General features: G+C 44.5%; 2 protein-coding genes across 3 annotated transcripts; one reads left to right on the plus strand and one right to left on the minus strand.

The window, feature by feature from the left end:
• Window positions 1–29,746: 29,746 nt before the first annotated feature.
• supt7l (SPT7 like, STAGA complex subunit gamma) lies at window positions 29,747–39,606 on the minus strand. The gene is given in 6 exon segments (XM_042333695.1): window positions 29,747–30,448; window positions 32,022–32,250; window positions 34,046–34,370; window positions 36,427–36,535; window positions 36,538–37,143; window positions 39,588–39,606. Coding segments are annotated over 5 exon segments (1,227 nt in total). The 5' UTR covers window positions 36,833–37,143; window positions 39,588–39,606; the 3' UTR covers window positions 29,747–30,179.
• A 254-nt stretch (window positions 39,607–39,860) lies between these two features.
• LOC103189610 (solute carrier family 4 member 1 adaptor protein) lies at window positions 39,861–88,068 on the plus strand. 2 transcript variants are annotated; one of them, XM_042333392.1, is made up of 15 exons: window positions 39,861–39,905; window positions 50,194–50,876; window positions 54,058–54,280; window positions 55,435–55,557; window positions 58,716–58,776; window positions 59,965–60,104; window positions 63,238–63,398; window positions 65,848–65,917; window positions 69,171–69,360; window positions 70,747–70,858; window positions 76,896–77,073; window positions 83,169–83,282; window positions 84,049–84,119; window positions 85,909–85,981; window positions 87,677–87,782. In XM_042333392.1, exons 1-15 carry the CDS (start codon window positions 39,896–39,898, stop codon window positions 87,724–87,726), a joined length of 2,259 nt encoding a protein of 752 aa, XP_042189326.1. In that variant the 5' UTR covers window positions 39,861–39,895; the 3' UTR covers window positions 87,727–87,782. The 2 variants fall into 2 exon arrangements, with proteins under 2 accessions (XP_042189326.1, XP_042189325.1); XM_042333391.1 differs by lacking the exon at window positions 85,909–85,981 and having other exon boundaries at window positions 87,677–88,068.
• Window positions 88,069–108,224: the final 20,156 nt, after the last annotated feature.

A 108,224-nucleotide genomic window follows, 5' to 3' on the forward strand; every position in this document is an offset into this window, starting at 1 on the left:
TCACTGTGAGCTCCCATCAAGCCAGAGCTCTTCATAAGTGAATAACATTCTGGTGTAAACACATTACTCACCTAACTCATCTAATCAGGCTGAGTTGGCATTATTGATTCAATCCTTTGCATTATAAAGCACTGCTCTCACTTTCACCCGAGTGGCTGAGCTGTCAGCTTACCTTCAATTTTATCGATCACTAATGGGAAAAAGAGGAGAAAATGAGCTTTTGTGTTTGTATTTTTTTTCCAGAAATAGCAAAGGTGAGTTGAAACATCTCAAAGCATTTCGCAGTGATTACTGTCGCGTGTAAATAGATTTAACCCATTGAGAACTTGCGTGGGTGACCAAACCGTGGCATCCAAAAGAGCAGAGAAGCAGAACGAGGTCATTCACCCCATCAAGTAATATAACATAACATGTAGGAGCAGGAGTAGGCCATTTGGCCTTTCGAGCCTGCCCCGCCATTCAATCATGGCTGATCTTCTAATCTAACTCCAGCTAATAGCCTGACCCTGCCTTATGCCCATATCCCTTAATCCCTTTTGCAATAAGAAATCTATCTATCTCAGTCTTGAATATGTTCAAGGACTGAGCATCAACAGCCCTTTGGGGTAGTGAGTTCCATACATTCACCACCCTTTGAGTGAAGAAGTTCTTCCTCATCTCAGTGCGAAAGGGCTGCCTCTGATTTTAAGGTTGTGACCCCTGGTTTTAGTTTCTCCAACCAGGGGAAACAATCTTCCACTATCTACTCTATCATGCGCTTTGATGATCTTACAGCTTTCTATAAGATCCCCTCTAATTCTTCTATACTCTAGAGAATATAGTGTCAACTCTTTCATTCCATTCCTCTATCTTTTCCTTTCAAAACCTATGCTTCATAAAGGTTTGTCTAACTATCTATCTCTCCATTCACCCATCCATCCAAATTGGCTGTAGTTTGATGAATATCACACTTTTGAAAGCAAAGCAGAACAGCGATTTTGCCACAGCAATATAATATAAAATTACATTTGTACAGTGTCCTTCACATCAGGAGAATGTCCCAAGGTACTGGACAGTCAGGGATTTGGACCGAGCTGGAGGTCTGGATCGGTGAGGGTGGAGGGAAGGGAGGGTAGGAAGATGGCTGAAGGCACAGTCGAAGAGGAGGGTTTTGAGATGAGCGTTGAAGGAGGCAAGGTGGGGGGGAGCAAGGCAAAGGGACTGTGGGACGGAGTTGCATTGGGTGGGGCAGAGAGGCTGAAGGCCCGATCGCCGATGGTGGGGCAGGCCAGACGGGGGATGTGGAACAGGCCACAAATACACAGCAATGTCCCACACATACGCTAGGAGGTGAATGGCCAATTTATCTGGAGGTAATAATTGGCTGCTGCATTTGCCTGGACACAGTCACTGCACTTGATGTACTTTCAGACGTGTCAACACTCTGAGCACTTTGTGAAATGCAAGAACTATTGTCGAATCAGAATCACGATTAGCAATTGCTGACCTTGCAAAAGTATTCCAAAATAAGCCCCAAGCAAGCAGGTAGTTAACAGATTATGAACTGCAGGATAAATTTCAGATGCTGTATGTGAGACAAAGATAGTCTCAGGCAGGAGTCAAATGCAGAAGCCCAAGTAAGAAATAATAAGACAGAGGCCCAAGTAAGAAAGAGGGCAACAGAAAAATAATGAGATGCCTGGGGAATAGGGTGGGAAAGTGAGGAGAGAGATAAAGACTGAGCTGTTGTAGTCAATCTTCGAGTCAATGACTGAAACACAACTAAGATAAGAAGGTCTTGAAGGATGATCTTGTAACAAAGAGTAGATTGTTTCCGAACCCAGCTCACATACGATTAGGGCAGGCCAGCAGGCAAAGTCAGAATGGCCAGAATGAAAATAAATAATAATGAGACTAATAATAATAATGATCTGGAGGAAGTGCTTAGAGTTAAATATTCATGAGCGAGAGAGTCAGTCAAGGAATACTATGATAATAACACAATACAATTTATATTATTATAGCGCCATTCACATCGGGAGAACATCTCAAAGTGCTCAACGCTCAACTAATGAGTTGGGAAGCAGAAATATGACCATCACATCAGTTCTAGGCAGGTTCCACTGGCTCCCTATTGCCCAACGGATCGATTTCAAGATCCTCATGCTCGTTTTCAAATCCCTTCATGCCCTGGGATCTCCCTACCTCTCCGACCTACTTACCCCGCAACACACAACCCGCTGCCTCTGCTCGACTGGCTGCAGCCTTCTGCATGTCCCTCATGTCCTCCATTCCACCATTGGTGGCCGTGGTTTAGCCACTACGCCCCAAAACTACAACACTCTTCCTCTATCCCTCCAACTTGCCCTTCACACAGAATGTGCGTTGGGGTAACTGCTAGAGTCTAACCAGCTAAAACCACATAGTTTGCCATTGATATTGCTGACTGGCAAGCTTTCCTGCGACTTATCCAGCTAGGACCATCTTACCCATTTGGGTTTTGTCATGCAGGATTAACAGGATCGAGTGGGATGGTCAGTGATCCTCCATTAAAAGCATCCATTCACCTCATGGCTGTTTTACATTAAACTACATTAGAATACATTAGAATATACAGCTCAGAAACAGGCCATTCAGCCCAACTGGTCTGTGCCGGTGTTTATGCTCCACATGAGCCTCCTCCTGCCCTTCCTCATAAAGCCTTTAAGCATAATCTTCTATTCCTTTCTCCCTCATGTACCTATCTAGCTTTCCTTTAAATACATCTATGCTATTTGCTCCAACAACTCCTTGTGTTAGCATGTTCCACATTCCCACTACTTTCTGTGTGAAGAAATTTCTTCTAACTTCCCTACTTTATCTATTTGTGACTATTCTATATTGATGGCCCCTGGTTTTGGTCTCCTCCACAAGTGGCAACTTCTTCCCTTATGTCTACCCTATCAAAACATTCCATAATTTTAAAAACCTCTATCAAGTCATCCTTTACCCTCCTCTTTTCAAGAGAAAAGAGTCCAAGTATGTTCAGCCTTTCCTGGTAGGTATAACCTCTCAGTTCTGGGATCATCCTTGTGAATCTCCTTTGCACTCTCTCCAGGGCCTCTACATCCCTTCTATGTATGTGACTTCCTGATTCCTTCTACCAAAATGTACCACCTCACACTTTTCTACATTGAAATACATTTGCCATTTAAATGCCCAATCAGTAAGTTTATTAATCTCTTGCTGTAATTTGTTGCAGTCCTCCTCTGTATTAACTACTCCCCCTAATTTGGTAGCGTCTGCAAATTTTGAAACTGTACTACTGATTCCAAATCATTACAACAACAACAAAATTACATTCATAGAGTGCCTTTCACGTCGGGAGGACATCCCAAAGCGCTGAACAATTAATGTATATTGTGAACAACAATGGTCCCAATACTAATCCTTGTGGAACACTCACTGCCCACTCCCCGCCAGTCTGAGTGGCTATCTTTTACCCCTACTCTCTGTTATCTGTTTTATTTACAGTTTACTATCCATTCTGGTATTTTTCCCCTGACTCCACATGCTCTGACCTTATTCATTAGTCTATTATGTGGTACCTTATCGAACGCCTTTAGGAAATCTAAATTTTGGGGACCTTGCCATAGGCAAATGTGCAAATGTTTGCCCACAGAGAAGACAGTCAGCGCACTTAACAATTTATTGATTGTAAAACACTTTGAGACTTTCTATGTATAAGACGCTTTAAGAATGCTCTAAGGCCCTCTTGAGCATTTTTTTTCCTTTATTCTCCACCCGAAGTGAAATTTTCTCCCCAAAGCTACAAACCAAATAGTATGTCCAGAAGCACGTAATGGGAAAGCTCTCTCCACAGCAAATATGCAAACCACATCCTCACACGGACAGCTAACAGCACTTTACAATGACAGGAGCTTACACAACACTGGAAAGAGATCCAAAACAGTTGCAATGAACACTGTGCAATTGAAGAGAGAAAGAAAGCGAGAGAGACAGAGAGGGAGAGCGAGAGAAAGGGGGTCAGTGCCCTGGACACAAAACAATTCAAATTAACAAAGTACTAGAAGTCGCAGACAGCAATTATTGGATGACAAAAGGAAGAAGTTGCAGAGAGCGAGAAAAACATAGATCGAAGGGTCCATGAAAACAAGAGGACAAAATATAAAGCAAATTTGTGCCTTTAATACGAGCACAGGTCCCTGAACAAAGGCAAGCCATCAGCAGACAAATACAAGCCATGCACCGGCTCTCTGGAGTAATTAACTTGTATTGTGCCGTGTGAAGGCAGCCATGAAAACCACAAGAGATAACTCCGCAGCCCAGCATTTTTAATACAGTGTCAGATAATGAAGCCCCAGGAATAGGGATTGAAATGTTCCATAGAATCAAAGATCAGCCGTTGTGTAGTCAGGAATAATGCTGGGCAGATGTGCTTAGGAATTGCTCAACTCTTTGTTTGCTGTATTTCTCTCTCTACTCAATTAAAAAGATAACAAACATAGAAACCTTCTGCATAGAAGAGAGCCATTGAGACCATCCTGTCTGTGCCATTGCTAGCTGTTTTTCTAAACCACATTTTTATTCATCCCATTTTCTAACTCTTTCCTCATATCCTTTAATCTATCGGAGTCTCAGAAGCTCAAGACTTTGTAAATGCTCCAATATTCACAGCTCGGGTTATTGCGAGATTGCCTTCAACTTGCTCATTACCTTGGGTGGGCTGACAATCCAGTCCAACGCTTCACAATAATTCAGAGTTCAGAGGTAAATGTTTGGAAGGATTTTGTACTTCGACTCCTCCGCATCTCCACAAACGGTTTCTATGTTTGTTATCTTTCTAATTGAGTAGAGGGAGAAATACCGCAAACTCCTCTTGCCCCCGCACAGTCTCATGTGGTGTTCCTCAGGGCTCTGTCCTTGGTCTCCTCCTCTTCTGCCTCCACCCTTGACTCCAGGACCAATGCTGTCCTGACAGAAGGTCTGTTAGACATCAAGTACTGGATGAGAGCAAACTCTCTTCAGTTGAACGTCAACAAGACCGAGGCTCTCCTGATTGGCTCCCGTCAGCGCCTCCACACCTCAGGCACTGACAGCATCACCATCCATGGATGCGCACTCCACCTCACTGAGACAGGTCAGAGCCATGGCATCTTGTTTGACCCTCAACTGTCCTTTCTACCCCACATCCATGCCATGACCTCCTCTGCCTTCCCCCATCTCCACAACATCGCCCAGCTCCGCCACTGTCTCATGGCCCAGGCCTCTGTAGCCCTCTGTCCAGCGCCTTGGGATGTCCTCCCGATGTGAAAGGCTCTATACAAATGTAATCTTGTTGTTGTACACATATTCATAACATCCAGGCTTAACTATGCAAACTCCCTGCCTGTCAGCCTCCCCAACGCCTCCCTCCATAGGCTGCAGGTCATCCAGAACACCACCAACAACAACAATAACTTGGATTTATAGAGCGCCCTCCACGCCGGACAATGTCTCAGAGCGCTTTACAGTCATGGATCCCGGGACTGAGCCAGGGGGAGGGGGAGGAGTCAGGGGGAGGGGGAGGAGCCAGGGGAGGGGGAGGAGCTAGGAGGGGAGGAGCTAGGGGGAGGAGCCAGGGGGAGGGGGGGGAAGGTGACCAAAGGCGCGGTCGAAAAGAAAGGTCTTCAGCAGAGAGCTGAAAATGGGAAGGGAGGGAGCGAGACGAATGGAGTGAGGAAGTTAGTTCCAGAGCCTCGGGGCATAGTGGCTGAAGGCACGGCCACCGAGGGTGGAGCGGAGGACTCGGGGGACGAGGAGGAGGCCAGACCCGGAAGAACGAAGGCAACGAGTACTGTTTTGAGGGGAGAGGAGGTCAGAAAGGTAGGGGGGTGCAGAGGAGTATAGGGACTTAAATACAAGGGTGAGGATCTTGAAATCGAACTCTGTAGCCCATGTCCTCTTCCACACTGGACTCCATGACTCTATCACTCCCATCCTTGCCTGACTCCAATAGCTTCCCATTACCTCAGAGAATACAGTTCAAGATCCTGGTCCTTTGCCCTCCATGGCCTTGCTCCCCCCTACCTCTGTGAACTCCTAACCCACTACTAACCTGTCTGCTCCCTCGCTTAGCAGGCTCCAGCCTATTTCATGTCCCCCGCCTCACCTGCCCCACCATTGGCGGGCGGGCTTTCAGCCACTCTCCCACTCTCTGGAACTCTATCCCGCAGTCCCTTCACCTCGCCCCATCCCTTGCCTCCTTCAAGACCCATCTCAAGACACGCCTCTTCAACCTTGTTTTTGATCACCCTCATTCCCCCCTGCCCTCCACCCTCCCCAATCCCGACTCCCAGTCCAAAACACTGACTGTCCAGCACCTTGGGACATCCTCTCGACGTGAAAGGCGCTTTACAAATGTAATTTTGTTGTTGCTCATTGTAAACACAGACAGAGAGGGTTTTAAAATACAATACAACATTACATTTGTATAACGCCTTTCATGAAAGGAAGATGTCCCAAGGCACTGGATAATCAGGGATTTGGACCCAAGCTGGGGATGGGGGTTGAGATCAGAGAAGGTGGAGGGCAGCAAGGTTAGAAGGGTGGCCGAACATACTGTCGAAGAGAAGGGTCTTGAGACATGCCCTGAAGGAGGCAAATGAGCGAGGCAAAGGGAATGTGGGATGGCATTCCACATGAGGTGGCATTTGTGGGCGGAGAGGTCGAAGACCCGATGGGGCGGGCCGGGTGTGGGACGTAGAGCAACCCAGAGCCTGCTGAGCAGAGGGAGCGAACAGATTGATAAGGGGTTAGCAGGTTTTAGAGAGGGATTTGGGGAGAGAATGCTTTAAAGACTGGTGACTGGCAGTGGGGAGGAATTAGATGAAAGGCATGCAGTAGGCTCGAATTGGTGGACAGGAGGGAGTGAGAGGACAAGTGGGGCTGGAGAAGTTAATTCACTGGTGGATAGGGAGCCAATGGAGCCTGGTGAGGATGGATGCACTGAGGGTGGGAAAGGGTACTGTTGTGGATTGTCTTCTACTCCATTAAAAATCACCTTGGGAATCCCATCATTTTGTGTATCACAGTGGTAAACCAGCACTGGTATTTTGCCTGGAGTGTTTTATAAGTAAACAGATTATTGGGTTTCATTGTGGCCTGAGGCACATTACTCATTGGGGAAAGAGAGAATTGTAGGGAGCATAAGCGTAATTGCCTTTTCTGATGTATCTCAGCAAATCCCAAAGACCTGCCAGAGAGGATCATGCAGTGTCTGGAAAGGATCTCAAATGGATTACAGGAAACATTTCATCTCAGAGCAAAGTTTAGAGAATACATTCTCAAAGGCATTCTCCTCCATCTCACCATTCTTGCCAGTCACCATAGCTGCCCATGATGAGAAGATAGAAGGTAGATTACAGCAACTTTCAGAACAATAACCATTAATGCAATCAGGAGTGGAAATCATCAACACCTCCACCTGCAATTCAGCTAGCAGAGACGATCGCCCAGATAACCCTACCTTCAGCCTCCACAAACCCAACTCAAATCATCTTCTCTTGCTCCCCCCACCCCTAATCTCGACCAGCCACCCCCCTCCCCCCTCCCCCCCACCACTGCTAAACTAATCCTAAAAATAATCAGAGGCCTGAAATGTCATCTCATCTTAGCCTAGAAAACCATTTTGTTTTAAAATTTAATAATAATAATCCTTACACTTGATATAGCGCCTTATCACGTGGTCGAGGCGCCTCAAAGAATATACTGTAAAGTGAATTGACTGTATATTTTGTGAGCAAAACGCAGCAGCCAATTGCACACAGCCGTGTCCCACAAACAGTCGTGGAATGTGTGTCCAAATAGTTATTAAGACGGCTCAAAGTGGTGGAACTAATTCTTAAATTTTAAAATTGTTTTTCCACAGTTCTTAAAAATAATCATCTTCAGAAGTAAGACTGAATATAAGAATTGTAACCATTCCTGACAGTGGGAGCTTGGCGGTTGAGGGCTAGGCCACTTATGGTGGGACAGAGGGAATACGTAATAAACCAGAGTTGGAAGTTGAGAGTAGAGTTAGGATAATAGAACTGGAATAGGTAGACTTTTCATGAGAATCTTAAAGTTGATGTTTTGAGGTACGGGAGTCAATGTAACCAGATAAAGATGGGAATAATGGGTGTAACCATTGAACCATGGAAGTATACAGCACAGAAGAAGGCTATTCAATCCATCATGTCTGTGTTTTTAAGAGCAATACTTTCAGTCCCATCTACCTGGCCTTGCAGATGCTAACTTTGGGGTGACAAAAGGGTGGTTGAAGGTTTCAGCTGTGTATGGGGTGAAATAGGAACACAAGAGAAGTAGATATTCTAAATAACTTTCTGAATGTTTTCTCCGTTTTCTCTTCCATTCAAGCCATTTGTATGAAAACAATCCCAAGGATATTCAATTAGAATTAAAAAAAACGTTATTCTCCTAGGCCATTTCTATTGGTTCTGGGAGAAAATAATACTTCTTCCACCGATTCCACCATCTGATCATCTGTCTCTCTACTTGTCTCCGTAACCTTCAAAGACAATGGGAAGCTTCAAATGTATAACAATTCATGAATATGCATCAGGATATAGTAATTCCCACATTCATGATTCTGAGATTTGAATTATTTTTGTTGTGCTATCAATGAATTTCTCTGATCCCAGAAGGTGCCACTGAATACTCAAGGTTATTTTGTTGTGCACACAAAGTACGAGAGAATCTTAGACATGTTTGTTGAAAGCAAGATGATATAATTTTTAAAGTGCATTACAGGTAATTGTTGTCAAATGTAGTGACTGTATTTGCTAGAAAAGATAACAGGGGCCTGCCTGTCTGATTGGGGTTCAGCCTTTGTTAGCTCTCTTTACATGAAGGTTCATCATAAATAACGATAAAGGCAGTGACAGGATTTATTGTAGCATAGTGGTAGAGCACTTGTCTCAAGCAAGAGGGTCTGGGTTTGATTCCCAGGCAGGGCAAAACCTTAGGAAAGTTTCCTTACTCCACATGCCCTTGTGGAGTTTCATAGCAGTAAGTAGGAACCCGGTTTCTAGACCAATTTTCCGGTGGTAATAATTCCTTCAAAAAAAAAGAAAAATTTGGTTATTTAATCCACCACTGTTTGTGGGACACCGCTGTTCACAATTGGCTGCCGCATTTCGCACACAAAAAAAATATACAGTCAATTCACTTTGCAGTATGTTCTGTGAAGCGCTTTGAGATGTCTCAAAGATGTGATAAGGCGCTGTATCAAATGCCAGGTTTATTATTATACCCCTGTCACACTCCTCAAGAACCAAAAATCAGTGGAGAATTGACATCATGTTCAACAATGTGGGATGTGTCAATGCATTACGAAAGCTAAAGATTGAACAGTGTTACAAGTGGTGCATAATGGCAATGAGCAAGCTAGACATTGAATTGATCACAACAGTGGCAGAGGGTGATGTATCAGCTATTTAACTTGTCAACCAAATAAATAACATTTGTCTGGTTTACTTGGTGAGAAAATCATTGGCTGAACCAATCTCTAGTTGTCATTTGCAGCATATTAGCCACAGAATGAGCATACATTCCATGCATTCATACATTCACAAAATAAACAGTCAATTCACTTTATAGTATATCCTGTGAAGCTCTTTGAGACGTCTCGAAGACGTGCTAAGGCGCTATATCAAATGCAAGGATTATTATTATTAATATTACATACATACATGCATACCTACATCCATGCATACATACATAACTGTGTGTGTAAATATAGGACATATAAATGATATCAAAATATTGCAAAGTACTTCATGGGTAATCGTTATGCACTTCACAGGTAATCAAGTGCAGTGACTGTATATCTGTAGGCAAACACAACAGCGCAGTTCCAAACTACGCCGGGAATGATCAGTTTTACTTGGCAGATTGTTAGCCAGGACAGTGCAACAGTGTTTCAGGATCTTTAACGGGTTGTAACCTCTGACAATGCGATGCTGCCCCGGTCCTGCCCTGGACTGCCAGCTCGCACGACAAGCTCCAAGTCCTAACAAGGAGCTGGAAACCACAACTAGCAGACACCACACTGAACTGTAATCACCTTTGGGATGTTTCAAAGTTAATACAATAATAATAATCATTGCATTTGATGTAGCACCTTATCACGTCTTCGAGATGTCTCAAGGCGCTTCACAGAATTTACTGTAAAGTGAATTGCCTGTATATTTGTGGGCGAAACGCGGAAGCCAATTGCGCACAGCAGCGTCCCACCAACAATCATGGATTGAGTGACCAATTTATTGTTTTGTTTGTTTTGAAGGAATTATTATCCCCAGAAAAGCGATCCACCAATCAACTAACAACCAGGTTCCTACTTACCGCAAGGTAAACAGAGACGTGTGGAGTAAGGAAAGTTGCCCAATGTTTTGCCCTGGTGAGAATCAAACCCAGGTCTCTCGCTTACGAGGTGAGTGCTCTAACCACGGAACTACAGGACTCCATAATGCACTATATTAAAGTCAAGGATTGCAGGATTGTCAAATTACTACTCAGTCACTTTGTTGAAGTCAGAACATTACTTTGATATTTTCCGTGTTCCTTTGGTACATTATCAAATATACTTTAATCATTGAAGTCAATTTGTAACATTAAAACAAATTGAAAATGCCATCTGGGAATGCACTGTAGTCATTGTTAAATGAATGGCAATACGTTGTATAAAATATACAACACAGCTTAACACTAACTTTACCCAATTTATTAAACCCAAATGTGACTTAATTGCTCACATGTTTAGCACTCAAAAAAAAGAAGTGTGAGGCTATTGCTCGACTTAAATTATTCAGTACCCCCTTACTTCTTAGTGTAATTGTTGAGTTATTACTCAGGCAGTAAGTGTTTAATGCCTGCAATCGACTCACGACCCAAAACCTGCCTAAGCAGCAATAAAGGCTCAAGTACATATAATGTCCAACACAATTTTGCTGCAATGAGCATTAATAGTATTTAACAACCATTGCCGACAGGCTGGTTCCTGACATACAGTCATTATCTTGTGCTATTTTAATATGTCATTACACTTGCTTCACTCTATGAGGTGTGCTCAGTTATTGATGTCGACAGGAAAAGCTGGACCCAGTGTTGAGGCGAATGGATCTTACCTTCATGCAGAGGGGTCTTACACTTCGCAAGGCTCTGCCCCAGGAGGCTACATGGTCAGAATCAATTGGGATGTTTAAAAGGGAGATAGACAGGATGTACTTGGGAGGGGGAATCCAAAACAAGGGGGCATAGTCTTAAAATTAGAATCAGGCCATTTAAGAGTGAAATCAGGAAACATTTTTTCACTCAAACGGTGGTAGAAATCTGGAATTCTCTCCCCAAAAGGCAATGGATGCTGGATTCATCCACACCTTCAAGAGTGAGGTTCATAGATTGTTGGTAGGTCAGGGGATTAAAGTGATATGGGGAGAAAGCAGAAAATTGGAATTGAAAGGATTAGTTGAGGTACAGATCAGCCATGATCTAATTAAATGGTGGAACAGGCTCGAAGGGCTGAATGGCCTACTCCTGTTCTATGCAACTCTCCATCTGACATTCACAAACCATTACAAATCAGTGGGCACATTGAATCTGGCTTGTGAATATTATAAATTAGACACCAGTGGGTGCTTGCGATTTACTCAACCAGAAAGGTAGTGGGATTGGAGAGTGGGCTAATTAACAGCCAGTTTTCATAGCTTACTAAATGCACAGACACGATGGATAAAACAGCCTCCTCCCACACTATAAACCTTCTTTGATTTTGTAGCAGATCTGTGTTATGCAGTTTGCGGACCCTTGTTGAGATTTCAGATCAGACAACTTAATGTAAGTTACTGTAAATCTTCAGAACACAGTCATTGCTTCAATTTCAGCACTTAGAGGCACAAGCAGTCAAATATTGAACCACCTATGGTATCTGTATATGTACATGATAGCCTTCAGATCCTTGTGTTGTAGCGTATAACTGGCAATCTAGCGTCCATTTCACTCCATTGGGTTTTAATCCTCTCCATGTGAATATCCGTTCTTTTCCATTTCACTCAGTTTGCAGGTCAGCACCTTCTCCTTGGCTGGTTTCTAATTCTCCAGACTGTTTAATCCTCAAGTCTTCTTCATGTGTGAGATTCACCTCAATCAAGTGATCAACGCCTGATTTCAACACCGTTTCCCTTTTATATCACTCTTCATAGCAGACTCTCTTCAATCCCAGATGTAATGAGGTGGTGTTCTTTTAAGTGTGAAATAATATTCCCATTTTTCTTTTGGATTAGCACATGATCAGAGCGAGTTTGCTTCTGGGCAGGGGATTTACTGGCCACTGAACAAAATAGATGGATAGTTAGTAACTATACTGGATAAAAGATTCTCATGCAATATCACAAATAGCCTCTACTTTGATGCTGAGGTATTCCGACTGATCTTGAAGTTGAGGAAAATACTTGCAATAGGAATCATCAGCGTGAAACAACTTAGACCCAACTTCTACCCTTCTATGGCAGTGTTGTGTTAAAACTTGAGATTACACAAATTTACAGGAGATTCTGAAATGCAGACCTGATTTGGAAGCCTTTTATTTTAATCTGTAGGAAAAAAATCTGTGGGAAACCAACTTCCTAATTCAGGGTGAATTTAAGACTTTGCCACAATTTTGTGCAATCGTAAATGTTAAGAAATATCGGTTTACAGAATAAGACATGGTGGAATTTCATCAGAGCTATAGAGGCACAAGTCCTCTCCAAAAGTGCGTAAAGGCATTGCCTGGTGCAGTTCTTACCTGACAGGATCTAATCCTGGTCCGTGTTGAGTCATCTGATTTCACTCGTTGGGCTGCTAAATTGGGAAGGGGTAGAAGGAAAGGAATCAGTGCTCCCACTTCTGGTTGCTCTTCAGTTCATTCCGGCTGTTTGTGGGACATTGTTTAACAACTATGTCAACGGTAACTCCCTGCTTGTCAGCCTATCCCAACTCTTCTCTCTTCAAGCTGCAGATCATTCAGAAATCCCCAGCTTGTGTCCTCTCCTGCACCAGGCTCAGTGACCCTATCACCCCCAACCTCACTTGGCTCCACTGACTCCCCATTCCCCAGCAGAAAGAGTTCAAAATCCACATCCTTGCCTTCAAACTCCACCACGGCCTTGCTCCATCCTACCTCCGTGACCTGCTAACCCCATATCAACCTGAAAACAAAAAGGCAAGGAAAACAAAGAAGAAAACCTTATAGCCCCCCAGCCACGCACAGCCGTCTCTACCCCCTCCCTAAGATCCACAAACAAGACTCCATTTTCTCCTTTGTATTCCTTGCCCTGCCTCACCCCTCTCTGTTAGCCCTTAAAAGCTTCTGCCTCTCAACATGCCCCACTTCTGGTAAAGGGTCATGGACCTGAAGCCTTGATTCAGTTTCTTTTCTCCATAGATGCTGCCTGACCTGCTGAGTGTTCCCAGCATCTTCTGTTTTTGTTTTCAGGTTCCCAGCATCTGAGGTATTTTGTGTTTTGCCCATATCAACCTGTCTACACCCCCCAACCCGGCCCACACCATCATCGGCTGTCCTTGACCCTTATACTTTGAAACTCCATCCCGCAGTCCCTTCACCTCACCCCCTCCCTTGCCTCTTTCAAGACCCTCCTTTTCGACCACATTCTCTCAACTTGAAAGGCTCCATACAAATCTAATTTGTTGTTGTTGTTGTCGTTGTTTGCAAATTGGCCACAAAATACAGTCATTACACTTTATAATAAATCCTGTGAAGCACTTGAAAATAAATTTTGTCATGCTAAAGCAATGTATCAATTGGAAGGATGATAATTAGGTTTGAGTGTAGCAACTCATCATCCAACACCTCACACCCTTCTCAAATCATGTTTCTCTCAGAGCTCACTGTTTCGGTAAATCTGTGTATGTTGGTGGGTGGAAGTTAAATTTGCAGCATTGCTAATTTCACACCAGACACAGTACAGGATGTCATTGGCAATTCTAAAATTGTTGCACTTCTTTGAGTTTGGTAAAAGAATCCTGAGAGAAATCCGCAGATGTCAACTCTCGGTGCTGGAGGAGCCCTGCATGTTCAGAGGTGAATCATTAAGATCAAGGTCCCATCTGCTTGATCTTCAAGTGAACAATAAATAGCTTGGGCCTCCACTTGGAAAGAGAAAGAAGTCAGTGTCTTGACCAACAATCCTCATTTTTAGTCATTCGTCTCATGGCTTCATGGTACCATGCTGCGTGCAAAATGGATGCCATTCTTAACAACAAAAACTCTATTTAGCTGGCAGTAGCCCGGTTATAGAAACCCGGTTGTGAGTCGATTGCCGGATCATTTTCCGGGAGTAATAATCCCTTCAAAAAACCGTGCTCGCTCAATCCATGGCTGTTTGTGGGACATTGATGTGTGCAATTGGCTGCTGCGTTTTACCTACAAAATACAGTCAATCAACTTTACAAGATATTCTGTGAAGCGCTTTGAGACCTCTCAACGATGTAATAAGGCGCTATATCACGTGCAATGATTATTATTATTGTAAAAACAGTCACTATACTTGAAAATAATTCCCGGTGAAGCACTTCCTTTGAGAAATTTGGACAGTGTAGGTGCTGCAAAAATGTAAGTTCTTCTTGCACAGATGTGTTTTATCTTCTAAACTCTGAGAATCATCACATTGCATCTGCTGTCAAACGTCACCCCGGTAAACTTTAATAAGCTCTCGGTTCTCTGAGGGTTAAAAATCTGCAGGTTATCAGATGACATGCAAGCAATTGCAGGGAACTGGCAGCTTATGCTGTGAGTGTTCTGCTTGTACGTCAGGCAGATTGTCTGATAAGCCCCGAGGTACCCAGTGAGCTTCACATTGCAGAGGGTAATGTGATAACACTAATTCCACGAGTAATCACTCAGGATTAAATGCTATAAGAAGCACTGGTGAATTTCAGATGACTGGCATTTAAAGCAATAATTGTGTGTCTTGAGGGTGAAATAAAATAAAAATGATTAATCGTCCAATAGGATCTTGGTCATCGGATCCCATTTCCTCCTCCATCTCTTGGACATTTGTTTTTGGAACAGTATCTTGTTTTTTTTCCATCACTAATTTTTCTTCTGTCTTATTTTATTCCCTTTCGCGTCTTCCTACTTTTCTCCTTTTCTCCTGAAGCCAGTGATAGCAGGAAGGATTTTAATAAAATTGGGACTGTATTTTTCACTGGAATAGAAAAGGTTGAGAGGAGACACAGATTCAAAAAGATGATGATAATAATAATAATCCTTGTGTTTGAGGTAGCTCCTTATCCCGTTGCGATGTCTAAAGGCACTTCACAAAGTTTTAAAAACAGTAATAATCCTCACGTTTGATATAGTGCCTTCTCACATCTTTGAGACGTCTCAAAGAGCTTCACAGACTATCCTGGAAAGTGAATTGACTGTATATTCTGTGGGCGAAACCCGGCAGCCCCCAGTTGTGCACAGCAGTGTTCCACAAACAGTCGTGGTTTGAGTGACCAAATTATTATTATTCCCAGCAGTTTTCTCAGTAGTAATTGGTAGTTCATTTATGACAATGAACATGACAACCAATTAACACACACCAATGTCCTACAAACAGCCAGGGGGTGAATGATCAATTTTAACTGCATGGTTGTTGGTCAGTACACTGGGAGAATCCCTTCTCTTTTAATATTGTCATCAGTTCTTTGATGTTCATCTCAAGCGGCAGATCGCAGCTTGGTATAATGATTGATTTGAAGGATGGCACTTCCAACAATGTTGTGCTCCCCAGCGCTACATGGGAGTGTCAGTCTTGACCATGAGCTCAAACCTCCTTTTTGGAGGGAAGCAGAGCAAGGTTCTGTTCACGCCTCTGGGGCAATAATTCCTTAAAAAAAATTGGTTACTCAATCCACAACAGCCACAAAATATACAGTTACTTTACAGTATATTCTGTGAAGCGTTTTGTAATGTCTCGAAGACGTGATAAGGCACTATATCAAATACAAGGATTATTATCATTATTATTATAAAGTCCCTGATCTGGGACTTGCTCTTGTCAACTAAATGATACTAAACAACAATGATACTTGCAAGTACAGTGCGCAAAACGTCAGAACATTTCAAAGTGCTTTACAGAAGAATTGCTATCAAGTGTAGTGTCTTAATACCGTGCGTAAGAAAATGCAACTGTCATTTTGCACAAGGCAAAGTACCACAAACAGTCATGGAGTGAAGGACCAATTTTATTTGTGTGATTGTTGTCCAGGAGAAGCTCCCTTTTGTTTTTAGAAAGAGAAAGCAGTCTGTCCCGCTGCTTCTGTCTACCACTCTTCGAGTAAATTGGTCATTCATCTCATGCCTGTTTGCAGGGCTTAGTTGTGTGCAAAACGGCTGCTGTGTTCGCCTCCAAAAACAAGCACTGCACTTGATGGCAATTTGTTGTGAAATGCATTGAGACGCCTCGCTGCGATGAGGGGCTGTAGAAACGCACGATCTTTCTTCCTTTGTTCCTTTCCCTCTTCCTCTTTCTTTCTCAAACGAAAGCAGGTCTGGCTGGGAACAGGTTAACATCGCCGTAATTAAGATCCCTCCTGTATTGACAGCCCACGAGCCAAGCTGCACAGAGCAACCCGTGCCAGGAACTGGCAGCCCTGCATTCAACAACCTCTCGACCCCGCTCCTGCCATGATCTCTCGCACTGCTTTCCCAGGAGTGTCCCCTTCTTAACGAAGTCTGAGCACCTCAGTGATTAAGACTCCCTGTTGTCCTGGCAACATGGCACAAGGTGTGTGACACAAGTCACATTCCTCGGAGAGTTGCCTTCAAGCAAGGCTGTGAGTGCTCAAAACTGGGAACAGCTGGGAGTACTCACTGCTGCGCGTACATGAATTCATTAGGTTGGGCACCAGAAAGGCTGGGGACTGAGGTTCTTTTCTTCGAGCTTTTGTTGCAAAAGGCGACAATGTCAGACCTTGAGATTGTATTGCGCCTTATCGCACCAGAACATTCAAAGGCAAGTACTGTCAAGTGTAGTGCGTGTTTTTGTAGACAAAAGTGTGGCAAAGTGTGGCAAAGCTAAGCAATCCCTTCTCCCCCTCTCCTGAAGACTTGTGCCAAGGACTCTCTTTCCTGTTCAAATAGCTCCATGTGTTGTTTAATGTCCACATGAACATGGGTGGGTACAACCCAAGTGAACCAAGCTGCCAGCTTTAATAAAATCAAGGGTTACTTAGCCTTGCAGTTCCACAAGCTTTAAGCAGCCCTGTGTTGGAGTGTGTGAGTATGGCCCATGTGTGAGTATGGCCAGCGAGTTCGGACATTTGGACTCCTTAAAGATCTTGCCCCTTTCCTTCCTTCTTGTCGTCGACACTATTCGTTCCTCACTCCACAGCAGATATAAAAATGAGTGGAGTCAGAGGCTTTGACTGGTTTCTCACTTTGCTTAGGTTAATGCTACTAGTAATAATAATCCTTGCATTTGATACAGCGCCTTATCACGTCGTTGAGATGTCACAAAGGGCTTCATAGAATATATTGTAAAGTGAATTGACTGTATATTTTGTGGGCAAAACGTGGGACAGCAGTGTCCCACAAATTGCACACAGCAGTTTTCCACAAACAGTCATGGATTGAGTTATCAAATTCTAAGGTTTGGTCACTTCCCCCCTTTCCTCTCCCTTCTCTCTAGCTCTGCGCTATCATTGTAAAATGCTCCAGGAAATGACCCTACATGAAGGGCACTATATAGGTGCAAGTTATTCTTGTTGGCACATGGTTCTTGTAAAGCATTTTGAGTCTTTAGCTTATAGGAATGGTGCTAAATAAGTGTAAAGTGTTGAATCATTGATATCTGCAACTCTCAATCCTGTTCTTAACCAGTTCTTTTACAAGGAAGTGAACTGATGTGCAGTAATTTTTTTTTACTGGCGGTCTATTCCCAAACTCACCACATTAGTGGTGGAGAAAAAAATCTTCTGATCTTCCATCTCATTCGAAACATGTAAATGATACATAATTACATTGTCTAGTTCGGCAATGATGGTATAAATTAAATGATGTGCTCACATCTGCATTATTAAAATACCTTTATAGCTTCTTAAAGAGCTGGGTTCAGTCACATACATGTCACAGTAATGCAGCCAGGGGTAGGGAATGAGTCTGTCCATTGATACAGTGATGGTTCTGAGTGCTTCAAGATGGCACACAGTCTGAAATCCTCTCTCGTCTTAACCTATAAATCCCTTGAGTCTTAAAATTGTGGAAAAATTCTCAATATCTCACTCTACAAATGCATATATATAGGTATGTGTGTGTGTATCTATATGCATATATAGGATAGCTATTTGGTAGAGGTTGATTGAAGGATGTAAGGGATCATAGTGTAGGATTCTAATATCGTTATGAAGGATAAGATTTGATTTGTAATTTGGGACTGGCCAGGTCCTCTGCAGTTTTGCGCTTTCCTGTGTTCTTAATGGGAGCCAAGTGGTTCCATCATTCGAGTTACTAAACTATCCCCTCTTGGCCTTGTGTGTAAAGCAAATCACGCCACTCAACAGAAAAGAATATCCATAGAAGGCGATGTTGACGTGTATTCGGATTGAGGCTCTGCCTGGGTGGAACTGTATTATGTTACCTCTATAAACACTTCATGTTTGCAGTTGTCATCTCTGCCTTACTGGCTCTTCTATCAGGAAGATAAAGATGACTTCACTTGAGGCTCAGTCAGTAATATGACTGAGATCAGCCTCCGACACTGAGACAAAGCAGAATACAATTGATATTATAGCAACGTAACATTTACAAAAAGCAAGGAACTCGACATCAAGGCAGTCATCTGTGACGATTGATCTGAAGGAGGCTATGGAAAAGACTGACAAAAGGTGAAAAACTGTCATATCTTGCAGCTAAGTGATGGAGCCTGCCATAATGAAACTCTACAGGTCTTCATTTGGCTGACTGGCTCGGTGTCCTTTCACAGGGTCCATAATCTCGCCTGTCATTTTTCTTGTAGCAATACAACTGGGTCCTCTGGGGAATCTCAAAGAGCTCCACTCTCCACTGCAGATTAGAGGTGAGCATTGTGCATCTTTTAGCCGAGCCTGTGGGCCAACAAGTTAAGAATTTACTCATTTGAAAATTCTTCATTAAAACGATTTCATAGAGTATTTGTAACTCAGACGGCCTCAGTGGGATCAGGTTACCAAATGTTCCGACGATTTTCATTCAGGGATTGTCCCCCAGGAAACAGCTAAGATTGAGGTGTTTAAAACTTGATTGGGTTACTTGAAATAATGAAGGCAATTGATAAGATAGATAATGGACAACCCTTCCCTCTAGTACAGGGATACAGAACAAGTGGATCTAATCTTAAAATTGGAACTAAACCAATTAGGAATGAGATTTAAAAAGAAATAACATTTCTTTACATACATGCTTGTGAAAATGTGGAACACTCAGCCCCAGAACCTGCAGAGGCAAAATCAATTAGGATATTTAAAAGGAACGCGATAAGTAAAAGTATTAAGAAGTACGGAGAAATGGCAGGGAAATGAGATTAAAAATCCGACATGATCCAATAAATTGGTGGAATATGCGTGACAGGCTGAATAGTCTCCTCCTATTCCTGGGTTCCTTTGCTTGTGGTCACTGATAGACAATCGCAGACATGTGGTTCCATATTTATCGCTAGGCTGTGATTAATGCAGCCGTCTGGTGTCAGCTCAATCTCAAGCACGCAACCTCAGCACACACAATCCTAATTTAATTCTCGATTTAATGCTGAATATTTGGCATTTCAACTCTATTGCAGAGAAAAATTTGGAGTCCTGTAGCTCAGTTGTTAGAGCACTCGCTTTGCAAGCAAGAGACCTGAGTTCAATTCCAGGCAGAGGGCGAAACCTTGGGCAAGTTTCCTTACTCCACACAGAGCCTAATAATAATCCCTCCAAAACCAAAAACAATAATAAATTGGTCATTTTCAATCTACGACTGTTTGTGGGACATTGCTGTGCGCAATTGGCTGCCGCGTTCGCCCACAAATATACAGTCAATTCACTTTACAGTATATTCTGTGAAGCGCTTTGGGATGTCTTCCCGACGTGAAAAGCGCTATATCAAATGCAAGGATTATTATTATTATTATTATTATTATTAACTGACTGAGTTAAGTCAGTTTCCTCAATTCCCAAGTTTAAAATCTGCCTCTGCAGCACCAGACGTGAATCGGGGCTGTCAGACAGAGCACTTTAGCTAGACTGTACAGCACAGAAACAAACCATTTGGCCCAACCAGTCCATGCCGGTGTTTACACTCCACATAAGTCTATTGATTGAGACTAGGTGGTTCATTGCGTGAGTCATAATTAAGGAATGATAGCAAATGTGTGGAATTTCATAGTGAGTTCCTTATATCAACACAAGGCGCTTGCTATGAAATGCCGTAAAATTATGTTGAACTTGAAAATTATGTATAGAGCAATGGTTAATTGGGTAATTTGCAGAGGTTATGGAAGCTGGGAATGTTCACCCTGGACAAAAGAAGGTGAGGAGAGATCTTGTTAAGGTATTCATACTCCAAAAAGGTTGAGATAAACTGAGGGCAAAATATTTTAGATGCTTGAAATCTAAAATACAAACAGAAATTGCTGGAAACACTCCGCAGTTCAGGCATTTTTCTCTCGCAATAGATGCTGCCTGACCTGCTGAGTGTTCCCAGAGACTTCTGAGATAAACTGAGTTCTATCCTACCACAGCTGTAACAGATACAGATGGTGTACTTGTGAAATGGACTACCCAGGAAAATAGATTTTGTCAGCAAATCTAAGAGTTAATTGGATAGCGAAGATGGGCTGTAATGTTGAATGCTATTACTGTGCGCTCAGGATTTTGTCCAACTTTGAACAGGCAGAGCAATCCCATCCAGGCAAATACAAGATTAGATATAAACACATGAAGCCAGCTGGAGAGGCAGAGAAGGAGAAAGAGAAATACACAGTTAAATACACACATATATATTTACATAGTGGTTAGCGCACTCGACTCCTGGGCAGAACAAAACCTTAAGCAAGTTTCCTTACTCCACAAGCCTTTGTTTACCTTGCAGTAAGTAGGAACCCAGTTGTTAATCAATTGGTGGATTGCTTTCCAGGAGTAATAATCCCTTCAAAAAATAATAACAATTTGACCACTCAATCCATGACTGTTTGTGAGACACTGCTGTGTGCAATTGGCTGCAGTGTTTTGCCCACAAAGTAGTCAATTCACTTTGCAGTGAAGGGTGTTGAGGAGTCTTAATGATGAGATAAGGCTTTATGTCAATTGCAAGGATTCTTCTTATTATACACATAAATACAGACCCATTCTCCGTACTGTTCCCATATCTACAATTGGTTCATTCCCAATTCATGCAGATACTTTGAGATACATTAATTAATGCGGATACATTTAAAATTGAAATCCAGTCGCACAATAAAACTTTCTCACATTTGACCTCAAATGTGAGGTTGAGGGGATAATTTCTTGTGTTCTTCAGGTTCTGAATATCATGATACAGAACGACCCACAACACAGAGTAAACGAGAAAATGACCGGGTGGTGACTTCATGTCTTCATTTCCTTTGCCTGTGCATGCCTGTGAAAATCCTAAAATGACAGCGGCAAAAAGTGCTCAATGTTTCTGACAGCAAAGAAACATTTTCGCCCACAAAATATACAGTCAATTCACTTTACAGTGTATTCTGTGAAGTGCTTTGAGTCGTCACGAAGACGCGATAATGCGCTAATTCAAATGCAAGGATTATTATTATTAGGTGTGTAAGCCATACATCCAGTGCTTGTTACTAGGGCTCAGTAGGAGGTTGAGATGTCTTGAGAACCCGATTGACGTCAAACCCATGAATTTTATCAACCTCTAAATGTAATTGCACTATGATGCTGGAATTTCCCTCCACATAACATTTAGCATTAAAAAAGGTGATAATATGAGCTAATTCCATTTATGTATTCGCATCAGAATTTCCACCTAAAAATCGCTTAACATTGCACCTTTTCTCTCTGCCTTCAGAACACTCTTTAAAAAAATGATTGGTTAAATACCTGTAAATTCTTGCTCTTCTGCCTGTTCGGTGATCTCAATTATCACTGTGAAACACTCTGAAACATGAAAGGCACTATACCAAATATAAGATTTTTTTTATTCGATAGGGCAGCTCTCTGGGCTATAATTGACCTCTGTGACCTTGGATTAGAGAGGAAGGAAAATTAATGAGGATTCCTGATCCTGACTAACATCCAGAAAGACCTTTGAGGCATTCATTCCAGGTGATATGTTGTGAAGTGCTGTAGCTCAGTGGAGAGCGAGAGGACCTGGGTTTGATTCCTCGGCCGGGCAAAACGTTGGGCAAGCCTCTTTACTCCACACGTGTCATGTTTACCTAGCAATAAGTAGGAACTCGGTTGTTAGTCTATGGGCAGATCGCTTTTCTGGGGGTAATAATCCCTTAAAAAATTTTTTTTAAAAAAACCTTGGTCATTCAGTTCATAACTGTTTGTCCATAATATGTAAAGTCAATTCACTTTGCAGTATATTCTGTAGGGCCCTTTGAGACATAAGCACTCATTTAAGTACTCACAAAGCAACTATGACATGAAAATGTCTCAAAATACAAGTTGTTGTTGATTAACAAATCCCACTTTAATGCCACAAATTAGATCCCAGTTTCTCTTAAACAATAATTTAATGATTGTCACAATTAACTGAAAGCCTCATTGTTGTGTGGTTTCTGCTCACCACACAAAACACCGAAGGAGAAATAAAATTCTGCTTTATAATATGCAGTTTGAAGTGCAGTCTTATCCATTACGGAAAAGTCTGAAACATTATTTAGGTTTTGCAAATGAATAGGATGTATCGGGGTTCATCATTTAAATATTTCATAAAGAACAAATTTAATTGGGACTCTACCCTGAATTGGGATGCTACCCTGCCCGAGGGGAGCTATATAATAATAATAATCTTTGCATTTAATATAACTCCTTATCGTGTCTTCGACACGTCTCAAAGCGCATCACAGAATATATTGTAATGTGAATTGATTGTGGATTTTGTGGGCGAAACGCGGCAACAGTGTCCCAAATACAAATTACTAATGGCTTTCTTCTGTGCTGTAAATTTCTATGGTTCTATGATGGCCAAGGTTTCCACCACTATAGCGCTGCACTTCGCCCTGCACCCTGGAGTTTTCTTCCATTATCTCTTCGCCTTGCTTCCTTTCATCCTGCCTTCAAAATTCTCCAAAAAACATTCCTTCTCCATGTGGTACTCCGTCAAAAGTTATTAAGCACTTTGAACATTCATTGTCCTTGAAATGTGCTTTATAAAGTTAAGCTATTGTTGTAGAAGATACACTTTAACTTAGCTGAAGGTATGCATCAAGCATTAGTTGACAATACAAAACTATATTTTAAACAATATCTAGATTGATTGCACTTTGTTCTGCAGTTTCCAGTATTCATTTGAAAACATTTGCTTTGAAGATGTTAATCGAGTTCGCAGTAAAAGTGTCAAACTTAAGTGTATTCAGCATCTCTGTCCCCACCCTTTGGAACTCTATCCCATAGTCCCTTTGCCTTGCTCCCTCCCTTGCGCCTCCTTCAAGGCACGTCTCAAGACCCTTCTACCTACCCTCTGTGTTCTCCAACCCTCCTGATCCCAACCACCTGCTTGCGTCCAACTCCCTGACTGTCCAGCGCCTTGGGACGTTTTCCTTCTTGATGAAAAGCGCTATACATATATAATTTGTTGTTGTTATTGTATTGTAAGGGCACATTACCTGGGAATGAGTTAACAATGCTGGTTGCTGGTACCAGAGTTGACTAATCTCTTACACTGGAATCGTGAAGGTGCATTGAAATGTTAATTCTCGGCTTGAGCTTTGTTACAAATAAAAAGTGATTTTGTCGCTAAAATATTTATAAGCTGGGATACACTTGAGGTGAAGCGGAGCCTTGCACACAGCCATGTCAGCAAATTATTAAAAAGCTGCCAAACGTGCATTTTAAGTGCTCGCTGCAATTTCTGACTGCTGACAAGAACAGTTTATGAAAAGATCAATACAAGCTGGGGATGTCATCTTTGAAGAGCTGGGCACAAAAAGAGAGAGAAGGAAAGGTAATAATAGTAATCCTTGAATTTGCTATAGTGCCTTTTTGCGTCTTCTAGACATCTCAAAGCGCTTCACAGAATATACTGTAAAGTGAATTGACTGTTTTTGTGGACGAAACACAGCAGCCAATTACGCACAGCAGTGTCGCACATACAAATTATTATTGTTATTTTTTTAAGGGATTATTATCCCCGGAAAAGCGATTTGCCAATTGACTAACAGCCGGGTTCTTACTTACTGCTAGGTAAACAGAGGCGCATGGAGTAAGGAAATTTGCCCAACATTTCGCCCCGCCCGGGAATCAAACCCAGGTCCCCTCGCTAGCAAAGCAACTGCTCTAATCACCGAGCTCCATGACTCCACAGGTTGACTTAGATATCCTCAACGTAAATGAAAAAAATCAAGAGAATCACGAGAATACTGCAGGAAATGTTCAGAGTCTGGAAGCATCTGGTGGACAGTCCTGGTTCCTGCACTCACAGATTGCTGTGTTGAGGTGAAGACTTACTATATTTTGACAGTGATCTCTCTTACAATAGACTCGAATTAAACAACCTTATAAACAGCATCCTCAGTTGCCTGCCTGGTGCTTTGATGGTATATGACACAAGAGCTATGTTGTTTTTTTAAATTGTTCAAATAAAAAGTCCTGTGTCGGTTAAGGAATTTGAAAACAGGGATATTAATGTTGGCAGGAAATCAGTTTAAGCTGCGTCATTGCATTGTGGATTTTCCCTTGTGGCCTGCAGATGATTTGAGGGGTGGATTATGGATCAAGTACCTGTGTCCCTGATCCTTTTACAGCTGGACATGCTGTTCAGTGCTCCAAAATACAGTAGTTGGATTCAGTGTTAAGAAAGGAAAATGAAAAGTCAAGGACAAGGGAGTAACATGACTGGAGGCAAGCAAATCATAGAGATAACAAAATATATACGTCAGATAAACCAGGAGGACAAATTGTCAAGTAGAGATATAGGGTCAACCTTGGGTGAGCGTTCCTCACCGTCGATGATTGCATAAAATGCCCATCAACAGGATTTTGATCCAGTTTGGATTAGGCGTCAGCCTGGCTCATTTGGTAGCTCTCTTGCTTCTGAGTCAGAAGATTGTGGCGGCAAGCCCTACGTTAGTACATTAAATTAATATAACTGTATGTTGAACTAATATCACGTCAGTACATTGAACTAATTACTGATAGTCTTAATATGATGCTCCAATACAGAGCTAGGGGTACGCTGATTTGTTGGTTGTATTGTCTTTTGGATGAGGTATTAACTTAAAAATGTTATTTTTAATCTATATATTTTTTAAATCCTTGCATTTGATATAACGGTTTCAGAAGGAAAACCTTTCAAGGCACTTTGCAGGAATTACTCTAAAGTGTAATGACTGTATTTTGTGGGCAAATGTTGGCTCAATGCATTTTATGTGTCAAGTTTTTCTTTCCTTCTCTAACTGGTAGGATAAGGTTCCAATGGTCCTTTTGTACCTTGTCTGAGTGGAAGTTCTTTATGTACGAGCCCAGCTGAGTATCAGCAGAGTAATTAACTAACAGTATCCGAGTCAAACCCGATTCCTGTTCTCCTATAACATCCACTCACATTCACTCTCCGTCTCAGGCAATCATTGTGATCTGGACCAGCAGAATCCTTTTCCTTGTTACACACACAAAGGGGTTAAAAATTCCATTCAGTGCAGCACGCAACTGGGGACATGTCACTGCAATGAAATCGCATTAGTGGCTGGCTTGACCAAAGGCAATCCGTGCAAGGCTGAACAGTTTTTACTCACAAGAGGCTGAATCTAATTGTTAGGCTCAGCTTTTGTCCTCTTTACTGACTCTCGGTCTCTCATGGAGCAAGGATCAAACCTGCAGATTAGCTTGGTGTTGTGATGTTTTTGTGAACTGGAAAGGGTTTTCTATACAGAAAAAGTTTTCCGTACAGGTTGTTTTGCTACATAAAAGGAACTTACACACTTTTGCAGCATCTACAATATAGAAACATCTCAAAGCATTTCACGGTAATTACTGTGAAGTACTGTATAGTGACTTGTTTGTGGGTTCACGCATCAGCTATTTTGTATATAGCAAAGTCCCAAACACAGGAAGATCCCGAAGAACCAATTTTATCTGGAGGCTGATTAACAAGGAACTCCCTTCACTTGAAAGTCCCTTCACTTTTCAAGGCAAAACACTGGTAACATTTCCTTACTCCACACGCCTGTTTACCCAGCACGGTCGTTACTCAATTGGTGGATCACTTTTCCGGAGGTAATGACTTCTTCAAAAATAAATAATAAATTGGTCACTCAATTCACGACTGTTTGTGGGATACTGCTGTGCGCAATTGGCTGCCACGTTTCGCCCACAAAATAAACAAGTCAATTCACTTTGCAGTGTATTTTGTGAAGCGCTTCAGGACATCTCGAAGACTGTGTCAAATGCAAGGATTATTATTAAATAGCATTACCGAGAATCTTTAACTTCCAGAGGAAAAACAGATACGGAATTAAATCAAAGGTTTGTTTTACACTAACTCCAGCTGCACCATTTGACTTGCCTGCTTGGATTTCCTCTCAATTTCTATCTATCTATCCATCTCTTGGTGCTTTGACACCTTGGTTTCAAGGAGTTTTTTTTAATTAAGTCTAAGGATAATTAGCAGCTTTGTCGATTCTCAGAGCTCAGCAGCAACGACTGCATTGTCAGGAGCTCCTGAGCTCGACATCTCTCAAATACACGAGTGATATGATACCCCATATGGAGAGGGCATTGCTTGACAAGATGTATACATCTTCAACAGATGGCTACAACACCCGGATACATATTTTAAAGATTGCGATCTCTCTATCTGAATGAATATATTAATAACAAGGTCTCTGCCGGGTGCTGAATAATTCGTACCGGCTGTTTGCAGGACTTCATGTCAGCGCATGCAAATACAGAACCCAACCCCCATCTATGAGGTATCCCGCAGGCATCAAGCCACATCTTTACATTGTCTGGATGCTGTTGACACGCAGGAATTTGTATGCATGTTTTACATTGGTTACACAGTGACAGCTTGGCTCTTTTGTACCACAATAGTCTCTGGGTTCTCCTGGTGATCAATTCATTGACTTTGATGCCTGCTGTGTTTACCTTCAAATAGAGTCACTACACATAACAGCGATATTAGTAAAGATATAGATCAGCGTGACCTAATTAAATGGCGGAACAGGCTCAACGGGCTGAATGGCCTACTCCTGTTCCTATGTTCCTGTGTTCCAATCAATCCCAAATTCTTCAAAACATTTCCACATGATAAAGACTCACATTTGCGATTTGATTTCATACAGTGCTACATCAAATCCAAATTCTTTCTTCAACTGTTGAGTTAAGAGGAACCAATATATAAGTGGAAGTTATTATTATTTTGTCTGAAGAATTGTTGGTCAATTCCACCAGAACTGTGTCAATTAGACAGGACCTCGATTTAACACTACAGCTGAAGGACGGCAACTCTGACAATGCAGTGGTTTCCCCAGTACTATGTTGTAGTGTCAGCTTGGACCATGATCCTAGAGTATTATCGGATCCGGCGACGGATAAAAATAATATCGAGAGAAGTAGTTTGAAGGTGTTACTGAACGAAGCCATGTGAGGCACTATACCCTGTAGTGACTGTAGCTTCACACTTTTTAGACAAAAACCTTACCATAGTGGGTGCAATGAAGTGCTCCAGGACGTTATCCAGTGTGCAGGGCGCTATATAAATGGAAGTTGTTGTTGAGCCTCTTTTGGTAGACAGAACATTGACTTTGTGTTGGAGAAGATTCCGGGAATGAATGTGAAGCTCTGAATCTAAATCTTATAATAATCCTCATTTTGTCCCGAAGCACTTCACAGAATACACTGTAAAGCGCAGTGACTGGGTGTTTTGTGGACAAACACAGCAGCCAATTTGCAAACTCTGGTGTCCCACATGAAGTGAATGGCCAATTTTATTTGGGAGATTCTTAGCCAGGCCGCCGGGAGAAATTCATGTCAGTTAAACATAAGAATTAGGAGCAGGAGTAAGCCATTCGGCCCCTCGAGCCTGCCCCGCCATTCGATAAGATCATGGCTGATCTTCTGACCTGACTCTAATAACCTGCCCTATCCCCATAGCCCCTAATGCCTCTGTTTTTTGAAAATCTATCAGTCTCAGCCTTGAAGGTGTTCAAGGATGGTGCATTGGGCAGGAATACACTTTAGACTATGTGTGTTCCAAGTGCCGAGGTGGGGCTTGAACTGACAACCGCCTGGCTCAACGTCGAGAATGCTGCCAAATGGGCCAGGCTGACATCTCAATCTGTGAGGAAGTCAATCTGCAGTTCAGGCTTTACAGTTTACAGGATCTACCTCACTGGCAGCAGGTTGTTCAATAGCAGCTGTTGCTTTGAACATGATCCAAGTAAATGATGAAGATCTATTTCCGCCTGTATGTGATGAATCTAAGATTATAACCTGGAGCATGAATGATGATAATAATAATCCTTGCATTTGATATAGCGCTTTTCTAGACGTCTCAAAGCGCTTCACAGAATATACCATAAAGTAAAACCCGAGCAGCACCCCCTCCCACCTGCTTGGGTCCAAATCCCTGAGTGTCCAGCGCCTTGCGACGTCCTCCCGACGCAAAAGGCACTTTACAAATGTAATCTTGCATTGCATTCCTTCTCCCTGAAGGCGTTTTGACTTATTTTGCCTTGACTGAGGTTGGCTTCCATGTTATGTTGTCCAGGCTCTCTCACTGTATCACAGTCCTCCAGCTTCCCCTCTCTCCTGGCCCATTCTTTGATTTCCTTTTACTTCTGAATAGCTATAATATGTCCTGACCAATATTCCTCACTCTCCTCAAGATTTAGATCAATTGGCCACTCATCAGATTAGCTGCTTTGTTCTGCTTGATTGCCACATTGCCATACGCTCTAAAGTAATTATTTTGTGAAACACACTATTGAATGCAAGTATCATTATTCTACACTCGGGAACAATTGAAATCGAAAAGGAGTTCAGTCAAGTTAAAAGTTTTTCTTTTTTGTTCATCTCCTATCAGTCACATCTCCCATTCACATCAGAAAGACTGAATTTAATTGCAGTCTATTATTTGGGCTGTTTCCCCCACCCCGTTCAAGTTGCTCCCCTTTATGTGCTCAGCCATGACAAGTTACAGCACCAGTAGTTCTCCAACTAGCCATCCAGACAGGGGAAATGAGGCAATGTGGCCAAGCCTATTAAGAGAATCAAAAGCAAATGGAATTATGGAGGAGGGCATCAACACAGCGTCTGATTCTCCCAGCAATGTCTACATCTCAGTTTCCAAAAGGGGTGAGTAGGTCGTAATCAGATGCCTGCAATTCCACCCAGCTTGAAACACCGTACCTTGAAATTAAAGACAACGCATTATTGTGAAATATACTTAAATTTAGTCTTAACTGGTCTTAACAATAGTAGTAATAATAGTCCTTACATTTGGTACAGCGCCTTTCGCAAGATATATTATAAAGTGCAGCGACTGTGTGTTGTGCGCGAACGCAAACCAGCTTTCAAATTAAGACTGGATTTAAGAACTTTCTGAAATTCTGCACCATCTTTGAATTTCAAGACAAAGTGGTCTTGCAAGCTCAGACTAGGTGGAGAGTCAGATCCAGTAGTGTAAACTCTGGATGCTTTTTCTCCCCCTCTATCGTAACCCAGTGGGTGACGACACTTAATTGTGGCACCACCCCACAAATACTGCTGTGCCACCTGCGATCAGGTACTTCAACACAGATCAGCGACCTGGGATCTTCCCGATCAGTATGTCTGAGCTTCACTCTAGGACAGTGGCCGCATCTACTGACCAAAGGGGAGCCATTGATCTGAGCATCAATGTGACATCTTCCATGCCATGACTGTCTGAAGAACTGCTTTGTACACAAGTTGAAAAGAATGGTCTTTTTTCCCATCCCCACCCCATCCCCCCCAGCCAGGAATCTTCACATTTTCTTCATCTTTTTCTTCGGACGCTGGTTGAAAACGGGCGAAGAATTCATCAGGCTGTCAGGAGAGTGGGAGACGTAGCTGGCGTCTGAGCCCGCTGTGTTGGGAGTCTGTGGGATGCCCGTTTCACTCATGCCGGACATGGGCTCCTCGAAGACATCATTTCCCAAGACGCCATGTGGAGGCACATTACCTTCCTCGCTCTCCTGAGGCTCCATTTTAACCTGAGTGAGGTTCCACAGGGGAGAGCTGCTCACTTCTGGGCCTGAAAACAGCAAGAAAGAAACAAGTTGCATTTATATAGTGTCCATCAAGTAACACAGACTGTGCCATCGATATCCTGAGAACAGTGCAGCCCAGTGATGGGCAAGTGAACTTTTAGCATTTAACATGTCAGCATCTCCACACTCGGCAGATTAAGATAACAGATGCCTAAGAGTTTCAGAGAGTCGCTTAAGAATAAGTGATGCATTGATATTAATTATTATTAATGTGTGTGTCAGTGTATGAGGGGAGGAGGTGGCACCTGAAGACCTGCCTCTTCAATCGTGCCTACGGTCACTTCCCCCTCCCCTGGCTCCAACTTACATTTATATAGTGTGAGGGGCACTATATAAATACAACTTGTTGTTGATGTAGTGGGTATAACATCCAAACATTGAAAAGCACTTCACAGAGAATTGCTGTCAAGTGTAGTGACTTATAAATTTGTAGGAAAATGTGGCAGCCAATTTGTACACTGCACCAAGTACATGTATGAACTGAGTACACAATTTATCTGGAGGATTGATGGCCGTCGAGAGAAATTCCCTTCTCTTCTTGAATATTTTTTAAAAAAGCATCCACCTAAACAGACAGAAGGGACCTACATCTACTGTCTCATCTGAAGGTCTGCACCTCCAACAGTGCAGTGTAGACTGTGAATTCAAAGTACAAGCAGCCGGAAAGCTTGCCAGGCAGCAAGCTGTATGGTTTTAGTTGGTTAGATTCCAGCAGTTACTCCAATGCACACTCTGGGGTCTCCAAGCCTTGGCTCTTGACAACCTGCACCTAACACTCTATGGAATTAGGTAAACAGGATGTGTCCCAACCTGTAGGGAGTGCACATTCCATTCCATGGATGCATTGAACTCTGTTTGGTTACTCTTAAGCATGGTGATGATTTTCCACATATCAGACACCCAGATTTTGCACATCCCTTATACCCTCAAACATTAAAGTTAAACAACTTTGAGCTGGCTTGGGGTATATTCTCGTTCTTCTGGAACTGACACGCTCCTCTGGATGGACGCAATGATGGTTTTATATACTGTATGAAATGTTAAATGATAAAATTGTTATGATCAGATTGTATGACCTTTTGTACATATCTTCCTAACATTGATTCCCATTTGCCTCAAAATAAACAATTGCTACACTTAAGAGTAGCTACTGTGAGGCGCTTTCAGATATATTTACGTGATAAGGCAAAGATTATTATTGTAACAATAGTAAGAAATCTCTCATTACTCCATTAATATTGAAGCGCTTTGAGACACCTCGAAGATGTGATAAGGCGCTATATCAAATACAAGGATTATTAATATTATTATATTATTATTATATACATTTGTAAAAGTATAAATATTTTAATTTATTTTAGTGGCAGATAAACACATCTGAAAGCGCCTCACAGTAGTTACTCTTAAGTGTAGCAATTGTTTACTTTGAGGCAAATGGGAATTAATTCATAAAAATATGTTTTTTGAATACTGTTTACACTATGTAGGGCATAGGCTTAACATCAGGTTAAAACGATTAAACAGGAGGTTAGTAACAAAATTCTTTCAGCCCCTCACCTGAAGTCTGAGGGGATGCATCAACTTCAAACCGTTCATGAGTCTGAGCGAGGACACCGAGTTGAAGGGCCTGGTCACCCGCAGATGGATCGCTCTCGTTCTCCTCGTTGATGGGGAACGTAATGTCGCTGATGGGTTCTTCCTTGATTTTCAGCGGCTTCGCATCTTCCATGGAGGTTTTCTCCGGACTGACGAGTTTTTCATACTCCTCAGCGAGCTGCTTGCTCACCTGTAGGTCGTGGATAAGTTGTACACATAAGTGGTCATGCTCCTTGGATGTAGTACAGGGCTTATCATGTCGAGATTGGTGTCAGACATATTGTTTATTCTTAAGAAAACATAGCAGTCCATTTTATATATAATAAAGTTCCACAAGCAGTGCTTCTAAATAAACTGATATTAGCAGTGAAGCCTCTATATAAGCTGATAATAATAATCCTGGCATTTGCTATAGCATCTTATCACGTCTTTGAGACATTTCAAAGCGCTTCACGATAAAGTGAATTGACTGTATATTTTGTGGGCGAAACGCGGCAGCGCACAACAGCGTCCCACAAACAGTCGTGATTTGAGTGACCAAATTATTATTTTTATTGAAGGAATTATTACCCCCAGAAAAGCAATCCGCCAATTGACTAATTACCAGATTCCTACTTACTGTTAGATAAACAGAGGCGCGTGGAGTATGGAAACTTGCCCAACCACTAAGCTGCAGGACTCCGCCTTTGTGGAGTTTGACAACGAGCTGCAAGCGGGAGCCGCATGAGACGCTCTGCCAGGGTTTAAGATCATCCAGTACGACACTGTGAAGATCTCCGTTGCAAAGAAATAAAGTCCGTTCTCACTCGCAGGCTCGTTTGTTTCAAGCAATGTTAGGAATGGGTTACGAGGTTCTTCCCTCCCCGTGTGTTTTAGTTCCGAGTCAATGGGTTGTTCGTTGCCTCTCGATGTTTGACACTTCAGTTAAGTGTCAGGTGAGGAATCTTGCGTTCAGATTTGTGTCTCACTGTCGCACCCCCACCCCCACTCTGAGGAGCTGTTAACACCCCGCCACCCCCACCCCTACACACACACCATGTGCGACCATCTCCCTGGACTCCGTCACCAAGTGGGGAACTCCAGGCCCTGAAATCCTTCCCCATCCCAGCCTGTGAGGCCGCCTGGTTCGATTCCCGGTCAGGGCGAAACTTCAAGCATGTTTCCTTACTCCACACACGCACCTCTATTTAAGTGGTGATAAGCAGGAGCCCAGTTGTTTGTTGATTAGCGGATCGCTTTTCCAGGGGGTATTAATCCCCACCCCTCCCACACAAAAAAAAATGTGGTCACTCAATTCATGTCTGTTTGTGGGACACTGCTGTGCACAATTGGCTGCCGCGTTTCACCCACAAAATATAGTTAATTCACTTTACAGTATATCCTGTGAAGCGCTTTGCGACATCTCAACATGATAAGGCGCTATTTCAAAAGCAAGGATAACTATATTAGCAGTGAGTGCCTCCATATAAAATGCTAGCAATGAGCAACTCTATATTTACTAAGAATATTAGTAAGCAGCATATCTAATATAAATTTACATGTCAGTGTGATACAACATCTACTTGCATTTATATAACCTTCTTCGTGAAGGTAGTGTCTCAGAGGACTTAACAGTTGCACCCCGATGTAGAAAGAGAGGGGAGGTGACTGAAGGTAGGGTCAAAGAGGAAAGTCCTCAGGTGTAATCTGAAGACAGACAAAGTGGGGACAAAAAGGAGGGATGGAGACAGGGAGATTTGGGGCATAGTGGCTGAAATCATGGCCGCCAGTGGTGGAGCTGAGGGTATAAGGGACGTGCAGAATCCCAATGGATGAAACGTGACAGCCAATTGCGCACAGCAGCGTCCCACAAACAGTCGCGGATTGAGTGATCAAATTATTATTGTTGGAGTGCGAGCAGATCGGAGAGGTTTCGGGCACGTTCTCTTCCGAGAAGCGATGAGTGTGTTTACACACTATAAAACATGCATGAGCCTAGCACTCACCTGAAGCACGTAGCTGTGATAGTCCTTGATGCGGTGCTGCCAGTATTTCTGCAGAGAGAGCACGCTGCCGATGCCCACCTCATGAAACACCTGCTCCATCACATCCTGGAACGGTGTCTGCCCAACCCGGGCCTCCCGATCAGTGGCAAACCGCAGGAGCCGGGTGAACTTGAAGTAGTAGTCGCTGGCGATGTCCGTCAGCGTCTCCAGGACGCTTTCGTTGGCTGATTCGAAGCCAGCGTGGGCCAGGATGGTGGCCACAGACTGGTACAGGAGCTGCCTGCAAGACGTCCAGCTTAACTCTGTCACCGGTTCGCCTTTCCCTCTGGAGATACAAAGAATCACAGCAATCACATGCCATTTGTCTCTCCATGTAAAACGTTGGCCAAACACAAGTTAGCACTAACGTCCTGTTCAGCCCTCCTCACCAGCCTCCTTAGCTCGGCATTTCGCAAACTCCCAACTCATCGAGAACCCATATTCTCTACCTTAGCGGGCTGTGTGTGCCCATTAATCCCATCCTAAATAAATAAAAATAATAATAATAATTTTGTCACGCAAGCCACGACTGTTTGTGGGACGCTGCTGGACTCAATTGGCTGCCGTGTTTCGCCCACAAAATATAGTCAATTCACTTTACAGTACATTCTGTGAAGTGCTTTGAGACGTCTCGAAGACATGATAAGGCACAATATCAAATGCAAGGATCATCATTATTATTTTATCCTTGACACGCTCTTAAATTCCTTGAGAGCTCTTAAATTACACAGTGAGATAAGGAATGGAGTGGATGTTATGGAGGCAAACACAGCAGCTAATTTGTACTTGTAAATGTCCAATTAATGCGAACTCCTGTGCTGAATTTGGATGATGAAGAAATATTATCCAAAATAACAAAGCAAAACTCCACTTCTTAAAATAGCAGTGGGGGGCAGGGGGAGGGCGAGCAGAGGAGAAAAGGCAGATGGGACTCATTTAAAAAAGGGATAATGATCCAGAACAAAACTTGTATTAAATTTTATTAAACATAAAACGTTAACCAGGTAACAATAATCCTTGCATTTGATACAGCGCCTTATCGCGTCTTCCAGATGTTTCTAAAGTGAATTGACTGTGTATTTTGTGGATAAAACGCGGCAGCCAATTGTGCACAGCAGTGTCCCACAAACATTCGTGGATTGAGTGACCAATTTTTTTTTAGGGAATTATTACCCCCAGAAAAGCGATCGGCCAATCGATTAACAACCGGGTTCCTACTTACTGCTGGGTACACAGAGACGTGTGGAGTAAGGAAACTTGCCCACCATTTCGCCCGGGTTCTCTCACTTGCGAGGTGAGCGCTCTAACCACCGAGCTACAGTGCTTCACAGGTGCCCAGTTTGTTCGGTCCATAGAACTCTTGCACAGTGTAAGGTGGCTGTGGATTCAAGCCCCACGTCGAGGCCGTGGAACTACACTCTGGGCTGACACTCCAGTGCAATACTGAGGTGAATGTTGCAAGGCCATTGCCATCGGATGGGATGTTAAACCGAGGCCCATGATCCCATAAAGATCCCGTGATACAATTCAAAAAGAGAAGGGAGTTTCTCCAGATTAATTGGTCATTCAATCAAGTCTGTTTGCGGCGTCTTGCTGTGCACAAAATGGCTGTAACATTGCGGTTGCCTTCAACAAAACAATCAATACATGTCATAAGAACATAAGAAACGCTAGATAAAAAACACCAAGGACCATCTCGTTCGTCTTCCACCTTCCTAGTGGTCGCATGCATATTATGTGTCCCGAACTAGCTATGTACTATATCCCATAATGTTATTTCCTAATCTGTGTTTGAAGGAATTTCCTGCTTCAACAGTCTCCCCAGGGAGCTTGTTCCACAGGTTTACTTCTCGCTCACTGATATAGTGTTTGTTTAGAGTCGTTCTGAATTCCCTCCCCCCTTGAATCGCAGGCCGTGTCCTCAGGTTGTACAATTCTGGACGAGTTGAATCAGCCTGTCATTGTCTCGCCCCTTTAGAATCATAAAGACAGTAATCTTATCTCCAAGCCGCGCAGAAAAACAAATATTTCACGAAATTTCAATGTTACAGGCGCTCTAAAACCAGTTGTTAAGTCGATTGGTGGATTTTTAATAATCCCTTAAATGAAAGGTACCTGTTTAGTCTCTTAGTCGACTGTTTGTGGGACACTGCTGTGAATTGACTACACATTGGCTGCCGAGTTTCGGCTACAGAATGTACCGTCAATTCACTTTACAGTATATCCTGTGAAGCGATTCGAAACGTCTCCAAGATGTGATAAGGCACTGTGTCAAATGCAAGGATTATTAACATTATAAAAATGCAAGTTCTTCTCTTCTTCCACTTCATTTAGCAGCTCACCTGTAGAAGTCGCTCTCTGGGTCGCTGTGTTTCAGCTGGAAGGATAGTTTGGGCGTCGCGCTTTCTGTGGGCAACAGCTCGTCTGGGACAGGCGGTAAGCTAGGCAGGAGGGAAGTGGCTCCATCTCTTCGCTCTTTATCCCCTCGGGTTGCTGCTGGCTCTGAGCGGTGGCAATGAGGCTCCGCAGACGCCTGTTATACTGCATCAACTGGATGGTGTGGATGGTCAGGCCGCAGGGTTCGGATGGGACATCCAACATGGTGGTGGGCCGAGGCTTGTTGGCCGAGGGCTGGTGGAGTGGCGGGTCCTGGACCTCGACCGTCCGAAATTCCCGCTGCAGCAGGTCAAAGGAGCTCCTGCTGGGCTGATTGGAAGAAACAGGAATCTCGCCCCAGTATTTCATCATCTTCGCTGTGTTCAGTCGGCCGTGCGAGGCCAGTCAATGGAGACAAGTTAGCAAAAAGAAAACACAATGCGGTCCTATTAACTGGGGGGAAATTGGCTAAGTTCCAATGGTGTTGGAAACCTCCATCAGAATGTTCTGGAATTACTGAAAACTGGATCAGCCGAACTCAAAACCGTCAAGCTCTTGCTGCACAGGGAGATGGATAATATTCAGCTGCGGACTGGGAGTAACGGGTCATCCTTTCGCGCTGTCGTTAAGAATTTAGTTCGATGAAAGCATCTCCGGAACGACTGCAGTATCCCGGGTAAAACCTGTCAACAGAGAGAAAAGAGCTTATTGTTACTGAATCAGTGCTACTGTTATTGCTGTACATTGTAACTGTGCGCATTATTGGTATTTTGTTAATGTTATTGCTGGTACGTTATTGTTATTGTTATTAACAGACACAGTTACTGTTGGTACTGGGCTATTTGTTGCTATTATCGGTACATTTTTACTATTGCTGCTGTTGCATTGTTACTGTTATTACTGTCATTACTCATGTTGCTGCTGTTCGGTATTACTCTTGTTGTTGTGCCTTATTACTCTCCCAGTTATTAGTTATTTATTACTCTTGTTCCTAATGTTGGTTATTACTCTTTACAGTTGCTGCTGGCTGTTAGTTATTACTCTTGTTGCTGTGGTTGACTGTGTTGCTCGTCCCCTGACAATACCCCCTTTTTTCCCCCGACCTCCGTCACATTGCCCGCCCGTCCGCACCGCACAACCAACGCAGCACCGAAGCCCGCCTTCCCGGCTGGATTATTCCGATGCCCCCACCCTCACCCGCACCCCCCGGCTGGTCTGGTCTGGTCTGGTCTGGTACTCCCCTGCGCCGCCAGACACGCAACTCCGACGCCCGGTTACTAACCCCCACAAAACTCCGTGCCCCCATCGCTCGCCGCGGTTCCTCACCAGACTCCGCTGACTCCCGATTACCGAACCGTCGCTTTCAACATCCTCTCACTCTGCTTTACAAACCCCGTCACATCCTGATCACCGCCCACTCCCCCCCCCCCCCCCCCCCCGCCCGCTCCCCCCCCCCCGCCCGCTCCCTCCCCCCACCGCCCGCTCCCTCCCCCCCACCGCCCCGCCCTCCCCCCACCGCCCGCTCCTCCCCCCCCACCCCCCCGCTCCCTCCCCCCCCCCCGCCCCTCCCCCCCCCACCGCCCCTCCTCCCCCCCCCCCGCTCCTCCCCCCACCGCCCCCCCTCCCCCCCCCCCCCCTCCCCCCCACCCCCCCTCCCCCCCACCGCCCGCTCCCTCCCCCCACCGCCCGCTCCCTCCCCCCCCCCGCCCGCCCGCTCCCTCCCCCCCCCCCCGCCCGCCCCCCTCCCCCTCCCCCCCCCCACCGCCCGCTCCCTCCCCCCACCGGCCCGCTCCCTCCCCCCCCCCCCGCCCGCTCCCTCCCCCCCCACCGCCCCGCTCCCTCCCCCACCGCCCGCTCCCCCCCCCCCGCCCTCCCCCCCCCCCGCCCGCTCCCCCCCCCGCCCCGCCTCCTCCCCCCCCGCCCGCTCCCTCCCCCCCACCGCCCGCTCCCTCCCCCACCCCCGCCCCTCCCGCTCCCCCCCCCGCCCGCTCCCCCCCCCCCGCCCGCTCCCCACCCCCCCCGCCCGCTCCCTCCCCCCCCGCCCGCTCCCTCCCCCCACCGCCCGCTCCCTCCCCCCACCGCCCGCCTCGCCCCCTCCCCCCCCGCCCCCTCCCCTCCCCCGCCCGCGCCCTCCCCCCACCGCCCGCTCCCCCCACCGCCCGCTCCCTCCCCCCCACCGCCCGCGCCCTCCCCCCCACCGCCCGCTCCCTCCCCCCCACCGCCCGCTCCCTCCCCCCACCGCCCGCTCCCTCCCCCCCCCCCGCCCGCTCCCTCCCCCCCCCGCCCGCTCCCTCCCCCCCCCCACCGCCCGCTCCCTCCCCCCCCCACCGCCCGCTCCCTCCCCCCCCCGCCCGCTCCCTCCCCCCCCCCCCCCCCCCGCCGCTCCCTCCCCCCCCCCCGCCCGCTCCCTCCCCCCCACCGCCCCTCCCTCCCCCCACCCGCCGCTCCCTCCCCCCCCCCCGCCCGCTCCCTCCCCCCACCGCCCGCTCCCTCCCCCCCCACCGCCCGCTCCCTCCCCCCCCCGCCCGCTCCCTCCCCCCCCCGCCCGCTCCCTCCCCCCTCCCCCCCCGCCCGCTCCCCTCCCCCCCCCCCCGCCCGCTCCCTCCCCCCCCCCCGCCCGCTCCCTCCCCCCCCCCGCCCGCTCCCCCCCCCCCGCCCGCTCCCTCCCCCCCCCGCCCGCTCCCTCCCCCCCCCGCCCGCTCCCCCCCCCCCGCCCGCTCCTCCCCCCACCGCCCGCTCCCTCCCCCCACCGCCCCTCCCTCCCCCCACCGCCCCTCCCCCCACCGCCCGCTCCCTCCCCCCACCGCCCCTCCCCCCCCCCGCCCCCCCCCCCCCCCCGCCCCTCCCTCCCCACCGCCCGCTCCCTCCCCCCACCGCCCACTCCCTCCCCCCCCACCGCCCGCTCCCTCCCCCCACCCCCACTCCCCCCCCACCCACTCCTCCCTCTCCCCCAACCTGCCCCCACCCCCTCTGTCCCCCGCCCGCTCCACCCCCCCCTCCCTGAACCCCCGCCGCTCGGGGTCAGACTCGGGCTGAGGCGCTGCACAGACACAAGTTGTTGTTCTTATATCATATTATACTATAACTATAGTGTCACAAACACTCATTAATCCCCACCAGTACTTACAGCGAGAAACGGGGGGCGGTGGGGGTCACAGGGCCCGGGGGGGGGGGAGGCCGGTGGGGGGTCACAGGGCCCGGGGGGGGGGGGAGGCCGGTGGGGGGTCACAGGGCCCGGGGGGGGGGGGGAGGCCGGTGGGGGGGTCACAGGGCCCGGGGGGGGGGGGGAGGCCGGTGGGGGGTCACAGGGCCCGGGGGGGGGGGGGCAGTGGGGGGTCACAGGGCCCGGGGGGTGGGGGGGGCGGACACTGACTCGGGGCCGCGGTCAGACGTTGACCCGGAACTAGAACTGCCGGAGGAGGAGGAGCGGAGCCAATGGCGGAGGGTGAGAGAGACTGAGGGGGGGAGAGGGGGGGGACTGGGGGGGGACTGGGGAGAGGGGGGGGGGAGAGGGGGGGGAGAGAGGGGGGGGGGGGGACTGGGGAGAGAGGGGGGGGGAGAGGGGGGGGGACTGGGGAGAGAGAGGGGGGGACTGGGGGAGAGGGGGGGGACTGGGGAGAGAGGGGGGGGGGAGAGGGGGGGGGGACTCGGGAGAGAGGAGAGGGGGGGAGAGAGGGGGGGGGACTGGGGAGAGAGGGGCGGGGACTGGGTGGGGGGGAGAGAAGTGGGGGGACTGGGGGGTGGAGTGAGGGGGGGACTGGAGGGGGAGAGAGGGGCGGGGACTGGGGGGGGGAGAGAAGGGGGGGACTGGGGGGTGGAGTGAGGGGGGGACTGGAGGGGGAGAGAGGGGGCGACTGAGTGGGGGGGAGAGAGAGGGGCGGGGACTGGGTGGGGGGGAGAGAAGTGGGGGGACTGGGGGGTGGAGTGAGGGGGGACTGGAGGGGGAGAGAGGGGGGGGACTGGGGGTGGAGAGGGGCGGTACTGGGGGTGGGGAGAGAGAGTGGGGGGGCATGGGGAGGGCAGGGACTGGAGGAGACCGGGGTGGGGGGTGGGGGGCAGATTTGTGACCCGGGACGGGTGGGGAGGGTCAGGGAGGAGGTTTGGATCCTGGAGTTGGAGATGGCTCAGTCCGGGAGCGTCTTCCGCGCTCTGTGTTGAAGTTGTTGATGTAACAGTAATCGTTAAAGAGGGAAGTGTTCGGGGGGTGGAGAGGGTTTGGGTCATTAACTCAGCGCCAACTCCTGCCGCTGATGTGTACGTTGGTTAATTTTGTGTCTCCGCTATCCGCAGCTTGTGCTACCCCGTCTCACATCCTGAAGACCCTTTAACTTAACCCCATTTGTTTTCGTACCTAAAGGATAATTATCACATTCCTGGATAATTGTTTGGGGAGGACACGTTCGCGGGGCTCCGGGGAGGGGGCGGGGGAGCGGGATCGAATTGGACAACTCTTTTTCAAAGAGCCGGGAGTGGCCGAATGGCCTCCTTCTGCGCTGCGTAGTGCTGTGATTCTATGAAGACTCGTTCTTAAAGAGCTCCCGTCTTCTCGTCGCAGCATCGGTCTGTTTCGTGCATCGGTCCTGTGCCCTTGGCTTCTTGGTTACCTGTTCCAGCCACTAATTTCCCTATGCGTAAAGAAATACTTCCCGGTTCTTTTCCTATAAGTGGAGTCCTGTAGCTCAGTGGTTAGAGCACTCGCCTTTCAAGTGAGAGGACCTGGGTTCAATTTCTAGGCCAGGGTGAAACGTTGGGCAGGTTTCCTGACTCCACACACCTCTGCTTACCCGAGCAGTAATTAGGAACCCGGTTACAAGTCGATTGACGGATCACTTTTCTGAGGGTATTAATCCCTTCAACAACAAAAACAATAATTATTTAGTCACTCAATCCACGACTGTTTGTGGTACACTGCCGTGCGCAATTGGCTGCCATGTTTCGCCTTCAAAAGACATAGTTCGCTTTACAGTATAGTCTGTGAAGCGCTTTGAGACGTCTTGAAGACGTGATAAGGCGCTATATCAAATAGAAGGATTATTATTATTATATTGTCATTCACAAGCATGAACCTGTGCCACACTTGTAGTCCTGCGTTGACTTATGTGAAAGTACAACTTCTTGGGATCTGAACATAACTGATATCATCCAACATCACGATGGACTTGTTGAGTGCTCCCTCATATTATTTGGAGAGTGGGTACGACTGGTCAACTAACATATCTAAGTCTTTTCAAACCACCGCCACCCGACAATTCTGTACCATCAATGGAATACATGTGCCTCCAACGTGCCATACTTTGCAGTCATTTGCAAGTTTTTCAGCCAAGTTGCATATCCTGTCAAACTCTCTCGGTAAAATATTGGCTTGCCTCATCGAATTTTACAGTCATCTGCAAATGTAACTACTTTGCACTGAATCTGGCAATTGCACTCAATATCATGCTCAACCAAGCCGAGCAATAGGACTGTACAACCTGAGAGGCCTATTTTATGGTGACCAGAAATAAAAATGTAGCCTTTATCTGTAATTAAACAAGGGAGACTGCTATCAATAGGAAAAATTGTGATGAATTTCAGATCCAGGGGAGGTGGCAGGACCTCTGGTACTCTGGTCAACTCTCCTCCTGACCAACAATCCTGCAGATAAATAGGCCTTCACCTCAAGTTGCTTGTGGGACCTTGCTCCCCAGATAATGACTGCTCCACAAGCCTACAAAAGCAGTCCTTCACTTAACTGTTGTTGCTTCAGCTTAGGAAGGTTCTACAAAAATGCAAGTTTATTTTTTTCATAGGAATATAGGAACAGGAGTAGCCCCTCGAGCCTGTTCTGCCATTCTATACGATCATTGGCTGATCTGTACCTCAACTCTAATTACCCGCCTTTGCCCCGTATCCCTTGATCCCCTGACCTAACGGAAATCTGTCCACCTCAGTGTTGAAAATTTGAATGGATCCAGCATTCACAGCCTTTCAGGGGAGAGAGTTCCAGATTTCCATTACCCTTTGTGTGAAAAAATGCTTCCTGCTCAAATTTTAAGATGATGCCCCCCTTGTTCTGGATTCTCCTACCAGAGGAAATAGTTTCTCTGCAGCTATCCGGTCAAATCCCTTTATTATTTCTAAAACTTCAATCGGATCACCCCTCAACCTTCTAAACTCAAGGGAATACAGTCCACGTTTATGCAACCTGTCCTCATAACTTAACCCTTTAAGCCCTAGTATCATTCTGGTGAATCTGCATTGCGCCCCCTCCACAGCCAATATATCAGGTTTGGTGCAGTGCCCAAAACTGAACGCGGTCCTCCAGATGGGGTCTGACCAAGGCTCTATATAGTTGAAGCATCATTTCCTCTCNTTTATTCCAGCCCCTTGAGATAAAGGCCAACATTCCCATCAGCCTTTTTGATAATTTTTTGTACCTGTGAACTTGTTTATAGTGATTTGTGTACTTTGACACCCAAATCCCTTTGCTCCTCCACAGCTCTTAGTTTTACCACCATTTAGAAAATATTCTGTTTTACCATTTTTTACTCCACAAAACCAGAGATGAAATTGGATGTCCTCACATTTCCCCACATTAAACTCTTGAAATCCATCTGCCTTACTTTTGCCCACTCAATTAATCTGCCTGTGTCCCTTGGTAACTTCCTGCGCCCATCTACACAATTTACTGTGCCTCCTAACTTTGTATCATCTGCAAATTTAGATATCAAACTCATCTAATTAGGGTGACCAAAAAGTGTCTCAATACCATTACAATGTCTAATAAAGTGTTAAAGAGATGATGATAATTATTAGTGATTCTTATTCAAATAAATGGTATCACAACTTTTTGGTCACCTTGTATATATGGTGGAAAGCCACAGCACAGACCCCTGGAGATCACCACTTGTCACTTCCCGCCAATCCAGAGAATGTTCCCTGTTTCCTGCCTCCCAACCAGTTTGGTTTCTGCAAGGCAAGAAGCCAAAACGGTTGCCCTCCTAAATTCATCTCTGGTTCTGTGCATGTCTTGGCATCCAATTCCTAAGATTTCAGAAATCAGCCAGCAATCCCTCCGAAGAAACTATTTTGAAAAGCTGAAAGGGGTTTCTTTCGTACTTGTTCCATTTTTATGAACGTTAACTAGTTAAGCTTTGGATAATGGATAAGAAGGATAATTTTAGTGGATCTCAAGTGTGAGATGGAAATTAATTGGTATCTTTCCAGCAGCACTTGTGTCACGAGGGACCCGAAGCTCAAGCAGTTCATAAAATGTGAGCAAAAGTCCCAATTAGACCACCGCCAGAGGCTTTGGGGAGGGGGTGGGACGAGAGACATCTTATCTCTTTATTTCTTAGATCCAAGGCCACAGTGATGCAGAACTCTAAATGGTAATGTTGCACTGAGGAATTGGAAGTGTGTTTGATAATAGGTGCAGATCAGTGTTGACTGATTCAGAGAAACCACAAGTGAGCTACCAACCTCCAGGTCCAATTAAAAAACAATGGGATGGATTGAGCTGAGAGCAAGTTTTGGCATTGATATTTCATTTGTTTAGCACTTATAGTCCTCGTCAGTGAGGTGGGAGTAATACTTGTGTTTCTGACTCCAAGGCTTTTAATGCTTAGTTTAGTCTTCTCTCTTCAGCACATTTTTTTCCAATTAATTATTTGATGATGATGAATAATAATTTATTTTATGCTTATTAAATAATATAAGTAATCATTTATTATTCATCATTGTCAAATAATGATTTGGCCCTTGCTATAACTCACTCTTGTTCGTGGCGACTGAATTAGCTGCTTTTTATGGGCCTCGCTTTAACCCAGTTAACACACCCCGAGCCCCAGCCAAACCAGAAGTTCTGGATTCTGGAGCTTAACAGCAACTTCCTGTGCAAATAAATGTCCGAATTTCAGGTCGACAGGTCGCCGCTGATGACACTTCCTGCGGGTTGCACAGGAAGCTCGCTTGAACAACAGCAGCAAATTTCGTGTCGGGAGGTCGTCCCAAGGCACTGGACAGTCAGGGATTTTGACCCGAGCAAGGGGTTGGGATCGGGAGGGATGGAGGGCAGGGAGGGTAGGAGGGTGACCGAAGGCGTGGTTGAAGAGGAAACGACGTCACCACAGCGGGTTACAAGATTGTGGAATCATAATGGACATTCACACAGAACAATTATAGCATTTAAGAAGGAGAAACAGGGATTTGGGAAGTAACAGATACAGAGACAATGAGGGAGATTGAGATCAGAAAGATATAATGCATCTTCCATTTATCAGATCATCATCTTCTGGCTTTTTAATGCCAAGTCGGTTTTCAATCCATGTAGCTCTTTTGCAGTTGCACTCGATGGCCTTTTTGCTTCATTAGCCTTGTGTGGAAGATTGTCAAATATTTTTAGAAAGTCTTAACTGGATTATATCCACAGGCCTGGCTCTCGTCCAACTCATTTTTGTTATCGGCAACAATCGTATGAAGATCGTATCTTAAATTGATATCCTGGAGGTTCGCTGGGTTATCTATGGGATCAGGGAGAAAAAGCTCTGAAGATTTATTTGTGGTTGTTCTCAAGGGATTTATAGGTGGAAAGCAGGTGTCAGCTTGGCTCAGTCGGTAACATTCTCACCTCCCAAGTTAGAAAGTTATGGGTTCCATTTACATTTACATGATGGACTCACAGTCCAGGTTAACACTTCAGTACAGTGTTTAGTTATAGTTATTCAGGAAAATGCATTAAAACAGAGGTCTTAGCTGCCTGTTTAGGAGAATGTTTAGGTCCCTGTTACACTATTCAAAAAGGTAACAAGCTTGAAGGGAGTGGGATAGAGCAGGGCATAGGGATGGAAAGAGCAGCTTGCTGGGAAGTTTCCGATGTGAAGGGCGCTATACAAGTGTAATTTATACAGTGTTGTTGCTCTGTGAGCTGGAGCAGACTGCACGCCAAATAGCCTCCTCCTGCACTGTAAATTTCTATGATAACAAGTTAGGGATCATCAGTCTTGAGAGAAGATGAACGACTCACAGGGGACTTCATAGAGATGTATAAAATCTTAAATAGGTTTGAAAAGTTAACTCAGATCAATACTTACAAGGCGGTAGAACGAGAACATAGGTTTAGAGTTAAAAATGACAATTTCAGGGCAAATACCACGCCGGTTTTCTTTACACAGGGGTAGTCAATGAATGGAAAAGGTTGCAGGAAAGTTGGTAGATGGCAGGGCAGCTTGTTAATAATAATTCTAATCCTTGCATTTGATATGGCGCCTTATCACATCTTCGAGACGTCTCAAAGCGCTTCACAGGATATACTGTAAAGTGAATTGACTGTGTATCTTGTAGGCGAAACGCAGCAGCCAATTGCACACAGCAGCGTCCCACAAACAGTTGTGGATTGACTGACCACATTTTCAAAAAAAATTATTTTGAAAGAATTATTACCCCTAGAAAAGCGATCTGCCAATCGACTAACAACCGGCTTCCTACCTACTGTTAGGTAAACAGAGGTGTGTGGAGTAAGGAAACTTGCCCAGTGTTTCGTACTACCGGGAATCGAACCCGGGTCTCTCGCTTGTGAGGCGAATGCTTTAACCACTAAGCTACAGGACTTGATGCAGTGATGGGGGGACGGGGGATGACGACGACGGTGGAGGTGGCAGTAACAACAACAACAATAAGATTACATTTGTATAGCGCCTTTCACGTCGGGAAAACGTCCCAAGATGCTGGACAGTGCACAGCATTTCAGACCTGAGCTGGGGTCAGGGGGGGTGAGGGGAGGGGAAGTGGGGGTGGCCGATGGCATGGTCGAAGAGGAGGGTTTTGAGGTGGGACTTGAAGGAGGCTAAGGAGGGGGCGAGGCGGAGTGATTGAGGGATGGAATTCCAGAGGTTGGGGGCAGAGTGGCTGAAGGCTCTTCCGCCAATGGTGGGGCGGGTGGGTCGGGGGAGCAGGCCAGAGCCGGCTGAGCGGAGGGAACAGGCATGTTGGTAGGGGATTAGGAGGTCGCAGAGGTAGGGTGGGGCGAGGCCATGGAGGGCTTTGTAGGTGAGGACCAGGATTTTTGAACTGAATCCTCTGAAGGATAGGGAGTCAATGAGTTGGGCGAGAATGGGGGAGATGGGGTCACAGAGTTTGGTGCGGGAGAGGACACGGCTGCAGAGTTCTGGATTATCTGAAGCCTGTGGTGGGAGGAGTTGGGAAGGCCGACAAGCAGAGCGTTTGCATAGTCGAGCCTGGAGGTGAGGAAGGCACGAACAAGAGTTTCAGTGGCCTGAGGGGTGAGGTAATGGTGGAGTCGGGCGATGTTACAGAGGTGAGGGAAGGCAGAGCGGGTCATGGCTTGGATGTGGGGAAGAAAAGACAGCTGAGGGTCGAACAAGACACCGAGGTTCCTGACTGGCTGGTGAGCTGTAGTGTGGAACTATGGAGGTTGATGCTGCCAGAGCCTGAGGTGCTGAGGCGCTGGCGCGAGCCCATCAGGAAGGCCTCAGTCTTGTTCACATTCAACTGTAGGAAATTTGCCCTCATCCAGGACTTGATGTCCGACAGTCAGTCTGTCAGGACAGCAGTGGTCCTGGAGTTGAGGGTGGAGGTAGAAAGATAGAGTTGGAGGTTGACCCCATGTCTGTGGATGATGTCACCAAGGGGGAGCATGTAGATATTAAAGCGGAGAGGACCAAGGACAGAGCCCTGGGGGACGCCAGATGTGACAGTGCGGGGCTGGAGGAGAAACCGTTAGAGGCAGCAAAGTGGAGATGGTGAGAGAGATAGAAATCGAACCAGGCAAGGGCAGGTCCACGAAGATTAAGTAAAGAAGAGAGGTGGTGTATGAGGATGAAGTGGTCGACAGTATCGAAGGCGGCAGAGAGGTCGAGGAGGACAAAGAGGCAGAGGAAGCCCTGATCACAGATGTTCAGAATGTCATTAGTGTCTTTGACCCGGGCTGTTTCCGTGCTGAGGGCAGAGCGGAAGCCGGATTGGAGGGGTTCAAAGAGGGAATCGGGAGAGAGAAAGGAGCGGAGCTGGGACGCGATGACTCGGTCCAGGACCTTGGAGAGGAATGGGAGGTTAGAGATGGGGCTGGAGAGGAGGGATGGGTCCAGGGAAGGTTTTTTTCAAGATAGGGGTGATGACGCTGTTTTTGGGGGGGTGGGAACTGAGAGGAGAGGTTGATGACGTCAGACAGGAGAGGGGCCAGAAGGTGGAGCTGGAAGATGAGGAGAGAAGTGGGGATGGGATGAGGGAGCGGGTGGTGGGTTTGAGTTTGCGAACAATGGTGGTGAAGGAGGAGGGAGAGATAGGGTCGAAGGAGAATAGTGGGGGATGGGTCATGAGGGAGAGGTGATGTGGGGGTGGCTGTGGGTGGGGCAGAGGAGGCTGAAAGTATCCCCTCGATTTTGGTTTCGAGGAAATCCAGCATCTCCTAACTGTTGGCGTTTGAGGAGAGGATGGGCGAGGCGTGGGAAGGTGGACGGGGGAGACGGTCTGTGGTGGAAACGAGAAGCCTGGGGTTATCCTTTGCCTCCAAGATAACCTTGGAGTAAGGTGGGAGTTCTGGAGGGATGAGATTGGATGGCCTTCTTCATTCACACCAATCTTGTGATAAGGGAGCTTCGACTGCTCAGCTATCCTCCCGATGAACTGATCATTCTCTTTATGCTGCTGTTCTTGGGACTCTGCCATGCGCAAATTGGCAGCTGTATTTCTCTGGGAATAGACAGTCACTACGTTTGACAGAAATTCCCTGAGACATTGATGACATGATAAGCACTTTTATCAAACGCAAGGATAAGAATCCAGAATTTTGGAAAAAAAGCAAGATTGCCATTTCCTAATCGCTACTTAAAATCAAGTCCTCTCTGGTTTCAAACATGGAGGTGACCTGCATGGTGGGATTTGCCGTTTCATCTCGGTTTCTGAATTAAAAAGAGACCAGATGCCAGTAATGGATTGGTGCAGCTTATGCAAATAGTCTCAGTTTGCCGGTTATAATGGTATCTTCAGGTCTGCTATGTACAAGAGCAGCTGTTATGTGATTTCCATCCCAACCTTTTGCATATGCCCTGTGGGATCTGCTTTACATTCTGTTCACAAATTGATTTGATATCATTTCCCTGTAACTAATTGTTATCATAGTGGAATAATTCAAGATATACTGTACTCTTACACATCAATACACCTCCCAATAACGGTGGATGTAACAGTGACCTACATTTGGCCATGACACGTCTATTAATTACTCCCACTTCGCTTCACAATGAGCAAAAAGGCAAAAATTGCCAGACACGCATTTTGATAATAAGCAGGGCAGCAAATACAATTTACAGAGTGTGGGTTGAAGAATGTAACTCATTTTACGTGGGAGGATTAAAGAGCAATGCAAATTGTTGATTTGATTAGGGTAAATCTTTCATATCTGTTCTACCATCACAATAGACACATCGAGATTGTACCCTGCAATTGAATTACAGATTCTCTTTCATTTCTGTACCACCACATGACGGTCCCAATAGGAGAGGGGCAAAAAAATCGCCTTTATTAGTTCAGTTCAGATTCCAGAAGTCGTGCTGACAACGTTCTGTGCCCTGGTCAGCCCTCATTGTGTACACTTCTGATCACTGCAGTATAATAGGAGTGTCCAGGCCATAGGTAAGTGCAAAGGAGAGAGAGAAGGATGATCCCTTTTGGTACAGGGATGAACTATAATGAATAATTAGATAAGATAGGGCTCTTCAGCCTTTGAAAGAGATAACTCAGAGGATACCTTAGAGGAATTGAGAGAGTAAAACCCAGAATACTAATTTCCAATACAACAAGGCAGAAGGACAAACGGACACAGATTCAGGTTTGTAAAGGGCAGTGTTATCAAGACAGATAACACAAAGTATTTCTTTAGGCGAGTAATTAACGACTAACTGGTTACCATGAAGGGGGGGGTGGTTTTAAACTGGGATTAATTTAAGAAATGTATTGATGCTGCGATGGGAAGATATTTGGCTGGATATATTTGGAGGATGAGCTCAAATTGGCATGGGTGGGGTATGAAACCTGGTACCATTGGAGGAGTGGTGTCTTCTCCTATAACACCGCTCAGTGCAATTTTAGGCCACGCAGACTGGTTGCAGACTTGGAATCCTGGTCTGCACAGAGTTAGTTCAAATCAATCGTGGAGTCCTATAGCTCAATGGTTAGAGACCTGGGTTCGATTCCCAGGCAGTGTGAAACATGGGCAAGTTTCCTTACTCCACATGCTTCTGTTTACCTAGCAGTAAACCCAGGTAAACCCAGGCAGATCGCTTTTTCGGAAGTAATAATTCCTTCAACAAAAAATAATAATGAATTGGTCATTCAATCCGCAAATGTTTGTGGGACGCGGCTGTGTGCAATTGGCTGCCGCATTTCGCCCACAAAATACACAGTCAATTCACTTTACAGTATATTCTGTGAAGCTCTTTGAGACATCTCAAAAACGTGATAAGGCCCTATATCAAATGGAAGGGTTATTATTATTATAATTAGAAGCAGCTCTAAAAGCCACTGCTCTTGGCCTTGATGCCCCACTGGGTTAGGGAACGGAAATTCATCTAAGGTTGGACGCTCTTGATCACTACCCAGAGATTCCCACTGACACTGGTGAGAAAAGGATCACCTTGGCTGTGAAGCAATTGTATTAGAAATTGTAGTACATAATAAGGCTCACTTCTTGATACAATGAGTGACTGTTACACGGAAGATGTTAATTTGTTTTACAGACTCAGAAAACGGTGAGGGCTTCAAGAAGCCTTTGCTTCCTTTGGTCGCGTCGCAGAAGAAGGCGAAGTCGCAGAGTTCAATCTCTTCAGCAGTCAGCTCTGAGCTGTCGGAGAAGGTCAGAATCGTGGATGAACGCTCAAAGAAAGTGACAGCAACGTCTTCAGAGAGCTCCATGGGACATCTGTCTTCAGATGAGGTCCCCATGTCTGAAGACATGCCAGCCACTGATCAGAAGCTCATTGAGAAGCCTTATCTCACACTGCCAAAAAAGCCCAAATCTATACCCAGGTTACCTTCCGATAAGTACAAGCCTTGTGCTCCGCTCCCATACGTGGAGCCACCTTGGGGTGGATTGCCAGAATCCCCCTACAGCTTCGAGATCCTGAAGACGGGTTCCATCGTGTCCGAATTGCGACTAAACTCGAAAAGTTTTCACGTGGTCGGCAGGCTTCCCAACTGCGACATCTCTCTGGAGCATCCCTCAATATCCAGGTACCATGCCATCGTACAACACAGGCGAGTGGCCGACGGGGAAACCGGAGTGGGGTTTTACATTTATGACTTGGAGAGCACCCATGGGACAGTTGTGAATAAGGTGAAAATCCAGCCCAAGACTTACCACCGGTTGAAAGTTGGCCATGTGATTAAATTTGGAGGGAGCACTCGGCTCCTGGTTCTGCAGGTGAATACTATTATTTATTATGCTGCTATTTGTTTCTCAGATACGTCCATTCAGTGCAGGCAGAGAAATGCCAAAGATAATTGCAGCTGAGCTGTGGGTCACTGTCCTCCGCCACTGTCTCACACCGCAGGCCGCCAAGACCCTCACACATTCATAACATCGGGGCTCAGCTATACAAACTCCCTGCTTGTCGGCCTCCCCAACTCCTCCCTCCATAGGCTGCAAATCATCCAGAACTCTAAAGCCCGTGTCCTCTCCCACAGCAGGCTCGGTGATCCTATCACATCCATTCTCACCCGACTCCACCGGCTTCCCATCACACAGAGGATACAGTTCGAGATCCTGGTCCTCACCTTCAAAGCCCTCTATGGCCTTCTGCCACTCTTCTGGAACTACATTACGCAGTCACTCCGCCTCGCCTCCTCCTTTGCCTCCTTCAAGACCCATTTCAAAACCTTCCTCTTCGACCCTATCTTCGATTACCCTCCTTCCCCCCCCCGCCGCCCTCCGCCCTCCCTGATTCCGACTCCAGGCTCAGGTCCGAAACGCTGATTGTCCAGCGCCTTGGGACATCCTCCCAACGTGAAAGGGGCTGAACAAATGTAACTTTGTTGCTGCTGTTGTTGTTTAACCTGACAGCACGAAACTTCTCTTTTGGAGTAAAAGAAATCCAGTCAAAACAATTGGATTTTTAGACGCCGACTGGTTTGCAAAATGATAGTACAACAACAATGTGCATTTATATAGCGCCCTTCACGTGGAGTAGCATCCCGGAGTGCTTAACATGGCGGAGTCTGACCCCAAGTCCAGGGGAAGAGGGGGGAAGTGATCTTAACCACGATCGAAAAGGAAGGTCTTTAGGTGAGATTTGAAAATGGGGAGGGAGGGGCAAGGTGTAGTGGCTGAAAGCACTACGCCTAGTAAATAGTAGTAGATTATTTCCACAGCCTGACAAGTCGTGGCAAAAGTTTTCAGATAAATGCAAAATAATGAAAGATGGAGATTGGGAAAAAGTACACAAATGAAGGTTGGAATGTGGAATTCTCTGGCACAAATTGTCATTGAGAGAACGGCCCATAGATTCCTTTATAGAGGAATTAGATAGATACCTTGAGGAGAAGTATTAAAGGACATGGAGTTAGCAAGCAGGAAAGTGAGATTAGAAGTTGGTTCATGCGGAGCAAAATAGAGCAGACGTGATAATAATAATAATCCTTGCATTTTGATGTAGTGTCTTATCGCGTCTTCAAGACGTCTCAAAGCGCTTCACAGAAAATACTGCGCACAGCAGATGAGCCGAATGGCCTGTTTTCTCACGTATAACATTGTATGATTCTATGAAACGTATTATCTAAGGAGGAGTACGTTCTACATGACTGCAAATTTAACCCATTTTTTGAGATTCGCCATTATATCAAATTACGGTAAGATGACTGCTGCTCACTAATTAATTAGATGATTGAATTGTTAACTGGGATCCATTGTAACTATTATAAATGTATATGCCTCCACAATTCACTCCATAATTTTAAAACTAAAAAAGGAGGAGAAATTGGTTTCATTTGAGGATGATGTTGATGGTGGTGAGGTTCATGTCAATGGTGCGACAATGTCTGCCCCTAAAAATGAGCAGTGATGGTAATGCAATCCTTGCTCCTTTTGGAGAAGTAATGGACAGAAGATTCCAGCAAATGTTTCCAGTTTTGCCCACAAAATATACAGTCAATTCACTTTACAGTATATTCTGTCAAGCGCTTTGAGACGTCTCGAAGACACGATAAGACGCGATATCAAATGCAACGATTCTTATTATATAAATGATCAGGGCAGTATCTATAATGATAGTTCCTCTTTGTCCCTGGCTGGGGTTCCTGGCCCACCCTGAGTCAGAATTGACGTGAGAATGCAAACATTGTAAACAGATGATTGCATTGAGCCCATTACTCCTGAATGAAGTTTGAATGGCTGTCATGTTCATTTGATCATATATACTCTTTGTAGAATGCTGCACACTCATTCATTTGCGTAGGGGTTTCTCCATAATTTCAGAACTCATTGTTTCAGTATATATGCTTACAGGCAAGTCAATATTGACCATCTCTTCAATGTCGTTACACCATTGTCAATAGTTTTTCAAGGAGGAATTTAAGTGCATTTAAGAAAGAGAAATGGAGCATGATGAAGATCCCAGAACATTGCATGTGGGAATATACATAAAGGAAAAGACGACCGGGCAGCGCTAGATTTTAAGTGCTCTTACTAAGTTAATGAAAACTGAAAGAGAATGGCTTATTCTCTCCTCCTGATCAGAAGGTTGTGTTTTTAAAGCTTTTAAGTAGAATCCTGTAGCTCAGTGGTTAAAGCACTCGCCTCAGAAGCGAGAGGAACTGAGTCCAATTCCCAGGCAAGGCGATAGGTTAGGCAAGTTTCCTTACTCCACGTACCTCTGTTTGTCTAGCAGTAAATAAGAACCCAGTTGTTAGTTGATTGGTGGATCGCTTTTCCAGGATAATTTAAAAAAATTAAATTTAAAAAAAATAAAAATTTGGTCACTCAATCCACGACTGTTTGTGGGATGATGCTGTGCACAATTGACTGCCACGCTTCACCCACAATATATACAGTCAATTCACTTAACAGTATATTCTGTAAAACGCTTTGAGACGTCTCGAAGACGTGATAAGGTGCTATATCAAATGCAAGGATGATTATCATTTATCAGGACTCAAGCTCATACTATAGACTGACTGGTACAGTGCTGTACTGCATGTTGTTCCAACATATAACTGGAGAAACAATAGATTTTTGGAGATTCTTTCCTTCAGTTAAAACATGAAATCAAGATCCTGGCTGCCTTTTCAGGTAGAATATTAAAGATCCCATGAAAATATTTGATAAGAGAAGGAAGTTTTCTCCCAGTGTCCTAGCCAGCCAACAATCATCCAGATAAGTGGCCTCTGGGACTGTTGCACAAAGTGGTTGCCAAATTTGCCTGCAAAAAAAAAGTCAAACATTTGGCAGTAATTAATAGTGAAGCATTTTGAAACTAGGCAGATCCAGGTTACCCAGAGGTGCGATCAAGGATCTAGACACTATTTTTAATGCAAGTTTGTTCTCTGCTTTTGTTTACAAATTACTAATCAGGTACTTGTGTAAGAAACAGTTTTATGAATTTATGCAGGGACCAGAATATGATCAGGACACAGAGTCTGATCTTACAGTCACTGAGCTGAAACAGCTGAATCGACAGCACGAGCGACTGGAGAGACGAATGTTGGGAGATGATGGAGATGATGATGATGATGATGATGATGATGATGATGAAGAAGAAGAAGCCTCCGTCCCCAAGAAGCAACCAAAGCCTCCTGGGCCTAAACCTGAGACCGGATGTAGTTGGGGAATGGGTGGGTACATTTACCTTGTGTTCCATTTAACCAGTCTATTCCATTAAGTCAGCTTGGCTCAGTTGGTAGCTGCCTTACCTCTGGGTCACAAGGTTGTGGCTTTGAGCCCCACAATTTCTGGGTCTTGAGTTTATAAATCTAGACTGACACTCCAGTATAATACTAGGGGAAGCACTGCATTCTCAGAGGTGTCAGTGATTCCTCAGGTGAAACAATAAAACAGAAAGATTATTATCAAACCGAGTTCCTGTGTGACTGGATTTTAAAGATGCTTGGCATTATTCGAAAAGAGAAGAGAGTTTGTCCCAGTGTCATGACCAAATATCCGGGTATTGCTCATTCACTTTCTGATGGTTTAGGCAACATTGCTGTGTGTAAATTAGCTGCTGCGTTTGCCTACGAATACAGTCATTGCATTTGATTGCAATTTATCATGGAGTGTTTTGAGATGTCTTGTTTCAATTGCTATATAAAATGCTAGGATTATTATTATAATGAGGCATCCCATTATAGGTGGCATATTAGTAAAATGGGCTTGTAGGTAACTACTTTGAGCCTTAATGCTCTTGTCCCGCCCAAACTGTTGGCTTGTAATGAGAAGATTGCTCATTTTTTTTATATAATCAAAACAGAATTCACAGTAGCACAAAAATTGCTGAAAATGTAAAGGGGAAGTTGCTGATAGAAATGGAACATCCCAACTGAGATTGTTGAATTGTTGAGTACCTATGTTTGGCAGTAATAATAATAATAATAATAATTATAATTATAATCCCTGCATTTGATATAGGGCCTCATCACGTCGTTGAGACATCTCAAAGCGCTTCACAGAATATATTGTAAAGTGAATTGACTGTGTATTTTGTGGTCGAAATAATGAATTAATAGTGAAGCTTTTGAGACAAAGTGGCTGAGAAGCTAGTGCTTACTTTGAAAAGTTGATATGATACCTTGTTCTCTTTACTCTCTCTTCCCTCCTCCCATTTCGACCTCCACTCCTGGCTACCAGCTCAGTTTTATTACTTTAGGTCTGAGGCCATCAAGATTGTGATTTGATGTCCCTCGGCAGCAAAGTGATCTGTTATTCAATGAATTATCATATAAAGTAGATTGTGTCTGCCAGATGTGTGATTGGTGTTTAAATATTTCAACAGACGAGGATGCGGTGGAGGATGAAAGCGAGGAAAACCCATATGCCATTGAATTCCAGGAAGACCAAGAGGCCTTTTATATCAAAGACCCGAAAAAATCACTGCAGGGTTTCTTTGACAGAGAAGGTAGGCATGTCTTTACAAAGTCGCTTCTTTTCAGAAGATGAAATGGTCACACAGTAAGATTAACAATGACCAAGATGAAATCTACAGGGGTGGGGGGTGTCCTTTTAATATTGAGCAGTATTTGAAGAATCAAGTGCACTTGACACCTTATTTGTTTTCTTTATTTACTTCCACCTTCCTTTCTCTTCTAATTGCTGAAGGGTAATGTTCAGTGTCTTTTATTCAGGCTAGCTTCTCCGTACCATCAAAACCTTAGTGCAAACTGCATTTGGGTTTATGCGTGCAGTCCTCTCTCTCTCAAAGGCCACTTTTACACTAAGGATTTGGTTCTGCAGATCGGGCAAAATTCCATTGCAGGCATTGGTGTCTAAGACATTCTGGAACCACATAAATTTTGTAGTACAGAAGAAGGCCATTCGGCTCATCGTGTTTGTGCTCTTAATATCACATAAGCATCGTAACGACATGAAGACTTTGAACGTGTGCAAATTGAGGTACAGATAAGCCATGATCTTATAGAATGGCAGAACAGGCTCGAGGGGCTGAATGGCCTCCTACTGTTTCTATTTTTCTAGAGTTTGTTTTTTGCTATCCACCAGCCAATCAACTAGGAGAAGTCATCTTAGTTTTAGTTTCAGGAGCATTATCTCCCTCCTCCGAAACTGGGAAACAACGACACATTCCAGGACCTTGGAGAGGTTGGAGATGGGGCAGTCGTTTGAGAGCAAGAATGGGTCCAGGATAGGAGTGATGACGGCCGTTTTTAAAGGGGTGGGAACAGTACCAGTGGACAGGGAGAGGTTTATAATGTCTGTGAGGAGAGGTGGAGCTGGGAGGTAAGAAGATGGGTAGGGATGGGGTCAAGGGAGACAGATGATCGGTTTCATACAGTTTATAGTGGTGATGAGAGGAGTGGGAGTGGGTTCGAAGCTGTGGAGAGAGGGATGGGTACGGGCCGAGGGGAGGGGGGAGATGGGGAGGGGTTAGTAGACGGAAGGGCAGAGACCACTGAGCAGATCCCCTCGACTTTGGATTTGAGAAATTCCAGCATCGCCTCGCAGTTGGCATTAGAGGTGAGGATGGGCGAGGAGTGAGAGGGTGGCGGAGGAGCCGTTTGGAGATGGAGAAGAGGAGCCTGGGGTTGTCCGTGGCCTCCAAGATTGTCTTGCAGTAGAACAACGATTTAGCGGAGGGCCTGGATGAGTGCAAACTTCCTGCAGTTGTTGAATGTGGGCAAGACAAAGCCATACTCCTTGGTTCCCGTCAATGTCTTCACGCCTGCAGATTTGAACTTCTCAACCTCCCTGGGCTCTCCCTCAGACTCACCAAATCAGTGCCGAACCTCGGCATCCAGTTCGACCCCCCTGCTGTCCTTCCTCCTCCACATCCAGTCCCTGACCAGGAGCCTTCTTCCAGCTCCATCACATTGCCCGCCTCTGAGCGTACCTTACCCCAAATGCAACCAAAATCCTTGGACAAGCGTTTGTCACCTCCCGCTTGGATTAATCAAACGCACTCCTCGACGGTCTCGCCAGCTCCACCATTCACAAGATCAGCTCATTCAAACCTCTGTCGCCCGCATACTGACCCGGACCAAACTCCGTACCCACATCTCACCAGTTCTGGCCCAGGCTCCACTGGCTCCACATCACCAACGGATCGACTTCAAGATCCTCACACTCGTGTTCAAATCCATTCACTCCCTGGCACCTCCCTACCTCTCCGACCTCCTCACTCCCCAATCCACCACCCAGCCCCTCTGCTCGACTGGCACCAGCCTCCTGCTCGCCCCTCACACCCTCCGCCATACCATCGGAGGTCATGCTTTTAGCCACTACGCCCCGAAACCCTGGAACACTCACCTTCAATCCCTCCACCTTGCCCCCTCTCTCCCCTTTTTCAAGTCCAGCCTGAAAATCTTCCGCCTCGGAGTCAGGCTCCGCCACTGCTAAGCGCTCTGAGACGCTACCCTCTGTGGAGGGAACTATATGAGTGCAAGTTTTTGTTGTTGTTGATTCAAAACTCTTCTGAAAATAACCAGTCTACAAAATTGTAGCAACCTCCTATACTTTTAACAATATTTGAAAAACAGCCTTTGTGAACTGTACTTCTTCAATGCACCCAAGAGCGATGTTTGATTGGCAGCTTGAGGAGGAGGAGGAGGAGGAGGAAAAAAGGAAAAAAAAATTATTGCCAAGTGGTCCAGCATAAGTGTAAAATGCTTCTGTGCAATCCAATTTAAAAGTGTCCTACAGGCAGCCCCTGTGAGCATCACATAAAAGGGATTGCTTTAGCAACTGTTCCTGCTGTGAGACAGGACCATTGATCTGTATGCAAAACGTTTTTCAATAGAGGAAACGTTATCCACAGCTGAGCAAAGCCACAAAACGTGAACCTTTTATTGTTCCTTGATGTCTGACAATAAAAACAATAGCGAAGCGGGGTATCTGAGAGAAACTGATGAATGTTCAGTGCATTGGAAGGTGACACCCAGGATGGCCTATGGTTTTGCAAATTGGCACGTATTAAATCACGTATTAAGTCTATTGGCATTAGTTCAAAACTGACATTTGTCAGTGGAGTCCCTTGTACATTGGTCAACAGAAGTAGCAACCTATATGCTGCATCCTAAACAAGGGGACATAACCTTCAAATTAGACCTAACATAATTAGAGCTAAGGTCGGAAAAAATATTTCTTCAAACAGGGTTGTGAAGATGTGGATTGCAGCCCTAGAATGTGGAAAGGCAGAATCAGCTGGGATGTTTGAATGTAAAATAGAATTGATACTCAAGGAGGGGGACTGGAGAAAAGACGCAGAAATGGGATTAGAAAGCAATTATGGTAGCCTCGCAAAACAAGCTTGGTAAACTTTACAGAGTTTTCCTGTTCCTATGTGTTCTTACGTTATAGTGAGAACTGGAGACTGTTTTTATTGATCAGCCCATGGTAGGACGAAGGCATCTACATTGTAATGTTTTGTGCAGTGTGTTTTATTTACCTATAGTTTTGTACAGCCAGAAGTGGAGTGATTTATATGCAACGTGCTGCGAATTGAAAGACTTGCTTTCCTTTGTTTAATGTCGAACTTCATAGAGCGGAATTGCACAGCATGTACTGTCTGATCCTCATTTAATGCTATCTCTTTTCTCTTGGCAGGAGAGGAGCTGGAATATGAATACGAGGAGCAAGGTTCTGGTACCTGGATCTGTCGAGTCAGGTGGAGTGGATGTTTCCTGACAGTAGTTAAAACCAGATTTGTAGAGTCCTGTAGCTTAGTGGTTAGAGCAAGCTCTAAGGACCTGGGCTAGATTCCCGGGTAGGGAGAAACATTGGGTTTTTCCTTACTCCACACACCTTTGTTTACCTAGCAATTAGTAGGAATCTGGTTGTTAGTCATTTGGCGGATCGCTTTTCGGGGTAATAATCCATTCCCAAAAAAAAGATTTGGTTACTCAATCCATGACTGTTTGTGGGACGCTGCTGTGCGCAATTGGCTGCCACATTTCGCTCACAAAATATACACTTTACAGTATATTCTGTGAAGCGTTTTGAGATGGCCCAAAGATGCGATAAGGGCCTATATCAAATGCAAAGGATTATTATGGTGATGATATATTCAGTCCCACTATCTTGGAATCCCACAAGCGGTCAGATTCTTGATCCTGACCCAAAGCCGATGATTCAGTGAAGCTTCACGGGATTAAATCCACGAAGCGATGCCAAAACTCCATGTTCAGCAACAACAAGGACAGCCCAGAAAACCTGGGGCCCCATTGATAGTGGCAAAATCTGGAGGGCAGGGGAGTGGAGTGCAGCAGCCAGTCTTTGGGAATCAATAGGAAAACACAATGCGTTACATGAAAATATTCCATAAAAAATGAATTTTGTTATGGAACATGATATTTTACACCCGATTTAACTTTCTATGATATGGAATGCAAGTATTACTGGGAAGGCCTTGTTGTCTAGTCCTTGTTTTAAACTGTAATAAATGCCGTCTTATCTTTGGTCCATTTAGCTATGGGTTTGTGGACAGTAGGACTTGCTTGTAAATTGGTGTCCAGTGTTGCCCTCAGTATATTGGTACACTGCAGTGGGATACAATATAACAATGAATAACAATCCTTGCATTTGATATTGGGCCTCTTCACCCATTGAGTCGTCTCAAAGCGCTTCACAGCATATCCTGTAAAGTCTAGTGACTGTGTATTTTGTAGGCAAAACACGGCAACCAATTGCACACATCAATGCAATACAACAAGAGGCAGGGGAGAATTAAGAACGCCTGCAGTATATTTTACTTTTACTGGCAGGTCTAATTAAACTTGTTTGCACCTTGCCTATTGACACCGGGATTTTCTGCTTGTAAGTTTTCTTGATGACAGTATCTCTGACCCTCCCTCAGGCTACCCGTAGATGATGCCCTGGGGAAACAGCTTGTCGCAGAGGTCACGCACAGCGGCAAGAAGAAAGAAGCCATGATTCAATGCTCGTTGGACGCCTGCAGGATCCTAGACGCCAGAGGAGTCTTGCGACAGGAAGCAGGTTTGTACATTGCAGAAGGGATGGCAAAGGATTGGAAAAGAATCAGCGCTGATTCATGGAATTGAATCATAGAATATTACAGCACAGAAGGAGGCCATTCGGCTCATCGTGCTCTTTGGAAGAGCTACCCAATCAGTCTCACTCCCCCGCTCTTTCCCCACATCTTTGCAAATTTTTCCTTTTCAAGTGCCTATCTTATTTCCTTTTGAAGGTTGTTATTGAATCTGTTCCCCCACCGTTCTGGGTAGTGCATTCCAGACTGTAACAACTCTGTGTAAAAAAAATCTTATATTCACTCTGATGTTACCAGGGATGAGTGGCTTCAATTATGAAGAGAAGTTAGTTTTGTTTTACACTAAAGCTGACCAGTTTAAAAATTGAACTAATGAAGGATAATGAAGAATTATGAGAGGGAAGGGTACTAAGCATTTCTTTCTGTAGAAAGTGTGGAGTCATGTAGCTCAGTGATAAGGCGCTATATCAATTGCAAGGATTATTATTATTTAAAATAACTTTGAGGGGGGAAGGGAATCAGGATGTAGCATCAGGGAGGAGAAACAAGTTACATAGAAGGCTGGGAGAGATGAATAATAATAATAATAATCCTTTCATTTGATATAGCGCTTTTCACATCTTCTAGACGTCTCAAAGAATAGCAATGTAATAAGGAGTAGTCCAGATAAAGGAGGGATTAGACATGGGAGAAATGCAGAACAGACTCAGTCGGTCTTGGATGGCATAAATGCACAGAGTGCGACAAACACGATTGGTGAGCTGCAGCTCAAGTTGCCTCATGGGGTTATGATGCAGTGGCAATAACGGAGACCTGGCTCAAACAAGGGCAGAAATGGGAGGCTACAATGTATTCAGGAGGGATAGGGAAGGGAAAAAAAAGGAGTGGGGTGACAATATTGATTAAAGACACAGTTACAGCCCTGGAAAGGGACAGTGTACTAGAGGGTACAAAAACAGAATCCATTTGGTTATAGTTAAGGAGCAGAAAAGGAGCTGATACTCTGTTAGATGTATACCATAGACCACCAAATAGTGGGAAGGAGATGGACAAGCAAATCTGCAAGCAGATTTCAGAAAGATGCAAAACCAATCGAGTACTGATAATGGGGGACTTCAATCATCCTAACATAGACTGGCAAAATAAGAGTGTGAAGGGCAAGGTGGGAGAAGGATTCCTGAAATGTGTGCAGGATAACTTTCTGGATCAGTATGTTTGCAGCAAGGAAGGAAGGCAGCAGTGCTGGATCGAGTTCTGGGGAATGAAGTGGGGCAAGTGGAGCAGGTTTCAGTAGGAGAGCATCTGGACAACATCATTAGGTTTAGAGTACTTATGGAAAGGGCCATAAAATCAAAGGTGAAGATACTCAAAATACTCAAAATACTCAAGAGGGCTAATTTTAGTGAGTTAAGAAGGGACCTAGCCAAGGTGGAAAGAAAGATTGGCAGATAAAACAGCTAATTGAATACCTTCAAGGAGGAGATAGTTCGGGAACAGAACAAATACATTCCACAAAGGGGAAAGGTAGGGCATCCCAACCTCCATGGATAAGTAAGAAAATTGGGATTAAAATAAAATAGAAAAAGGAGGTTTATGATAAATGTCAGGTCCAAAATACAGAGGATAATCAAATAGAATATAGAAAGTATAGAGGAGAACTGAAAAAGGAAATAAGAGGGGCAAAGAGATTATATGAGAAAAGATGTGCGGGTAACATAAAAGGGAACCCTAAGGTTTTTTTATAAGCATATAAAGAATAAAAGGTTAATCAAAGGGAGGATGGGTCCAATTAGGAACCATAGAGGAAATCTTCTTGTGGAGGCAGTGGGCATTGCTGACGTACTGAATAAGTATTTTGCATCTACCTTTACAAAAGGAGAGGATGCAGCCAATGCCACAGTATCGGAGGAGACGGTAGAGAAATTGGATAAGATAAGAATAAACTGTGTTGTATAATTCTATGATTCTATTACGTTAGTTGTTAAATTGAGTTGTCTGCGGCAAACTATGGACTTGAGGTCAGAGTCTGGGCATTCTGTACCCAATAATAGCACTGAAGTGACCACTACATTTTCAGACTTGCCATCTTTCAGAGGTTATGTTAAAGCAAGGTCACCTCTTCTTGTTCTTCAGTTGGACATCAAGCATAGCATGACATTGTTCAAAAAGAATAAGCTGTGTCCGGGCCAGCGTCCTCTGGATACATTATTCACCTGTTAACTGGGTTTGGGATCTTCCTGTGCTGTGCGCAAAAAGGCTGCCGCATTTGCCTATAAAAACAGATACTTGAGAGTAATTACTGCAAAACAGTTGTGAACCTCTTGACTTTATAAGGCACCATGAATTGCAGGTTCTTTCTGGAGACTAGATGTATAAAGCATGATTGAAATGCTAGCTTCTTCCTTTTTGAAATGAACGCATTGGATCTTTTAACATCCATGCATATTATAAGCCAGCTTGGTTTAACTACTCATTAGAATAAAAGATGATAAGAAATTAATCAATACTGTAATACTTGCATTCAATAAGATTCTGCTCATAAAGATGTCTGTTTGATGTGCTATCCATTGAGTGGAATTCCCATCACCCTTTCATGGTCCTGTTCACATTTTTTTACCTTATTGTGTGTTATGTGTCCTACTTGTGTTTGAAAAGCCCTTGGAAGAAACTGGGGCAAAGGTTGATAGGTTCAAAATAATAATAATAACGTCTCAAAGCGCTTCGCAGAATATACAGTCAAGTGAATTGACTGTATTTTGTGGGCGAAACGTGGCAACCAATTGCGCACAGCAGCGTTCCACAAACAGTTGTGGATTGAGTTATCAAATTATTATTTTTCTTTATTTATTTTCGAAGGGATTATTACTTCCGGACAAGAGATCTGCTAACCGGATCCCTACGTACTGCTAGGTAAACGGAGGCGTGTGGAGTAAGGAAACTTGCCTAACATTTTGCCCTGCCCAGGAATCGAACCCAGGTCCTCTCGCTTGCGAGACGGGTGCTCTAACCGCTGAGCTACAGCATTTATGGTTGTATAATTGGGATAGTGTTTCAGAACTAAGTGGAAGAGGCTGCATTGCATCTCTCTGGGTAATGGCATCTTGACTCCTCTCTTGCCAGTTTCTCGGAAACGGAAATCTAAAAACTGGGAAGATGACGATTTCTACGACAGTGATGAAGATACTTTCTTGGATCGCACTGGAGTCATTGAGAAGAAAAGATTGAACAGGATGAAGAAAGCTGGGAAGGTGGAGGAGAAGCCAGAGACTTACAAATCCCTGGTAAGAGACTAACTATTAGTTTCTTTTTGAATCCCATGATCAAGGACTAATGCAGGGCACCAGCACGATTGGAAATTAATAGTGCTTAGATGATGCCAAGTTTAAGTTTGGAGGAAGAAAATGGTGAAAGGAGTTCCTCTGACTTAATATCTTGGAATAGAATTCTTGTCCTGTCTCTCCAACTCAACAACGACAACAACGTGGATTTATATTGCGCTCTTCACGTAGAGTAGCGTCCTGGAGCGCTTGACAGTGGCAGAATCTGACCACTGAAACAGTGCTTAATCTCGGTGTTTGCTTCGACCCTCAGCTCTCCTTCCTCCCTAACCAGGCTGCTTTTGTGCAACTTCACCATTTCACCTACCACCCTCCTTTTCACAGACCGAATCCCTTCACAGGAGATACTGTAAAGTGAATTGACTACATATTTTGGGGGCGAAACACACAGCAGTGCCCCACAAACAGTCGTAGATTGAATAACTAAATTATTATTATTTTTTGGGAGGAATTATTAGACCCGGAATTGCAATCCGCCAATCAACTAACAAGTATGAACCCATTAAGAGTTGCATTAGCATTCCTGCACCACTTTGTTTCATATGTTTGAATATTAAAATACTGTGGGTTTTTTGCCATATCCGTTTTTCTTACATACCTAGAAAATTATTCATGACAGAGTTCTTAAAGAGCGACAAGAATATTTTGTAAGTCCCCAAAATGTGTCAGTAGAAAAGGTTTCCAAATCAGCTGCCCTCCTTCTATCAGACATCGCCATTACCAAACGCCATTTAAAAATAAATGTGCTGCTGGCCCTCTATGAGGCTGAGAGCAAGTCATTAGCCCATTTTGAACAAGTTTTTATTAAGCCATTAGAAGCTGTCAAACGACCCCGTTTAGCTTTGCAAATGTGAATCCTATTGTGCAGCTGGAGCAGGAGTTACACAGAGGTGTTCCGTCATGATTATCATTCTCCTTATGAAAATCACATCCTGCACTGGTCCAAAATGATGGTGATTGTCCTTGACTGCGCACAATGAAACCCCATTACTTCTGTGTCAAGCAGTTGCATCTGTTCATTCAGTGACTGAACAATTTGTTAAGGTTCGCCAAGACGCACAGGTCAAGATCATCACACGTGTTAGTGCCGACACCAAGAATTATTTCTTTGCACAAGAGGGCAATCAAAGCTGGATAGGCCAGGGCATGAGAGTGCAACAATGACATGTGTTCTTTAAAATGTTGCGTCTTAAGAGCATTGTCTTAAATGTAAGTAGGTGGAATTTTTAGGAAAAATCTTAATTTGAAAGGAATCAGGGGAAACTGGGGAACACAGTACTCCAGATAGGGTTTGACTAACGTTCTATACAGCTGAAGCATCATTTCTTCCCCTTTGTATTCCAGGCCCCTTGAGATAAAGGCCATCATTCCATTCACTTTTTTGATTAGTTTCTGCACCTGGGAAATAGTTTTTAGTGATTTGTGGATATGGACACCCAAATCTCTTTGCTCCTCTACAGTTCTTAATTTCTCCCTATTAAAAAAATATTCTGCTTTATCTTTATTCAGTCCATAGTGGATGACCTCACACTTGAACGTTGAACTCCATCTGGGCCACAGCTTTGCCCACTCACTTAATCTATCTAAGTCCCTTTGTAACTTCCTGCTCCCATCTACACAACTTACTGAGCCTCCTAGCTTAGTGTTGTCTGCAAACTTGGATATAAAACTTTCTATTCCTTCATCCAAGTCATTTATATATATGGCGAATAGCTGGGGTCCCAGTACAGACCCCTGGGGAATACCACTTGTCACGCCCCACCAATCAGAGAATGTTCCCTTTATCTCTACTCTTTGTTTCCTGCCTCCCAACCAATTACCAAGCCATGTCACAAGGTTATCTCTGACTCCATGTGCTTCCATTTTCACAAATAATCTTTGTGTGGAACCTTATTACATGCTTTCTGAAAGTCCATATAAATAACATCCAAAGACATTCTCTAATCCACCATTTTAGCGACCTCAAAAAATTCAACTAAATTAATCAGACAAGACTTACTCTTCACAAACCCATGCTGACTCTCTTTGACTAGCTCAAGCCAAGTGTTCAGTCATTCTGTCCCTGGTGATGGATTCCAGTATTTCCCCTACAACTGACGTTAAGCTGACAGGTCTGTAGTTTCCTGGTTTCTCCTCCCTCCCTTCTTAAAGAAAGGGGTAACATTCTCAATTTTCCAATCTAAGGGTATTATTGCTGTGTGCAAATTGGCTGTTGCCAAATACAGTCATTACACTTTACATTATATCCTGCTAAACACTTTGAGACATCCCTCTGATGTGAAAGGCGCTTTTCCAAATGTAAGGATTGTTATTATTAAGTATCTCTAAAATCATATGTGTAAAGACATTTTTGTTTCTCACCTCCCCTTTAATTCAATGTCTATGCCTGCAGGTTGCCAAGTTAGCTCAAGTGGAAGAAGAGCTTGTTGACGTTGAATCAAAGTTGAGAGTATCTGGCAAAGGTAAACCTTAGTCCACTTAATGGGTGATTTTTAAATGCTGTAGTTTTTAAATGAAGCGAGATACTTTACAGGACACTGCCTGAGTACTGTGCTGATTGAAAAAAGACTGTTCTTTAAAAAAAGACTGTCCCAGCTCAAAAAAGGGGCAAGTTGATCATCTGAAAGGCAGATTATTTCTCTAGAATTTACGATCTAGTGAATGGATTCAAACTGTTAACTTAATGAGTGTACTGGTTTTCATTTGCTTACTACGTCAAGTGAATACTTCCATCTTTTCGCAGTCTTCAACAGAAAACCTGTGATTTTAAACAGAGTATAATAGAGTAGGAACACAGCCAGAGTGCATATTTTTGTTTTTAATAAAACTTTCTCTCTCTTTCTCCCTTTCTCAGAGAAGGGGACTGGGTTAAGGAGCTCAGTTTGGAAAAACTTTGGCAGATCGTTTAATCTCAAGCACCCGCCCGGTCGTCATACCCCTTAATAACTCAAATATCTGTCTGTCTCTCGTTGAAACATTCCTCTACAGCTTTCTGAGGCAGAGCATTCTGTATTTTTACCACCCTCTGTGTGAAGAAATGCTTCCTGTCCTCAGCTCTGACTGTTTTAGTTCTGATGTTAAGGTTATGCCCCCTTGTAATGGATTCCCCTTCCACAGGATAATATCATCCAGTAGGTAACCTGTCAATTGCTTGCATTATTTTAAGTACCTCAATCAAATCACCCCTCAGGCAATCACACCTCTGCTCTTAAGGAATATAAGCTCTCCCATCGATTATGAAAGAAACAGCCTCTCACCATAGGTGAATTCCTTCAGACAAGGCATTAGCCAGTGAGCCATCAATAAACACTTCCCATTTGAAAGAAATCAAACTTACAAAAAAATTGCTAGAAGCAAAGAAGGGCTCGTGATGAATTTGAGTGGGTAAACTTTCCACCTTTTTATCATCGTGTCTCAGATGGTTCAGATGTTTTAGCCCCGACTTTCTGAGCACGAATGCTGCAGTAGTACTTTCGAGTTGTTATTTTACAGAAAGCAGAATTGATCAGGTTCTGTGTGAGAGACCGGTTAAACCTTGCGAGTAAAAGGCAGCATTTTGGAATGAAGCCAAAAATGCCCATCCCACGCACTCCGAGGGGCAAATCAGCTTGAGATGAGTGCTGCTGTGCCCCCGTATACCACTAGCAGGACTGCGAATGCTGTTTGCTTTATAAACTATTGAATTTTCCAACGTAATCTTTATTGTAATGAGATATCTGTGCCCCCTTCTGAAAAGGCTTTGAGTAGAGGCATCTTACAGATGTGACGAGGTTAGTAAACCTAGCGCTGTACATTCTCCTCAATGCAGCAGCTCACAGTTATTTAAATTTTTACATTACTTTCTTAATTAAGGTTGCACAAAGGGCACATAGCTTATTCTCACAGCCTCCAGTATAATATCCCAGGTTCCTTCCATGAATTGTAGATGACTGTGTTTCTGAGCCGAACTTCTGAATCCCGTCTCCGTGTGACAGCAACTTGGGTTTCTGTCTGTCCTTGGTTAAACCTTCTGTAGGTTGCTATGAATCTTCTGATATTGATTGACTCCCCAGGCCATTTGTTACCTGTGTTGTCCTTACAGCCAAGCACTGCACAGCGATGAATCTCTATGCCAAAGCCTCTCTGTGCCCATAGCCAATGGCATGGCGTGATGGAAAGTGTCTCCCAGCGGGGCAATGTAAAATGAAGCTTGACTTTGCCGCTATTTCTTTCTAATAGTTCTGTCGTACAAGAGAGACCCCAGGATATTTACAGCACACAAGGAGGCCATTTGGTCTATTGTATCTGTGCTGGTGTCAGCTATACGGTCCAATTCCCTTGTTCTTTTCCCTCAAAACCCTTTACTGTTTGTCCTGAAGTATTCATCTCATCCCCTTTTAAATGCTTTCATGGGGTCAGCGACAACAGGCATTTATGTTATGGCTTCCCATATTCTAACAACCCTCTGTGTGTCAAAATAATTTTTGCAAACTTTTTTTCTGCTGCAACTCTTCAACATTAGATTGGTAATAATAATAATAATGATCATAATCCTTCCATTTGATGTCGTGCCTTATCATGTCTTTGAGACATCTCAAAGAGCTTCACAAAATATACTGTAAAGTGAATTGACTATATTTTGTGGGTACGTGATGTGTGTTTGTGTGTGTACGTGATGTGTGTGTGTACGTGATGTGTGTGTGATGTGTGTGTGTGTGTGATGATGTGTGTGGTGTGTGATGTGTGCGTGTGTGTGTATGCCCATGATTTCCTTGAAAACAATGCAATGCATCACCTTTATTTTCATAACTATTCTTCTGATTTTCAACTGACTGAGCTCAGTGAATTAAACTGAAGGTGGATATACATTGCTTTCCTTATTTCTTCCCATCCCGCCCAACCTTTCTTGTTGAATGTTTGGGCTGATCAAAGTAAAAGTCGGGGAATTCAAATTTTTTTCACCACCTTTTGCAATGCATTGGTTTTAATATTTTCCCCCGAAAGCCTGCAAAGCAAAAAAGGATCTTATAACTAGTGAAGCCAAAATTCTTAACAAAATGGTAAGAGATATGGCAAACAAAAAAAACTCCTGAGGCATCTGTTCAAATGGGTTCCATGTTTCCTAGTTGGCATCATTTTGGCAAAGTTGGCAGCATCTCATGTGGGTCAGAAGGTTGTGAGCTCAAGCCCCAAAGTGGGATTTGGAGCTCATAGTACAGGCTACGGGAAAGCTCATTGTTGGAGGTACCATCCTTATGTGAGATGTTAAACCAAGGTTCCTCAGTGTCTCTATTCGAAGAAGAAGGAATTTCCCTGGTGTCTTGTGCACAGATTGACTGCTACATTTGCCTACACATACAGTCACTACACTTGACAGTAATTACCCTTGAAGCGGTTTGACATGTTTAGTTATGGCCTATAGAAAATGCAAGGATTATTGTTATTATTATTATTTGCTGGTTAGAAAGTTTTGATGACTTGATCAACTGAAATCCTTGTAATAATAATAACAATAGCAATAATAATAATCCTTGCATTTGATGTAGCATCTTATTATTGAGACATCACAACGCTTCGCAGAATATCCTGCAAAGTGCAATGACTGTGTTTTGTAGGCGAAACACGGCAGCCAATTGCACACAGCAGTGTCCCATAAACATTTGTGGATTGAGTGACCAATTAATTATTATTATTATATTACTATTTAATATTACTTATTCCTAACTCTGTGGGCAGCTCACGTCCAGTCACCCGCAGAAGACTCGCTGGACGCCTTCATGACTGAGATCCGAGCGGGGGCAGCCTTAGACAACGTCACTCGCAAGAAGCTTCACCTCCGCTCCTTCGAGCTGAAGAAGGAACAGCAAAAGTTACAGAAGTTAATAAACTTTGTGACCCCGACAGCGTTGCCGGGGCTGAGGACCGGGTAAGTCGCAAGAAAACTTTCCCATTTGTTCTGCATTTGCATTTGGTGAGCTACCGTGAGAAAAGAGTTTCGAAACATCCTTTGAAAGTGGGGCAGACTGGAGTTACATCACTGCTGGAAATGTAGGTCACCAAAGCTATCTATAATAATAATAATAAAGCTGTATGTGCATTAGGTACATTTACTATATGTGCATTTACATATGTACTGGTACAGGAACGTTTAACTGGGAGTAGTGCTTCAGTGCTACAGATTGTGCTATGTTTTTGTGGAGTCCTGAAGCTCAGTGGTTCGAGGGCTCGTCTCACAAGCAGGGGACCCGGGTTCTATTTCCGGCAGCGTGAAATGTTGGGCCTTTTATCCCTTTTCCAGGGATAATAACCCTTCAAAAAAACAAATGAATTGGTCACTTCATCCATGACTGTCCATGGTACCTTGCTGTGAGCAATTGGCTGCCACATTTTGCCTACAAATATACAGTCAATTCACTTCCTGGAAGACATGAAAAGCACTATATCAAATGCAAGGATTATTATTATTATTATATCCAGCCTCTTGGAAATTTTATTTTATTTCCACACAAAGATTTGGTTTGGGAAGTTCTCATCCCGGATCAATTTTTAATGGAATGTTCTCCAAGACGCTTTTGTGAGAGGATGTAAGAGCCTCCTGCTAGTGCCCATGGATGTGCATCTTTCATTGTGGGACAGTGATCAGGAGTGTGACCTAACTAACAGTGCGGGGACTGGGGGAGTGGCACTCATCACCCAGTGACAACGATGCTTACACCATTCCCCAGGATGAGATTAGATTGTGAATCAACAATAACAACAGATTACATTTCTACAGCGCCTTTCATGTTAAGGATGTCCAAAGGCAGTCAGGGATTTGGACCCGAACAGGAGGCTGGGATCAGGAGGGATGAAGAGCAGGGGGGGTAGGAGGGTGACCGAAGGTGCGATCGAAGAGGAGAGTCTTCAGATGTGCCTTAAAGGAGACCTTTGGAACTGCATCCCACTGCCTTTGCCTAGCAGTTCCAAAGGGTGATTTCTTTGGTGCTGTGTAAATCAGTACAAAAATATCGAAACTATCAATGTGATTTTTTTAATTTAATTCAATCCCCGACTGTTTGTGGGACGCTGCTGTGTGCAATTCGCTGTCGTGTTTCACCCACAAATATACAGTCAATCGCTTTACAGCATATTCTGTGAAGCGCTTTGGGACATCTAGAGGACTTGAAAAGCACTATATCAAATGCAAGGATTATTATTATTATTATTTTGGTCTTTGTGCAAAATGGATGATGACTGAAAGCTCAACTGCAAGGAAACTGCCCCAGTAAAGTTGTTTAATGTGTCCTAACTTCTAAATATATTATCATTTCAGGGACATTGGTTTGTCTACACAACTCGAATCCAAACCCAAGAAAATCACTCTACCCCTCTTTGGGGCAATGAAAGGGGGAAAGAAGTTTAAATTAAAGACAGGAGCTCTTGGGGTAAGTCTACAGATATGTGAATTGCTGTTTATCTGTGTAATTAAGTGCTGGATCGGCTCAAACAAAGTGAAGAATCGCACAGTGTCAGACCCCAGTCTTTAAACCATTCCAACCCTTATGAAAATAAAATAAAGGTTTTAGAAAAATCTCCAAATTTCCACTCCGAGGACTTTTCCAATCGTAAGACTTGAACATTAAACTTAATCATTTAACGTAAACAAAAATATTAAAATTGCTAAACATAACAATCAACTCAATAAATACATAAAAAAAACATTGTCACCCGTCTCTGCTAAGCTTGCAGTCCTGTAGCTTAGTGGTTAGAGCACTCGCCTCACAAACAAAAGGACCTGGGTTCGATTCCCAGGAAGAGTGAAATGTTTGGCAAGTTTCCTTATTCTACACAACTCTATTTACCCCGCAGTAAGTAGAAACCCGGTTGTTAATCAATTGGCGGGTTGCTTTTCCTGGGGTAATAATCCCTTCAAAAGGAAAAAAAGTAAGAATAATAATTTGGTCACTCAATCCACGACTTTGTGGGACGCTGCTGTGCGCAATTGGCTGCGAATTTGGCCCACAAAATATACAGTCAATTCACTTTGCAGTATATTCCGTGAAGAGCTTTGAGACGTCTCGAAGGCGTGATAAGGCGCTATATCAAATGCAAGGATTATTATTATTATGAGCGGATACCGTGTTCTGTTGTACGTAACTTTACATTGGCAACGGCCCAGAAAGCTACTGCTATATATTCTTATCTATTCTCACTGAGGCAGGGATATAAACAAGTGCCTGGCTGAAAGAAAAGGATAGATTTGTTCTATATAATCAAGAATTAAAACACCCCCATAGGCTGCCATGGTTGTAAAATGAGATACTTACGCAGCACACCAGAGAGTTGATTATTTAACTGAAAAATCTATTGTCTGAATTATTTATAGCTAAAGAGGCAGTAAACCTTTCGGTGCAATAATGATTTTTAGCTGCGGTGTTTTAAATTACCTATGAGACTGGTGAACACATAAACCCACCCCAGGCTGAGATAAGCAGCGGTCTGTACATGTGTGATAGTGGCTGCTGGAATTCTGCAGAGGTTACTAATTAGTCCTTTTTTCTGGATGAATGATTAGTTAGATATTCCAGGCAGGGCTCAAAGGATTTGCATGTTTGATCTTGGCTAAGTAAATTGGGGCTCCAGGCACACTCTTAGCATGTTTTCGACAACATTTCTTTTGTCTGTAACATTTCAGCTTGGGAGCATTATTTTTTAAAAGCAACAATAAATGTTGGATTTTTTTGTGTAACGGTTAAAGGTTCTTTTGCAAACAGTTTCAGATCAGGTGTCAGGAAACTGCTGTTCTTGTATTTTTTTTTACAGAGTTATTCCTCTGTTGATGGTGTGAGCCCTAACTTTAACTGCAGTAGGTTTTGAGCAAGTCCACTTTGCAGTGATTTTAATGCTCTTAAAGGGGAGAAAGGAACTTTTTCTAGCAGCGCATGATATTACCAAACGTTTTCAAAGTGCTAATTGCTGTCAAAAATGTAACAACATGTTTTGTCGACAAACGGTCATTTGTACCATCAAGGTCCTGCAAAATAATAATAATAATATTTTTTGTTTTTGATATAGTGCCTTATCACATCTCAAAGCACTTCACCGAATATTCTGTAAAGTGTATTGACTGTATATTTTGAGGGTGAAACGCGGGAACATTTAAAAAATCAATCAAAAAAGGCAATGAGCTGAATAACAACACCTTGTACTTATATAGTGCCAGATGCTGTCCTTTGGCTCCATCTGTTTGTGACCCCTTCTGGTCTTTGGAAAAGGGGAATCTCAAAATGAGTTGTGTCTCTACAGCCTGATATTGCATCCCTGCTCTATTGTTTGTCTTGTGTTTGAACATCCAATGCACGTGTCTCAAAAACCCTACAACGGGTTAGAAGAAATAATGGCAAAGCTTTGAGTGATTAATATAAATGATTCAATAAAAACAAAATATTACGTTTCAGCCTCAAACACTTCCTAGGCTTTAAATAATCACCTAGGCAGCTGGAGCTTTGGAGTGCTTATGATGTAGCTTGAACCTCTTCCGTCTCATAAAACCCTACAATGCGATCAGTTCTATGATTTTTATTTCATTTCAGATTTAGCACTTTGAGGTATTCTTTGTGTCGAAGAAAAACTAGTGGGAAATGCTGCTTTAATTGGCTCACACTCGTTTAGAATTTATTTATGTACTAGAGTTCGGAAATGTGATTGCTTTGTTTCCCCTTTAAGATTGATTATTTTTTAAAAAAGATGCTGTCATTTGATTTTCTACTCAAAATAACACAAGATGAATCTTTTAGTTTGCTCTGAAATCCCTGTACATCGAGAACATTGTGCAGTTCATTACTTTTCTCTAATTCTACTGACTTTACCATAAATCACTTGGACGCCAGCAAAATGCTTACTCAGACATTATTTGAACTAAGGGACTTTGTGGAAACTGCAAAGGGGATTACCATGTTAAGAATCATTGTCCTGCCTCCCCATGGTGCTGTGAGGTTTTGGTATGAAATACAGCATATGCAAAACACAAAATTACTTTTGTATAGCGCCTTTCACGTCAAGCGGATATCCCAATGACTCCAACGTTAATGTGCATAACCTTGTAATATAACAATAATAATCCTTGAATTTGATATCGCTCCTTATCACGGCCTCGCTCCCTCCTACCTCTCCGACCTACTATCCCCCTACCTACCTGCCCGTACCCTCCGTTCCTCTGGCTCCGGTCTCCTCCACATCCCCCGCCCCAACCGCCCTACCATCGGTGGCCGGACCTTCAGCCTCTCAGCCCCGAGGCTCTGGAACTCTATCCCCCAGTGCCTTCGCCGCCTCCTCCCTCTCCTCCTTCAAGGCCGGTCTCAAGACCTTTCTCTTTGACCGTACCTTCAGCTCCCCTCTCGACTCTCTACCCCCTCCTCGCTCCCTCCCTTCCCTCCCCTCACCTGACCATTTCCCCTGCTCGGGTCCTGACCCAACTGTACAGTGCCTTGGGACGTCCTCCCGACGTGAAAGGCGCTCTATAAATGGAATCTTGTTGTTGTTGTTGTTATCACATCGTCAAGACGTCTCAAAGCGCTTTGCAGAGTATACTGTAAACTGAATTGGCTTTATATTTTGGGTGAAAGAAAGCAGCCAATTGCGCACAGCAGTGTCCCACAAACAGTCGTGTGCATAGATAATAATCGAGTGTGTTACCTTGTGTGTTTGCTCCATAGATTTTATGTGTTTTTATTGTCCACAGATGATGAATGTATCTTTTGAGTGTGTATGTCTCTCTCTCGCTTTCTCTCTCTCTTTTTCTCTCTATGCGTGTTCCATCCGCCTTCACAGAATTGCTTTTTAGAAGTTTAGAAATTACACATTGTTTTTATTTCCGAAGCAAAACATTCTTAACCCTCGCTTGGGGGCTAATCCATTCCTAATTCCTATCCTAAATCTGATGGACACTGCCCAGTATTTCAGGAAAAGTAACGCATTACATCAAACGTTTTTAAGAGATCTTGCTTTCTTTTATCTTTTCAAACGGGTGTGAAATTTATGCATAGTTTTCCGAAAGGTGGCCATGTGTTCCATTTCAGCTAAATCCAAATATTGAGACTCTGTAATTTTTTTATGTGACAACAATAATAATAATAATCCTTGCATTTGATGTAGCGCCTTATCGCATCTCCAAGGCATCTCGAAGCGCTTCACAGAATATACTGTAAAGTGGATTGACTGTGGATTTTGAGGGCCAAACGCGGCAGCCAATTATAAATAAAATAAGTATAAAAAATAAACCATCTCAAGAAATGCCAATGGATTCTCATGCAGTTGAAATCCAGTCATGACAGATATTCTCCTCTATTTCCCCTCAGAAGGTGACCTTTGCTCGTCTCATGCCTGAGAGGAGGAAATTGAGGACGCTGGCTGTGTGAGGCATTCTTGTCTTCTCAAGCACGGCTGTGGGATGCCCGAACGAGCATTCATTGCATGGCTGGAACATTGTTAAGAGGAAACCAGACAGAATTTAGTTAGGAAGTTATGATGAGAAAGAGAAAAAAATGGGTTTGAAAAGCACTCGGAAGAGAAACCACAACACAAACAGCGAGAGAGAGGGGTAAATTGCCACCATGTTCACAAGTACGAATTGAACTCCTCGTGAAAGCATCTCCTCTAGTCAGTGTCGGGAGCGGGGGAACACCGCAGGTGGGGAAATCGCAGACATTAAATCCATTGATCTTAGCTTTGACACTAGTAAAAACTCGTGGGTCTTTTTCTTTAATTGGGACGTGAGAAAAGGAGAGCGCGGAAATTGGTTGAGGCAGCACAGGGTTAATATTGTAGAATGTGGCGGCTCAAGCACAATTGTGTAGGAATGTTAATGTCTCATTAGTATTTAGTGCTTATGTCTTACACTGAGAAGGGGATCTATCCTTCGACTGGTTCCCCAGAGAACCAGCAGCTTTCTGTTTGAATTTGGCTTTGGTTTTAATGGCTTTGTAACTGTGGGAGGACGCTTTACGCCTTGACTTCAGTCGCGTGGCACCTCTCATGTGAGTGTGTATCGTTGTTACATAAAAAAATGATAGTCTCAAGACCCTTCAAGACCCATCTCAAGACCCTCCTCTTCGACCATGCTTTCGATCTCCCTGCTTTCCCCCTCCCCTGCCCTGCACCCTCCCCGACCCCAACCCTCAGCTCAGGTCCGTAACTATGTCCAGCGCCTTGGGACGTCCGGCCGACGTGAAAGGCGCTTTACACATGTAATTTTGTTGTTGTTGTTGTTCTCACATTCAATTTGAGATCCGAAACTTGGTTACCGCCGCAAAGCGTCAAAAAGAACCTGAAACGATCAGTGTCATTTACCCTTTTATAACAGAACACACAGTATTGCACCTCAGGGATTTGGGATTCAATCCAGGCCAGGATGATGGGATGAAAGCCTTGACCAGCCATTTGCTGGAATGGGAGGTTGCACAATACAATACTAAATTACATTTGTTTAGTGAATTTCACATCGGGATGTGAGGCTTGAATCAACAATCTTCTGACCCTCCTACCCTCCCTGCGCTCCATCCTCACCATTCCTGACCCCCAGCTCGGATCCAAATCCCTGAATGTTCCAAGACGCTGGACATTCAGGGATTTGGACCCAAGCTGGGGGACAGGAACGGTGAGGGTAGAGGGCAGGGAGGGTAGCTGAAGGCCTGGTCGAAGAGGAGGGTTTTGAGACTCGCCTTGAAGGAGGCAAGGGAGGGAGCAAGGCGAAGGGAATGTTGGGATGGAGTTCCATAGGGAGCAGCAAGACCAGCAAATTATCTCAATCCAATTGTTAAACGGTAGCGATTTGAGACAAAGTGGCATTGTTCCTCAGAGAGTTCAGAGGATGAGGGGTGTCGAGAATAGAGAGTTCACACTCAGAAAAGAAAGTGAGAAGAGTTACAATTTTAGAGCGCCTGATCCTTTCAGAACATCTCAAAGCACTCACAGTAGTGTCAACTGTAGTGAATATTTTTTGTAGGCAGCCAATTTGTGTAGGTTGCCAATCAATCCTGGAGGGTTATTAGCAACGACACCAGGAGAAAATCCCTTCTCTTTTCCAACCACGTTACGGGATGATTTAACGTCAACCTGAGAGAGGGTTGCTACACTAGGGTGTCAGTGAAGACTGCGTCCTGATGTGGGGTTTGAATCAACAATCTTCTGACCCACAGGGAATGCTTCCAATTCAGCTAAGCTGAACGTACACCTAGATGGCGGGATGGACTAATGAAGTGAGAGACGCTTTTGGAAAAGAGAAGTAGCAGTGCATTGTAGCAAGAGCAGGTGCAGATTTGCAATCCGTTGTATTCGTTGTGACCCGAAACAGATGCTAAAACGGTTCAAGGTGTTTACTGTTCACAACAATGAAAACACTCCAACCAATCCGGCCGCAAAGGAGGGTTAAGATTATCGGGGGGGGAAGCTTCAGATGTTCACATCTTTTTGATTCCTCGACAGAACTTGCCACCTAAAAGGCCTGAGCTGCCTAGCGGTTTATTTAACATGAGGTCAACAAACACAGAAGAAGAGGAAGAAGAGGAAGAAGAGGTGAACAACACACCCAGCCTGGAAACCGAACCACACACTAGTTTGTCTCAATCTTTTGACCCTCCTGAAAGCTCCAACCAGGCTGATGGTGAGTAGTAGGAAGGGAGAATTCTATTTTATCCATAGGACGGCACCTCCGGCAATGCAGCACTTCCCCCACCCCCAACATTGCCCTGGAGCATCGATCTAGGTGGGGCGGGGGGTTTGAACCCACACAATCTTCTGATCCAAAGACGAGACTTCTTACCAACTGAGCAAAGCTGAAATCCGAGGCTTGAAATTCCATTGAATCTTTTTGTCTTAAAATTTAAGTTAGCTCAGAATTGAGGAAATTTCTCAAATTTTTAAACGTAGAAAAACTGCTTCCAATTCAAGAATTTGCCCCAATTCTGCAAACTATTGCTGTAATACTAATAATAATCCTTGCTGTATCAAATGCCTATCTTTTCGATTGTGCTTTCAGCTGCTTTCTTTCTTCACACCCCTTTCCCCCCACCACACCCTCAGCCCCCAGTTCAGGCCTCCAGAGAGCTGGGAAAAGGAAGCACTTGGAGACGGCCTCCCGATGTGAAAGGAGTTATGTAAACGTAAATTATTGTTCTTGATCTTACAATTCAAGACAAAATGGTCCTATGGGCTAACTGAGACCAGGTGGAATTTCGAGTGTTTTCTAAACAAGTACATACCTTTACACAAAATAACAGTGAAACGACTTTACCGGGTATATCCTGTGAAGCACTTTGAGACATCTCAATTACGTGATAAGGCGCTGTATCAAATGGAAGAATTATTTCTTCTTATCATTTTAAATTCTAACCTATGCTGTATTCTTAGCTGGCTTCTCTGTTATGGTAAAAGCTTTACATTTTGAAGCACAAGTCGGTACTAGCAATCAATGTTATCCTCTGGCCTTCAAGTTGCCCTTTGACTCAGGATCCAGTCATAAAACGATGACACTGCTTGTGTCTCACTGTGTATTTTTTAAGATATGTACATATTTTAAAAGATTAGTACTATAAATGGGTTCAGCTGGAGAAATCTAACTGAGCGAGAAGCTCACACATTTGACCTTGGATCCTCACACAGTCAAAGAGAAACTCTTTCCTCTAGCGACCAATTTCACAATTTCTCCCCTGTGGATGCATCTGCCAATATTTAACGTTGCTTAACAGTCAGTAACAAACTAGATGGTCGCTTACAACTCGTATTAATAAAAGACAATTGCCCTCCTATTCCCAGAAGGACCACAATGGGGTTTAGTGCTCTATAACTAAAACATCTGCCACCAATTCTGGTCCCTTCACAGTCCTGAGGCGTTTACAAAATCTGTCTCTTATCAGCCTTGCTCTGAGGAGGGATGTTGTTATTTTTTCATTCCCAGCCTGGTTCATTTGGTAGCATTCCTCTCTGGGTCAAAAGGCCAGGGGTTCAAGCCCCACATCTCATCACACTAGCAGTGGGGATCAGCCTTGTTGCTCAAGTGAGGCCATTCACTTGAACCGCTGATTTTTCTATTTCAGACAGGATTACAGCTCATTCATTCCCTTAGTCTGGATTTTAGGAATGAAACATCAAGTTATTGCAGAGCTCAAATGTTCTATTAAGTTTTCCTTTCGCTGGGGCAGGCTGTTTTCTTACAGTACTGATTTGCCTCTCTGTCTTCTTTTCTGCCGGTTATTTTAGAGTCTTTCAAGAGAGAATATGCTCTTATCTGGCAGAGTCTGCCTGACTTTGTCACTCTTATTTGTCGGTCTTTCTCTCAATCGTTCTGTGTCTGTGACCTCCTCTCTCTCTCTTTCTTTTTCTCTACCTCTTTCTTTATCTGTCACTCTGTCTTTCTCTCCACTCATTCTCGCTGTATCTCAACCTGTTTCTCGCTCCCACTCTTCTCTTTCTTTATTTCTGCTCTACCTTTCTCTCAATCTCTTTGTCTCTGTTTCTTATCTTTCTGTATGTGTCACTCTTTGTATGTCTCAATTTGTCTCTGTCTTCCCCTTCTCTCTCTCTCTCTCTCTCTCTCTGTTCCTTGCACCTCATTTGGATTGGAGACGTTCCTAAAAATGTATCCCAACTAATAATCCTCAAGATAAAATCACTCATTTGCATTGTGATTGAATGTTGGGTCCCTGCTGTGTGCAAAATGGCTGCTGCGTTTATCTCCAAAAAACAATTGTTACACTTGACAATAACTTCCCTGTGAAACACTTTGTAATGTTTGTATGTGATAAGGCTATACTTTATAACAGAAGAGGGGGAAACATCAAAATTTGACTGCAGCAAACTAATAAATAATTTGCGTTTTTATACCTTAAGCACGGTGATGTGTTTTCGCCTGTGTCACCTGTCTTACCCCAAATTTGATATCGAGCCTTTCATTCCGGGAGGACATCTCAAAGTGCTTCACAGAATTCACTGTAAAGTACAGTGACTGTGCATTTTACAGGCAAATGTTTCCATTGCTGTTTACCTAATAGTAAGTAGGAATCCGTTTGTTAGTCAATTGGAAGATCGCTTTTCCGGGGGTAATAATTCCTTAAAATAAAATTGGTCGCTTCAATCCACGACTGTTTGTGGGACGATGCTGTGCGCAATTGGTTGCCACGTTTCACCCACAAATATACAGTCAATTCACTTTACAATATATTCTGTGAAGCGCTTTGAGACGTCTCGATAAGGTGTGATAAGGCGCTTTGTCAAGTGCAAGTATTATTATTATTATTAATAGTGTTGTGCCTAAAAAGGCAGTCAAGACTTCAGTTTAACATCTCATCTGAAGACTTTAACAACAACAACAACAAGTTTACATTTGTATAGCGCCTTTCACGTCGGGAGGATGTCCCAAGGTGCTGGATAGTGTACAGCATTTCAGACCCGAGCTGGGGTTAGTTTGCCAGTGCAGACTATGAGCTCAATTTAAACGCGCAATATCAAATGCAAGAATTGCTTAACTATTAAGTGAATGTGTCTTCTCACAGAAGAGTTTAATCAAATTGATACAGGACTATGTTAAAATGCACTTGAGTAGATGAGCCTTCACCTGATCCCAGTAAAGTCTCCACATACATCAAAGTGTTTCATGATCATTCTCGGCACATAGATTTTCCAATCCATGGCCTGAGATTTAAATATATAACCTTGGCTCTAGCATTGAACATTCTTCCAATGCCCATATTTCCTTTGCACTCAGTATTGTCAGCCCAGCACGTCCATCCATCATCAACTGCGCATTAGCTCCTGGTACTGGAGGCATGTGAATTTTAAATTCATTTATACAATGAGTGATTGGATTATTAGTATCACAATCCCACTGAACAAAATCTGTACCAATCATGATTCAAGTGTAAAGGATCATGGCAAAATGGATTATGTGTATCAGTATTCAAATACGTCAACAGTCACAAAAGGAGCCAACAATTTGACTGTGTATTGTACAAATGCTCCAGCTTTGAAAATATTACATTACTTTTTTTTAATCTTTAATATAAAAAAAGTCCTGCATAACCCTCTCCTTTCCAAATCTAGACTGTCATGCATTTGCTGTGCCTACCTTTCCATATCATAATTATCCTTGCATTTGATACAGAGTCTAAAACGTCAGAATGTCTCACAGTGAATTTCTGTCAAGTGTACTGCTAAGTGTGCATTTTTAACCAAACACACAGACGATTTGCACACTGCGATGTTATACAAACAGCCATAAGAACTACCAATTTATTTGGGGGTTGTTGGCCAGAAATCCACAATCATGAAGTCCTGTAGCTCAGTGGTTAGAGCACTCGCCTCACAAGTGAGAGACCTGGGATGGTTCCCGGGCAGGGTGAAATGTTAGGCAAGTTTCCTTACTTCACACGCCTCTGTTTACCTAGCAATAAGTAGAAACCCGGTTGTTAGTTGATTGGCAGATTGCTTTTCCGGGGTAATAATTCCTTAAAAATAATAATAATTGGGTCACTCAATCCACGACTGTTTCTGGGACACTGTGATGTGCAATTGACTGCCACGTTTCACCCACAATATATACAATCAATTCACTTTATAGTATATTCTGTAAAACGCTTTGAGACGTCTCAAAGACGTGATAAGGCGCTATATCAAATGCAAGGATAATTATTATTATTAATAATGTTGTGCCCAAATAGGCAGTCTAAACTTAAGTGTAACGTCTCATCTGAAGAATTTAACCTCTGCCAGTGTGCTGGATTTAACCTCTGTGCTGGATTGTTGGCCGAGACTGTGAGCTCAAAAGTTGCGATGTGGGGCTTGAACCAACAACCTTCTGTCCCACTACTTAGGAAGCTACCATCTGAGCCAAGTTGATATATTGTCAATTACTCAGATGTTCCTAAGCTATTTCAGTTGTTTTGTGTGAGTTCACCTTGAACTTTAATGGAGCTTTCACAAAGACACGTTTAACTGCATGAAGAATACAATGTGGCTTAACTGGACTTCATCGAGACATGATTTGTGCTGGATTTGGAGTGTGTCCCAGTGTCCTTTGTTATGCACTTAGAAACTGTAAAATACAAATAAAGCCAACCATGGGATATTAGATCTTTCCATTCACTGAGTATCTTGAGTACAGTTGTTAGCCTGAACAAAAGGCAAAATACTGCAAATGTTGGAAATCTGAGATAAAAACAGAAGTCGTTGGGAACACTCAGCTGGTCAGGCTGCATCTATGGATCGAGGAAAGTGAGTTGTCTCACTTACCTCTCACTTTCCTCTCTTCATAGATGCTGCCTGACCTGCTGAGTGTTCCCAGTGACTTCTGTTTGTATCACAGTTGTTAGCCTGGCTCAGTTGGTAGCCAAGCTGACACCTATAGACTGAGTCAAAATGTTGAGGGTTCAAACTCCATATTATGACTTGATTTCAGAGTCACGAGCTGATGCTCCAGAGAAGTACTAAAATGAATGCTACATAAATAGAAAGTATGAATTAGACATTAAACCAACGTCCTCTGTCTGCCTGATCAGGTGGAGTACAGTTGTCCTTAAATATCCCACCGCAGTATTCAAAAAGAGGAGGGAGGTTTTTCTTGGCCAGTGATCCTCCAGATAAAATGGGTCATTCAGTCACGTGGCTTATATGGAACCTTGCGATGTGTGAATTTACCGCTGTGTTAGTCAACTCACTTAAGTGTAATTACTGTAAAGTGCTTTGAATTATTTTGCGCTTCTTTAATGCCCTGGAATCATCTTATCTCATACTTCTGGGTGCCTCACTGTGGGAAGATCGTGCTGGTTCCAGAAATGTTGTGTTTAACATATTCCTGCCAATCCTCACGATTAGAGGCTGCCTTATCCTCTCCTGTTGCAGCTATGTTAAAACTCCCCTCTCTGTGGGATTAGCTTCTGTGTGGCTGTGTTGTTCCTGATGAGCAGATGGCAGCAGAACAGCCATTTACAACAAAGATCCCTTATCATGGGTCCGTTAGATACACAGACCATTCCAAGGCCTGGATACTATAATCTCCAAATACCACATCCCTGCCATATACATTAATTTTTTTTTACTCCTCGCCAATGTCTCTCTTGGGCAGTACAGTCAATTCTGAGTTCCAACTCGCTACCTCATGTGAAGGGAACTATATAGATGCAAGTTGCTTCGCCAACAAAATATGCAGTCAATTCACTTTACAGTATATTCTGTGAAATACTTTGAGATGTCTAGAAGACGTGATAAGGCGCTGTATCAAATGCAAGGATTATTATTAGTAGTAGTATTGTTGTTCCAGATTTTTATTACATTCTATGAGAAGACCCTGATAACCTGTTTTATCTTATACTGAACAGTAGAACCAGAGGACACAGCCTGTGATTGAAGTAGAGTAAATTCAGAACAAATCTGCGGAAACACTACTTCAGTGAGCGAGTTGTAAACCTATGGAGCAGGCTCCCTAGGAAGACAGTGAAAGCAGAAAATGTTATTTGTTTCAAGAACAAGTTAGATGGATTTCTGCTAGAAAATAATATCTCAGGATTCGGTGTATAGTTGGGGACACGACATGTTGATCAACTGCCAGGATGGTGGAAGGCGAACTCGATGGACCTTGGTCTTCTTTCGCCAGCAAATGCTTATTTGCTTATGTTCTTATCTTAAGTCTTCCTCAACTTGGTCGTAATGTTAAGGTTTAAGTTAAGGTTGTGTCCTGTTGTAATGTCAGTTTTCCCTCTTGCTCAGGGAGCACCTCGTTGCCTCAATGCTCTGGCGTGGAGTCAGATCAGGATCCCACTATCCTGTCTACCGAAGATCAAGAGGTTGTTAATGATTCTCTGTCAAAAGAAGAGCCAACAGGTAAATCTGGCACAAATGTGCAAAATTATTTTGGTGGCATTTTTTAAATAAACAAAAACAATAGAATCGTACGAGCACGGTTTGCGTCTTTTTAAGCTGTCCTTGTGTTAAATTTTAATAGCGATAGTGACCTCTGGGGGTGAATCTCACCCCTCCTGGTAAATGGCCTCACCTTTCTTTCGGACGTGATCGCTGCCATCGTTTATTGAAGTGAGCTGTGAATGTTTTTTTATTTGACATATACCAGCTCCCAATCCAGCAGCGGTGCGGGTGAGGTGGGGGGAGGTCGCCAGATAGCACTTAGGGAGCAGTGAGTTTTGTGTTATTTTTTTCTCTAGCCAAGAGCACTGAGGCCAGTTATATTGTCTGTATTGCTGTGGACTTACCACAACGTTGAAGCCAAAAATTCACAAGCCAAGTGCTGTGCACATTTACCTTTACCATCAAGGGAAGCTGGCCTGAGCATTTAGTGTTTGGCAGAGAAAACAAACATTCAGACTTGAGATCTAAAGCTGAGAGGGTTGAGTGTTCAGATCAAGTTTGCCAACCAGTGCTTCCAATGGGGATAGTGGAGAGTGGGGGGTTGATAGAGATGTACTCACCTATTCTAGTATTGCACTTGGCATAGGCTGGAAGAGGACACATTTGCATGTGTTATGGTATATGTGTGTTCTGTATATGTTGACGGCTGCAATGGAGGCCAATATGCCAGTTTTTTGTGTACTCGCAAAGTTACTTGGATTAAAAGTGCTGATTCTGTTTAAAGAGGTGAAGACGTCCAAGGATGGAAAGCCTGAAGGAAAGCGTTTGAAGAAGAAAATGTACGGTCCAAGCAAAGTAAGTGTACAAATACTGCAGATGCTGGAAATCTGAAACAAAAACAGAAGGCGCTGGGAACACTCATCAGGTCAAGCAGCATCTTAGATGCTGCTTGACCTGATGAGTGTTCCCAGCGCCTTCTGTTTTTGTACAAATGGTACGTCTGGCGGAGGCCATTCAGCTCAGCCTAAATGTGTGCCAGCTCCTCACTGATGTAAAATACTGTAATCACCAATTCTCTTTTCTTTCCTCGTCCTCCTCTTGCATTCTTCCTTTTTAAATGTTGATCCAGTTCTCATTTCAATTTTATTCTGTTTTGTTGCCTTAATGATCATCTAGACGAGAGCAAAATGTTCCATGATTCACTGGATGAAATGTTACTTCTAACCTCCCCCTTGTCTACGAGTTCACAATCATTGAACGTTACCTGTGAAGCCCTTAGATGTAATCACTCGCATTTATATAACACCCTTCACAGAGGGTGGGGTCTTGGAGTGCTTAGGCATGATAGCTGCTGTATCAGATCTAAAGATTAATTATAACTCTTCCATTGATGATCCTAAATGTATGTCCCTTGTATCTGAATTAACAGATTCCGCCAATAGGAATAATCTTGCACTTGTGCAGGTAGCATCTGACCCTCAGGGCTGAAAGAATCTGTAGCGTGGAGTCCTGTAACGATTTGCCTCACAAGCGAGAGGACCTGGGTTTTAATAATCCCCTCAATATAGAAATAAATAAAGAAATAATTTGGTCACTCAATCCACGACTGTTTGCGGGACACTGCTGTGCGCAATTGGCTGCCGCGTTTCATCCACAAAATATACAGTCAATTCAATTTAATATGTGAAGCTCTTTGAGGCGTCTTGAAGACATGATAAGGCGTTATATCAAATGCGAGGGATTATTACTATTATCTCTACACCTCCCAAGTCTCATTCATGACCCAGTCAGGCTGGCCAATCATTGGCAAAGCATTGGATTATTGTGGACAAGTCTGGCTTTTCAAGGCGTTGCCTCCTCAGCCCCAGCGAGATCTGTTTTTCCCAGAGAGACTCGCTGACTTTCAAGTCAACCTGTTGATCTGGAGATGAAGAGAGTTCAATATCACAGGCTACTCGCCCACGGGGAATATCACAGCCTAGCCCGATCCTATCCTCGACTGTCCTTCGTTGAGGTCAGCAGATAGGAGTAAAAACTCTGGCTGATTATTTTTCTCTCTCCCTAACTCAGTGCACCAAGGCCAGTTGTGTATGTTCCTTAATGCCCCCCGAGGTGTGGTTAGCTAACACAACAAATCCAGGAGAACAGGTCCGAACGACTCAGATACTCAGCGATTAATCACACAGAAGCCCTTGGAGGAACCGACAGAGAGAGCTCCACGGAACACTAATCATCCACGAATATCGATTCCGCGCATTTCACGTTCTTTCCTGTTAACATCAAAGCACCGACATGTCTGCCAAGTCTTTCAGTGACTCTCCTGTTCCAAGTCTCTTCTTCCCCTTGCGTCAATTCGAATAGCTTGAAGTCCTGAACTCCTGGCATTACTATTTCTCAATCCAGAAATAGTAATGCCGGCAAGGCAGAAGAGTGCACCCTTATGGAATTAAGACCTCGCCATCTGTGGGCAATGGCATAGCAATTATAGAAATACGTTTGCAGCATGCCTGTCAACCTTTGTGCAATATGTTGCGCAGTTACAGATGTTGAAACCTCCTTATTATTGAACAGGACAGGAAACGATTTGCCTCTAACGTGATTTTTGTGTGTGTGTGTGTGTGTGTGTGTGTTCTGTCTGACGCAGCCACCTCAGCAACTGCTATCAGCCCGGTATCCGAAGAACGATCCCGACTACTGCGTGTGGGTGCCCCCTCCAGGTACGAGCCCGCAACTGCCCCCGAGATTTATTCTGTTAGCACGTACGAGCTGTTTACAGAGAGAAGATTCTCCGGCGTTCCTTCCCCCTCCCCATACCACCCCCCCCCCCACCACCGTACTCAGCGAGCTGTCAAATTAACAAAATCAGGCACCGCGAAAGAAATAACATTTCTTTTTTAATGTATTTCTTTTTCTTCAGTGGCTGAGTTTACATTTAGTACAAGTTCCTTGGTTCCTTTTCTAGTGCCTCGCAGCGAGGGAGTGGGGGGGAAGGCTGCTCCCCTTTTACTCTGACCTTTGATCTCCCCACCCTGCCCAAATATATAAAACCAGTACCAAAGTTCTGGGTGCACACAAATACATCATGTGTGTATTGTTACCCTGTCTTTTTTTTCTGTGTGTGTGTGTGTGTGTGTGGAGGGTGGGGGGGAATCTTGCAGATAGAAAACAAATTCACCATAAATAATTTAAGCTTAAAGGTGAGAGAGAGAGAAAGAAAGAGAGAGTAAGACCCCAGGTCAAAATGTGATTGAAGTCGTATTAACCCCACCCCTGTCACAATAACAACAACAGCAACAAGAAATTCCATTTGTATGACGCCTTTCACGTCGGGAGGATGTTCCAAGCCCATGATTCAAGGTATATTCCTCCCCCCACCACCCAATCAAAGAAGATTGAAGGCATTTACACCTCTCTTCTCCCCCCACCCAAATCAAAAAGAGACTGAAACCATAATCTGACCCTCATCTCTCCTACCGGTAAAAAGCTCATAGGCCCCCACTCTGAGGTAAGAGAGAGAGCTTTGAGATAACTCTTTTCCCCAGCACAGTATTTACAATACAGTACAATTCATATTGGAGAGAGGCAGAGGCTGCTTTCTGTGAGGAGGACAATTAGTAAACAATGTGGGCCATCACCGGAGAGAGAGGTTTACATTATGTTTTGTGAACATTCGCTTGTCCACTCATTGTACTTTTTTATTAAATTCTCTTAATTTCCTCCTTTCGACTCGAATAGTTTTCCCTCTATGCTTCCACGGGTATGTGAGTTTGAAATATTTGACTGTGATTTTTGGAGGGTGGGCGGGGGGGTTGGGGAGTGGGCTATTGCTGCCATCGTAAGCCAAGCCTGATCTTGTGTTCACTCTCAATGTCAGTGGCAGGAGATCAGGAATGGGAGATGCTGAAGCCAATTGTAGCACTAACCCAACTGTGAACAGCTGACTCAACACAAGCCAAGATGCAAACCCGTGACCTCCCGCAGCCGTGCATTTGGCATCAGGGAAACACGTTTGCGAATTTTTTTTAAAAAATTGTGATCAAAGTTATTATGCTTTTATTCAAATTATGTTTAAAGCGCTAGCGATAACAATAATAATCCTTACATTTGATACACCGCCTCATCATGTCTTCAAGACATCTCAAAGCCCTTCACAAAATATACTTTAAAGTGAAGCAAATGTATATTTTGTGGGAGAAACGGGGCAGCCAATTGCGCTCAGCAGCGTCCCACAAACAGTCATAGATTCAATAACCAAATTATTATTTTTTTGAAGGGATTATTATCCCTGGAAAAGCGATCCACCAATCGACCAACAACCGAGTTCCTACTTACTGCTAGGTAAACAGAATGTGTGCAGTAAGGGAACTTACTAGTGATATCGTAATAATGGTTATTTGTATTTTTTCTTCCAGGTCAAACAGGAGATGGTAGAACACACCTCAATGATAAGTACGGATACTGAAGACTTAACACAGAGCATTGCAAGGGCTTCAACTTTACCCGGGTGGGAGATGGTGGGGTGGGGGGGGTTGAAAATGTTTGCCGTGCCTTTTTTTAAGCCAACAAAGCTTCAAGTGCAAGTTCAAGTGCTGCACTGTCTGTAAATGATGTGGTGATCAGCAGTGCATCAAATACTCACATTTGGTTGAAATATTTATTGGCGTCCCGACAATTGGGAGATCAAGCCATCTCACTGCAGGAGGAGAACAGCCAGGCTAAGTGAATGTTGTGTCAGGGTTTGAGATTGCTGACTATGTGTTACTGACCAGGACACTGGTCTCTTCAGCCCTCGTGTCTTTATTGTTTTTTTTTAAAAAGAAAATTCAGTCTGTACATAATAATAATAACAATAATAGTCCTTGTATTGGATATAGCGCCTTATCACGTCTTCTAGATGTCTCAAAGCGCTTCATTGTAATGTGAATTGACCATATATTTGTGGGTCAAACGCGGCAGCCAATTACAGCAGCGTCCCACAAACAGTCGGGGATTGAAGTTACCAAATTCTTTTTTGTTAAGGATTATTAAGCCCGGAAAAGCGATCCGCCAATTGACTAACCACCGGGTTCCTACTTACTGTGAGCTAAACAGAAGCGTGTTGCAGTAGAAACTTGCCCAACATTTCGCCCTGTCAGTTGTCAAACCCAGGTCTCTCGGTTGCGAAGCGAGCGCTCTTGAAATGTATATTAGTCATTGTGTTGTGTTATTGCTATAGTTGTTGTTGGTGGGTGGATGCTCCCGTCCTCAGACTGCTGCTGTTATTACAGGACGCCCATGTTATTAAGCGCCTCACTAGGGTGAGGGATTCCTTTTAATGTGGGTGCCCTGTCCACTTGGGGTACTCTTCCAGCTAGTAAATGGCTGACTTACAGTGGAGCTTATCAGGTTGCTGCCAATATCACTACTTTGCACGCTGCCTCGGCACGTGCAGGAAGCACGGCTGATAGCCCATCATCGACACACAGGAACTAATGTCAGCGACCAGCCACCTGATGAGCTGGAAGTCAGTTATTTGATGCTCCTCACAAAGCGCCATCTGAGGCATTGGACCCAGGTGACTGTACATATGAATAAAGCTGTTTTATTGCGGTATGATTGCATTGTTTCACAAGTCTTTTACTGTCATCAATGCCTGTACAACAACAACAATAAATTACATTCCTATAGCTGCTTTCACGTCGGGAGGACGTCCCAAGGTGCTGGACAGTCAGGGATTTGGACACAAGCAGGGGATCAGGAGGGCTGGAGGGTAGGGGTAGGACCATGACCAAAAGTTTAGTTGAAGAGATTAAGAGGAGCTGAGTTGGGAAAGTCCCTGGCTGAAATGTTATATCCAACTCATCCCGTGATTATATTTTCTGCGAATCTTGTTAAATCTATTTCTGCTCCACAATCTTAAGATCTTTGATGGCATCCAAGACAGCCTGGATCATTGGCAGGACTGAGATAGGCAGACCAGTCCCAAAGACAGGGTCTTTCCCAACTCAGCTCCTGCTAACCCTGCAAGCCTCACTCTTGAAGGTGTGGATGGATCCAGCACCTTATCAGATACAGTGGTCCTAGCTGGACAAGCAACGGGAAGCTTGCCAGGCAGTGCTTTCAATGACAAGTTGTGCGGTTCTACCTGTTTAAACTTCCAGTGTACACCCTTGCCAACCATAATACATTCTGGAATTAGGTAAGCAGGATGCATCTCTCTGGGGAGAGAGAATACATCTATTCAGGCAAAGGTAAATCTCCAGGCATACATGGGTTGCATATGTAGAACTCTTTCTGGTTTGGCTTCTCAAGTTTCCACATGTATCAGATATCCAGCTCGCCCCCAAAAAAAGAAAATTAGTAATGTGTGTTCTGCACTATAGCTTTATAATTAGAACCAGGCCGTTTAAGAGTGAAATCAGGAAGCATTTTTTCACTCAAAAGGGTGGTAGAAATCTGGAATTCTCTTGCCCCAAAAGGCCGTGGATACTGGAACCATCCACACCTTCAAGAGTGAGGTTGATAGATTTTTGGTAGGTCGGGATTAAGGGATAAGGGGAGAAACTGGGAAATTTGGAATTGAAAGGATTAGTTGAGGTACAGATCAACCATGATCTAATTAAATGGCGGAACAGGCTCGAAGGGCTGAACGGCCTCCTTATGTTTCTATATGGAGGGCACTGGTGTGATCTAAAATAATACAGATATGTCTTTGTTGGTCTGGGAAACAAATATAAATTTGTTCATGAATGAGAGATGTTGCAGTATACATCCACAAAACCGTGCTGTTAGGACATTAAACAGTTAAATGTAGTTAATAGATGCTTCCACGCTGACGCCACAAGTCGGCACTTCCTTTCCTTCAAAGTTTTAAAGTTTTTAAACACTGAAAATTACTAGAAAATAGGAAAAATGATTTCATTAAATTTCATGTAAAATAAATGTTTCAAAGCGCTCTATAAAACCAAATTCATTATAATAATAACAATACAGCTTACATTTTTTTATAGTACGTTTCACATCAGGACTATGCATTTATTGAGGAATCCTGTAGCTCAGTGGTTAGAGCACTTGCCTCGCGAGCGAGAGACTTGGGTTCGATTCTCGTTAGGGCGAAACGTTGAGCAAGTTTCCTTACTCCACACGCCTGTTTACCTCGATTGTTAGTTGACTGGCGGATCTGGGGATAATAATTCCTTAAAGAAATACTAAATTGGTCACTCAATCCACAAGTGTTTGTGGGACACTGCTGTGGGCAATTGACTGTCGTGTTTCGCCCATAAAATATACAGTCAATTCGCTTTACAGTATATTCTGTGAAGGGCTTTGAGACGTCTTGAAGTGATAAGACGCTATATGAAATGCGAATATTATTATTAATGGCAAACTCGGCAGCCCACTGAGACACAAAAATATCACACAAACAGCCATGGAGTGGAGTGAGTGACCAATTATATTTGGCAGATTGCTGGCCAGGACACGGAGAAACAACCTTATCTTTTCGAATAGTGTCGTGAAATCTTTAATGTCCACCTGAATGGGCCGGTTTAACATCTCATCTGAAAGACGGCACCTTTAACATTACAACCTCAGCGCTGCATTGGAGTATCAGGTTAGACTATGTGAGTTCTGATGTGGCACTTGACTCCACAACCTTCTGACTCAGGTGAGAGTGCTACCAGCTGAGCCAGGCTGACACACTTTAATTCGAATTTTAGTGTATGCTTTATAGACAAATGCATTAGTAATCTACCACCAAACGTCCCACAAACCCCAATGGGTATAATACCCAATTAATTTGAATTTGAGTACGTACATCACTTACATTGTCCACTCTGGCCTGAGAGGCTCGGTCAGTAAGTTATGTCACGGAAGAAACTCCATCACCAAATCAGCCTCCCCGAAAACATGACTTGGCAGCAGTCTCACCTCCGGGTCAGAAGATTGTGGGTTCAACCCCCACACAGGCTTTTCGCTCAATGTCTATACTGACATGGCTGTGCGGTGCTGGGGAAGTGTGGCAGTGTAGAAGTTTATTGTACAACAACTGCAACAATCCTGGAGCACATTGTACTTTACATGAGACAATAAGATGACAAGCCATCTGCCAGTTGTCAACAACAAAGTACATATATACAGTGGCCTTCACACAAGATACCATCACGGAGCACTGTATAGTGGTGGGATTGGACAACCAGCAATGAGGAAAGCGGAGGGAGGAGGTACCATAGGTGCATTCTCATGGCCCTCATCTGTAATGACTCCTGATTCAAATCGTCTTATTTGGAATTGCAACCATGTTACATACATGTTGTGGAGTCCTGTAGCTCAGTGGTTAGAGCACTCGCTTTGAAAGTGAGAGACCTGAATTCAATTCCCGGCAGAGGGCGAAACCTTGGGCAAGTTTCCTTACTCCACACAGAGCCTAATAATAATCCCTCCAAAACCACAAACAATAATAAATTGTTCATTTTCAATCTACGACTGTTTGTGGGACATTGCTGTGCGCAATTGGCTGCCGCGTTCGCCCACAAATATACAGTCAATTCACTTTACAGTGTGTTCTGTGAAGTGCTTTGGGATGACCTCCCGACGTGAAAAGCGCTATATCAAATGCAAGGATTATTATTATTATAAGGAAACTGACTATGTAAAGGGAGATTCTTGTATTTTACAGGATATTACTGTCAAGTGTAGCGGCTGTGTATTTTTTTTAAAGAATGCAGCAGTCATGTTTGTGCCCAGCCATGTCTCACAAACAGCCACGCAGCCATGGTTGCTCTGTACAATTTAGGATCTTGAACGTTTGCGTAAAATGGCCTCTCTTTTTTCCAGCTGAGGTGGACCATTGCTTGGCCGAGTGACTTGTCAACTCTGAACCCAGCGTTGAGAGAAACACTCAATCCTGGTCAAAGTGTGACTGAGCTGAGGTCACAGCATGAGACACTGCTATCAGTCAAGCTTTTAAATTTCCCCTCGTGCTTTTATATTTCGTGTTGAGGTTACAGTTTGCATTTGAATTATACCTGGAAGGCCTAATGATTTTACACGGCTGCAGCATCCGAGCAGATTAGTCTAATTTATCATATCCCACTAAGCTCATTAGTTACTGAAAAGTCTGTAAAGAGGAATCAAAGTAAATTGGTGGCATCATTCTCCCGTGACTGATTCAATAGTGTCAGTGCATGTGCGGTGACATGTTTCCATTCAGATATTAATAGTGGAAGGATATTCTTTGCCAGGGGAACATTCCTTATCCTGTCCTTAGACATCCGCTTAATCCTCTTCCCATAATAATTGAGTTAAAATAATGTCTTTACATCATTCCCACGTAATTCTAATCCCCAAGGCTTGTGATTGCTCATGGTCTCAGCCTTTAGACCATTACCTTAAAATTTCCGTATGTGCAGAAATTTTCTTCAATTCTTTTGTCTGAATTCGGAATGTGGTCCCTCTGTGCTGAAAACGAAACTGCAAATTAAGACGAGATTTCAAATTTTTCTAAATGTCATAAAATCCGTGACATTATTCCTAAAGAGAAGGGAGTTTCTCGCGGCATCCAATCTTCCGGATAAAAATCCTCCACAGATTCTAAAACAGTTGTCAAATGAACCAGAGGGGAGATGAGTAAAAAATAAAATTCGCACAGCAAGTTCGGATCTGTAACACATTCCCTGAAAGGATGGTGGAAGCCGATTCGATAACAACTTTCAAGAGAGAAGTGGATAGATATTTGGGGAGGACAAATTCTCTCAGGGCTATGGGAAGAGATTAATGTGGATAGCTCTTCCAAAGAGCCAGCACGGACTCGATGGGCCGAATGGCCTCCTGTGCTGTGTAATTCTATGATTCTATGAATTGGACACTCATAACATGGCTTTTTGTGGGACCTTGTGTGCAAATTGGCTGCCACAAATTACTACAAATACAGTCACTACACTTGACAGGAATCTTCTGTCCACTTGACAGTAATCCGGCATGTTTCAATATTATAGGCGCTACATCAAACGCTTGTTATTATTCGTTTATCAATCCTAAATTCATTCACTTACACATATAACAGTGCCATCCCGATACTAAATGAGTAATGAAGGCTCTCGATTTGTCCCTTAATAATCCAACCTGGAGGGTAGGATTGGGCTGGACTAAGGCATTTCGCCTCTTAGACCATCTGACCATGATTGATCCTGAGTCTTAGTAATTCATTAATGTATTACCCTCACTGACATCAATACTTGTGTAATTGGACAATGAACATTACCAGCAAGTGTGCTTTTACCATGTAAATGTTCTGCAGTTGCCTTTAAGGAGTGTGTGTACAGTGGTCCGTGACACTCATTTAGCCCAGAGACTGATGTTATTCATTTTATATTCATGTGTTCTTATCGTTTGCTTGAACCCAATACATTGCTGAACCTTTAAAATAATGGCTTTATTAATATCAAGCTGGTGGGTTCCTGGAAAAACGTACCTATTAAAATCGCTATGTTTAATAAAGTAATAATAAAGTACAGGGTGACCCCATTATAACACACGGTTACTACACGTGCAGTACATTTACGGGGTTTGGTTTGAACCGGTTTGCTTCCTGTAAGAAGCCAAAAAGCATATCAGCAGCATCCTGGCAACCTGGAAAAAGGAACATTTTTAATAATAATAATCCTGGCATTTGATATAGCGCCTTATCACACCTTCGATATGTCTCAAAGAGCTTCACGGAATATTCTGTAAAGTGAATTGACTATATTTTTTTGTGGGTGAAACGCACAGCAGCGTCCCACAAACAGTCTTGGACTGAGTGACCAAATCATTATTTTTTTAAAAGGATTATCACCCCCAGAAAAGCAATCTGCCAATTGACAACAACCAGGTTCTTGCTTACTCCTAGGTAAATAGAGACGTGTGGAGTAAGGAAACTTGCCTAACATTTTACCTCGCCGGGAATCGAACCCGCTCGCAAGGCAAGTGTTTTAACCACTGAGCTATAGGACTCCACAAGTTAGTCTTTAAATATAAGACATTTTGGGGTTGGGACCAATATTCATATATCGTATTTTACTCCGAAGTCATCCTGGTGGCAAACAACAATCGAAAGACACTGTTTCCACTGTCCATCAACTCCTCCGTGCACCCCCTCAAGCCCCCTCTATGTTCACATCTAACGCCAAGTGTGAAGATGTCCTCGACTTCTTTGTCTCAAAAATTGAAAACATCCACTTGGCTGCACCTTCCTCCCCCCCCACCCATGTCCCCTTTCACCCCATCCAGACCATCCACACCGTCTTCTCCCTCTGCCACGACTCCTGCCACTCTCCCCTCCTTACTCGCCTTTGCCCCCATTTCTCCCTCCTCCCTCTCAACCACAATTCACCCGGATGAAGTTCACCACCAGCTACCTTGGCCCCCTTCCCACCCAGCTGCTGGTCACTCAACTGCACCTTCTCTCCCCACTCCTGGCCGACACAGTCAACCAGTCCCTCTCCTCAGGCTCTGTTCCACTCCCCTTGAAAATCGCTGTCATCATAGGCCTCCTTCAATCCCTCTAACCTGCAAACTACATCCCATCTCCAACCTACCCTTACGTGCCAAAGTCCTGCAACTCATTGTTGCAGGCCAACTTCCGTCACACCTCTCCCTCCACTCCCTCCTCGAGTCCCTGCAGTTGGTTTTCGTCCTGACTGCCCACCGCACGGAGACAGCTCTTGTTAAAGTCACAAACAACATTCTCTCAATCTGTGACCAGGGCGCCCTCTGCCTCCTCGTCCTCCTGGATCTCTCTGATGCGTTCGACACAGTGGATCACTCCACCACCTCTCCTTCCTCATCCCGCCTCAGCATCAGCATCCAAGGCTGCACTCTAAACCTCTCAAAACCGGTCAGGAACCTCGGTGTTCTCTTCGACCCTGAGCTGTCCTTTCTCCCTCATATCCGCGCCACAACGGGCACCGCCTTCCATCACCTCCGGAATGTCACCAGACTACGGCACTACCTCACCCCTCACGCTGCTGAAACTCTGGTCCACGCCTTTATCATCTCAAGGCTGGACTATGGGAACTCTCTCCTCGCCGGCCTTCCCGCCACCTCCCTCCACACTGCAGGTCATTCAGAACTCTGCAGCTCGTGTACTGTCCCGCACCAGGCTTCGCGACCACATCCCTCCCACCCTCGCTCACCTCCACTGGCTCCCCATCCCCCAGAGGATCGAATTCAAGATCCTCATCCTCACCTACAAGGCCATTCACGGCCTTGCTCCCTCCTACCTCTCCGACCTACTATCCCCCTACCTACCTGCCCGTACCCTCCGTTCCTCTGGCTCCGGTCTGCTCCACGTCCCCCGCCCCAACCGCCCTACCATCGGTGGCCGGGCCTTCAGCCTCTCAGCCCCGAGGCTCTGGAATTCCATCCCCCAGTGCCTTCGCCGCCTCGTCCCTTTCCTCCTTCAAGGCCGGTCTCAAGACCTTTCTCTTTGACCGTGCCTTCAGCTCCCCTCTCAACTCTCTACCCCCTTGTTGCTCCCTCCCTTCCCTCCCCTCACCCTGACCATTTCCCCCCTGCTCGGGTCCTGACCCAACTGTACAGCGTCTTGGGACATCCTCCCGTCGTGAAAGGCGCTCAATAAATGGAATTGTGTTGTTGTTGTTGTTGTAGTGAGTCTGCACTCGCATGGTTCGAGTCCTACATAACCAACCGCCTCCATTTCATCTCAGCAAATGGTTTCTCCTCCCGCCCCCGCCCAGTCACCTGCAGGGTTCCCAGGGGCTTCATCCTTGGCCTCTTCTTTTCCTTATCTATATGCTCCCTCTGGGCGATGTCTTCTGCAGACACGGGGTAAACTTCCATATGTATGCGGACGACACACAAATCTACTTTGCCTCCTCCAGTACCAACTCCAGGTCCCCCGATGTTCTATCAGCTTGTCTGGCAGACATCAAGGCCTGGATGAGTGTAAATTTCCTGCAGCTGAATACGGATAAGATGGAAGCCATACTCCTTGGCTCCCGTCAAGGTCTTCCCTCCTGCGGATCTGAACCCCTCAACCTCCTTGGGCTATCCCTCAGAATCACTGAACCAGTGCGCAACCTAAGCATCCAGTTCGATCCCCAACTGTCCTTCCTCCCCCACATCCAGTCCCTGACTGGGAGCCCTCTTCCAGCTCCGCCACATTTCCCGCCTCTGACCGTATCTTACCCCAAATGCAGCCGAAACCCTCGTGCATGCGTTTATCACCTTCCACTTGGATTACTCCAACTCACTCCACGCCGGTCTCCTTAGCTCCACCATTCACAAGATCAGCTCATTCAAAACTCTGCCGCCTGCATACTGACCCGGACCAAACTCCGTACCCACATCTCAGCAGTTCTGGCCCAGGTTCCACCGGCTCCACATCACCGAATGGATTGACTTCAAGATCCTTACACTCGTGTTCAAATCCCTTCACTCCCTGGCACCTCCCTACCGCTCCGACCTCCTCACTCCCCAATCCACCACCCGATCCACCGACTGGCACCGGCCTCCTGCTCGTCCCTTGCACTGTCCGCCCCACTATCGGAGGTTATGCTTCTAGCCGCTGTGCCCCGTCCTCAATCCCTCCACCTTGTCCCCTCTCTCTCCTCTTTCAAGTCCTGCCTGAAAGCTTTCCTCTTTCACCGTGCTTACAGCCACCTCCCCCCAGCTCAGAGTCAGACTCCGCCATTGTTAAGCACTCTGAGTTGATGCCCTGCATGGAGGGCGCTATATAAGTGCAAGTTGCTATTCTGTTGTTGTATATCCTGCAAAACCTATTTTGCCCTAAAAATAGCCGAACTGCAGAAAACCAGACTAAGACTGAATTCAAGAAATTTCCATGATTCTGCAAGATCTCAGATCTGAAGAGAACATTGTCTTGGGCTAGAGATTGATTCAATGTTGGGGCCTTTGCTTTGGTCTCTGTGATATTGATGTCTTCTACCACCAGAGAGCACTATTGTCAGTTTCATCAACGATCAATGGCGTAAAGTGAAATTTGCTTCACACGCTGGGCCTGGCTGGTTTAGTTCCCAGAGCAAAGTTTAAGCTATGAATTACCAACAAACCATGACTGACTCGATGACCAAACAGAAGAGCCAGTAATAAAACAAAGGCAAACTTCCCGAATAGTTTAAACAAGAGTGAAATGTGGCATGTTTTGAAATCAGCCTATCAATACCACAACAACTTAAATCATGGAATGACGTGGGAATTATCCACTCCAGCTGCATATATTTAGAAACTTGTGCAACACACACACGCAAATGTATAAGAGCCCATCATTGCGCAACCTCCTACAGTCTAGCGCAGTTATTGTAACACAAGAACAGAGAAATTACACGGTACAAAATGCAGTTTGTCAATAATTGTCACCAATAATAATAATAATAATAATCCTTGCATTTGTTATAGCTCCTCATCGCATCTTCGATATGTTCCACAGCGCTTCACAGAACATACTGTAAAGTGGATTGACTGTATATTTGGTGAGTAAATATAGCAGCGAACTATCACAAATAAAGTCGTGTATTGACTGACTAAATTATTATTTATTTATTTTTAAGGAATTATTACCCCAGAAAAGCGATCCGTTAATCGACTAACAATCTGGTTCCTACTTACTGCTAGGTAAACAGAAGTGTGTGGACTAAGGAAACTTGCCTGCCCAGTGAATCAAACCCAGGTCTTCTCGCTTGGGAGGCGAGTTCCAGCGCCTTGGGATGTCCTCCCGACATGATAGGCGCTATACAAGTGTAATTTTGTTGTTGTTGTTGTTGTACTCTAAACATAACAGGACTAATAGTTACAGACAAGGCCAAAAGTTGCAGAGGTGGAAGAAAGTGGTCAGGGACCGGACATGGGGGAGGAAGGACAGTTGGGGGTCGACGCTTAGGTTGCGCCCTGGTTCAGTGATTCTGAGGGAGAATCCAGGGAGGTTGAGGGGTTCAGATCCGCAGGAGGGAAGACCTTGACGGGAGCCAAGGAGTATGGCTTCCATCTTGTCCGTATTCAGCTGCAGGAAGTTTACACTCATCCAGGCCTTGATGTCTGCCAGACAAGCTGATAGAACATCGGGGGACCTGGAGTTGGTACTGGAGGAGGCAAAGTAGATTTTGAACATTACTAACTTGCCCCTGAACAACAAGTTTAGGTCTGACCCACCCTCTGAAACTCGCTCCCAAAAACCCTTTGCTATGGGCCTTCTAACTGTTTTCAAAGTCCTCTCTAAAACAATTTTTTGACCGTGCCACTGTTCAACACTCGTAACTCAGTCCTCTTGTCACACGGCTCATTGGGTCACGCAGCCTCTCTCAATGACTTTCGCCAATTCCAATCCCCCCAAATCTTTCCTGCATCAATCATGTTCAACGGGAACTGATTAAGAATGTCTGAAAGAATTAAGGTGCAATTGTAACCAAAATGTTGGCACACAATCTCGCATTTAAGATTGATCATTCACTTCATGGCTGTTTGTGACATCACATGTAAAAGCACTATATACAATGTGAATTATTATAAATAATAATAATAATAATCCTTGCATTTGATATAGCGCTTTTCACGTCTTCTTGACGTCTCAAAGCACTTCACAGAATAGACTGTAAAGTGAAATGACTGTATATTTGTGGGTGAAACGCAGCAGCCGATTACGCACAGCAGCGTCCCACAAACAGTCGTGGATTGAAAATGACCAATTTATTATTGGTTTTGGTTTTTTTGGAGGGATTATTATTAGGCTCGGTATGAAGTAAGGAAACTTGCCCATGGTTTCGCCCTGACCTGCCTGGAATTGAACTCAGGTCTCTCGCTTGCAAGGTGATTGCTCCAACCACTGAGCTTGAGGACTACACCTGTAGAAAATACTCAAACTATACTTACTGTTCGAACACCGACACTCAGCTCACAGCACGTCTAGAAGAGTGTGCGTTGGGACCTGATCAATATAGCAAAATTGTTTTATAATATAAAGATTTTATATTTATAAATATATTATGCGTGTGTGCATGTGTATGAATGTACGTATATGACGTATACAGGATTTCTATCTGAATACCAGCACCAAACCCCAAAGCCAAAAAAGTCTCAATCCCTAATAAAATCAATATGAGAAAATACTTTACGTGACTTAACTGATCCTGGGTTGCCAAAATTTACTAAACAGCCTCAGATGTGTTTAGCCATCACTGCAGATGTCCCGTTTATGACCCTGTACTTGAGCAGAGTTCAATGAGTTAAGAAATCGCAGCAATCCCTGTTCAGACGCTTTCCAAACAATTTTCAAATACAATAAGCCTAACTTGGAAACTAGCAGCAGTGCATTTAAGGACATTTTAATTATCTGCCAATAGCGGGGAGAGAGTAGCGGCAGCTGGGGATTGTGACGTGGCCTTTGGTTCGGAAGGTAGTAGGTTTCTATTTTGTAACATAAGATCATATTGTCAGCCAACAGTCAAATGTGATGATGCTTTGTTTTGGGGGTGTGGGGGGAAAGCATTATCAGAGGTACCGTCCTCCAGTTATAAAGCGGACTTGTCTGCCATTTCAGGTGAACGTTAAGTACCTCATGACATGATTGTGAAAGGAAAAAGGAGTTCCTCCTGGTGTCCTGCCAATGTTTACCAGAGACACGTTGAAAGAGATGGGCTTTTAAGAGGGTTTTGAAAGCTGAGGGAGAGAGAGAAGTAGCACGGCGAAGGGATTTAGAGAGTGAGTACTTTGGAGTGATACATCCTCCAGCAATGGAACAGCAGTCTCAACATATGCACAGCTTGGATACAGCTGCCAACAAGCAACAAGGCAGTGATTCAGTCCAGCAATTCTGAAGAAAACACAAAGCGTGAGAGAGCAGAGCTTGAGTGGGTTTTGACCGTTAGCAGAACTCGAGGTTGAAATAACGCCAGACATTTGTTTATTCCTCATAGAGGTCTCTCTTTTTTTTTGTACAAGTAACTTGTTTTAAAATAGCAAACATATTGTGGGCCATTCCGAGACATTGTCTTGCGGGAAGGGCGTTACATGAATGCAAGTTGTTGTTATGTAGCAGGAATGTTGAACGTAGCACATGTGACACGTGAGACATGAGAAAAAGGTGCTTGACTTCAGGGCTTACTTTTGCTGAACGAAAATTCTTTTGGGCTAATATCAACAACAACAACAAGATTCCATTTATAGAGCGCCTTTCACGTCGGGAGGACGTCCCAAGGCACTGGACAGTTGGGTCAGGACCCGAGCAGAGGGGAAATGGTCAGGGTGAGGGGAGGGAAGGGAGGGGGTAGAGACAACTATATCAACAACAACAACCACCACCACAAATTACACTTGAATGGCGCCTTTCACATCGGAAAGACTTCTCGGGGCATTGGACAAATATCTTTCATGCTTATGAGGGTGAGGGACGTCAATAATATTTTGTTTGGCCCACAAAATATACAGTCAATTCACTGCACAGTACAGTCTGTGAGGCGCTTTGAGACGTCTCAAAAACATAATAAGGCACTATATCAAATGCAAGGACTATTATGATTATTATTATTATTATGGAACACTTACTTTAGGATACAAATGTATTATCAAACACCTTCAGGTCACGAATAGCATTTTATCTATGACATGTCACCTTCAGCCCCTCTCTCTCGCTCTCTCCTTCACAATCTTTGCGTCTTTCTCTATATTCATGGTTATTTTAAGTTCTTCTCATTCAATCGTTTGCTTCCAAGCTTTAAGTACAATATCGCCCCAACCCTTCCTGTATGACCTGCTGTGACTCTGCCAGCAAACAAAGGGCTGCTTCACATCCCCTGCCCGATCCACTGCATCGCCAGTGGATGAGCTTTCAGTCATTCTGCCCCCACTCCATCCTCCATCTTGTCCCTTCCACCCCACCTTCATCTCCTCACCTGCCTCAAGTCCCATCTCTTCAACTGCACTTTTGGCCACTTCTGCCCCACCCCACTCCCCGCCCATGCCCCACCCTTCTTCAGCTCTTCCCCAGCTCGTACTCCCAGTTAGCTGTATGAAATTCTTTGAGACGTGAAAGGCGCTGTATAAATGTAAATTATTGTTCTTGTCTCTGTGTGTGGCTCAAAATATTCAATCAACAGAAATTACGTACGAAGCACACAATTTGCCCCAAATCCCACTTAAACTATGAGAAAGTTGTCTTAAAAGTTCTTTGTAAAAAATTTGGAAAACCAGCTTCAAATCAATACAATACAAAATTAAATTTGTAAAGCGCCTTTCATATCGGGAGAACGTCCCAAGGTGCTGAACAGTCAGGGATTAGGACCTGAGCGGGGGTGGATTGGGATCAGGGAGGGTGGGGACAGAGAGGGTAGTTGGCCAAAGGCACAGTCGAAGAGGAGAAGGTTGAGGTGAGCCTTGAAGGAGACAAGGGAGGGAGCGAGGCAAAGGGAATGTGGGATGGAGTTCCAGAGGGTGGGGGCAGAGAGGCTGAAGGCCCAATCCGCAATGGTGGGGTGGGCCGGTCGGGGGACACGGAGCAGGTCGGAGCCTCCTGAGCGGAGGGAGCCGACAGCTGGATAAGGGGTCAGCAGGTCAGAGCGGGAGGAGGGGGCAAGGCCATGGAGGGCCTTGAAGGTGACAACGAGAATTTTGAACTCGATCCTCTGAAAGATGGGGAGCCAGTGGAGCCGGGCGAGGGTGAGTGCGGGAGAAGACACAAGCTGCAGAGTTCTGGATGATCTGCAGCTTGTGGAAAGAAGGGTTGGGAAGGCTGACAAGCAGGGCATTGGCATAGTCAAGCCTGGTTGTAATGAAGGCATGTATGAGTATTTCGGCGGACTGAGGGGTGAGGCAGTGGTGGAGTCGGGCAATGTAGTGGAGGTGGGGGAAGGCAGAGCAGTCATGGCACAGAAGTGGGGGAGAAAGGACAGTTGAGGGATGAACAAGACGTCAATATTCTTAACTGGCTTGGTGAGGTGGAGTGTGCATCCATGATCCTGATGCTACCAGCGCCTGATGTAAGGAGACCCTGACGGGAGCCAATCAAGAGAGCCTCGGTCTTGCTGACGTTCAACTGTAGAAACTGTAGAAAGTTAATTCTCATCCAGGTCTTGATGTCTGACAGACAGTCTGTCAGGACAGAAGTAGCCCTGAGGTCAAGGGTGGAGACAGAGGTACACTTGGGTGTCATCTGCATACACATGGAAGTTGATCCCATGTGTGTGGATGATGTCACCAAGAGCGAGCATGTAGATATTGAAGAGGAGAGGACTGAGGATAGAGCTCTGAGGAATACCACATGAGCCTGTGCGGGGCAGGAGGAGAAGCCGTGTGTGGAGACAAAGTGGAGCCAGTGTGAAAGACAGGATTTGAACCATTCAAGGACAGAACCTTGAAGGTTAAAGTGAAAGGAGAGGCGGTGGAGGAAGATAGAGTGGTCCACAGTGTCAAAGGTAGCAGAGAGGTCAAGGAGGTCGAGAAGACAGAGGGAACCCTCGTCACAGATGGACAGAATATCATTTGTCACCTTGACCAGGGCTGTTTCTGTGCTGTGGACAGGAAACCTGATTGTAGAAGTTGGAAAGGGAATAGCACAAGAGGAAGGAGTGAAGCTGTGAAGCAACAGCTCTTTCAAGGACCTTAGAAAGGAAAGGGAGGTTGGAGATGGAGTGGTAATTACTGAGCAGGGCTGGGTCCAAGGAAGGTTCTTTTGGGATAGGGGTGATGACAGCTGCTTTTAGTGGGGGGTGGGAATGGTGCCAGTTGACAGTGAGAGGTTGACGAGGTCTGAGAGTAAAGGGGTGAGGAGGTGGAGCTGAGAGGTAAGGAGCAGGGTGGGGATGGGGTTGAGGGAGCAGGTGGTGGATTTTATGCAGGTTATAGTGGTGGTGAGAGAGGAGGGGGAGACGGTATTCAAAGGTGTGGAGGGAGGGGTGGGTAGTGGCCGCAGTGTGAGGGAGAAATGGGGAGGGTTCGGTGGTTGGGAGGGTGGAGGCGGCTGAATGAATCCCCTCGATTTTGGTCTCAAGGAAATCCACCGTCACCTCACAGTTGGAGTTGGAGGAGAGGATGGGCGAGGAGTGAGAGTGTGGGCGGAGGAGCCGGTTAGTAGTGGAGAAGAGGAGCCTGGGCTTGTCGTTGGCCTCCCAGATTTACCTTGGAATACAAGAACGAACTAGCGGAGGCGAGGGAGGACCGGTAGGTTTTGATGTGGGCCAGCCTGAGCTGCCGGTGGACCGTTAAATCAGGTTTGAGCCAGGTGCGTTCAGCAGCCCACACCTGACCCTTGAGTGAGCGGAGGTGGCTGGTGTACCAGGGCGAGGCTCGTGAGTAGGATGTGGTTCAAGACTGAATTCAAGAATTTTCCACAATTCACGATTCTATCAAATCTTAAGTTTTACGACGAAACTTGCTGGCTAACACAAGGTGGAATTTGGGTATGAAATTCACACACACACACACACACATACCAGCATGATTTACTGGACAGCAATGAATAGCTTGGCTAATGCCTGTTCTCTCACTAGTCAGGACCCATGCAGTGTTCTGATACTGTGCGTGAGCTGTAATTACCACAACGCTGTAATTTTGTAGAGCTCTGTAAAAAATGTTTTGAATATTGCTGCTGTGATTTATTCGTCTCGTTCCTAAATAAGGCAACACATCAGGCCACTGGATGCCTAGATGCTTAACTGAGGTTGTGAAACTGAGCTGCCACTGATTGGGCTTTGGATTTTTATTTCCTACAAACATGCATCACCTAAAATTGCTATATCCATTCATAAGGCGGGAATAGCTCTTGCGTCTCGTTCATAATTTTAAAATTCGAGCAAGGAAAAGTAGTGGTGAGATCACAACCCATCTCCTTGTACAGAAGATGGCAAAATGTGGAATTTACTGCCCAGAAGACTTTAAAATGTAAAATGTAAAAATGTAAAAATGTAAAAATGTGGAATTTACTGCCCAGAAGACTGTAGAATCGATTGGGATGGTTACAAAGGAGAGCAGACAGTTACTTGGGAAGTAAGGGTTTTAAGGAGTATGGGGAAAAGGGATGAAAAGATCTGTCATGATCTAATGACTTTGTAAATGGCCTTCTCCTGTTCCTATGCTCCCCTGGTGAAGGAGCAGTCCCTCCTTACTCCCACCATAAACGGACAAGGTTTCAGAATGAATCTTTCAGAATCATTGCTCTTCACAACCCTGAACCGATGACGACTTGTCCTGCTGCCTTGGCGTGTCTGATAGCAAGCCTCCAGATAAAATAGATCATTCACGTCATGGCTGTTTGCGAGATATTGCTGTGCACAAATGTTCTGCCACATTCACCTAAAAGTTCACAGTCACAACACTTTACAATGAAATCCTGTCAAGCGTTTTAGTATAGTGATAAGACACTATACTAAATAGAAGGATTATTATTATTATTATTATTACTATCAGGGTGTTTCTTAAAAGAGTCCAGCCTCCTGGCCTCAACCCCCTCTTTATTCACAGCTCTCTTGTGATCTTGAAGGAACAGATTAATTCCTTCGCAATATCGATAATGGGCAAGAAAAGGTCACGTTTTCCTCATCGTCATAATAATAATAATCCTTGCATTTGATATAGCGCCTTATCACATCTTTGAGACGTCTCAAAGCGCTTCACAGGATATACTGCAAAGTTAACTGACTGTATATTTTGTGGGCGAAACACAGCAGCCAATTGAGCACAGCAGCGTCCCACAAACAGTCATGGATTGAGTGACCACATGATTATTATTATTTTTAAAGCATTTTATTATCATGCATTTGAATGGGAGATCAGTGGCTCAAAATGTAGGCAATTGAGCAAACCTGGCCACACACCAACCAGCTTCCCTTAACAAACCAGGTCCTTTCAAGAGTCCGATTCTGTCTATAGAATGTATGTGCTTCTTAACCATTTTTCCATTGATTGTGTTTTTGTTTCTTGGCTTGTTTTGACTGAATTGCTAAATTAATGATCAAATAGGCTGCAGTACAAAGATTCATAAATCGCTTGCTTTTATCTGCAATTTATATAAAAATCCTTGATACAAACATCACATTCCTTTGGTGAACAGCTCGTGTATTTACCAGGACTGGCCTGCGTTTGAGAATTCATTGCCAGGGAGCCCACTTAGTTAGGAATGCTCCTTTCATCAGAATGATTATTGGGGTGAAATTCACGGTCCATGTGATATCTATTGCAATCAAAGTGCTTTTTAATGAAAAAAAACTTCAATCTGGGTTTCCCTTTAACCGGCAGTCCACACTGCGGACTCAGCTACAACATTTACCATTGAGGATAGTGTACGCCTTTTTACTCCAGTTTACAGTGTGTTATCACAATTACTCTAATATTGTACAGGGTTAATCTCAGTTACTCTAACAGTATTTAGTGTTAATCTCAGTTAATCTCACACTGTATAGTGTTAATCTGAGTTTCTCTAACACTGTACAGTGTTCATCTTAGTTACACTCACGCTGTAAAGTGCTAATCTCAGATACTCTCACACTGTACAGTGTATTAACTCTCAGTTACTCCAACAGTATACAGTGTGATAATCTCAGTCACTTTTAACATTTTACAGAGCATGTTATGCATTCAGTTCCACAAGATTATAAACTTTTTGGTGGCATTTTAGGGGACATGACAAGAAGGCACAGCCCAGAAACAAGTTGTGGGGGATGTTAGATGGTGGTAAAATGAAAAATTAGATCAACGAGATCCGACAACAACTAAAGACACAAACTCTCCCACCACTATAACTGTCACCATTGGTTAGGCCTGAAGCCCCTCTGCATCAATAACAACATGTTTTATAGGGCCCTTTGCGTGGTGTAGTGTCTCAAAGTGCTGCACAATGGCAGCGTCCGATATCAAACGAGGGAAAAGGGGGAGGCCACCATGGGCACAGTCGAAGAGGTAAGTCTTAAAGTGGGATTTGAGGAACAGATAAATGGAGGGTGAGGCATAGGGATAGAGGCAGTGAGTTCCAGAGGTTAAGGGAATAGTGACTGATGGTGTTGGGGAGCAATTGGGGGCTGAGTGAAGTGGCCCATGGTCACTCTGCGGACTACTAAAATGGGGGTCCAGGTGGAATAAAAAGATGGCATTGCCAGTTGCCAGAGCAGCATTGTTTCCTCGGCTCTCTTGCTGCAGAGAACAATTCGCATACTCTGTGCGGCTCGGCCAAAGCCAGACAGTTTGGAAAGTTCTGCTTTTGATAGTCGCTAAATATAGCCTGCGACTGCTGAGCATAAGGAAACGATCACCACAGCACACGTTGTATCTGGTATTAAGTTACCGAAAACCAGGATGTCGTTTAATTTTCCTACAATAACAGAACAAAAGTCTGATCCTTGCTAATCTGCAACCAACAACGTCCTTCTTGTCACGGAGCGGAGCTAGGCTGCAATAATAATAATAATACTAATGATAATATTATCTATGCAATGTAAACAATACCCGCTTGTTAGTCGATTGGTGGATCGCTTTTCCGGGGGTAATAATCCTTTAAAAAAAAAGTTGGTCACTTAATCCACGACTGTTCGTGGGACACTGCTGTGCGCAATTGGCTGCCGCGTTTCGCCCACAAAGTATACGGTCAATTCACTTCGCAGTATATTCTGTGGAGCACTTTGAGACGTCTCAAAGACCCGGTAAGGCTCCATATCAAATGTAAGGATTATTATAATAATATGATGATGACATTGTCAGCCTGGCTCAGTTGGTAATACTCTCGCCTCTGAGTCAGAAGGTTGTGGATTCTCATATAGTCTAAGATGACACTTCAATGCAGTGCTGGGAGTCAGTGCATTGTCAAACATTTATCCCCCAAATAAAATGAGTCATTCGTTTCACGGTTGTTTGTGGGACACTTCTGTGTGCACTTGCACTGCCGGGTTTGTCTACAAATACACAGTCACTCCACTTCGCAATAAATCCTTTCAAGCCTTTGAGGCTTTTTTCCATCGTGATAAATTCTTGCTGCACCGAACGCAAGGATTATTTATGGCTTCCATCTGATATAGCGCCTTAGCACATCATCGAGACAGCGCACCTCACAAGAATGACTATACAGTGTATAAAAAATGCAAGGGTAGAGCATTGTTTGTGGGACGCCTCCATTCTTTGGAATTCCATCCCACACTCCCTTCACCTGATTGATTTCAAGATCCTTATCCTCACCTACAAGGCCATTCACGGCCTCGCTCCCTCCTACCTCTCCAACCTACCATCCCCCTACCTACCTGCCCGTACCCTCCGTTCCTCTGGCTCCGGTCTGCTCCACGTCCCCCGCTCCAATCGCCCTACCATTGGTGGTCGGGCCTTCAGCCTCTCAGCCCCGAGGCTCTGGAACTCTATCCCCCAGTGCCTTCGCCGCTTCCTCCCTCTCCTCCTTCAAGGCCGGTCTCAAAACCTTTCTCTTTGACCGAGCCTTCAGCTCCCTCTCGACTCTCTACCCCCTCCTCGCTCCCTCCCATCCCTCCCCTCACCCTGACCATTTCCCCCTCCTCGCTCCCTCCCTTCCCTCCCCTCACCCTGACCATTTCCCCCCTGCTCGGGTCATGACCCAACTGTGCAGCGCCTTGGGAAGTCCTCCTGACGTGAAAGGCGCTTTATAAATGGAATCTTGTTGTTGTTGTTGTTGTTGTTGTTCACCTCTCTCCCTCCCTTGCCTCCCTTCAAGGTGCATCTCAAGACCCTCCTCTTCGACCGAGCCTTCGGCCACCCTCCTACCCTCCCTGCCCTGGACCCTCCCGTACCCCAACACCCCCTCCCCTGCTCGGGTCCATTGATTGTCTGATTGCCCAGCGCCTTGGGACGTCCTCCCGACGTGAAAGGCGCTATACAAATGTAACCAGTTGTATATTGTGCTGCATGTGTAATCACTTCGGGAAGCTCTGGCTATGACCAAGTAATGGAGAGTTCAGAGACCTGAAATTCCGCCTAGTCCGAGACTGTAGGACCATTGTGCAGAGATGAATGGGTCACATCTACGCG

The sequence above is a fragment of the Callorhinchus milii genome, unplaced genomic scaffold (genome assembly GCF_018977255.1).
Source record: "Callorhinchus milii isolate IMCB2004 unplaced genomic scaffold, IMCB_Cmil_1.0 Scaffold3, whole genome shotgun sequence".
NCBI lineage: Eukaryota > Metazoa > Chordata > Chondrichthyes > Chimaeriformes > Callorhinchidae > Callorhinchus > Callorhinchus milii.

Coding starts and splice junctions, on each gene's coding strand:
- LOC103189610 (XM_042333391.1), top strand. Junction 69,361..70,746: donor TTGCCGGGGCTGAGGACCGG/GTAAGTCGCAAG, acceptor TTATCATTTCAG/GGACATTGGTTTGTCTACAC. Junction 77,074..83,168: donor AAGCTCCAACCAGGCTGATG/GTGAGTAGTAGG, acceptor CCTCTTGCTCAG/GGAGCACCTCGTTGCCTCAA.